The sequence below is a fragment of the Nomascus leucogenys genome, chromosome 15, assembly GCF_006542625.1.
Source record: "Nomascus leucogenys isolate Asia chromosome 15, Asia_NLE_v1, whole genome shotgun sequence".
In the NCBI taxonomy this organism is placed as follows: Eukaryota; Metazoa; Chordata; class Mammalia; order Primates; family Hylobatidae; genus Nomascus; species Nomascus leucogenys.
In genome coordinates this window covers 88,042,111-88,186,289 of record NC_044395.1, presented here as the reverse complement: position 1 = coordinate 88,186,289, position 144,179 = coordinate 88,042,111, and the positions used below count along the sequence as shown (strand labels likewise).

General features: G+C 40.5%; 1 protein-coding gene across 5 annotated transcripts; it reads left to right on the top strand.

The window, feature by feature from the left end:
* The first annotated feature begins 59,191 nt into the window (after positions 1–59,191).
* BDNF (brain derived neurotrophic factor) lies at positions 59,192–128,260 on the top strand. 5 transcript variants are annotated; one of them, XM_003254346.2, is made up of 2 exons: positions 59,192–59,508; positions 124,580–128,153. In XM_003254346.2, the coding sequence occupies exons 1-2, from the start codon at positions 59,506–59,508 to the stop codon at positions 125,342–125,344; spliced, it is 768 nt and encodes a 255-aa protein (XP_003254394.1). In that variant the 5' UTR covers positions 59,192–59,505; the 3' UTR covers positions 125,345–128,153. The 5 variants fall into 5 exon arrangements, with proteins under 5 accessions (XP_003254394.1, XP_030685373.1, XP_003254396.1 ...); XM_030829513.1 differs by lacking the exon at positions 59,192–59,508 and adding an exon at positions 60,145–60,578 and having other exon boundaries at positions 124,580–128,260; XM_003254348.2 differs by lacking the exon at positions 59,192–59,508 and adding an exon at positions 78,953–79,579 and having other exon boundaries at positions 124,580–128,260.
* The last annotated feature ends 15,919 nt before the right edge of the window (positions 128,261–144,179 follow it).

Here is a 144,179-nt window from a genome sequence, read left to right as displayed (position 1 = left end):
CTAAAGAGTTAGTGAGGGAAAGTGTGATGTGAGATGAAAGAGCACATGTGTTACGTTAACCAGAGGTCTTGAAGTTGTTTTAAAGACTGGAACAACTGGAAACCTCTGGAAGATTTGGAAGATAACAACCTGTTCAGCTGTGTGTTTTAGAACAGTCACTCTGAATATAGAGTGGAGAATCGATCAGAGGTAGGCAAGAGTGGATGACCAGTTAATAGACTCAGAATATTCCTCATGAGAGATAGCAGTGTCTTGAAAATGGTACTTTAGCATGGTGGAAAGAAATAGTTGGCTTTGAAACTCATTTGGGAGACAAAAATCAATGGAACTTTGTGACTGATTAGATATGAAAGTGAGGAGAGGTAATTGTCAAAAATGTTTCCTGGATTTTGTTGTGAGCCGCTGAATGGGGTGCTGATCAATGAAATGGCAAACACACTGGTTGAGCCAGTTTGGCAGAGCTAGTGAGTTACATGGTGGCCACATTTAACTTCACAGCAGCACTTCAGATGAGAAAAAATGAGATTCAGAGAAATTAAATGATTCCTTAATTTCACCATTAAGGATAATACTGATCAGGTGGGAAGTTCAGACTTCCTGATTACAAACTCCCAAGTTCTTTTTCTATACCAAATTTGTTGCAATATGTTTCCTGTCTTCCAGGAAGTTATAATCACTAATGATTTGGGGACAGAGGTACCAAAGACATGTCTACAAATGGCCAACAAGCTAGACCTCAGATAACAAGTTTGTGAGATGCCATCACTCAATACCATGAGACCTCACAAGGCAAGGGAACACAGCTGGCTAGAATGATCAGGGAGGGCTTCACCAAGAAGCAGGCTCAGGAGATGTGTGATGAAGGATGGGCAAAATTTTAGTAAGTGATAAGGCAATCTACATAGCTGGTGGTCTCATGTGGAAAAAAGGACACCAGTGCAAAGCAATGGCTTCAAGTATAGATGAAAGCTATTTGCCATCTTTGAGTCCCTAGAACTTGGTTGGTGCTCAATAAGTGTTTGTTGAACAGATACTGAGTTCAGAGCTATGTACAACTATCAGAAAACATCTTTTTAAAAAGTATATAGATTAGCCTCTTGAAATGACTTCAACAAAAATGCTTTCAAGAAACAATTCCAAGCTGGGTGTGGTGGCTCATGCCTGTATTCCGAGCACTTTGGGAGGCCAAGATGGGAGGATTGCTTGAGGCCAGGAGTTCAAGACCAGCCTGGGCAACATGGTGAGACACCATCTCTAAAAAGAAAAAGTTAAATTAAAAAGAAGGAAAAAACCCCACAAATACTCTCTAACTCACCCATTGTTTTTTTCAGATTCTTTGTTCTTTATCAAAGCATCACTACTGACCTGTCCACTCCCTGAACCCATTGATGTTCCAGCCACCTGCTCCCTGTTAGATTGTCTTCCTCTTCCTTTTGAATGCACTTCTGAAGTAACCCAGCTCTATTTTATAGTTTAAATATTTGTTCTTGCATCCGCTTTACAATCCTAGCTGTTCTTTCCCCCTAGTTTACGTTCAGTGACTCATTTAAAATTTTGCCTAATTGGATAAATGAACATTTATGCTTCTGAGAAAATGGTGTAGGATGATGAGTGCATTTGCCCATTAGAGAATTTTGATCTATACAGATCCATTTTTCTAAATCTAGTGGCAATAACTTCTGAAGCTGCCCTTTTTTTCAGCTCGTTGTACAATTTTGACCACTACCATTTTGTGTGTTGGAGGATACAAATTACCTAAAAGGATCAGAAAAACTAATGGGGTGTCTAGTTAATTTGATATCCTAGTTATCTTAGGATAAATTCCAAATACACTTTTGTTTTCTAAAAAATGTTTAAACTTTTTAAAAATAAAATCTTGAGTCTTGCTTTCTACAATAGCATACAGTTATCCCAATTGAGTCTTAGGAACTCAGATGATTGAGCAGTTCCCAGGAACTCGAGTTATCCTTTTGAATGTCAGTGCACCTTGCCCAAGGAGATGACCTAAGTATGTATTTGCCCTAGGACCTAGCTTGGAGATATCTTCCATCATCAGTTAGCAATGTTTCTCACAAAATCCCCAATGTCTGCCTAATTTTTTGCCACCTATGAGAGAAAAATCTTCCCACAACTTGAAATTTCTATAGTCTGCTTTTTAATTTTCGTATTCATAATTGCATTCCTGTTTTAAGGAGTTAATATTGAAGTTACTAAATATCAGTCCATGAACTCTGTCACTCTTATCCTAAATACCATAGTGGATATTCTTACCATCTACCTTCTTCCCAATCTAGAGATGGTGCCAGTCCAAATTGGCATCTGTTGTTCTTGTTACAAATACAGACATTCATGTATGTATGCTGCCTACAAGATTGTCTTGCAACAAAAAGGCAACTTGGAAGCATTTAATGTGAATTCTGGCAACGTCAGCATAGCTGGTAGCAAAAGCAATAGTTTCACCACTGTTCTTCAGCTAAGATAATGGAGCAGAAGAATCTAGACATCTATTGTCAAATCTAAGCCCTACCATGAACTAGGTGTGTGACCTTGGGCAAATCACCTTGATTCTCTTTGAGTCACTTCTCATGTCTATAAAATAAGGGGGTTGGATTAGATCACTTTTAAGGCCTTTGCTTGCTAGCAGATTCTAAATCTGAACTTCCTTATCCCTAATTTGGGGAACAATTTCTCATTGCCTCTTTCATTTCAGCACCACCGTCTAAGGCACCCTATATAAAGGCTGATGGTATTTTGTTGTTATTTTTTCCATGCTTTAGCGCTATTAAGTGGGGTGACTCACAGGGCTGCGTTCCAGCTAGGGGTTCAAAAGCTATTCATTTCTAAGTGGGGGAGCTCTGAGACTGTGAGGGAGGAAGAAAACCAAGGAGCATTAGTTTGCCACTCCCATCTGGTTGCCTCCTCTCCTGATTCCCATGAAACGCACAACAGGCAAAAATAAGACCATCTGAGCCAAAAGACCCCCATCTCCAAGGTTCCAGACCTTCCTGAGAAATAAGAACCTTTACCCCCAGGGAGTAAAGTGGCACAGTAAAAAAGGGTTCTTTGGAGAAATATTTAAGTGGTATTTGTCTTGTTGTTTGCTTTTGGATACATATTACAAATCCTCTTTTACTTGCACTCTACTAATGAATTTGTGCCATATTTACCCTGCAGGAGTCACTTTGCAATGACTGTCTCCTAATGTTTACTTATAATAGTTTTTCTGATTATAATAATAATACATATTTAATGTGGAAAAACAAGAAAAGTTTAAAACAAATTTTAAAAAATTATCCACAATGTCACCAGCAAGCATTTTGGTGTATTTTATTACAGTTTTTTTCATACACATAATTGTCACCTAGACGCTGGCTGTTTCTTCTTACTCTTTTTGAGCCTGAAATAGGCCACACAAAAGCTTTCTGTGTTTGTCAGAACTCTTCTAAGTAACGGAAAACTCACCTCAAACTGGTGTAGCAGAAAATGAAATTTATTGGATCATAGAAAATTTCAGTGTAATAACCTAAATATCCATCCACAGGAGAAGGAATAAATACACTGCAGTATATGCATACAAAGAAATATTATAAAGCAGAGAAAATGAGTGAATTAAAATTATACATTGGAATATAAACAATTATACAAATATAACATTGAATGAAATAAAGCAAATTGCAAAATAATGCATATACTCTAACACCATTGTACATATAATTGTTTAAGGATACATACAAATGTAGCTCCCGAATACATATATATCTTTAAAAAAAAAAAAGGGAAAAGGGAGATTGGAAGAAATAAACCTCAATTTGAAAAGGCAGGGACATGATTGTGATTAGTAAGAAGTGAAAAGAATGCTTTAACCATATTGGTGATATTTTATATCTTAGTTGGGTGGTGAGGCACACCTAGGCTTTGTTATTCTCATTCTATGCATTTTTAAACATCTGATTTTTTTATTATACTTTAAGTTTTAGGGTACATGTGCACAACGTGCATGTTTGTTACATAGGTATACATGTGCCGTGTTGGTGTGCTGCACCCATCAGCTCGTCATTTACATTAGGTATTTCTCCTAATGCTATCCCTCCCCCAGTCCCCCACCCCCGACAGGCCCCAGTGTGTGATGTTCCCTGCCCTCTGTCCATGTGTTCTCATTGTTCAGCTCCCACTTATGAGTGAGAACATGCAATGTTTGGTTTTCTGTCCTTGTGACAGTTTGCTGAGAATGATGGTTTCCAGCTTCATCCATGTCCCTGCAAAGTACAGGAACTTATCTTTTTTATGGCTGCATAGTATTCCATAGTGTATATGTGCCACATTTTCTTTATCCAGCCTATCACTGATGGACATTTGTGTTGGTTCCAAGTCTTTTCTATTGTGAATAGTGCCACAATAAATATACGTGTACATGTGTCTTTATAGTAGCATGATTTATAATCCTTTGGGTATATACCCAGTAATGGGATCACTAGATCAAATGGTATTTCTAGTTCTAGATTCTTGAGGAATCGCCACACTGTCTTGCAAAATGGTTGAACTAATTTCAACTCCCACCAACAGTGTAAAAGCACTCCTGTTTCTCCACATCCTCTCCAGCATCTGTTGTTTCCTGACTTTTTAATGATCACCATTCTAACTGGTATGAGATGGTATCTCATTGTGGTTTTGATTTGCATTTCTCTGATGACCAATGATGATGAGCATTTTTTCATGGTCTGTTGACTGCATAAATGTCTTCTTTTGAGAAGTGTCTGTTCATATCCTTTGCCCACTTTTTGATGGGGTTGTTTGTTTTTTTCTTCAAAATTTGTTTAAGTTCTTTGTAGATTCTTGATATTAGCCCTTTGTCAGATTATTTCATAGTATATTTTTAAAAACCATTGCCCTCTCCTGCACACACACATCACATTCCAAAAAAGGTCCAGTGATAATGCCAGCATATGGTATGGCTGTATCCCTGTCTCAGTTTATCTCTCAGCTCCATCTTCCTCCAGGTTAACTTCATTTATAGGCAAGCTCTCTTCTTTTGGTGGCAAGAGGGGTAACAAAAAGCTTTAGGTTGATATTCTCACAATTCTGGCTGATAAACTCATATTTTCCCCCAAAAATCCAAGAGAGCGAGAGAGAGAGAGCATACCAGTCTTTCAACAGTCTCAAAGAGAATGGCATGGTTCCATTTCATGGAATTCCATGCCCATCCTTGAATTGATCACCTTGAGGGAGAGACGTGTGATGTTCTCATTAGCCTGGTCTGAGTCATTGTACCCATCCCGGGATTTGGGGGTGAGGGGGTGGGTCAGTAACACCAAAACCATGTGGACTGGGAGGGAAAGATTGGAGGTTGCCCAGAAGAAAACCAAGGTGTTGTTAGCAGAAGATGAAATAGATTGTGGATGAGCATAAACAACAGATGTCTAATCTAATTAGTGAAAAACAGATAATTTACTGAAGATACCTTAAGGGACATGGAAGAGAGGATGTACAACAAAAAGCTTACAGCAAACAACCTGACAACACCACTTAAACATTTTGCCAAAGTTCCCTTCTCACTGTGCTCCCTCACCCAACCACCACCTTCCAGATGTCCTTTCTCTCTCTCCTCCCTCTCTCCTATGTGACATGGTAGATTTCCTAACTGCCCTCTCTCACTTATGCAAAACAATGGTGTGCTACCCACAGATGTGCATATTTTCTCTATCTTCTGCTCAGCAAATCCTACAATCCATAGAATGCACCTCTTTAGAAAGCAGAAGAGTTTAGGGATTATGGTTTATTACTTGAGTATAACCTTGGGGGTCTTACACCCATCCAAGCAACTTATCAAAGCACAGCTTCTAAATGTCTGCAGTACTTTAACCCAGAGAAATATTAATACCAGCTGGTAAGATTATATGTTTTTTTCCCTATTCTCACCTATATGCTTATTTACAGAATGGAGATCATTTTATGGTTCTGTACTCTGCTTTTGCATTTCTCATCATTAATTATTCCACTAAAATTTCATTTTTGTAACAGTTATCTAATATAACATGAATATATGACAATTTTTAAGGCAATCATCTATTGTTGGGTATTTAGGATGTTTCCATTTGTTCTCATAAGTAATGTTGACATTAACATATGTTCTTAATAGTTATGCTTTTCTCTGAGTGTTGCCTTAGGATCTATTCCATGAATTGAATTTCTTAGCCAATGAGATGTAAGCACGTTTATAGCTTTTGATATCGTTTGCCAAATAGCTCTTCAGAAATACTATAACCATGTACTTTACCTTAGCAATATATGAGAATGGAATAAGGTCATTCTCATTTCTAGCATTTCCTTCTGTGCTGTTTCATGCAATACCTCCTGGGCTCTGAAAAAAACATAAAGAGTCCTTGTAAAGCAAGAATGGTGACATGGCACTTCTCCCACTGTATTAAATGTTAAACCCATCCAGGGTAAAACATAGTATACGTAGTATGTAGGTAGTAATTATGCTCTTCTTTGCCTTTTTTTCTTTTCATCCACCTAGTTTCTCAATCCATACTTACAAATTAATCTTGATTCCCCTTTTTCCTTGCCACTCCCATGTTTAATTTTGAATCTACTCCAATCACTTCTACTTCCAGCATATATCCTGAATTTGCATGCTTCTCTTCATCTCCTTGTTTACCTTGTTAGGTCAAGCCACCATCAGCTCTAGACTAGAATATTAAGATAGCCTCCTAACTGATTTCTAGTCTATTCTGTTCAAAACATAAAGCAATGAAGGCATCCTGCTGCTGAACAGTCTTGGATAGTTCAGAATAACTGGAACCCTGTTATCTCCAGCTTCACCCACATCACCTTCCTTTTACTCCCCAGGCTTCAGCCATGCTGGATCCTTTCTGCTCTGAAAACTCTTTAAGTGTCTTCCACCTTAAGGCCTTTGACTCCCTAGATCTCTGCATGGCTAGTTTCTTCATACCATTCAGATCTCAGCCCAAATATCCCCTCCACAGTCAGTCTTCTCTGGTTTTCCAATCTTGTCTCCTCCAGGCACTTCCTTAGCACTTCACCCTGTTTTATTTTCTTCATTATACTTATCTCTGTCTTAATTAATCCTAATCTTCCAGCTGTTGTTTACTATTTATTACTTGTATCACCCATGGGAACTACATGAGGGCCAGGGATTTTTATCTGTCACGTTCACCACTATATCCCAGAGCCTTGAATAATGCCAGGCACATAATAGATACTTGTTAAATATATGGCTTCCTCCATCCCTTCCTTGTTTCCTTCCTTCCTTCCCTCTTTCCTTCCTTTTTCCCAGCTGCCACTGTTTTGATTCAGACCTTTATTTTCTGTTATCTAGAATTTTTGAAATTCTTCCACCTCGTGGAACCCTCTCTCACCTTTTCTGCACTGTACTGCCAGAAGTGCTATTCTAGAACACATCTCAGCATGACGCTTTATAACTTATGAAAGAAACAATAGCTATCTTAACACGATTTTCAAGGTCCTCTGTACTTCAAACCAACTTAACTTCTCTTTTTTTCCCAAGGACTAAAATTCCCATCCCCTATCCTAACACACAAACACTCACACCAGATTACTCGTCATACCTAAGTTCTTCTCCCTCCTGGCATCCCTAACTTTGCTTATGCTGTTCCCTTAGGATGACCATTCCCTACCCACTACCATACTGCTCATTTCTCAAGATCTTTCTCAAATACAGCCTCTTCCAAGAAAATCGTGTTGCATCTTTGAGGCGAAATGAATAGCTTCTCTGTAAGACAGGAATGGCGAAGAAATGAATAGCTTCTCTGTCAGACAGAATGATAAAGAGATTCCAGATTAACTGGTGCCTGCTTCCTGAGGAGGATTTGAGAATTCTGAGGCTGCACTCGGGTTATGGGAGAAGGAGTTCTGTGATCAATTAATCATGTCTGTTTTGAGCTTAGGAGTAGGAGTTGTGGTATACATATTTACTATTCTTGCTCAAAGAATTTGCATTGTAAAATATAATACTTCCCCTTGGGCATGTTTCTTTAATGCTTTATATAATATTTATTGATTCACATTCTTCCTTTGCCTTTGGATTGTCAGAAACTTAAGTTTAGTCTGCATGACACAGGATTGTCAGAAACTTAAGTTTAGTCTGCATGATACAGATTGAATATATTCTTATTGGATTTGGTCTTTTCCATAGTGATCTTCCAGTATGGACCAAAGGAGACAATGGAGCTGGAAAACAGGTAAAACAGGTAGAGTTGTAAGGAATTGGCTGAAAGGTAAGTCTGTCCCCTGACTCTTGGCTGAACATATGATGCTGACGTGAAAGTGTGGTTTTCTCAAAAAAAAAAAAAAAAAAAACACACACTTTGAAATCAGATGTTTCTTGGTTCAAATACCAGGTTTGCCACCTCTTAGCTGCCTGAACTTTGGCAAACTCCTTTATCTCCCTGAACCTTCGTTTCCTCAACCGAAATGGGAACTACCGCACCTATCCCATGGGATATTGTGAAGATTAAGGAGAGAAAGTGTGTAAATCAACAAGCCTAGTGTGTGGTGCCTCACTGGCTCTTAATAGGTCTTAGATCCCTTCTCTTCTCATTGGTCACACTAGTGTTTGATGGCTCTCTGACCTAATGTGGAGAAGCCTGCAGTACCTCAAATGAGACAGAAAGAAAACATGCTGGCTAGATCCCCAGACACAGAAGATGCCCAGCACAGACCCAAATGATGTTCCAGAGCTTAGACCTTCGGAGACAGGATTTGGCAATGAAGGATTATGTTTTTCTGAGTTCTGCTTCCATCCTACCAGGCACCCTTTGCTTGGCTCCTCCACCTCTCTTTTCATGAAATAACTAGGCTACAAAGTGACATCAGCACATTCGATACCTCAAGGAAATTCCCCACCTGCCCATAAGCAAGGCTCACTTGAGGCTCTGGACAGCCAGGGAGGAAGGGAGGCAGTAAAAATAGCACACATGCCAATCTATTTCCTGAGTGCTCTCCTCTGGAGCTTGCGTTACCTGTGAATTAGTCATAACTGTCACACTTAACTTTCTGATCATAAGAATAAAGCCATTTCCATTTCCCATCTCTCTGTTGGACTTCTAATTTAATACATGCACACACATCCCCCCACACAAAAAAAGTCTACTCTTGAATCAGATGTTCTTATGTCTCCCATGCTTCAAACACAGGCCCTCCCTTGCCCCCACCACTCATGCATTTGCTCAAGGGAGAGGCTAAGAAAATAGGCAGCTCTTAGCGCTGATCAACATGTATAGCTAACTCTAATTCTTCAAATACTATTCCCAATGGCTTGCTGCATCGCTAAAAACTGGGGCATAGAATGTAAGTTACAGAAGGACCTCAGGGAGCCTTCATTTTACAGATGGGAATACTAAGGCCTGAAATAAAAGGGATTTTCCCCACGTGAGACAGAAAGGCAACAACAGAGTAGATTTCTAATCCAGTGCTTTTTAATTATCCTATATGCAAAATCACATAGGCTTCAATATATTTCCCATTTTCATCTCACACTACTTGGGAAAGGAAAATGAGTTGTTAATTACATGTTACCAATGGCTAACATTTACTGAGCACTTGCTATAGCACCAATTGCTTTGTGTGTGTTATTTTATTTGGTCATCTCCAGAACCCCAGGTGGCTTAGTTATTATCCCTATTTTATAGCTGAGAGAGTGGAAGATTAGAATGGGTAGATAACTTGCCAAGGGTTCTGTAGCTGTAAGGATAAAGTAGGATTTAAAACCAAAAAGTTTAACCAAGTAGTTTAAACCGCTACTACCTGATCCTGCTTCCTTACTAAAAGAAATTTTCTAATGGCTTAACCTTCAGAATCTTCAGACATCTAGTAGAAACCAGATTGGTATAATGGAAAATGCACAGTGCTGGAGGTCAAGGCCAGTGAACAAGCTAGGTCAATGCAACTGGCACATTGACAAGGGATGTGGGGAGGTGAGAGGCTCGCCCAGGCTCAGTACTGCTAGCATTGGAAACAGTGGGAAGCATAAGCCTATACCATTGCCCGATCTACAAGAACAGACAGCTGACTACCAGAGCAGGGCTCAATCAGTTGCAGGGTTTCCTTGGTCATCAAGGATAGCTGCTATGGCTATGCCCAGGGCTATGAAAACTTCATTACCCAAGATGCTGAGGCAACTGTTTTCTTTGATCTGGTTATTCTCTCTAAGAAAAGAAACATTTTATAACTCCCACCCTTTCTGCACCCTGCCATTGGACCTCATCCTTGCTTTGAACTATTTCCCCTGCTTTCATTAGAAAAGAAAGAAGTTCTTCTGGGTAAATATAAGGAAACAGAGTCCTGCTTTGGCCTTGACAGTACAGACCAGTTTTGCTGGGTTAGCTGATTTAACCACTGATCAGGAAGCCTGCAATTTAATTTCATTCTGTCATTTATTTCTCTCTCCATTCTACCACTTCTTCTCTCTGGCCCTGTTACCCATCATCCTGAAGCAGCTGGATTGATAGAACAGTAGAATGGCCTATCAGTCCTAAGATTGCCACCTGGACACTTTGGACTCCTCCTCCTTTTAATTCAGCAGGCTAAGAAGGGAGTTACAGTGTTGGTTGGGGTGACTGACCAGGACTATTAAGATGAAATCAGTCTAATACTCCACAGTTGAGGTAAGGAAGAGTATGCATGGAATGCAGGAGATCCCTTAGGGCGTCTCTTAATATTACCATGCCCTGTTGATTAAGGTCAATGGGAAATTACAATGGCTCAATCCAAGGAGAACTACAAATGACCCAGACCCTTCAGGAATGAAAGTTTGGGTCACTTTACCAGGAAAAATCCATGACCTACTGAGGTGCTTACTGAAGGCAAAGGGAATACATGATGGGTAGTAGAAGAAGGTAGTCATGAATACCACCTAAGACCACATGACCAGCTGCAGAAATGAGGACTGTAATTATCATGAGTCCTCCTTCTTTTGTTAAAAACATGTTTGTGCATGTATACACTTGTATTAAGAAAAAATCTTCATTTTATTTCCTTTTTCCATTATCATGTGACATAAGATTTATTGACTTCATATCAGTATTTAAGTGTTGTTAACTTTATGTAATAGCATTTGGATTGGGGATTGGTGCATTTCCAGTTGTATAAAGGATAGTTGTATTATGTTAGGCATAATTATGACCTTATGATTATCTTTATTTGAATATTATGTATGATCTCAGCAGATGTGTATGGGTTCAAGTTGATAAGGGGTAGACTTATTATGGTTAATACTGAGTGTCAATTTGATTGGATTGAAGGATGCAAAGTATTGATCCTGGGTGTGTCTGTGAGGGTGTTGCCAAAGGAGAGTCAATGGGCTGGGAAAGGTAGACTCACCTCAATCTGGGTGGGCACAATTAATCAGCTGCCAGCACTGCCAGAATAAAAAGCAGGCAGTAGAATATGAAAAGACTAGACTGGCTTAGCCTCCCAGCCTACATCTTTCTCCCATGCTGGGTGCTTCCTGCCCTTAAACGTGATTCCAAGTTCTTCAGCTTTGCGACTCGGACTGGCTTCCTTGCTCCTGAGCTTGCAGACAGCCTATTGTGGGACCTTGTGATTGTGTGAGTTAATACTCCTTAATAACTCCCCTTTATATATATATATATATTAATATATAATATATCTACTATTAGTTCTGTCTCTCTAGAGAACCCTGACTAATACAGGCCCTCACCTTTCCTGTTTGTTAAAAGGTGTGGGCTCTAATGAAGCTGCCTTTACTGTAGACATGTCTGGCTGTCCTATTCTACCTTCCTCAAGCTCTGGGTTTTGATGGTAGAGTAGGAGCTGTCATGGAGGCAGTGACCCAGACACTGTGCTGGTGGCAAGGAGAGGACTAGTGGAGAAGGGTGAAGCAGTCAGGGAGCAGCCCTCTGGAAAGATGCCAAAGAGGAGGGGGGTCGCAGAGGACCATGGAGAACACAGAAGGGCAGATTTTGTCATAAAAATTTCTCTCTTTGCTAAATTTCAAGGAAGGTGCAAACAGGGCTTGGGTGCTTAGATTTTTAGCCCCACCCATTCCCTGACATCTTATATTCTCAGAATCACCAGGAACACTTCTTCATTGACAGCATTGAGAAGAATGAGGTGGGAATGTCAAATCCTGCTTTGCTAGAGACAGGTAGTTTTCAATTCTGAAAACCACACAGACACATACACACTTGTCTTTAATGGTGCTTCAACAGGAATTTTACCTAATAGTTCTGTAGTCTAAGATGGGCTCTAGAAAACTTCCTGGAGCAATGGAGATGCAATTCCTATCATGAGGTTAAGGAAGCAGGTTTATTCACCAAATTAGGATTCAAAACTACCTAGACAAGCTCAAACAGATGGCATGAAGGAAAGGTAGCAGAGATAAACATCAAGTCCAGCATTTGGATCCAAAAAATTAAATTTCTCACCATACAGAATCCTTGCAGCAGATCCTAGGAAACAGGCTCCAAGGTGGACAACAGCCAGCAGTTCCACACACCAGCTTGGGCTGAGCTAATGGAAGAATGTTTGTGTTTGTGAATCAGGCTGGCACAAAAGTGTTCAAGAGTGGAATCCTCTGCTTTACAGAAGACTAAAGTTAGATTCTCAGATATATACTCATACATATTATCTACAAAGGCAGCCCAGAGTGTAGTGGAAAGGAGTTGGACAGATCTAGATTCAAAGCCAAGTCCAACTTACTACCTTGGAGAACTCGGGCAAACTACTTCTGAGCCTCTGTTCTTGAGCTGTCCCCAAATAGGCTTCTCTTGCCTGGTTGTTGTAAGTAATAAAGATAATGTATGGCCACACTTCTCAGATTAGGTTGGCAAATTCCTAGGAGTATTTGGCAGTATGATTGGGAGTATGGGAGGCCATGGCATAAACACAAGGCATGTTCCCAGTGTTTCTATTTTACTCAATGGCAAATCATTTACAACCTATTTTTACATTAAGCCAAACAGGGAGCTATTACTGAGTAGAAAGAAAAATCCAATGCCATTTTTAAAGCTCAAAATGGTACAGAACTTTCAAGACAGCAAACAACTTCTGCATGGTCTATGCCCTTTATGTCTTAGGAATACACATTCACTTTTTATGTCTTCAGGGTATGTCAGCAGAAAATTTGAGAAGCTTTGGTGTGCATACAACACCTCACATGGGGTTTAGCACATAGTAAGTGGTCATTAATTAGTAAATGTCTCTATTTGGAATTTGTAAGATGTGATTATCCCACTGGCTCTTTGCTGATCAGACCACATGTATATGTAGTGTTACGTCCAGTGAGAAGCATCCCTTTTTAAAAAGAGACAGAAATAAACTAGAGTGCGTCTAGACTAAAGGGTGATGGTAAGTGGTCTGAAAACCCCAATATCTGAGGAACGATTCTAGTAATTGTTTCTGAGGTGTTCTTTAGCCTGGAGAAGAGAAGAAAAACAAGGGAGATTCTTCCAATATTTGAAGAGCTAACAGGAGGAAGACAGAAGAAACATTCTGAATAAGCAGACCACCAACCAAGGTGAAATAAATAAGGGGGAAGATTAAGCATCTGTAAAAAGAAACACTTTTTACCATTTGAACTCTCTGGCAGTGGGAAGCAGATTATAATGCTTAAGAACTCAGGCTCTGGAGTCAGACCACTGGGTTCAAATTGTGGCTTTGACCTGTAATAGCTCTATGATTTCAGGCAAGTTAAGTCTCTTTGGCTCAGTTTCCCCACCTGTAAAATAATGATAATAATAAGACATTCATCTTAGGATTGTGGCAAAGATGAATTAAAACATGTAATGTGTCCAGAATAGCACCTGATACATAGTAATTGCTTAATACCTTACTTCATGCAGAAATTGGCTGGAGTTACACATTTGGAAGTCATCAGGGTACAGGGGATAATTTAAGCCAGGGATGTTAGAATGCATTCAGCTGCAAGTAGCCAAAAATCCAACTAACAATAGTTTAATGTATTAATAAAGCCCTGTAATGATCTTGCATAGTTGGAATCATGGAGTTAGTTGGTTCTGAGGTTAGTCCAGAGTTCAACAATGTCATCAAGGACTCAGGCTCCTTCTGTTTTTTATTCTGCCATTTTCTGCATGTTGACTTTTTGCCCCCAGGCTTGTTGCCTCATGGTCTCAAGATGGCTGCCATAGCCTGAACTCCATGCCCTCACCCAGCCAGGTTCAAGGAAAGAATATTAAGCAGGGAAAAAATTTTTACTTTGTGAGATTGTGTCTGATCATATGAAAAAATAGTTCACTAGTGAAGGAAAATGGGATTAATCTTCTTAGACCTATCATGATGTTACCTCAGATCTGAGGTAGGAACCTGCCTTCTCTAAAATCAATAGATCTCTATTCCTAAGAGCTGAACAAAATTTAGCTGTCACTTGTCACATTTGGGCAACATATTTAAGGGGGCTAGGAAAAGGAAAATAGACAGTGCAAGATAACGAGAAAGCATATCATGGAAGCTGGAGGAAAAGAAGGAGGAAGTGTCAAGGAAATGATAAAAAGAAAAAAGTTTTAAGGAGGAGAGAAAGGTCACTACACTCAAATCCTTCAGTCTTCACTAGGATTGGAACTGAAAGGATCAACTGAATTGGTGATTGATAAACTGAGGAAGCGCAGTTTCAGTGAGGTGGTAGAAGAGTAGGAGCCAGAGAGAACAGTCATAAAAAGCTGAATGAAGTGAGGGAGTATGACAGGGAGCGGAGGTAACTCTCAGTTGCTTGACTGTAAAGGAAAGCTAGAGTGATGGGAGCTAGAAGGGAACACAGGGTCAAGAGAAAGGTAATTTTTAAGGCAAAAGAATCTTGCAGTGAATTAATAGTTTGTGGAGATAGAGGCAAAATACAGGAAGATATTAAAGAGTTAGAAAAGCGGGAAGAAAGGAGATGAAGATAGGACATGTAGGAAATGATAGGGTCAAGACCAAGGGCAATGGTCAGCCCTTGATAAGAATAACATCTTTACCTCTGAGATGTCACAGTGAGAAGGTGTCATAGAATTAGGAGAAGGAAGAAAGGACAGGTATGGAAACAGATACATATTGTATTTTAGGTTTCCAGAAGGTACTCAGAAGGACCTGCAGCCTGAAAGGCCTGGGGAAAGTGCATAGCTCAAAAGAGCTTTCCATAAACAGAAAATCCAGTTATTCCCTGCTCTGGACATGGAGGGAATAAGGAAAAGGCCAAACTTCCCTATCTTTCTTGGGAGAGCTTAATATCAGTCCCTTAGATTCTATATGAAAAATGGCCATCATAGCACCAGCCAGGCATACAGCAGGATTGATTCTCCAGAAAAGGCCTCTTTGCCCAGAAAGGCATTTCCTCCCTTCAGTATCAAGGGAAGAGCCCAACACTCCTCTGCTGCCCATTAAGCCCTTGGCATTTCATCTAGGGGGAGCTTCTGGAGCCCTCACCATTGACAAGTGTTGTAAGTGATCACTTCATTGTTTCTGGTAGGTCAGGCCTCATGAGCCTTCCAATTAAAAGAGATCATTTTTCTTCCCATTCCCAACATGTTTTAGGGAACATGCCCAAACCACTGGAGTCAGTACTGGCTCATCTTTCTCAGAAGAGATGCCTTCAGCCCAGTGTTCCTGTAAAATAGCCATAACTCAGAAAAAATACACTATCAGGGACCCCCAAAATGAACCATCAACAGAACTGGAATCAAAATGCAGTTGAAAAGCAATTTTGTTGAAAATTAATTTTTACATGTGGGCTTGAATGTCCTCTAGGATGGGAGGGTTTTCAGGCTGTAATTTTCATCCCTTTGAAATACAGTGAATTTAAAGTGAATAAAATGCATAGGGTTATCTGGGGGATAAAGTCACAGTGATAATAATAACTTTTATTTAAGATATGTTTTATAACATTTAGATTATTTTGCCATATATTTCATCCTCCCAGCAACCCTGGGAAATAAGTGATCACTGTCTTCCTTTCAAAGACAAGCAAATGAAGACTGAGAGAGGTAATAAGATTCTCCTAAAATCCCAGAGTGAAGTATCAGAATAAGGATCTGAACACAGGTGTTCTTACTTATTTCTAATAGCTCCAGTTTCCTCATCTTTGAAAACTGAAGTTATGGTGATAGATGCCTCACAAATAAAGACATACTATAATGAAGCATTTTAAAATGACCTTTTCAGTGGATTGTTGTTAGGGAAAATGTTGGAATAAGTTAAACAGAAAATTGTTGAGAAATTCTAGCAGGGAGCCAGTAGGGAGCCATGTGTGGAAAGGCACATGGGCCAAGATTCTTTGTTGCAAAGGATATAAACTGATTCTGGCTAAGTGAAGCAGTGAAGAAAATTTTTGGCCGGCCATTGAGTGGCTCCCAGACTTAGTGGGGAGGCTGGAGAGCCTGGTTCGAGCAAGGGGCAGGAGCTGAGGGAAGCTAAGTGGCCATGTCCACAGCCAAGGGTGCATCACAGAAATAGCCTGCTTAGGCACTGGACACAGCCTCTGCCCACTGCTGGACCTTGGATGCCTGACTTCAATCACCCAATTGAATTCCAAATATTAGTTGATTAGATGGTTGGGAGTATCTACTTGTCCACCACGTCTATACACCAGCTTCCAAAGGCAAAGAGTGCAAGTATCTATAAAGCCTCTTCCACTTCCATAGACTTACACAGAGCAAAATCACCAAATATGGAAAGGCACTTCAGATTCTGGGCAGTAAACAAAATGGTAAGTCCACACAGCAATTCTTCTCTCTCTTTCTGAAAATACCCCGTATTTGATTCACAGTTCTGCAACTCTCCAGATCCTACTTATTGAGAATGAAGATCCTGGAATGTTAATTTAACATTGTTGAATGTAGGTCTATCCCATCCAAGAACCTTCCTTAATGAATCTAGTCCTCACTAATATCCCAGTACTCCCTCCCTCAAAACACGGCAAGGCACATCCTCTAGTTCACAGAATTAATGACTCGGCCACCTATCTTGCTGGTTCATTGATCGATTGGTGGACATGGTAATACGGGAAGATGACCAAGGATCAAGTTCTGGTTTACCATCAAACTGATGTACTTCTGTAGGCAAAGTGCCATTATTTTAAGCTGCTGCTTTTTAAGAAACAGGATAGATAAGACCAATGTTTTCCAACTTAGGTTTGATTAGAATCACCTGAGGGCGGGGGACTCAAGAAATTTAAATTTCCAGCATCCAACATAAACCTTCTAAACAAGGATCTTTTTTGCTTTGTTTCATTTTTTACTTTTGCTTTAAGCTCACACCAAGTTATTCTGATAATAAGCCAGGTTTGGGACTCCTGAACTGAAAGATTTCTTGTCCCTCTTAGCTTTTGGTATTGGTGAAATAGTAGTGACCAGCTGTTAAGAATTCCATCTCTGGGGTTAGAAAGCATCTGATTCTGATTCTGGCTGTGTAACTCTCTGGCTCTGAAACTACTCACCATCTCTAAGCATTAGTTTCCTCATTTCAAAAATGGGAATGCACCTACCCACATGAGATATTTGTAATAATTAAATGAGATAAAGCACTGGATGCTCTGGGCTCAGTGTCTGGCCTGTGAACAACTCCCAGTAATTCTAAATGGATTATTATGAGGACAAAGGGAGGAGAACTAACTCATCCGGCTGGTGAGCGTGTGTTGGGGGAGGCTCAAGGAAAGCTGGTGGAAACATGACTTTCTTTTTTTTCTGTTTTTGTACTTGATTTAACTGTATAAAAATATAACCGATGAACTTAAAATGTTCAGGATGTTGGCGTTTTTCCCCCTTTTTTTGGCTGCAGCTTCTCAGAAGATGCGTTCCCAATGAGGAACCATCTCAGCGGCCCTAACCAGTAACTGACTCGCTGCCGTGTCTTGGCTCAGGCCTGAATGTGGTCCATAGTAAGCTGCTTTGCCTTAGTGACTCAGCATAGTAGGCCCTTTTTAATTTCTCTGTCATTCCTCAGCCAAGAAACTCTCCCACCTCTCTCTGCCGTATGCTACTGAGATTGCATTTTGTACCATCCACTGGGAGATAACACAGTTAAATTGATGCTAGGAACCTTATAAGGGTATAAACACTTCTTTGCAGGATGGACGTCATAATAGCAAATCAAGGGCGAGTGCCAATAATAGATTCTTTGGGTTTCTTTTTTCCTCTGCACATTCTTCAGGGCTCTTTGAGGGGGACTGAAATGACATGGCAGCCTCAAAATAGTCCAGGGAGTCAGACTGAGGAAGGAGTCTTGAACAGGCAGGCAAACCAAATACAGCCCACACCTTCTCAGCCCAAACTTGTCTCTTGGGCCTTTTTTGTAGCCCTTAGTTGGAGCAGCAGAAAGATGTCTTTGGTATTGGGCAACTCTGCCTGACCTGGGGCAAACTATCTACTTGAGCCTCCTGTTCCTTGTCTTTATGGTAAGTGAGAGTGTCATGATAAAATGAGACAATATTGTAAGACTACCTGACACACAGTAGTACCTGACACTCAGAATGTGTTCGCCCCTTTTGCATTCTTTCTGTCCTAAAGATGCCCCAAGGTGGCAGAATCAGTACATTTCAAATGTGCAGCTACCACAAATGAGAGATTCTAGATTGTTCCAAGAGGAACGAATTCACTCCCCACAGAGAGTCTTGAGATAGGCTGCATGGTGGAGTAAAAAACAGACTTGGCTCAGAGTCAGACTCTAACTCTAGTCCTGTTTTGTAACTTACCATAGTTTTGTCCTTGAACATATTATTCAGAGTTTCTACATTTGCTGAGGACTTTCTATATGCCAACACTGTACCGAATACTTAACATGGCTTATTTTACTTAATCTTGCAGTGATCCATATAGACTAGAAATTACTATCCTCCCTGTATAGAAAATGGAACTGAAGAGCAGAGGAATCTGTTAACTTGCAGAAGGTCACATCGGCAATAAAGGGTAAAGCTCTCATTTGAACCCAGTTCTGCCAGACCCTGGAGACTATGTTACTAATCACCATGGCACCTGGCTCCCACTTGCTATTTCTGAGCTCATTTTCCCCATCTGAAAAAAAAAAAATAACCCATGCCTACCTTCCAGGATTTCTAGAGAGAAGCATATGAAACCATGGATCGAAGGGGCTTTGTACATTAAAAGAAATGTAAAAAATTTTTACTTATGATCACTAAAGCTGTAATGGTCTCTTTGGTCCCTAGAAAACAATCCTTATCCCAAGAAAAATCGGAAATGTAAGGCTGACGGTTCTTGTCTGCACCCAGCAATGTGAGACTGAGAACAAGGTGGCTTTTGCAGATACACGATCTTATATTGAGTAGGGTAGAGTACACACTAAATCTGTATTTATACTTGGGAAACCACGCTGTGCTTAAATTAGCATTTGAAGAATAAAAGCTTCTGTAAGATAGGCTGCCCTTCTAAGCAACACAGACTAACATTTCTATCACTACAGACAACAGTATTTTGAAAGCAGTTGCTGGATGCCTTGAATTCATCCTAAAACCTTATCCACCCTTCTCCAATCACATCTCCCAACCCCACACCCTTGGTAGCCAGCATCCATCTTAAATGGAAGCTCTTTTCCAACATTTGTGGCCCAAGCTATACATAATAAGGACCATCACAAATTTTTTTCAAGATCCTCTAGTTTATTCAATGGTATGTTACACAGAAGTCCACAAGATTAGTCACAAAAGTGGCCTAGAGGGGTTTAATTAATCAGAGATGCCCAAGGCATCGTCGCACTGGCAAAGAAATCAATTTTCCAAATTCAGGAAAACTACAGAAATAGCATCCAACCTTGGCCCTGAACTGTGTCCTAATTTACTAAGGTCACTTCCCCTACTGCCTAGTGACCCCAAAATTCCACCTGGCCGCTTTTTTGGGCTTTGCACAGATCAGCATTTGCTCTGGGGAGTCATCCTTGCTTGGCCTTTTCTTCCCCGAGACACACACACATGCATACCCCCCCGACCCCCCCCACACACACCATGCACTCCACCAATTCCCATGGCAATGAAACAAGGGGGAAAAAATCAAAAAGCAGTCCAGAAACTGCAGAAGAGCCCTCTGACTCAGTTCCCCAATTCTTCCCAGATCTACAGCTCTGACATCTCTCCCAGCCCTTAGATTTCTGTAGTTCTGAGAACATTCCATACATTTAATTGACAGATGAAGGGTGATTTGAGTTGAGAATAATTAACCAAATAATTGAGCCTCACAGTGAATAACTAAAAGAGATGCTCATTTTAAAGCAACCACGTGGCCTCCGGAGTAAACAGAAGCCACTTCTGACTTTCAATCCAAAAATCACCTTTGCTCAATAAAATAGTATAGATGTGGGAAAAAAATTAGCTAGGCATGGTGGCGGGCATCTGTAGTCCAAGCTACTCAGGAGGCTGAGGCAGGAGAATGGCGTGAACCCAGGAGGTGGAGCTTGCAGTGAGCCGAGATCACGCCACTGCACTCCAGCCTGGGTGACAGAGTGAGACTCTGTCTCAAAAAAAAAAAAAAAAGTATAGATTGTGAGAAGCAAAAAAAGAAGAGAGAAAATGAGGGGAAATATAAATATTAAGTATTTTTCTCACTTCCTGAATAGCTGTTATTGGGGCTGAATAAATAAATTAAAGTACACCCATAAAATGGAAAATTGTGCAGCCTGTAAAGAATGAGAGAGAGCTCTAGGGAAGCTCTCTCACATTACACAGGGAAAAATGTGTAAGATACATAGTTATGAAAAAAGGATTTCAGAGCCACACTATTGTATTACTTCACTCAGGTAAAAATAATTATATGTAGAAAAAGCATGCTTTTACTTATATTAGCATACACATATAGAAAAAATTTTGAAAGAATATAAACTAAATGACTTCCAGTGGTTATATCTGTGGAATAAGATTATGGAGAAGTCATTTGTTTTTGTAAAGTTTCTTTTCTAAGAGTGAGAATCTACTACATTTATAATCATAAAAAAGATAAGGCAAGTAAAAGTATCTTCCTCTGATCTAGGGGAACTGATAGCATTGAGATTTGGAGGACCCCTGTAGTGACATCTACAATAGCATGCCCTGGGGCCTTCATCTCCCTGTATAAGCAGATATATCTGGAAACCCAAACATGCCACATTCTAGCCACATCTCTTTTCTTCTATTTTTGAAAAACCCAGAAAACCACAGTGACTTATGTTCATCATTTCTAGTCCAGCACTGGCCAAGTGGGTGGGTGGCAGAGTTCCAGGACCTGATGGACGACAAGACTTTGGATGGCCAAAATGTTAAAGACCTTATCCTTCGTCTTCTCCTTTTGTGGTATTTTTTTCCCCTTTTGTGCTGGCAAAACACATGTATAGAGTTGTAATAATGAGTCATGTGTCATCAGTCTGTAACATTGCCAAGGACCAGTCCTCCTGTCTAGTGTGGACTCTGGGCCCTTCTCAAAAGAGAATGGCATCTGAAACATATGAAATATTTTGACTGAGAAGACACGTGAGGGGGAACACTTGATCTGAGTTTTTTGTTAACCCAATTTCTTGGCAGAACTTCTGATTAAAGAAGGAAAGCCTCCCTCTTCTTTGGACAGCCAAGAAGTTATTTAAATGTTTAAAGACATTATTTAAATGGGTTTAAAAATATGACAACAAGGAGCCATATTGCATGTTAAAGTCTTTTGTTGTGAACACCTTTTGGTGGATCTACAAAAAACTCAAGGACCTCCTTTTTCTGAAGTCCACCATATCTACTTTGGGCAGCCGTGTTTGTTCCCTTTGGCCATCACACAGCCTCCTGGCCCAGTTTCACAGAGGATGGGCAGCTGACCCACCAGGGACAATCAGATTTTCCTGGGAATTTGTGATGGGAATTCAGATTCAGCAAGTTAGTTTTTGAGGCTAGAGTGAAAAAGCACAAAGCTCAGGAGCTGTGGCCATATCATGTACAACAACCAGCAAAGTAAGCCAATCTTCAGAAAGGATGAAAACAGAGCAGACGCCCAGAAAGAAGAGATATCACAATAAGATACCATAGGGCCCCAGACCCAAATACACACTGCCTGGCTGTATCTTATTCCAGGGTTCTTTAAGAGCTCCCTCCCCTGCCACGTATCCCTAAGATACATTCCCCATTTTGCTTACACCTGTTTGAGCAGGCTTCTCTTACTAGAAACCAAAAGAATCTCAGCTAAGGCAACATGTGACAAAACGGTGATAGCTGAATAAATTCTGTGCATCAAGGTAGATACCTTCAGGGACTAAACACTCAATATCACTGTTCATCAAGCCAGTTTGAAATTTCTCTCTGAGAATGGCTTTCAAAATCAGTATCTGGGCCTATCCCGTTATTAATTATTATTATTGTATGATTTAATTGCTACATTTATTGGATGTTTACTTTGTCATGCCCAGCCGTGAGAACTTTACCTGCACTATCCTATTAATTTCCACAGTCACTAGAGAGGTAGGTTCTATTATTATCCCCATCTTATAGGTGACAAAACTGAGACTCAGTGAGGTAGAGCAATTTGCCAAAGGCCATACAGTAAGTAATAGCAACAGCATTCGAAATCTAGGCCTGTGTGGCTTAGGCCATGAACTCTAAATCTCTATGCTGATCTGCCTTACATCTTGTTTACTGAAAGCTGTCATCATAGGCTTGATCGACTGTAATAGACATGAACCAACATGACACCCTGGAGGATGCATGTGATGTTAAAATCATACCTATGATCTGTTCTCACTCATAAGTGGGAGCTGAACAATGAGAACACATGGACACGGGGAGGGGAACATCACACACCGCGCCCTGTCGGGGGTTGGGGGCAAGGGGAGGGAGAGCATTAGGACAAATACCTAATGTATGTGGGGCTTAAAACCTGGATGACGGGTTGATGGGTGCAACAAACCACCACGGCACATGTATACCTATGTAACAAACCTGCATATTCTGCACGTTATCCCAGAGCTTAAAGCATAATAAAAAAATAATAAAAAATCATACCCATGCTCCAGGTTCTGAGATTTATTGCCACTGGTACAAGTAAAAGAATGTGCCAATGGTGTAGCCACTGTGGGAAACAGTATGGCAGCCCCTCAAAAATTAAACAGAATTGTCATATGATTTATCAGTTCTACTTTTGGTTAAATATACAAAAGAGTTGAAAACAGAGACTTGAACAGAGATTTGTACACTGGCGTTTAAGCAGCATTATTCACAATAATCAAAAGATGGAAGCAACCCAAATGTCCATCAATGGATGAATGAAAAAGCAAAATGTGGCACTTGCATACAATGCAATATGAGCCTTAAAAAGAAATAAAATTCTAACACATGCTACAACATGGATGAACCTTGAGGACCAACTGCCATGTAAAATAAACTAGATACTGAAGGACAAATATTATATTATTCCACTTATATGAGGTATGTGGAGTAGTCAAATTCATAGAGACAGAACGTAGTATGGTGGTTGCCAGAGGCTGTGGAGAGGGGTAAATGGAAAGTTATTACTTAATGGGTACAGGATTTCAGTTTGGGAAATTTTTTAAGTTCTGGAGATAGATGGTGGTAATGGTTGTACAACAATGGGAATGTATTTAATGCTATTGAACTATATATCTAAAAATGGCTAAAATGGTAAATTTTATGTTGTGTCTATTACAATAAAAAAAGGATGTACCACATGCTTTGGCCAATATTGGAGCTCCAGGATAATAGCTTTGAACAAAATTCATTCAATTCAATTCTAAGGCGATTTACTGAGTGTCTATTGTGTGTAAGGCCCACTAGAGGTTATTCAAAGAAATGAGGAATCAATGAGACCTGTGTAATCCTCAAGGAGCTCAAACTCTAGAGAAATCTCAGAAAGTACACAAACACAAGACAAAGCATGATTAAAGCCATAAATAAGAAACAAATACCCTGGAGGATTGAGAAATCAAGGAAAACATTATTGTAGATTTGACAATTGAGATGAGCTTTTGGGTATTGGTAGCATTGCAATAGGAAAAGAGCATGCTAAGCAGAGAGAATGTGGGTTAAGGCTATGAGCCAATTGAAGGAATAGCAAGTGCAAGATGGGGTGAAAATCAGAGCAGAAAAGATAACGTTTAACATTTATTTGAAATTTATGATCTGCCAGAAACCAGGCATGGTGTTTTACACATATCTCATTTAATCTTCACAGCAGTCTTAGGTAACATCGAAGGCACTTCTGGTTGCTTACCCAACAGCTTTTTTCCTCCTCCTCCCTTGCCACCAAGCCCTGATTTAATTTTGGCTATTCCCCCTGGACAGACCTGTCCTGGTAGAAGAGCACCTCCTCAGTTCCAGGAGATGTCTTTATTCATCTAAGTCTGTAATACTAATTCCAATCCTGCTGGCATAGATTGTTTGAGCTAAGGGCAAGTTGAGATTTGACCAAAAAAGAAATTATCACCCTCCCCACTTGGATGTCGGCCAGAGGACTTGTGGAAAGGCTTTATTCCCTGATTAGAAAAACAAAAACTTCACAAAGAGAATGACCCCTCTTTCTGCATCTGTTTAAGAACGTGAAGCCTGCAGCTGGCTGTGGTAGCCTTCTTGCCACCATAATCATATGAGTCTAAAGATGAAACTAACACACTAAAGATGAGAGAAAGGTGAAGGGAAGCCGCTGACTTTAAGCCTCGGAGTTAATCAACCCTGAAACCACTTTCCTCTCTATTTCTTCTTATTTAAGATGATATATATATATATATATAATATATATATATAATATAAATATATTATATATATTATATATATAATATATATATATTTACATTTAAACCACTTTAAGTTGGTCTTCTGTTAATTGCAGGCAAAATTTTACATATGAGTTTCCAAGTAGGTAGGGGATATATTGCCTATAAGTTGATGGTCAATGTGTCTGTCTCTGGATTAGAAGAATACTGAGCAGGGTGAGGGCGGGGGCAGGAGTTAAAACAGTAGTTTGGAACCTCAAACCACAGGGTGAAGTGGGTGGGGGCAAATTGGTGGGTGAAGGAGGACAATTCTCTGGCTATGTGAGCAGCTAAGGAATGCGAAGCATCAGTTGCATTATTTTAGAGTCACACCTCAGTTGTCTACACCCTGGGAGGGGGGGAAGTGACGGTATTTCTGTGGTGACTCAGCCCTTCCTCTCAAAAACCCAAGGAAACATCAAGTGTGTCCTTGTAGGCAATCTTCCCTCTGCCACGGCTGTGTTTATATAGGGCAGTGCTTGGAAGGCCTTGTTCTTCCTTTATGCTTGACTTGTTGCAATGCCTCCCACCTCCTCAACTCTCACGGTGTGGGGGACCAAATGTCATTCCAACCCTCTCCCTCTGCCTCCTACACGTTTCCAGGCCTTTGAAGCAGCCACCAAGGTGGAGTGACCTCCCTCACCAGTATTTTTACCACCTATTGAGAGGAGACTAAAATTGTCTTATATAAAAATACAGCTCCCCAGGCTGGGGGAGGATAGACAAAGGTTTTAACATGAGGCAGCCAAGGGAGTCAGAAAAACCTCTATTTGCATTCCAGCTCAGACACCATGAGCTGCATGACCTTGGGCAAGTCACTTGACTTTCCTGAAACTCAGTGTTATTGTCTGAGGAATGGGAGTAACATCACGTATTCTGCTTATGTCAAGGAGCTAATGTGAAGTTTTGTTTTGTTTTGTTTTGTTTTGTTTTGTTTTTTGTCTTTTTTTTTCTTCCTTTTTGTGGAGAATAGGGTCTCACAATCACTCTCAAATACAGCTGTTGTGCCATCCAGGGAACTGGACCTCGAGGGGCTAGGATTAAACAGAAATGTTCATGTGGATCAGTGGGAAAAAGGCCAGAAACAAGAATTTAGTACACCCAAATGGGGAGGATCCCTAAAAGGAACCTGGGAAAACAGAGGGGCACATACTCCCTGGGAAAGGAGAGGGTATATCTAATTGGCTGAATTTCTTCTGCAAGGACGGACCACAGGCCTGGGGTGAGCATTATTTCATTTGACTCTTCCATCAACATTGTGAGAAGAGCATTTTCATCTCCGTTTTATAAATAAGAAAAGTCACACCAAGAAAGCAAACGTACCAATTGAAGATTGATTCTGGCTTCCTCACAACTCAGGTTATGAGGTATTTTTTTCTGGAAGCTTAAAGGTTTCTTAAGCCCTTTTTGGCTCCTTAAGAGGAATGAAAGAGAACATGACCTTGGAAAGTGATCTTTTAGCATTATGGGAATTTTCGTGCCTACGGTGGCAGCCCTATTCTAAGCAGAGGGTTCTAGAGCATACATAGAAATAGTGCCAAAAGTGACTGAAATGTACATGTTCTATAAATAGTGATGAATGATGAATAAAAGGAACCCACATTACAGTTCAAGCAACTTTCTAACTGCATAGCCTCGGACAAGTTATTGAAAAGATACAAGCTTCATTTCAACTGGAAAATGAGAGCTGACTTATGTTTCCCTTAGGTCTGTCTAATGGGGTCTGTGTTATAGCCATAGGGTGAGAACAATCAATTTTGAGAGGTAAGTCAGGACCACAGCTGGAAAATGGAACAATCACTGGATGTGAGTATCAGGAGACCTTGAGTCCTCAGTCTTCTCATTTGTAAAATGGAAGATTTTACTAATCCATGGTTTTCATTTTTTGCTGTTGTTCTTAGGCAGCAGCTGAAAGGTGTTGCTACCTGCAATCTGACATAGAGCCCCAAATTATTAGGCAAGTAAGTATGCTGCACAGATGAAAATAGCACAGGAATACAGAGCTCTTCCAATGAGACCAAAGCCTTGTTGTCGTTCCATCTCTCTTACCAAGGCCACTTTGCAAGATATGGAAACTCACGATCTCTGTGCAGTCTCCCAGACTTGACTTTTTTTTTACTAAGGAAAGATAGATTTCCTGGGGACTTCCAATGAACCTTTCTGTGTGCTTTCCATACCATAACTCCTTATCCTCACAATAACCCTATGCAACAGGTATTATTATTAACCTTTTTTTACAGAAGAAACTGAGGCACAAAGAGCTTGATTAACAAACCCAAGAATGAAGACTTCTCACAATGAGTGCCTCCTTCCAGAATGACAAGAGATTTCAGATACTCAGCGATATCTAGTCTCCTAACCCAAAGGGAACTAAAATCAAGCAGAGAATAGTGTCTTGGTTTTGAAGGAAATGCCAGTCACAGGTGAAATGTTGTTTTTCGGAAAAGCTTTTCCATAATAGTCCTTTTTGAGAGCTAAGCCAACTTGGTTACGTGGCCTTGGTGTCTGGGTAGCAAAGAGAGACGTCTAGAAAAATCCATGACATCACAGGCTCGTGACATCAAATGTGTCAGAACTCTGCCATGGGGACTGACACAAAGGATCTATGTGCACGAACAGAGCCACTCTTTAAGCATTTGGGGTGAGAATGACTTTTCTGGTGGCTCTAATGAGTGTGGACGTGTCAGAAGCCTGGACCATACCCTTGTCTTAACGTGTGAACTTGGATAAATGAGTGTGTGTGCCTCCAAGAAGTGGTGAGAAAAGAAACAAAGCTGTTACTGCACAAATGAACAGCCCAAGTTTCTGTTAATGCTATGGAATACACAGAGACTTACTTAGAAAGATATGTTCCAAGCATAAGGATTCTGCTCTCCGAAAGTAGCCCAGTGTCTTTCCATTATACTCTGAGGACGGCATTTTTGTGGCAGAAAATATGACTGATTGTTCATTCTGGTGTTGTTTTTCGACTACCCGCCACGTGCCAAGCATTTGTTCAAACCTTCACTTAGTATTCACTGAGGATCTCAGTAGTACTTTCTTAATCAAGAAATGTTTGTTGAATGCTTATCGTATGGCAGATATAGTGAGAGTCTTTCCCTGGTTCCTTCTTTTATCCAATCAAAAACTATTTGTTGAGTTCCCATTGTATGTTCAACTTCTAAATATTCACTCCACAGAGATTTTTTAGGTCTCTACTATGTGCTAGGTACTGCACATTAGGGCTGGAGACACTCATGATTCAGACAGTGTCCTCTTTCTCTGACTACTCAAAGCCTATAGTCTTTGCTTTCTATAAGTCTAATTGTCCCATGGCCAATAGCCACCTAAAAGCAAAACTTCAACAGTAATATTAACACCTTGGATCTTTGAGAAATCCTCCATGCATAAATGCACATCTGTAAAGATATCAACTTTAAGCAGAAATTAATATAACTGTGATTTTGTCTACATTAGAGACTTAAAGCATATTTGTCTCATGAATGCTTGCCTCCCTATTATAAGGGAACTAAAAAATAAGAAATGAATTGATGTTGCCATAAAAACCAAAACAGAAAGGAATAAGGAGGAATTGAAAAGGCCAGTTGACGTAATTTCCCCATCAATATTCATGGTTAAATTGACCAGATTGCTATAGCATAATTTTAGGAGTTTGCTGTTTGGGGTTTTGTCTGTATGTGCTCAGGGTGTACAGTTCCAAGAACAGCTGTGACTCGACTTCAGAAGTATATGTATTTATATATTTCCATCATCGTCTTCTCCATCACCATCAAATGTCAGTTCTCTTCCATGAAGGCAGTGGGGCTCATGTGATTTGCTGAGCCCACAGTTATTCATCCTTCCTGATATCCAAGCCAGGCTTTTGACAGCCCACATCCAAAGTCCATGAAGCTACTGTTTCCAGGGTAGAAAAAGATGGGGCTCATCAAGGTCAGCTAGAGCCAGTATCTCTGAGTTGAAGCCACCAGAATGAAAGAACATCTACTTCCTCTTTTGAGGGTACCCTTGATGTCAAGACCCACCATTCATCATTTCCAAATGTGGAAACTTGGCATTTGTTTCAGAAAATGCCAAATGTGTTTTCCTTGCATATCTGCTGGCACATCAGTGATCTGTCCTTAGTTAGATCTCTTTGAAAAAAGGAAAGACGCAAGCAGATCTTTCTGTCTCCTTTTTGCTAGATGATCTTGGATAAATTACTTAAATGTCTGCACCTCAATAAATGTATATAAACAATAGAAGCAATGATACTGAACACAATTATTGTGAAGATTAAATACAGCATCTGGCATAGTAGGTAACAATACAATTACAAATACTATTATTAATACTATTTATTGGGTGCTTATAATGTGACATTTGGCAATAAATGTTAGTTCTTTCTTATCTGAACTATGTTACCTTTCTAAAATGTAACTTTCTTATCTGTACAACAAGCCTAATAATATTTTACATGTTTGTTTTAATGCAGTGGTTCTCAACCTTGAGCATGCATCAGAATTTCCTGGAGAGCTTCTTAAAACATCAATTGGTGGGTCCCACTCCTAATGTTTTTGATTAAGTATTAATAGGTCTAAGTTAGAAACTGAGAATTTGCATTTCTAACAATTTCACAGTTGTTTCTGATGCTAACGGTCCAGGGTCACACTTTGAGAACCCCTACTCTAAGGATTAAGTGTATTGAGCATATTAACACACATTTATTGAGTGCCTACTGTGTACTAGGAACTGTTTTCAGTGTGAAAGAAAAAGCAGTGAACAAGACAAAGCCCCTGCCTTCATGAAGCTTTCATTCTAGTGGTGGCGATAGACAATAAATAAATCCATAAATAAACAATAACATTTCAGATTATGCTAAGTTCTTTGAAGAAAATAAAGCAGGTTAGGGAATAGTGAGTGAGTCTCACTGAGAAATATTATTTCAGATTCGGCAGTAGTCGGGGAAGGCATCTCTGAGGAGGTCATATCTGATCAAAAATGATAAAAAGAGAAGAAGACATTTGATTTCGAGGAAGAGCACTCCAAGAGGAAAGAACAACTTGGACTTATACTATTCAAAGAACATTCCAGCTACAGGGCAGAACAGGAATGGAAGCAGGTGATAAGTTAGGTGACTGCTAAGATCTTGAAGGTGAGGGATGATGGAGGTGTGACCTGAGGTAGTGGCAGAGAAGGTGCTGAGAAGTGATCAGATTCACATTGTACTTTAAAAGTGGAGGTAAGGTGAGGGGAAGAGGAAAATCAAAAATGGGTCCTGAGATTTTTGGCCTGACTTAATAAACTAAGATAATCTCTAAGAAAGTATTTGGAACATAAGGTTCAATACTCATCTATGTATGTTGGAATCAGAAAGTTTTCGGTTTAGAAATTCTAATAATGCCCTAGATGGTCACACAACCCATGCCCTGCACAACTCTAGGGGGCGCTATTATGTAGACTGTGATATGAATGGAGTTGTGTAAAGAGGTTCTTTTGGGAAAGGTTTGACTTTCACAACTCTCTGACTCTGTATCAATATTATCCTTAGTTTTTTTTCATCTTTCTTCAGCCAAATATCACTCCAATAACCTGAGTTGAACATTCATCATAAAAGCCACTGTGCCAGAGGCTGAGCATGTGTCATTCATTTGGGAGAATTTTAGAACTCAAAGACTTACATTTGGAGTATGAGCTTATACCAAGAAAGAGAGTCATCATGTCATCAGTGATCAATATTAATGTTGAAGGTTTTTTTCTTGGCATTTCCCCAAGATTCCTTGCTCAAGAATATTGGGCCAGTTGCACCCCCTTGATTATGGGGGTAGCATTAGAATGATCGTGATATGTAACCTAGTCAAGTACCACCATCCTGGATGCCCACCCCCTCCTGAGTGGATCTGGCAAGCTTGACACTGCACCAGCAGAGATAAAGATGCATGCATTCTGTGGGAGCAATCACGTCTGGACCCTAAATCTCTCCAAATATCATCAAGAAAGAAATATGACTCATGGAAATTCAGTTGTATTTTTTAAGTTTATTCTTGTTGATTATAGCTTAGGAGATTCAGTTTGTGTTTTTCATGCATCAAAATTATAAAGAAAACAGAGTTTGTCACCACCAGCTTCCTTAGCCCACGTTGCTCTCTGTGCCACTTATTGAATTTACTCTGCATCAGTTCCCCATTCCTCTGCCCCCTGATCTTACCCAGTTGCCCATACTCCAGATCTGAATTTAGCAACCCCATCAGCAGTTATTCATTGAGAAAGTATTATAGATCATTATAACACATATAGTGTTTCACACAGCACACTTGCTGGGTACTGCTCTAGTCTATAATAGCAAATATTTATTGAGTCCTTATTATTTGTCAGGCACTGTGCCAACTGCTTTCAGTAAATTATCTCATTTAATCCTCATGGTAATTCTACAGTTTTAGTACTATTATTATCTCCATGTACAAATGAGAAACCTGGGAAGAGATGAAATAATGCCTAAGATTACCCAGGAGGCTTATAGCAGGATGAGATGCAAACCCAAACCTTTCTGACTCACAGTCCATGTTTGTTGTTGTTGTTTGTTTTTGTTTTTTGTTTGTTTGTTTGTTTTTTGAGATGGAGTCTTGCTCTGTCACCCAGGCTGGAGTGCAGTGGCACAATCTCAGCTCACTGCAACCTCCTGCCTCCTGGGTTCAAGCGATTCTTCTGCCTCAGCCTCCTGAGTAGCTGGGACTACAGGCACGCACCACCACACGTGGCTAATTTTTTGTATTTTTAGTAGAGGTGGGGTTTCACTGTATTGGCCAGGCTGGTCTCGAACTCGTGACTGTGTGATCCACCTGCCTCGGCCTCCCAAAGTGTTGAGATTACAGGCATGAGCCACCATGCCTGGACAATCCCATGGTCTTAAACACTACCATACTGCCTTGCAAGACAGGAGAGAGCTAACATTTATGAAGCACCTATCATATGCCATGTTCTTTACAAATACCATCTCACTTTATCCTCACAGTACCTCTTCAAGATGGATATCATTACCATATATATGGAAACAAGGATCTCAGAAAGGTTAAGAATCTTATGTGAGATGCACAATGACTTTGCCAGTGACTGAGCCAGGATACAAAACCAAGTTTCCTGGATGCCAATGACCATGGGCTTTTCACGGCACCAAACAGCCAAACTTCATAGCTTCATCAAGGAGCTATGGTTTCTGAGGGGTTCTCTGAAGGTTGGATAGGATTTCAACAGGTGCAGATAGAGGGATTTTCTCTGAATACAAATAAGAGCATGAGTAGGCCGGGTGCAGGGGCTCACGCCTGTAATGTCAGCACTCTGGGAGGCTGAGGCCAGCGCATCACCTGAGGTCAGGAGTTTGAGACCAACCTGGCCAACATGGTGAAACCACATCTCTACTACAAATAAGAAAATTAGCCGGGCATGGTGGCATGCTTCTGTAATCCCAGCTACTTGAGGGGCTGAGGCACAAGAATCGCTTGATCCCTGGAGGAGGAGGTTTTAGTGAGCCGAGATCATGCCGCTGCACTTCAGCCTGGGTGACAGAGGGAGACTCAGTCTCAAAAAAACAAACAAATAAACAAATAACAGCATGTGTAGACAAAGCAGGCAAAACATGAATCCCTTTGCTAGGATACACATAGGAACAATCAATGGTCTTGTTTCTCAGAAGTGCTAAACCAAGGAGAGGACATCCTCACTTTCTATACCTCTATATATCTTGTCTACGCTCACCATTTGAAATCCTTCAATGACTTTTTATAGTATAGTGCTTGCATGATATGTTTCCTGTCTGCTTCTCTTTCTTCATGGAATTTGTTTACTCGCTCTACTCCAGCCCCACTGACTTCCTTCTGATCTTCAAATTTATCTTTTGCCTCATAGGGCCTCTTGCATTTGTTCTTTGCTGTGCCAGTAACTTCCTTTTTCCTCATCTTCCCATGACAGAGTTTAGCTCAAACATCACATCTTCTGAGAGGCCTTCTCTGGCCATATGTCACTATGATATGTCATTATGACTTTCTGCTTAAGTGTTTCTTGAATAAAGAGGTCCATACATTCTCGTCCATGTTTGCAATTTAAGAGAAAAAAATACAGTTACATGCCTTTTTCCAAAGTTGGCTTATCTGCAGATAGATCAGTTCTGCCCAAGTACTGAAATCAGCATTCAGCTGAATCTTCAGACACTTTCAAAGCAGCTTCTTGACATATGAAGTGTGAAACTGAGAGCAATTTTGGTGAAAAATCAAAAATCAAGTAACAAATCCCATTAGAAGAAAGTGATTTTAAGTATTCAGGCTATAAAATCTTGTTTTGACAGTTTACAAGGACAAAAGAACTGCTGCTCTTTAACCTAAAACATTGGTCCTGCTGACCTGAAATCATACCCACATCCCAATGGTTTGGAACAGCCCCCAGTACTCCCATAAGGACAGAATTCATGAATCCCTTTGCTAGGATACAGAAGGGTCTCTTTTTTGTAGGTGGTTCACACTGCAACACATTCTAACATTCTCTGGACCTGAATTCTTTCACTTATTACAAGCCTCTTCCTTATTTTTGGATTACAGGGGATAGGGGGACATTTTCTTGTCCAAAAAGAAACAGAGAGAGAGAGATTACTATTGGCCAAAAGGCATCCCCAATTTCTCAAGGTTATATTATTTTTCTGTAAAATGCGATACAATATCAAGTCTCTTTCATTTGAAAGTGATTGAGACCCAACTAAAAATGACCTCACCCAAATATATGTATATATAAAATTTATTGACTTGTATAATTCAGAGGTGCACAAATATTTTGGCTCCAAAATCCCTTTACACTCTTAAAAATTACTGATGACCTCCCAAAGACCTTTTATCTATATGGGTTATATTGATCAATATTTACCAGATTAGAAATTCATACTGATAATCATTTCTAAATATTTACTTATTCACTCAAAAATAACAACTATACACCCATTATATGCTTATATAATAGCATATTTTATTTTAAAAGTAGCTATATATTCCAAAATAAAAATATATCATCAGAAGAATGCTATCATTTTACATTTTTGTAAATCTCTTTAATGTCTAGCTTAATAGAAGACAGCTACATTCTTCTATCTGCTTCTACATTCCATCAACTGCATTGTCACACACAACTTAGCCTGTAAAGCTCCACTGTATGCTCCTGAGGGGATGACAGTGAAAAATATAAATAACATCTTATTATTGTGAAAATAATGTTAACCCTTTAGACACCTAAGAGGCTCTCAGGGATCCCCAGGGTTTCTCGGACAACAATTTTTAGTTACATGCCAGTGTGTATTTTTCAGCGATAGATCTGGGTTCAGGTATAGCTGAATCCAAGGGCTTAGGAGGTATCATCAAGCATCTGTCTATATCTTTTGGCTCTGCTTTGCTCTGAGTTGGCTTTGTTCCCAGGCTGATCCTCTCCCATCAGCAGCAAACATGGCCATTCACAGCCCCAGGCTTATATCTGAGTAAATTAGTAAACTCGTGGTAAATACTGCCTCTTTTCTGGGAGTGCCAACAAAAGTCCTAAGTCTGACTCTCATTGGAACACTTGAGTCATGTCCTTATCCTCCAAGCACAATGTCACAATAGACAGGGAATAAGACATGCTAAGTAACTACATCTAGATTGCGTGCTCAACCTTGAGCTGAGAAAATGTGTTCAGTACCCTTTGAACCACATGCACAAAGAGAGATGGCTTTCCAAAAAAAAAAAAAGTTGTCATTATAAACAGGGAGATGAGCTGCGAGTGGTGGCTCATGCCTGTAATCACAGCACTTTGGGAGGCCAAGGTGGGAGGATTGCTTGAGCCCAGGAATTCAAGACCAGCCTGGGAAAGTGAGACCCTGTCTCTACAAATAAAAAATGGAAAAATTAGCCAGATGTAGTGGCATGCACTTGTAGTTCTAGCTACTGGGAGGCTGACATCTGGGGATTCCTTGAGCCCAGGAGTTCAAGAAGGCTGCAGTGAGGAGGTTGTGAATCTGTCACTGCACTGTAGCTTGGGCAACAGCCTAGACAACAGAGGGAGAGTCTCAGAAAAATAATTTTAAAAAGGAGATGAAAATAAGTGGTCAATTGCACCATTTGTTTCTAAGATGCTAAGCTACTATAATGAGAAGAAAGGTGTGTGTATTTTCCCTCTTCCCATTTCTCATTCATTCAGCCCATATTGAGTACTTGCTCTATACAAGTCCCTGTGCTGGGCACTAATGATAATCAAAAACTAATAACATAGCTGATGCTCATGGAGCATTTCCTATGTGCTAGGTACTTTTTTAGGAGCTCTGCAGGTACTAACTCACTTAATCCTCACAACAACCTCTGAGGAGATACTATTTTAATCCCTAGGGACACAGTAATGACTAAGGCAGTGCCTATCTCCAGAGGAGCTGACAGAATTTGGGGCAAGTTATTGATTTCCAAAACAGGGAGAGAAGTCTTACTAGAGTGATAAGAACAAAAAGGCTGAGGATACCTGGAGAAAGAAGGAACTAACTCTGAAAGAGTTGGGGAAGGCTTCATGGTAGAATAAAAAGAATATGCAATAATATTGGGGCTTGAAGATAAGTTCTGGAATTCAGTGTCACTGAAGGGAAATCAAACCAAACTCTTATTTATTTATTTATTTATTTATTTATTTATTTGATAGGGTCTAGCTCCATCGCCCAGGATAGAGTGCAGTGGTGTGATCACGGTTCACTGTAGCCCCTACCTCCTAAGCTTAAGCTACCTTCCTGCCTCAGCCTCCCCAGTAGCTAGGACTACAGGCACATGCCACCTTGCCTGGCTAATTTTTAAATGTTTTGTAGAGATGGAGTCTCACCTTCTTGCCCAGGCTGGTGTCAAACTCCTGGCCTCAAGCAATCATCCTACCTCTGCCTAACAAAGTGCTGGGATTACAGGCATGAGCCACCACGCCCAGCAGCTTTTTTGTCTTAACCAGGAACAATGCCGAACATTTGGCATACATTATCTCAGTTAATTTCCCCCATTTCATATTATTAGCCTATACAGCAGAAGAGTGAAAATTCAAAAAGCAGAGCTAATAAGAAAGTGAGCCAAAATTGAATCCAGGTCTGTCTGAAAAGTGGGGTATATATGAAGAGTATGGGCATCCAAGATGGGAGGAAAGATTATAAAGAGGCTGAGGAAACGTTGTTCCCTTTACATGACTCCTGGAGAAAGATGGAGCTTCTATATATACAGCCACAGGATTTGCCAAACCAGAGAGATACAGTTATTTATAGTTATATAGCTTGACAAAGGGTTTTTGAAAAGTTTGTGAATTTACTTATACCTTTACAAGTTCTAAAAATGAATTTCCATTTAGGGAAGCATTTAACACAATGCCAACGTAGAAAAATATAAAATTACATGAAATTCTAACTCTCATGGAAAATCTGGGATCGGCCTAGAGCAAACGCATTGATATGCTAGCTTCCTCTCAATTGAGCCTGGGAAATGTGATTGACTGGGACTCTATGCTTACAAAAAGATTCTTTCCCCCTTACTCAATTCAGTAAAGACATAGACATGGGTAGCACATGGGCGCAGTGATTAACAAGAGTGGTTGTCTCCAGAAATTAAACTCAGAAGTAGTAAAGAAAGAGAATATCTCCAAATTTTTGAACTAAATCCACCTTGAAAACATCACATCTCTCTACTCTTTTGTCTATAGTGATTTGCAAAGAACATATGCTTAATTTTAATCGCAATATGGATCCAACATAAAAAGCCAAGATATCTTTCCAATGTATTGACCCAATAATAAAGATACCTAATAGACGGCTAAGAAGTAACCACGAATGGCTAAAATAAAGCATCCTTGAGAAAGAATGGTCCAGAGGACAGAGGAATAAGACCCAAGAGGTGGACTGTTGATTAAATAGTAGGCTAAATTTGGACTTTATCCTAAAAGCAACGGCAAGTCACTGAGCAATTTTAAGAAACATGATATGAGTTTTGACCATAGAGATCAAGGGTACCATGAGAGTACATGGCTAACATTTCTAAATCAAGTGAGGAAATCAGGGAAGGCCTCATAGAGCAAGTGACATTGAGGTTGGGAACCAAAGGAAGAGAAGAGCTAATGGATGAAGAAGAGGATGATAGTGTCCTAGGCAGAGAAAATGTAAGAATTGCACATTCAAGGAACTGAACAAAGTTCAAAAATGGCTGAAGCATGACTGAGGAGATGAGGGAGAGGGATGCGATGAGAGAAGTAAGCAGTGCACAGATTGTACTTCCTGCTGCCTTGGAAGTAGTTTTCAGAGTTTAGACAAAACAAAAAACAAACAAAAAAAATCTATGTTTAAAAGAAAGATGATCTAGCTACAACGTGGGGAAGGGTTGAAAGCCTCTGGATGTGGTCCTTATGACAACAAGTACATATTTCCGTGGAATAGCTTATCTTTGCATAAACTTACTTAACTGGAAAAATATCTTTTGCCCACTGATTTTTCTTGGTTGACAAAGTGGAACGTGGGATTAAAATAACAGGGGTCTCTCAAAGCTTGCAAAGAAAGAAACAATATTGTCTGAAGATTTAATTGTATGATCCAGGCAAGCCAGATGAGAGCAGAGATGGAGAAAGTTACCTAAAATTGAAAGGAATCTGGCCAGAGTATGCATTTGTCTAGATGCAAAAACTTATCTAAAAAGAGAACTGATTGTCCCTGTGACAACAAACAAAGGGAAATAACCAAGGCAAATGTTGGTGCTGTGATTCTACATACTATCTAGGAGGGAGAGAATCTTGCCCAGTGGACTTTGAATAATATGGCACCATTGCAAAATCATTCCTATAGTGGAGACAAATGCTTCAGACCAATGATCTCAACCCTGATAACCAAGACAATCACATATGATTTTTAAGAGAAAACAAATACAAATGCTTTGCCCTAATCTTAGGTCTGAAATGGGTCCCAAGCTTCTGAAAATTTCATAGACTCCAATAGTCCCAGAGACATAGCCAGAGTGGAGAACCACCACTGTGTCAGGTAATCTTAGCCTGACATTGGAATAAATTTAATCTCTTTATACAGATTCTTTGATCATGCTACAATCTTCTGCTTACAGTTTGGTTTCACCTGTAGGTATTCATAGAGGGAAAGAATGTGCTGATTCCTGCTACATAATTATTCCAGGGCAAATGATAACTATATTTCTTTTTAAAAATTGATCAACTGATATTGGCAATTTATATAACAATCTTGATATGTCCAGTTAATATAAATCTGACTTTGAGAGAATAATACTTCTCTCTGTGTAATGACAAATCAGGTTTCAGAGGATGTAAGTCTCAAAGCTCAGATTCTGGATCACCTAACTTCACCGAGATAATGTCATCATTTGAAGCTTGTAGGGGTTAGCTACCAGGAGTTACTAACTGATTTTTACTAACCTTACACAAATGCTTTATTTCCCTCCAGAAATTATCAATCAACAATATTTTAAACTCAAGCACAAATAGTAGTGGTTTAGAAGTGAGATTCCAGGTACTGGGATATTGAACACATTCTTTAATGAGTCCTCTGGTTATACTTAAACTATTAGCCCCACTTACCTTAAAAATATTGTTTTCATCATCAAGGGAAAGTGTTCCCTGCAGTGTATTAAGCTGCTCTAGGGTGAGAGGGAAAATATTATAATTTAAAAGTGGAAATGAATATAAAAGATGCATCATAAACTTCACAGATGCAGCAGCAGGTACTAAAAGAGGTCTTTATTTTATTAAAATATTAAACGACTGTTCAATTGAGTAAGCTCAGCTTCAGTGGGTATTGTTCTGGCTTTGTAACAGCAGTCGCTACCCCTTTTCAAATGTAAATGGGGGGTATCTTTTGTCATCAAGAAAAGTTGCAAGAAACAATGGAGAACGGAAGAAATGTCATAAAAGCAAATGGAAGAAAGCACAGAGGTGGATAATTCAGCTGCAACATCCTTGAAAACATGCCAAAAATCTTTATCTACTGAGGGAGCGGCAGTGGGGAATGAGAAATCTCTTATCCCAGAAAGGAAGGCTTCTTGTTTTCCTGCAGAGCTGGCAATGGGCCAGAGTAGCCATCCAGAGGAAAATGGAAGAATAGAGTTTGCTAGAAGGAGGCCTAGGTGAAAGCAAAGAGACTTGTGAGTGAAAGGGAAGAAAACAATCGCTTGCTGTTTTCCACTGCCTTCTAAGGAAGGACAGTGCTAGATGCAGGCTGGGTACCTGCAGATCCTCAGGACTTCCATAGGATACACCCCCAGAATATAAAAGAAAAGCTGACACCTCTGTAATGGCTCAGATAGCAAAAAGAAGCTTGACCTCTTAACATTCCAGCTATACGTGTATCCTTACCACATAGTCCAGGTCTAAGCCGAAAAGAATGTTCACCCCACAGCACCAATTTGTATGAGACCTCCATTTAAACTGGTATTAGAAATATAGAAATAAAATAAGGGACAGGACGTGGCATTTTTTTTTTTCTCAAAATGCATCCCTCTGGGCTCGCAATACGGGTAGTGAATGAGTGGTCATGCAAACAGATCTGGGAATTAGAAAGCCCTGACTTTGAACACCAGGTCTCCTGCTTTCTGGTTGTATGATCTTGTACACATTACTTAACCTCTCTGTGTTTCCTTTGCCTCATCTATTAAATCAGAAAATAATATCTTTCCCACAGAGTCATTATAAAAGTTAAATAAGGTGCCTGATACAGGATTTGGCATAGAGCATCCTAACCAGGAATGAAATGGTAGTAGAGCAAGAGAATATTTTGAACTGTGATCCACTGTCTTCCCCACTCCACCTCCACCACTTCCACCTAAACTCCCCATTTCATTTCTTCACATAGACTCTGTGACCCTTTCCTCAGCCCTGGCGGCTGCAGTGAATTCCCCCTTTGCCTTAGAGAAGGTTGTGAGCGTGGAACTAAGGAAGAAAGTAACTGATTGGCTCTCGAGTTTCAAGAACTGTGATCTCAGTGTTACTCAACAAAATATTTATAAGAACAAATGATTAAGTTTTATTTTCTTTCTCCACACCAAGTAAAGATTCCAGGACTGAGAAGAGAGGATGACTATTGAGACAGACAGGATTCGAACAGAATATGGAGAGATGGCTGAAGGTGGCCAAAGTACCATTTGTTGTCAGCCCAAAGCAGTCACCAGCAGAGAACTGGCTCAGTGCCCACATATAGTTCCCTTTCCATTCCTGGACCCCTGTGCATCACCTGACTTGAGCAGCTATATTAGCTTTCTTCTTATCAGCTAGTGAGGTCCACCCAATGACAGCAGCCAACACGTCATCCAAGGATCACCCAATGATTGTCTGAAAGTGATCCCCATTTGTTCCCTCAAGACTTTGTTCAGAACTATCCGACCCACTCTGCAATTCCCCTCAGTGACCAGAACACTCATTGGTCCAGGCAACTTAGATGGGTGATAGTGGTTCAAATAGAAGTCTTTCATATCTAGCCAAGATATTATTTGGTGGAACCAGATGGAAAACTAGCACTGAACGAGGACAGTGTGGCACTCCTGCACTTCCTATATTATAACAACTATTGTCATTTCAATTTATACCCATAAAATCCCCAGACAAATTCTGACCATCCTCTATTATGAATTTAATCTCAAGAAGCAAAATAAATCTACTCAGCATTCTATGATTGCAGGAAAAACCCACTAGCTAATAAACAAACAAATAAATAAATAAATGGTCTATCTTCTGACTCCTTGAGCCATACAGCTGGAAATAAAAAGGCCCATTTCCACAGCAGCAAAATAATCAATTACTGTCCTAAGCCATGCCTAAAACGTCAATGAGTCTTTAAAGGATCCCGAAGCTTACCTTTTCCCCTCTACTTAGCAAGACTCCTACAATGGCTTCTTCACAGTTCAAAGTGGCTGGAGAACTGTCCATAGATTAAGAAGGGAAAATCCAGCTGGGCACGGTGGCTCACGACTGTAATCCCAACACTTTAGGAGGCCCAGGTAGGCAGATCACCTGAGGTCAGGAGTTCAAAACTAGCCTGGCCAACATGGTGAAACCCTGTCTCTACTAAAAATACAAAAATTAGCTGGGCATGGTGGCACGCACCTGTAGTCCCAGCTACTTGGGAGGCTGAGGCACGAGAATCACTTGAAGCCAGGAGGCAGGGGTTGCAGTGAGCCGAGATCGTGCCACTGCACTCCAGCCTGGATGACAGAGCAAGAACCTGTCTCAGAAAAAAAAAGGAAAATCTATTCTCACTAAACCAGCTTTAAAAAGTTATGCAGAGCCAAGTGCAGTGGCTCACACCTGTAATCTCAGCACTTTGGGAGGCTGAGGTGGGCAGATCACCTGAGGTCAGGAGTTTGAGACCAGCTTGGCCAACATGGCGAAACCCCATCTCTACTAACATCACAAAAATTAGCGGGGCTTGGTGGTGCACAGCTGTAATCCCAGGTACTTGGGAGGCTGAGGCGTGAGAATTACTTAAACCCAGGAGGCAGAGTTTGCAGTGAGCCGAGATTGTGCCACTTCACTCCAGCCTGGGCAACAGAGCCAGACCTTGTCAAAAAAAAAAAAAAAAAAAGGCAGAAGAAGAGGGTCAAGGATGGCTCAAGAATTTTCTATGGGGACATGGAAAATAATTTTCAAAATTTCCAACTTGCCCCTGAGAATTCAGGTAGCCTGTGATGCTCCTGGGTTTTGCTACACATGAAACACTGGACATATGAACAAGCCAGAAAGAACAAGTAGGTATTCAGTGAAACAAAGTAAGTAACAAGGGTGAGTTTTCCATGCAGAATGTGCTCTAAGAATAATGTTGAGTAAAGAAAGCATTTGTGAAGAATGTCTGTGAGATAAAAAATCATCAAGCAGTTTGGCTTGAGTTCTATCTTCCTTCCCTTGATGGGCATTATAAAGAGAGTCCACAGGGCAAATTTTGGAACAGGATGTATCTGAAGCCTTCCTAAATGAACTCCAGTATTTATGACACTAATATAGTACAGAAAGTGTTGAAACTCTGTAACACATTGTACATTAAAATCTTGACCCTCCTCTTTCCTTAACCAGTATCATACTGTACCACTGTATCTTTCCCTCACTTTTTCTTCATTCTGTATTCAACTGATTGTAAAAAGAATTTGAGCTACATTTTAGAGAAAATAAGAATGCCAATAACCAGTAGAGTGTGAGCATCATAAAGCCAGTAGCCAGGTCTCTCTTGTTCACTGCTCTAACCACAGCAGTGTCTAGTTCATAGTCAATCTCTATTCATTTATTCATTCATTCATTCATTCATTCATCAGTCACTCTGCAAGTATTTATGGGGTACCAACTAGACACAAGATACTGTTCCAAGAGATTAATACATAACAGGGAACAAAATAGATGAAGTCCCTGCCTTCACAGGGCTTGTAGTCTGATACAGTGATTCAAACAATAAGCAAAGATATAAAATGTCAATCATTGATAAATACTTTAGAAGAAAATAAAGCAGAATACCATTCCAGGAAATGCCAAGGGGTGCAGGGCAAGAGGAGAGGACAGACAGCGGGGATAAGGTGCATTTGAGGTGGTCAAAGAAGACTTCTCCGATAAAGTGACCTTTAACCAAAAATGTGAGAGAGTAAGAAAATGAGACATGTAGTTGTCAGAAGCAAGTCTCTAGCAGGCTAAGAAGGGAACTCACAGGTACTGAAGAGGGACATGATTAAAGAATTGTAAGACAGTCAGTGTGGTTGGAACAAAATGAACGATGGTGAGAGTGGAAGGAAATATAGTCAGAGAAGTAGTGGGAGCCTTGAGGAGGAGGAAAATAATGCAGAGCCTCACAGATCCCATAAGAACGAAGCTGTAAGTCCTATAAGAATGCCAGCTTTGTGCCAAATGAGGTTGGAAGCCCCTGGAGAGTTTGAACAGAGGAACCACTTGACCTGGCTTCTGTTCAGAAATGATCTGAGTGCTGTGCTTTGGGATACCGTAGACACACTACTGAAAATGGGCCAGTGTGGGAGCAGGTAGGCTGACAGAGAGCTGATAAAATAACTCAGTGAAAGCTAACGGCTGGCGCAGTGGCTCACGCTTGCAATCCTAGCACTGAAAGGCTCAGGTGGGCTGATCACTTGAGGCCAGGAGTTTGAGACCAGCCTGGGCAACATGGTGAAACCCCATCTCTGCTAAAAATAAAAAATTATCCAGGCGTGGTGACACATGCCAGTAGCCCCAGCTACCTGGGAGGCTGAGGCACGAGGATCCCTTGAACTCAGGAAGCAGAGGTTGCAGTGAGCTGAGATCATGCCACTGCACTCCAGCATGGGTGATAGAGTGAGACCCTGTCAAAAAAAAAAAAAAAAAGAGAGAGAGAGAAAGAAGGAAAGGTAATGACAGCATGGACCAAGTGAGTATGGGGGTAGAAAGTTGTTGGTTCAAAGATAGAGGGCTGGCAGGGTTTGTTGATGGATTGGAAATGGGGTGTGAGAGGAAGAGAGGAGCCAGGATGACACCAAGGCCCTTGGTGGTCAGCAACTGATTAAAAGAAAAAAAATTAAGCCCAGAATTCCCTCAAAGGAAAAAAATGAGCTAGAAAACAATGAGGCTCAAAGTTGTCTGCTTAGTAGTACATATGCCTATTTTATTTTTTAACAAACACCATACCTATGGCCCTTTTGCTGATGCAGTATTTCTGTTTGCATTGTGTGAATATCCATTGCCTTTTAAAATTTTTTTTTATTATTATACTTTAGGTTTTAGGGTACATGTGCACAATGTGCAGGTTTGTTACATATGTATCCATGTGCCATGTTGATTTCCTGCACCCATTAACTCGTCATTTAGCATTAGGTATATCTCCTAATGCTGTCCCTCCCCCCTCCCCCAACCCCACAACAGTCCCTGGAGTGTGATGTTCCCCTTCCTGTGTCCATGAGTTCTCATTGTTCAATTCCCACCTATGAGTGAGAACATGCAGTGTTTGGTTTTTTGTCCTTGCGATAGTTTACTGAGAATGATGTTTTCCAGTTTCATCCATGTCCCTACAAAGGACATGAACACATCATTTTTTATGGCTGCATAGTATTCCGTGGTGTATATGTGCCACATTTTCTTAATCCAGTCTATCATTGTTGGACATTTGGGTTGGTTCCAACTCTTTGCTATTGTGAATAGTGCCACAATGGGGTTCTAAGGAAAGTCCTTGCGAAATTGAAATGCCTCACTTTTAAAAATACTCTTCTATGATTTGTTTGACTATTAAGGATTAGATGTTCTTTAAAAAGCTGATCTAAAAGACAATCAGATTTCTTTCCATTAAGGTAGAAGTGGAAAATCAATATTATTTTTTCCCACGTCAAGTGGAGGGGAGAGTCATATAGTAATTTTAATTTCCATATTCTTTCCATTCATTCCCAGTGGGTGCTTTAATTTTATTTGTTTTTTTACTTTCAAATGTTTTTTCTTGAAAAACCGCTCCTTTCTCTTGTCCTGCTTCATCTCATACTCCAGTGAAGGCAATTGATATTGAACCCTATTTCCCTTCTTAGGTGTGTGGTACACAAAGAAAATTCAATACACAGTTGATCTCAGCAAACAGACCAATTGGAGAATGATAACTTGTTTTCAAAATAGTTCTTTGCTTTTCAAAAGGAGGTCCCAATAGGATTTCTTTAAATAGTTTTTTTTATCTTCTGGACATTGGTACTACAATAAATTGTTGAGAACTTGATTCAGCATATAGTAAATACTTAAGAAATATCTATTTTTGTAGATGATCATAATTTTCTTGATATCATAAGTATTTGTGTATTTATCTGTCCCTCTCCTAGAGTCAGGATACAAATGGATTTTATTGCTTGTTCCTATTCAGATTGATTGGAAACTGCTGCTCAGAGCATTGAGTTTAAAAAGATTTTGAGACTGAATCTAGGTTCAGACAAAAAGATCACCAGGATCGACTGGAAATGTCTGATGTGGGAACAAGAAGGGAGCATGCCTGCATGTGTGCTTTCCAACTGTACTAGCAGTAAATATCTTCAGGGAATGATATCTTTGAGTCACTCAGCGCATAGGACAATGTATGGCATGTGTGGATACAGTGTATATTCATTGAGTTCAATTAAATAAAAGGATAATGACTTTCAAGACTATATTCAATAAAGCAAATGGCTTCCTTATACATATCTGGTACTTTTGTCACCCAATCAACACACGTATTTAGCATCTACCAGTCAGAAGAAGTCCTTCTATAAATGCATTGTCAAATTCCCTCCCTCTCTCCTTAAAGGGATCAAAGTGTACACACACACACACACACACACACACACGCCTCATTCATAAACCCATGTTAACAGAGATTTCAGTTTTGCCTTGGTTTACCTGTAAGACCTAGGTGCCTCCAGGATTCTGCCTACAGTTCTCTACCATAAGTTCATGATCATCCATGAGTATTTCTGCTTGTCCCTCTTTGTTAGAGTCATAACAGTAGGCAAATAAAAGATCAGTGAACAGATCTGGCCTAGAAGTTATATAAATACCATGTGATAGCTCTGCCTTAAGTCTCCTAAGTTAAGGGATAAGTATTCACAGTTCTTTAACTAAACTACATCATAATCACTGGAGGAGTGTATAATCCAAAGGCTCCCTAACTATAAATAAAATGGTCACAAGATTAGGAGAATTTTCACTAACTATAATAATAATAATAACGTACTTAAGGTTGTAACAGGAAGCTCCCTGTCTTGAGTGACATTGCTGAGCAATGCATAAAACTCTGGCACAAGGTCAATAACTACATGGGAAATCTTTCAAGGGGCACATTGCATGCTTTGTGTGGCCACTTGAATGCTTCCTCAACTTCATCCAAATATACTGTTATGGAGCTGGGTTGCTTGGAGGGGCTTCTGTGAGTCTGTAAATATGCCAAAATTCTAAGCAAAATTTGGAAAATGCATGTGTTTTTTAGAAAAGTGATTCCAGAAGTCCAAAAATAGTTAAGAAGACCTCCTACAGGAACTTTACTTTCTAATTCATGACCATACCTTTCTTCCTTTCCTTTCCTTTCCTCCACGTCCCATTTTTATTTATTTTAACTCCAGATATAATTTATGAAATTGTTAGTTTTCTCCAAGATATACACTATCCATGTCAAGAAGGAGCGAAGTAAGAGGGTTATATTGGCATAGCAAGTTTTTTAACACCTGTACTTGGCCAAAGGAAGTACTCAGTAAACATTTGGTGATGGAAGGAATGAACCGTCTATTTAAAACAGCAGGGTCATTCAGCTGTTAAGCAAACCCCAGGTTTGGGTTTGATTTGCTGTCATTGTATTCACAACCTGGCTTTTTAAAGAGCTACAGATGAAGGAAGGAACTCATTTTAATTTTGAATTTAAATATTACAATATATAGCAATTAGCACAGACATCAAAGGAGTGGAAAAAATTTCATCATTATAAGGAAAAGGATGTTATTATTATAACCAAAGTAAAATTATTAGATGCAAACCTATTATAGCAGCTTCTAATTTAACTCAGTAAAATGGGTTAAATTACCTCCCTAATATTAAACAAATGATTTTACAGAGCTTTCTTGCTGTAAATGGATATGAGGGCAAGTCATGGCACATTAGTGCTTCTGTTACTGCATTCCATGACAAAGACAGAAAATAAACAAATAAATGTCATTGTGATCCCACGAGTATTTATGGAGCTGCCTCACTTTCTAATACCTTTCACACATGTTCTCATTTCTTTATTAGACTGAAAGTTATATCAAGTCAGGTTGGGGATGTTTGAGTTTCCAGTGTACAACCCACTGTAATCTGTATTTATTCTACTGACTAGATAACACTTGTGGCCCTTGAAAACTTTTAGAGCCAAGATGGTGTACCTATGAGAAAGAGTATTTGAATTTTTATCTCATTTCATTCTCCTCCTATAAACACTGAGATCACTCACTATGAAGGAGTTTTCATATCATTCAAAGTAACTGTCTTCAGCACTGGAGAACAAATTATAAGGCCCTAAAATAGTTTGGAGATAGTATGCAGGAACAGCCTTTCATCCAAAGGAATTACGTGAAATTATACAATGCCTTAAGTGTTAAAATGTATTGAACCTCAGCAAAAGTACATAACCCTTTAGAAGAAAGAATAAAACAGCTTACAAATGAGGTGACATCTCTGTTTAAAGGCCAAGGACAGCAGTGCAAAATAATTTGGGATGGGAAGCGAAGCTTACCTTATTCATTTGAAGAGTTCAGGGGAACTCAAAGTTGTCAGAATGCAATTATCCCTGCTGAAATTTGGTCAGGCCAACATCTGACACTTCCAAGGAATGCCGAAGGCTTTTTTAATGAACACGAGGCTTCCAGGTTGGATTTCACCTCAATTCAAGGCATAAAACCTGCACTCTGAGAATATAGAGTTCAGAGATGTTAATTAGTTCACTACTGTCAGGTTCACAATTGCCCTCCTAGAGATCAATAGATCTAATGCCTTCATTTCACAGAAGGAAACTGAGATCTGGAAAACATCATGCAATAAAGAAATGAGTTAGTAACTTTGCTTTTGTGCACCCTTTTATGTTCCTCAATCCACGGGTTCCTCAATTCAATTCAATTCAATTCAACAACTTCTTATTGGTTCCTGGTTTGCAACAGGCCCCTTGCTGGAGTCTTGGTACAGAGATGAAGGATGCCTGGTTTCTGCTTTCTGACAATTGCTACTCTGGGTGGAGGGATTGATATGGACATGAGTAATTTTTCAGAAGGCAGAATGTATAATAAGCTAAAGAACACTTACAGGGCGATGGGAATATGCCAGAGGGAAAGAGTCCCTCTCTGGAGGAATCTGGGAGAGATCCCTGGGGGAGGTCTGTCTTTATGTGTTTCCAGAACTCCACCATAGCTTCCTTCTGGGTTTGTCCTCTTGCTCAGGGTCTCTGCTCTGCCATTTCTGAGACCTAAATCTCAGTCAAAATTTAAGAGAAGTCTCAAATTCAGTCTTTCAAAATTTGCTGAATTTTGGCTTGGCAGTAGGGGTGGATCCAGGTTTTGTGAGAGCTGAAGTATATACAATTTGGGGTGAGCCTCTTTAAGAAAAGAATACACTGTTACAGATACAACTGTAGGTCAAAACACAAATCTTGCAAATATGTATTTAGAATAAGAAAAGAGGCCAAATGTGGTGGCTCACACCTGTAATCCCAACAATTTTTGAGGCCTAGGCGGGAGGATCACTTGAGCCTAGGAGCTCGAGATTAGCCTGGGCAACATGGTGAGAGCCCCATCTCTACAAAAAAAAAAAAAATTAACCAGGTGTTGTGTGTTCCAATAGACCCAGACACTTGGGAGGCTGAGGTGGGAGGATCACTTGAGCCTTGGGAGGTTGAAGCTGCAGTGAGCCATGATCTTGCCACTGCACTCCAACCTGGGTGACAGAGCTAGACCCAGTCTCAAAAAGAAAAAAAAAAAAAGACAAGAAAAGAAATCACAAAAAATTGTTGTAGACTTAGAGGTTACGTCTCTTTCTTCTTGAGTCTCTTTGTCAATCTGCAAGAAAGGCTTACATAGAAATACTTCCTGATTGCTCCCTGGCTTCCAACCCTCCACCCCACCCTCAATACTCTGCAGCTCCTGGAAACTCCTATCTCTTCAGGAGTCTGTGCAAGTGAGATGTTTCATTAGCTTCACGGTAAAGCTGCCTTTGCTTGGGCAGATGACTGGCTCAATGTCACATAGTCAGTAAAGTCGTCAAGCCAGGACTGAAACTAGGGTCATTTTAGGGAAACGAGTATGCACTTTGGATCACATAGACCTTGGTCCAGTCCTAGCCCAGGCACTAACTACCTGTGTGACTTTATGAAAATCATTTCTCAGTTTCACTTTCTTTCTCTCTTATACAGGGATGATAATAATAAGCTCATAGGCCAGGTGCAGTGGCTCACGCCTGTAATCCCAACATTTCGGGAGGCCAAGGCAGGTGGATCACCTGAGGTTAGGAGTTTGAGACCAGCCTGGCCAATATGGCAAAACCCCATGTCTACTAAAAGTACAAAAATTAGTCGGGCGTGGTGACTGGTGCCTGTAATCCCAGCTACTCAGGAGGCTGAGGGAGGAGAATCACTTGAACCTGGGAGGCGATGGCGGCAGTGAGCCGAGATCGTGCCTTTGCACTCCAGCCTGTGCAACAAGAGTGAAACTCCATCTAAAAATAAAAAAAAAAAAAAGGCTCACAGGGCTGCAAAGTACCTGAATTGCCTACTACCACTCCTGACTTGAAATAGTGCTCAAGAAATTATTAGCTGTCACAAAGATTACTTCTTTTCCCCAGTAAGCATTTTTTCTTCCTTGATAATAGAATTAATGTACTAGGCACATGCATGTCAAGTTCACATTTCCCACCCTGTGTAGGAGCTAGATTTGGCCTTATGACTAAGTTTTGGGCAACAATGTATAAGCAAGAGCAATTTGTCCAACTTCTAAGAAGTTTCCTTAAAGTAATAGGGTGCATCCTTCCCAACCAGTCTTCTTTCCTGATAGTGAAGAAGCAGCAGCCATGTTATACCGTGAGACAACATGCAGAATAAAACTACATACAGCAGAAGATAGACAGAAGACAGATAGAGCTTGGGTCCCTGACACTATAGAACATCATATGGCTCCAGATCTACTTGTAATTTACATGGAAGTCAAATTTCTAACACATTTAATCCACTGTTAGTTTAGATCTGGAAGGACTTGTAGCCAAAACTAGTTCTAAAATTTTTTAAATCATCTGCTTTTTTTCACTTTGCTATTCTGTTTCCAGTTTGTAATGTTTTTGCCTGTGTTAACCTTGCCAGGTGTAACTGGAAATTTAAAGGATATTGAGTCCTTAAACTGAAATGCCATAACTTGAAAAAGCCAATGGTGAGATTTTAGCCCTCTGGCAGACCAAGGAGAGCTGCTTGTTTGGAAGGGGCATTTCATCCAACTCCACTGGCAGTCATAGGCAAGATGACCTGGTTTCATCATGATTATCAGCAGCAGCAGTAGCATCACTATTGCGTTAAGAGTGGTTACCCTTTATAGGATGCTCTCTGCCTAGCAATAAAATATCTAATTAACACATTAAGTCCTAACAAAACTCCACACAGCAGATGTGATTATCCCTATTTTACAGATAAGGAAAGTGAGACTCAGAGATGTCAAATTACTTGTCTGAAGAAAACAAGTGACTTGTTAATGGCAGAGCTTACCTGAATCCAAATCTCAGTCCAAACCCCAATCCCTTCATAATGGCACCTTACTTTCTCCGTGGGCACAAAATAGACCTGGTAAGAATGAGCCTGTATAGAATTAATATGCTCATAAATGTCTAGTAAATCAGTTCAGAAACTTTTATTACATCATTGTAACACGTTAACAAGCACTGTAACAAAACTTAGTGGCTTACTCAACAACCATCTTGTGTCTGATGAATAAGAATTCTGGCAGGTCTTGGCTAGGCAATTCTTTCATTTCACATGGCACTGACTGGAGTCACTTAGTGACCTCCAGCTAGTGGCTGGTCTGGTCTGGAGTGTCCAAGTGAGTTGTACTCACATGCCCAACATCTCAGCAAGGCAAACTGGAAGGCTGGGCTCAGTTGGGCCTTTCACTCTCTCCATGTAATCTCATGACTACTTCACATGGCATCTCCAGCAGGGTAGTTGGACTTTTTACATGGTGGTCCAGGGCTCCAAGAGCAGGCGTTCCATGACACAGGAAGAGTAAGTGAAGAGTCTCCTAAGGCTTGGAACCAGGAAACTAGAAGTGTAACTTTTGCCTTATTCTATTGGTCAAAGCAGTCACTGAGCCCACCCGAAAGCAGGGGAGGAGCACATACAACCCGTTTCTTGATGAAAGAACTATCAAAGAATTTGCAGTCAACTTCAATCCATCCCAATACTAAGCCTGTTGAAGGAAGTTTCACAGAAATAGGAAGGCAGATAATTGGGCCATTTGCAATCTGTATTTGTTTGCTGTAGCTGCCAAAACAAAAAGGCACACACTGGATGTCAATAACAGAAACTCATTTTCTCACAGTTCTGGAGACTGGAAGTCCAAGATCAAGGTGCCAACCAGGTTGATTTTTTCTGAGGCCTCTCTTCTTGGCTTGCAGATGGATGTCCTCTTGCTGTGTCCTCACATGGTCTTTCCTCTGTGCGTGTGCATCCCTGGTGTCTCTCTCTTCTTCTACTTTTTTTTTTTTTTTTGAGACAGAGTTTCACTCTTGTCGCCCAGGCTGGAGTACAATGGCACAATCTTGGCTCACCACAACCTTGACCTCCTGGGTTCAAGCAATTCTCCTGCCTCAGCCTCCCAAGTAGCTGGGATTACAGGCATGCGCCATCACACCCAGCTAATTTTGTATTTTTAGTAGAGATGGGGTTTCTCCATGTTGGTCAGGCTGGTCTCGAACTCCTGACCTCAGGTGATCGGCCCACCTCGGCATCCCAAAGTGCTGGGATTACAGGCGTGAGTCACTGTGTCCAGCCAGTTTCTCTCTTCTTATAAAAAAAATTAGGCATATTGGATTGGAGCCCCACCCTAATGCCTCATTTTAAGTGAATCATCTCTTTAAAGACCCAGCTCCAAATACGGTTACTTTCTGAGGTACTGGAGGTTGAGACTTCAATATATTAATTCAGAGAGGGCACAATTCAACTTGCAACAAATGTCAAGTCTAAGGCCATTATATAGGTGGAAAAACTGAGGCCCAGAGAAAGAAAACGGTTTGCCAAGGTCAGACGATCCAACTTTTAACAGAGTCAGCATGAATGCTCTTTCCCTCCCAGCCCCCTTCCAACACATCAGATGATTCCAAGAGATGTCCTGTCTTACAGGAGGTAGGAAACAAAGTACTGAGACAGGGAACACCAAGAACGGCCCAGCATTAGGGCCAGAGATTCCTCTTTTTCTCTTGAAATTTCAGGCTTCCCCCCATTGTCTTTATTCCAAGTCACTGGGTTCATAGGCTTCTCAACAGGCCCAGATCTCCGGCCTGCCCATTCCTTTTCCCATTTCTTGGCTGACATTTCTGGCATTCAGGTCACTATTTAGATTCTGAATCACAGTAATATTGGAGAATATGATGTCCTTGTTTCTGCCTTAACATAGATCTGTCAAGACTTTGGGAACATCTCCACAGAGATTTGCATATTCAGACCCATTCTGGGACTCTGAGTCATCGCATTAGTGCCCCCTAATTTGCAGTGTATACCCCATCTTCAATTTGCAGCTCGTAGATTTCAAGAATAACCTGCATCTTAGAAGCGAATTGGCCTATGTTCTGTCGAGGCCTCTTCAAGGATGCATCTGCTACCTTCTAGGATGGAGGTGGGGGAAAAGGAGGCTCCAGAAGTGGTTTAAGCCTCCCCAGAACATAGGGCAATTGGTGATCACCATTGTTCTTCAGTCTCTCCTTGCATTGCAATCTATGCTGCTATGCTGGATAAAGTTAGAAAACAAGTCTTCCCAGAGATAAACAGAAGCAGTTTGATTCTAACTCATATAGGAAAATTATATTAAGTTTCTATTATATAGTAGTCAAGGTATTGGGAGAGGGGGAAGCAGTATAGTTAAGTGAGACTGGTTGTCCCAATACTGTAACACAAACAAACTGCAACAAAAGCAAAAGTGTATGTATTCAGAAAGGAAGAAGGCAAGAGGGGTAAATATGGTCCGGTGCTTAAAACCATAAACTTTAGGTCTGAAAATCCTGAATTTTAATTCCTCCTCTACTACTTACAAGCCGTGTGACTACGGAAAAGTTGCTTAACCCACCTAAAGTTAGTTAACCAACTTTCCTACATTTGGGGGAAGTTTGGGTCAACTACCTAAAGCAGTGAACCTAGAGCAACTCCCCTCAAAGGTTGTCCAAGTAAAAAGACACAGAGCTGAAAATCAATTTTGACAGAGGACCAGAGTACTGAGCTAACTCATGGAATAATTGACATTTTCCAGATAGCTCACTGGGGAATTTTCAGTTTCCAGAAAGCATATATGCTCTAGCACCATACACATAAAATCTGTATGATTATCAACTCTATGAGCTTCATATTCCCCTGCTGTAAAATTATGGGGTAGCCCAGGATGGTCTGCAAGTCCTTTTGTCTCTGAGATTCAGGGATCAAACTAAGATGTTGAGGTCTCATATAAGAAGTCATGGACATTGCTTTTCTACCAACTGAAAAGAGAATCAGCCCCGGCACAGTGGCTCATGCCTGTAATCCCAGCAGTTTGAGAGGCTGAAGCAGGCAGATCATTTGAGTCCCAGAGTTCAAGACCAGCCTGGGCAACATGGCAAAACCCTGTCTCTATAAAAAATATAAAAATGATCCAGGTGTAGTGGCATGCACCTGTGTTCCCAGCTACTTGGGAGGCTGAGGTGGGAGAATTGTTGGAGCTCAGGAGGCAGAGGTTGCAGTGAGCCAAGATCGAGCCACTGAACTTTAGCCTGGGTGACACAGCAAGACCCTGTCTCTAAAAATAAATAAATAAAATAAAAAGAGAATGTTTTCCAGGATTGATGAAGAGGAAAAAGTAATTTAGAGGGAAAATCCTGCATATCATAACTATTTACATTTCTTTGCTGAACTGATGGACAAAATGCCATCTTGGGATGAAGAGGAAGCAGAGATGTGATGTGTTACAGAAGCAGAACCCTTGAGCTTGGGGAATGTTGGTAAAGTTCACCACATGCCTTGAGTGCAGGGCTTCTATAGGATTAATAAATGCCTGTTTGAAAATGTTCTCAATGAACAAAGACATAAGATCCCCTCTGCCTCCTCATTTTCTCTCTCTCACTTATTTCCTGATCCCAATCTAGTGTTTACCCCTCCTTTTGCGAGTAGTGGAGTTCTGCCAATAGGAACACTGCTAACTGAGGGCCTTTAGAAAAGCTAGAGCCATTCTTCTGGCCTTCATTCCTTGCCAGAATCCTTCTACTCTTGTTTCCATAAGGCACTCTTGTCTCATCCTATTACTTCCACTACTTTTGGAATGATATCACCTCAGTGAGGTACCATCTTTTCTCTCCTTACAAAAGAAAACAGACCTAGTTTCCTTAACCTTTCAGCAGAAGCAAATTCCCCAAATCCCTCTGTCATTCTGGTTGCCTTCTGCTATGCTTTCTCTAGTTCCAAAATATCCTATTTATAGAAAAAAACCCAGAATGAGCTCAGGACTCAGAATATGACCTAACCAATCCTCTTTACATGACTAGAATAATGTTCCCTGACTTTTCCATTTTGCAATGTGCCCAATACATTCCAAATGGATTCTCTTTTCTTTTACTCCAATAGGTACAAAATGATAAATGTTCAAACTATAGCCAATGTTACTGATAATAAGAAGTTGCTGTCCACTGTGCTTAAGAACTTTCTAGAATTAATGGGTTCAGGAGCAAATTAGAGTTTGTGGTTTGTGTAACATTAGAGTTAAAGGAACAGGTCTTTTCCTTGAATTATTTTTTGTTATATAGCATTCACTTCAGTTACTAATGAAGTGCATTAATGAAGCCATAATGCAAATGAAACCATAGGCTGGGGCAGCAAGCTTTAGTATTTTGCTGTGCAAAATGTGGCACAACCTCATATCACCTGGGAATCTGTTGAAAATGCCAAATGTAGATCCTGACCCCAGACTTAGAATCTGCTTTCTAAAGAGTTGCCCAGGAGATTCATGTGCACATTAAATTATAAGAAGCACAGTTTAGCATCTGTAAAAGTTTCCTTCCAGATGTTCTAGGCAGATTAGATGTCAAGCATACCTTGGTAGGCCCTATCATGATTTAAACTTGGCTCCTTTTACTAGTTTTCACTTGCCTTTGCATGATCCTAAGTTTTGTGACTCCTTGGAGTTTTTATTTCTCATTTTATCCAATTCTGAATATGAACTCACATTTAGTTAAGTACATCTTGCAAGTCCTGACCTGACGTGCTCTTGACCCATCTTAATCTCCTGTCAACTTTTCATATTAACAATGTCACTTCTCCCTTACTTGCTACCCATACTTCCTCTTATTCATCTCTTTTTCGTAAGATGGTTTAGAAAGAGTCATTCAGTTCTTCTTCAGTATTCCATGTGGTCTTGCTTCAGCCTCATTATAGGGTTGTCTGGTTTTCTGAAATTGAGTTAAGTCATGTCCAGATCTTCTGTCTCATGCTTGCTTGTCAGGCTCAGAAATGCACAGAGGTTATTGCAAACTAAATCATGACTTTCCCAAGGCTTTCTCTTGCTTACTTCTTTTTGAAGTTTTGATTGTTTCCTTTATAACTAAACTAGGTTTGGTAGATTGAGGATTCTTTGAGTTCTTTTTAAATATGAGCTCAATACCAGTTTCTTGGCAATCATTGCCCATTCTTGCTTTCAGAAGGCTTTCCAAATTGTGTGTCGTGATTCTTTGCCTCTCCTTCTATTACCTGTGGAGAACCATTAGAGATCAGGAAGTGACTAAGAGAGCCAATCTTTCTTCCTACCTGGTCAGAAGCTCTTCTTATATCATAAACAGAAGGATTTTGCTAGCTGTTTTTTGTTTTTTAGGCTCCAAGATAGCAATTATATCACCATCAGGAGCTTCTCTGTGACTACTCTTCTGCAATGATTGTAACAAGTGATCCTGAGGTAATGAAGGGGAAGGCACTGTTGACCTCTCAGCTATTATCAACCAAGCACTCTTTAACTTCTGAGATACTTTAGGTAGAGAATTAACATGTGGATCACCAGTCCCATCAGAGTCCCTGGCACAGAATAAGTACTGAAAAGGAAGGAGAAGTAAGAGTAGGAAGGAAGGATGGAAATAATCTATCCAACACCAGGTGAGATGGAGAGCCTGGAAATTAACTACAACCAAATAGATTTGGAAAGACTAGTTGGGAGAAAAGAATGGAGGTACTATCTCATCTTTGTCTTCCTTGATATGTAGTAAGGAATACACAAACCATCCTATTAAAAGTGACTTACTGAATTTCCTTTTAGAAATAAAGACAGTGAACTTTGTCTTAAGAGGTACTCCAATTATTTCTTAGTTTTCTAAGAAAAAGGAGTTCTCTTTCATTTCTGACATTGTAGACTCCTGCTTTGTTACCCATCTCCCACCAATTCCAAGACTTTACACATCTACTTAGTGAAGTTTTTGTGCCTCCTAATATTGATGGGCCTCGTATTAATTTTTGAACCTATCTTCATAAAGATGTGGGCAAAGAGCAAGCTTTCTAACTGTGGCATAGGTAGAAAACTGTGAATATTGAACAGCTCATCTATAAGGAGTGAAATACCCATATTTTGAAAGCAAAAATCCTTCCTTCTAGGTTGTATTAACACATTTTGCTTTAAGTATGGTTATGTTGTTACGTAGTGATCCTTAAGGAACAAGATTTTTTCACTATTCAGTTTGAAATGTTCTTACCATTACTAAATATAAATGGGGTCAAATGAGCCTAGAGAAGTGGGATATTCATATCACAGCTGATTGGGGTTGTATGAAAAAATAAGATAACCTCAGGAATAAGTACAACTGAGATTAAAATTGTGGCAGATACAGTGCTTGGCATTTATCTTAACAAATGAAATTATTGCAACCTTTACTTACATTAGACACTGGATTTCTGCAGATGGAAAAAAATTATGTAAGTGAGTGGATGGAGATAAAAGGTTGGAGAGTTGGTAGTGCACCAAGAGAAGAGAATTGTCTATCAGATCACTGAGAAATCCAGAGTGGGAATAGGTAAATAGAGATATATGGCAAACACCATATCTTCACCACTCTCCCTGGCTCCCTATGTCAACCCTTATTATTTAGCAACTCTTGTCCATCATTTTGGTCCCTGAGTTGGAGGTTTTAGTAATGGTTCCAAGAAATAAGAGCACTGGTTAAATATATTTCTTAGGAAATATCTTCAGTACAATCATGTGTCTAAATGATTTCAAACTAATCAGTCATTCATGTTCTGAAACCTCAGGCACCTACACCAACAATTCAGGGTATCCCACTATAAGATATAATTTTCAGAATAAAGATCCATCAGAGGAGTAGCTGATACTTTCTATACAGACCACAAACTGTTGACAAAAGAGTCAGAAAAATATATCACATTGATGGCAATGGGGAATAATATGTTCATATACAGTGGTCATCTCCTTATGTCTTTTCAAGATTGCAGATCTGTGCCAGTCATTGAATTTGTCAGTAGGCAAGGAAAGTTATTAACAGCATTATGGATTCCATTCTCAAAAAAACAGTTTTGTCCACAAAGCCTGTACCCCAAAACCTCTGAGAATGGTATGTACCAGCTGTCCCAGTCCTAGGGCAGCATCTGCTGGCTAATTCATGGATGGACAAAAAGTGGCAGTTTGTGGGCAATTTGAGCAGGCCTTTCATTTGGCAAGAACTGTTGTGTTGATGACTGTAAGGGTGTCTGAAATCCTTTCATGAGGAACCATCTCAGGTCTCCAGGAGCCTGGCAAATCTAGAACTATTCCTAATGAGAACCAGGAAGACTTTGTATACAGATACTTTATCTGGAGCCTAAGATAAGCCTGTTTGACTTTGGAAACCTTTCTAGAGAAGCATGAACTCAACATTGGACTTACTGCTAATAATAATAACCCAGTGCCAATGGGGGCTGCAATGAACAAAGGTCCGTGCACATAATTGGGAAGTAAAACTTATTTTCCATAAGGAAGGCATTTCTGGGATGGGAGGGGGAGGACCTTGAAGCAGCCGCTGAATGCTTATGTTCTGTTGCTTCTAACCATCCTATCGTGTAAGTAAGATTTTTATACATAAGCAAGCAAGAATGATATTCAAACAAAGCACTTTTGATTGGAATAAAGAAACTGGAAATTGGAAAGGGCTGGGTGGTCTGAAACTTAAGAGCTATCCACCATCTTCTGCAGCATCGCTGTGCCTCATCCCTGCAGTCAATAGCGCCACGGCTAGGGCCTGTGACGCCGTTGGTGGGCTCCCCTTGGTGGGAACTCAGAGCGAGTAAAATTATGGTGTCAGTGCCAAAACGACAAAACCTGAAATGCGTCTGGGGACTTCCCAGGGCACTAGCGCTCCTCAGAGCGATGGGCATCTCCATAACAACTGGTCTACATTCATCCCTGGTTCCTCTGCTCGGCTGTGCTAGCGATGGCTGAGGGTAGGCAAAGGGCAGCTTCAGTGGAAAGATACCTTGCGTTAGCGCCTCCCTAGGATGGGGGAGGTTGCCAAAGCTCGAGTTATTGCCTATTTCCCGAGATTTCCGGAGTCGTCCCCACGTCTCCCGCGGTGAGCGTCGCCCCTCCCCCCCTCCCGCTTCCCCCTCTATTAGACACTCCAAGGGGGTGGTTTGTTTCATTGTGCTTTTTTTCCTCTTCTCAAAGTTCATCCTTTCGCCTCCAAGTTACTTTCCGCCAACACGTGACCTCTCCGCTTCCCAGCCTGCGCAGCCACTGGTGGGGAAGCGCGGGCGCTAACCGCGGGGCTTCCTGGGAGAGCCCCCTCCGAGGTTCGCCACCCCAGCCTAGGCTCCCGCCGCGCTCACCCCGGCACCCTGGCGGCGGGGCAGCCCCCGCAGGATGAGGAAGCGACTCCGGGGAAGCAGCACCGAGCAGCCGCGGAGCGCCCAACCTGCCGCCTCCCCTCCCCTCCCTGCCTTGGCCCGCGGCTCCGCTCTCCGCAGCTCGCCTTCCGACCTAGCTGCGCACCGGGGCTGTTAACTCACATTTGGGAAGCCATAACCCATTAGAGCAAACGCAGTCTTAACTTCATTCAACTCAGCCGCTCGAGAGCTCGGCTTACACAGGTTCCTGTGGGCAACTAGTGGCTCGCCTTGGTGCCTCTCGCCTAGTCATCAGTACCTAAGAGGAAAAGGGAAAGTTGTTGGGCTGATGCGCGCTTCGACGCATGCAGATGTTCCCAAGGACAAGTCACTTACTCGCTCCCCTCCCCCCAGTCCCCATTTGATCATCACTCACGACCTCATCGGCTGGAGACCCTTAGTCATGATGGGGAGGGGGAGGGGCACGAACTTTTCTAAGAAGTTTCCTTTTTTTACCCAGGGAGTCACAGTGAGTCGGTCACGTAAACAGGGAGGTTAGTCGTCGCCGTTGCCGCCCCCCACCCCCTCCCTGCTGCGCTTTTCTGGTATTATTATTAAAGCGGTAGTCTGCCGGCGCTGATAAGCAACAAGTTCCCCAGCGGTCTTCCCGCCCTAGCCTGACAAGGCGAAGGTTTTCTTACCTGGCGACAGGGAAATCTCCCGAGCCGAATTCAGCTTCGCCGGAGCCCCAGGTGTGACCTGCGTAGTGGGCAAGGGAGCGGTGTGCAGGCTGGGTTTTTTTTTTTTTTTTACAGGGGTACCCTGAAACTCCTCACTTGCTCTGGGAACTTTCAGTGCCAGGACCCAGTAACGGGCGGTTAGAAGGCAGCCCTAGGAAACACCTGCTACATAGCAGGGCGGTTGGGCAATCATTGGTAACCTCGCTCATTCATTAGAATCACGTAAGAACTCAAAAGGAAACGTATCTCTCGGAGTGAGGGCGTTTGCGTAAATCTATAGGTTTTTCGACATCGATGCCAGTTGCTTTGTCTTCTGTAGTCGCCAAGGTGGTTGAGAGTTTAAGCTTGCGGATATTGCAAAGGGTTATTAGATTCATAAGTCACACCAAGTGGTGGGCGATCCACTGAGCAAAGCCGAACTTCTCACATGATGACTTCAAACAAGACACATTACCTTCCAGCATCTGTTGGGGAGAGGAGATTTTAAGACACTTGAGTCTCCAGGACAGCAAAGGCACAATGGTGAGTAGCAATAAACCCTGCATTATAATTGAAAAATCTTGACATGTTGCTTAACAACGAGCATATCACGGCTCTTCCTAGCACTTCACACGCCAAAGAACAGAGCTACTCAGGCCAGGGGAATCGGGTTTTTACACAGTGCAACTTTAATTGGAATCATTTGAGATTTAACACAGCTATGTGGAACTGCGTGGAACAAACTTGGAGCTAGAGGGGGGTGTGTGTGTTATATTGGTTGTTCAAGGCTGATGCTTGTCTCTCAGCCGTCTTGCATTCCATTCTTTTTCTTTATGTGTATGGTGTATGATCATATTCTATGATTTATATGTGGGCATGTAATTGACATTTGCAAGGGGGTTAATTTCCATCTAAAAATAATAATGCTGTTAGAGGTTGGGGTTAGGGGGTGGAGTGGGGGTAAGGGTGGGGTAGAGACTGGAAGTTTAGGTGTAGATGGGGGGTGGGGTTTGGGGGAGAGAAATAAGTCAGAAGTGCATATCACCGGTAATGAAATGGGTAATCCTCTCGTAGAAGAAAAGGTTCTCATCAACATGTGATCAACTGTTAACAGGATGGCTTTGGCAAAGCCATCCGCACGTGACAAAACGTAAGGAAGTGGAAGAAACCGTCTAGAGCAATATCAAGTATCACTTAATTAGAGGTTTTTAAGCCTTTTCCTCCTGCTCTGCCGGGTGTGTAATCCGGGCGATCGGAGTCCATTCAGCACCTTGGACAGAGCCAACGGATTTGTCCGAGGTGGCGGTACCCCCAGGTAGTCTTCTTGGCCCCGCTGTAAAGCCAACCCTGTGTCGCCCTTAAAAAGCGTCTTTTCTGAGGTTCGGCTCACACTGAGATCGGGGCTGGAGAGAGAGTCAGATTTTGGAGCGGAGCGTTTGGAAAGCGAGCCCCAGTTTGGTCCCCTCATTGAGCTCGCTGAAGTTGGCTTCCTAGCGGTGTAGGCTGGAATAGACTCTTGGCAAGCTCCGGGTTGGTATACTGGGTTAACTTTGGGAAATGCAAGTGTTTATCTCCAGGATCTAGCCACCGGGGTGGTGTAAGCCGCAAAGAAGGTAAGCACCGGGGCGGGGACCCCCTGCATCCCCAATTCTTGAGCTATTTTGATACTCTGTCTTCCGGAGAGGACGCGTGGTGGAGGGGAGGAGGTAGAGGGGGAGCATGAGAGGGGGTTGTTTCTTGGTATTTGCCCAGTTTGAATTGCCCTAGGTGAGAACCCTGGGGCAAAGGGAGAAGGAAAAAAAGAAACTCAGTCTTCCTGCGGATATAATGAGTTTAGTTAACTTGGACCTGCAAATGTCTGATTCAAATGTAAGATTTATCTCTCTTTTTCTCCCCTTCACCTCCCTCTTTTCCGTTTTCTTTGCTGGTGTGTGTGTGCGTGTGTACAGTAGATTCATTACTAATTATGAAGCTTTCGCACAACATTCGATTTCCTAAAATTTGACTTTGTAGCATTTAGAATCAGGCGGTGGAGGTGGTGTGCGGTGGGGAAAGAGGAGGTGGAGGTTGGGAAGAGGGAAGGAGGTAAAGCTAAACCTCCAACACAAAAAATGAATCAAGGTAATTTCAGCTCTTCTAGTGAGAAGGATTCATTCTCTCTGTATACCTCCCTCCCTCTCTTTCCCCCTCCCTCCTTCCCGCCCCCCTTCTTCCACCCCGCCCCCTCCTCCAGCCTCCATCCCTCCCTCATTCTATCTCTTTCTCTCCGTCGCCCTCGCTCCTCGCTGGATGTTTCTTTCTGGGTTTTTTTTTTTTTTTTTTTTCCCTTCTGTCCTCCCTCCCCGCGAATTTCGGGCGCTGGCTTAGAGGGCTCTCGCTTTCTCAAGGGAAGGGGAGCTGCCGAGACCGCGCTCCGCTCCCCAGCCGGGCCGGATGCCTCACTGAGCCCAGGTCCGAGTCAGTCGGGGTAACTCAGGGAAAGGGGGGCCTCCGCCTGGGAGTAGAAGGTCCTTTCCGGACCGAAGAGCCAGAGAGCGGGCCGGGCGAGGGGGCCTGGGAGGCTGGAGGCGGTGGAGAAGAACACTCTTAGCTCCGTGCGGCGGCTGGACAGAGCCACCAATCAGCTGGGCGCGCAGACCGCCCTGCCAGGGCGAGGTTGCGTCCGGAGGCACCGGTGGAGGGCGGCCGGCTAGTCGCTGAGCCGCCGCCGCCACCCGGGTGGGCCGGGGGACTGGCGGGGGGTGGAGGTGGGGGGCTTGGCGGGTGAGATAGAAGCGGCGCGGAGCCGCCCAGCCCTGTGTTCTACCTCTCTCGCCCCCGCCTGCACCCCCGGGCGACCGCGAACTGCCGGAACGCGCGGCTGCGTTATCCTCTTGCCACTCTTCGGGGAGCTCAGGGACTTAGGCGCCCCTGGGCGGGGGCCACCAGCCTCTCCACACTCCTATAACCCTCACCCCCACCCCCTTCTCAGGCCTTTTGTTCCGGCCACAGAGCCGTGCCCAGGGCTTGGTCGTTCTGGACTCCTCCCCGGATCAGCTCTTCTTAATTAAAAGGCCAGAGCTTGGGGTAGGGGTGAGGGGAACATAGGAAAAACCTCTTTCCGAAACTCAAGACCACTGTTTTAACGAACGAAAAGAAAGAATCCCAACTCTGCGCAGGTGGATTCATAGGCGAAGCGAGGATATTGTGGAAATTTAGAAGGAAAAGATAAAAAACAGGCGCTAGGATCAGATGACGGTGATAGGCTGCTCGGCACACAAAGGGAGCGTAGGGCAGGGTTTACGGAGCAAGCCTGCAGCGAATGGGGCACAGATTGTTCCGAGATCCAGTCGTTTTCTCAGTCAGATCTACGCGAAGGGAGGGGAGGGGAGGGGCGGGCAGGGGAGCGTGGCAGGAGGGGCTGAGCTTGGGGGCGGGGGGATTTCTGATCAGTCTGATGCAATTCCAAGCGTGCTGCAAAGGAACTCCAAGGCGCCCGCATCACCATCGCCACCCACCCTTCCCAGATGGTGCTGTTTTAAATACGGATCTGCAGGGCTGAACGCAGAACTGGGAGATTTATTGCAAAATCCCGGGAGGGGCGGGTGGGGGGTGTGCGGAACGGGGAATGGAGGAGCAGAATTTAAAGGTGCAACGCTTGCTTTTTCCTATCAGGCGGCAACCGGCCGGAATTATTATTTTTTTCTTTCTGTCTGCTTGTCTCTGGATTCTAATTCACCAAGAAAGAGGTGTAAATATTGTGACATTTTGAGGTAGCTTGATGGATGGGAAAGAAATCATCTGTCACTCTAAATTGCAGTTTCCTCTCCCCGCGCCATCCCTTGCTAGCGAATACTCGCTGCTGCCTAATACAGTTGCTAGGGCTTCAAATGAATGCATCGTTAAGGGAATATTATCCTTTTAGTTGACTTGCCAATTTAGCTGACAGTTGAATCGAGAAAATTGTAGATATCGTGTCTCTGGGAGGAAAAATGCTTAACAGTCTAAGTCTTGTAACCTTGAGATCTTTAACAAATTAAATAAACCTCAAAAGTGTCACGTCATCCTCTACACACACACACACACACACACACTCGTAAGATGACATGGTTTCACCTAAACTGTTGTGGAAATGAATATCACTTTAAAAATGGTGCACCTGATATTCACTGTTTATGTGTATTTACAAAGAGCTCTTCAGCATGAAGGCAAGACATTTCAATTGTCCTGTTTGGAATCAGTCAGAAGACTAGAAGGTGACAGACAGAAGAAGGGAAGAAAGAGGAAAGAGAGAGAATTTTAATCTGGCTGCTATTAAATTAACAGTAACCTAGCCTACTTTTATACCCCTTGGTCTTGCATATTACTATTTCTGTATGTGAGATTTTAGCTTGGTCTAGCTCCCCCAATGGAGTATACCAGTATTGATTCACATGAGAATATGTGCATCCTGCCAGTAGCTTTTTCAGTGTCATTGATAGTAAGACCTACAACACAGCAATTTTTGGAGGATAGAAGAGAATATCTATAAGGGCTTTGCAAACTGGGAAGCAGGCACTCCATAAATGGGAGGCATCATTATGACATTCTCTTTCCATATATCGTTTTCATTTGACTGAACCAGAGTACTAGTTATTTTAAAACATATTCTAATGTATATGCTCAAGGTAGTAAGTGGGGATTTTAAAAGCAAGTGATTAGTTGGCTTATAAAATATTATTTTTCAATTGTCTATTAATGTACACTGGAAAGAAGGCTTTTAAAGGTCTAAAATCAACATAAATAAGCTTCCCCTTTCATTTGCCAGACTCTTTCCCCATCAAATCTCTGATCTAAATTCTTAATAAGGAGAGAAGCTGGTGAATTTAGTTTCTTTCCTTTTCCTGGCCTGTCCTCTAGGGGAAGCTTTAGTAAGAAACAAGATTCCAAAATCAAGCAGTGAGAGAGAGAGAAGGCAAGCGACTGGATGACCACAAAACAGATAATCAGCCAACAAACAGAAATGAGGGAAAACCAGCATTAAAGCATGACTTACAAAGGGTTTTTATTTTGTAATTCTGTGATTTTGGGACCAGGCTCAAACTTGCTCAAGTAACATTCACTCGATCATATTGCTTACAATCTGTCAGTTAAAATGATGTCTAACTGAGCATATTTTTTATTAAATATACTTCTATCAAAGGCCAGTAAAGCTACTCTTTGGTTTTAATTAGACAAACTAGTCTAACCACTTAAATAACTCTAATGAATATGAACTGATATCATCAGATTTAAAAGCTCTGCTGAAAACTAAATTTATTCTGAAAAGCACTGACTTGCCAGAAAAATATCTATTTTTGCAGCTTTCTTTTCACTCTATGGATAATTTAATGAGTTGCTTATTTTAATTTTACAACTGCTACCTCAGAAGTATCTCAAATTATCTTTCTTTGGCTGGTGTCTTTCTCTGCTGATCTGCTACTGCTGTGTGTGTGTGTGTGTCTGTGTGTGTGTGTATGGGCGTGTGTGTCTCTGTGTGTGTTTTCTAGTGGGAATTTAACAAGCAGTGAGTCTCTTAAATTTACATGCCATAATCTATGTCAAGAACATTGCGTACTACTTAGCAATAAAAATAAACATTAGCATCCAGTGAAAGCTTACCATCATTGAGTGCTATGGAAATAGAGGTCTTAAAGAAAGAAAGATTAAATTTTTCAACAACAAATAAATTTCTCCCCTTTTTGGCTTAAAGGTGATTATAATTTCAAAAATATGACATCTTTCCTCTTTTACTTTGGAATGTAGAGCTGCTGCTTTAACAAGTGTCTTTTGAGAAAGATACACGTGTTTCATAAAGATTAATACCCTTAAGACACTATGGTGCAGAGATGGAAGGATGAATTCTTTATCCCTGCCTCTAATCTCATTTGGCAATTTTTGGAGTGTTCATTCTGACTTTTTAAAAATTCAGGTGGATTTTTTTTCTTCTTTCTTTCCAACATTATAAAACAATCCTATAAGAAATTTTTCTGCTGTAGTGCAGACTTTATTTGTATTTCCTAGTAATAACACTTTAGATTCATATAGTACTTTGACAGCTCTCTACAGGTTTCATTTGATTTCCTTATCAGTCATGTAAGGTAGGAATCACCAGTCACCTTTTACAAATGAGGAAAGTAAGGTGCAGAATTATCTAACACTACACTGCCAGTAAGATGTAAAGACTAACTCAGAATCTTTCTTCAAATTTTAAGGAAATTTGTGTTTGTTCCTCTCTAGACCATGCTGCCTGAAACTCCACTAGGGCATCAGAGGGAGCTGTAGGCATTATTTTCTCCTATTTTGATTTATTTAATTAAATTAAAAACATATTCTACAAATTGTTTTCAAAATTGTCAGGCCTAATGGAAAGTTTTAACTAGTCTTCCTAAGACAGTCTTTCCCTCTCCCACAGTTAGAAACTCAAAGAAAGCAGGACTCTTCCTCTAGTTGACATACCATCTAAGTCATAGTTGCTAATTCCCCAAAAAACAAATACAGAGAATAAGAAGAGCCAAAGCCAAGATGTACATTACCTTTACTTGTGAATCATAGAATCTGGGGTCTGGGAAGGTTCTCAGAGGTCACTTAGCCCAGCCCATATCTGATACATGAATTCATGCTGGCTTGTTTTCTTTCGACCCTCTGGAATTTCATCCCAGTCTTGGACACTGGGTACTTGTTTATCTTGGTAGATGTTCTGATACTTATGTGGATCATGAGCTTGGCTGACCATTTCCTGTTTTGCCCAAAAGGTATACTTTCTATAGAGACTCTAGCATTCATAATTTTATTTTGTAAGTATTAATTGGCAACACATAGTTTGCCATTATGTGCCAGGAACTATATTACAATATGGAGATTCAAGAATAAACAAGACCAAATGGTCCCTATCTTGGTGGATCTTGTGGCCTAGAGACAAAGACTAGTCTCTTTATTTGCACCAATCCTTAGAAGGGGACAGACTTCTGGACTCATAAGATTCCTTTTTTCAAGAGAACACAGTGAATAAGATTAAAAGCCTGAGTTTAGGCTTTACTTCCAACCGCTGGTCAGTACCCAAAAAAGTCAATCAGTCACTCTTGATCTCTGCTTCCTCACACATAAAACAAAAGAGATGTTCTCAGAATAAACTCTAAATTTCACTTCTGTTCCAAGTTTGAGTGACATAAAAGATATAGTCTATAACTGTTTCTTGCGGTGTAGGGGAAATTAAGGCCTAAGTTACCCTAACCTTTGATGATTTACAATTTTGGGTACCACAAATTTTTAACTTGTTAAGAAGTATATCATGAAAAAAATCAAAGTAACATATTTGAACCCAGAATAGAAGGAATCTACGTGTTGAACCTGTTCGTTTATGGAATGAAGGCTAGGAAAGTTTTAATTTAGAGAATGATCTCAAATTTCTGCAGATTATTTTTAAAAGCAGGTGGTGCGATGGAAGACCTGCTGTCAAATTTACTGCTTATTTTCTTTGTGCAAGCAGAAGTTATAATTTTTCAGGTCATTTCCTTTTAAAATCAAAGATATTACATCCTGAAATTGCCTGGGTCTCATGAATAATGCATTATATACACATGATAATAGATAATTAGATGGACAAGCCAAAAGAAACATGAAAGGGAGCAGATAGCCCAAGGATTGCAGAAGGTGTGTGGGCATTTTGACATCCAGGAAATGCTATAGATCTGTCCTTAACTAACTCAGCCTGGTGGAGATAATTAAGAAAAAAAATGTGGGTGTAGAAAGACTGCAAGCCATTCCCTGGGATTGGCTAGATTGCTGCAGTAGTTCAAAAACAATTGGCACAGCCACCCACACTAGACATGATTGCCCTTTGATGAGGCAGCTATTGACTTTTATAAAGATGCCATATTTAAAATAACTTCTGATGCACTAGGCATAACAGACATCATTCTTGAATTCTATTTTAGACAAATGGCAAAATATATTACAAAGTATTAATTTAAAAATAAAAAATCTTCAAAGTCTAGTGTCTAAAAACCAGCAGTTTAGTAACATGTGACCTCTGGATTTAACAATTCAGCCTGAAGCTGGGAGAAAGCTGTAGCTTGTATAGGACATTTTGATCCACTCTGGGCATTTCCCAGACCACTACAGGAAGTAAAATGTACTTTGTCAAAGTTTTTAACCTCTGAGTGAATGTTAAATCCACTCCAAAATCTTCGCATCCTGGGAAAGGTGATCCAACAATTTTCCTAAACAGCAGCAGAAAATGCTCTGAGATCTTTGTTCCCAGAGTGAATGTTATAATGTTATGCTATCTAGAAATTTCCTTGTAGCACCATGCTCATCAGTAGCAAAAGAAGTTAGAATTGATTCCTCCCTCTTCAAGGAAATATATCAACCACCTCCTGTCTCTAAGTAACAAGGTTACTGTGGGGAAAAAATACACAAATTAGGTGATTGCAGAAAGGTGCCACAAACATCCAAAGCCTTTGGGATAGGGCATTGCTGTGTGAGTGAATAGAGAAAAGAAAGAGAATGTGGAAAAAAATCGAGAAATAAAAAGGGAAGTCACAGTGGAGTTCTAATTATACAGGGGCTCTTGAATTGACTGTTCTCTACCTTCAATGCTCATTGTTGTTCTGGCTACTTTAGTAGGAAACAATGATTTCTTCTGCTTTCACCTTCCTCCTCTGCTAAGGACTTCTTCCTTGCCAATAACTTCCATAATCAATGTTTAAGAATTGCTCTGATGCCCAGCGTGGTGGCTAACGCCTGTAATCCCAACACTTTGGGAGGCCGAGGTGAGTGGATCACTCGAGGTCAGGAGTTCCAGACCAGCCTGGCCAACATGGCAAAACCCTGTCTCTACTAAAAATACAAAAAATTAGTGGTTCATGCCTGTAATCTCAGCTACTCGGGAGGCTGAGGTAGGAGAATAACTTGAACCATGGAGGCAGAGGCTGTAGTGAGCCGAGATCATGCCATTGCACTCCAGCCTGGCAAAAAAAAAGAAAAAAGAAAGAAAGAATTGCCCATTGTAATGACTTTCATGCCATGGACTCAACTCTCTTGGCAGTCTGGTGAAGCCTGTGTAAACCCTTCTCATAAAAATGTCTAAATGGGGCCAGGCACGATGGCTCATGCCTGTAATCTCAGCACTTTGGGAGGCCAAGGTGGGTGGATCACTTGAGGTCAGGAGTTCCAGACCAGCCTGGCCAACATGGCAAAACTGTGTCTTTACAAAAAAAAAAAAAAAATTAGCTGGGCGTGGTGGCACGTACCTTTAATCCCAGCTACTTGGAAGGCTGAGGCACGAGAATCACTTGAATCTGGGAGGTGGAGGTTGCAGTGACCCGAGATCAGCCACTGCACTCCAGCCTGGATGACACAGTGAGACTTTGTCTCAAAAAAAAAAAAAAAAAATTCTAAGTGAATGAAATAAATGTATAAGATTACAAAGGAAGCCAGTGGCATTGATGTACAGTTATAAAAACATTTAAAATAACATATTGTGTGATAAAGTAATATATGTGCTTTTTAATACATTAAATAAGATCTAACAGCAAGGTAAATATTATAATTTTGAAGTAATGATAAGTATCAATGTATTTTGAAATATCTATAAAACTGACATGTAATATGAAGGTGTCTGTGATGTATATTGGTGAGAAAGCATGCAAATACTACTGTGTAACATTTCCCACACATATTTAACAAGAGAACACTTGAGAAGCACTTATTAACATAGCGTAGATTCAGAAATGTTAATTTTGTCAATGTCAACATTAGCCATTGTCGTTTCCTTCCTGGTAAAAGGAAACTGGCATTGGGAGAAAACTTTTAAAGTTCACATTTGCCATTAGACAAGCTGCCAAGTGGGGAAAGGACCAAATACTGAGAAGGCCAGGGTATGGTAAGCATGTTTCTATTGAATGAGCTTGCTACTACTCTAACATTTATCTTTAGTATCACCAGCACAACCCCATTACCCTAGCAATCCATCACTCCACTGAAAAAGATAAAAAGTTCAGATTCTGGTCATTAACTCAGCATTGCTTAAGATACCTGTTCTGACCTCACTAACCCAAGAGATTACTGAAACTCTTCCTGTTTGTCTTTACTACACCATGGGAAATTATAATGATGTGGGATGACATTTATTCTGCATTCATCCAGTACTGTTATTTGTTTTGTATTTGGCATATATTACTTAACTCTCAAAGTAACTCTCAGAGATAGATTAAGAAAACTAGAGCTCAGAGAATTTAAGTAACTTGCCCAAACTAACACAGAAAATCTGAAGTGGAGAAGCTAAACTACAAACCCAAAGTTTTCTGGTTCCAAAGTCCATTATGAAGTTGTGCCTCCCCATCTTATAGCTACCACCCAGATTTAATCTGGGTCTCCCATTATCAGATGGTTTACACACACATTTTCTTACAAGATCTTGACCACAACTCTTTGAGATGGCCATGAGTCTCACAATTCATTTCCAGGAGTGCTACTTTAGAATCATTTTGATCTTTGCTAACCAATGAGAGATTTTCAAATAGCTAATTGTCACCTACCCTTTTTGAAGCCCAGTTTTCATAATCATAAAATGGAAAAAGTATTAAAATGTTTTGTTAGGATCATATACATTAATAATAAAATCTAACTTTGTTGAGCTCGCTATGGTGAGCATTCTGCATTTCCATAGTTCATCGAATCCTCACAACAATCTTTCTAGGATAAGATGATTATTTTTCTTTTAAAGATAAGGAAACTGAGGCATCAGTAATTAATTAACTATCTTAAATTAGCAGAGCCAATAAGTGGCAAAGCTGGGTTCAAACCTAGGTCTGTCTAATGTCAAAGCCCTTTTTTTAATCACTAATCTGCAAATCACTATTCAATTTTAGCTTTTATTATTATAATTATCATCACACTTAAAACACTATCAAGATACAGAATGATCCAGACATAAGTATATAGTCACTGAAGAGATTAGAATCTGAAACTTTTCACCTGCATGTTCTTCCTTCCACTTTAGTTTATTGACCCAATGGATGATGTCTGACTCCTTTCTTAACTTGTTTAGGGCAGTTCCAAGTTAGTTGACTTCTGAGAGTTATTGAGTAAGAAACGTTATAAATTGTTTGGGTTAGGATTTAGTATGTTTAGAAGCTATTTCATAAGTTTGCCTTTGCGAACTGTTACTGGCTATAATACTGCAGATGCTGTGATGAGGAACACCCTCTCCAAAGACACACAGTGGATGACAAACCTCCAAAGCTAACATGTTGTTTACAGATATGGAGAAGAAGAGGATGGACAAGCACAGTCTAAAACGTAATTACAAGGCTTATAGTCCCTGTTGGGGACTAGAATGTTTATTGGCTTTCCTTGTGCAATTCAATGCTCTTCCTCCAAAGGATCCACTCCAAACTTGGAACTTTCCTGAAAACAGCATCTCATTTGGGAGCATGCCAGGAATTGGTGTCTGGGTCCTTTGTGTCTTTGCACCAACTCAGAACTCTGGATACTAGCTCTAGAAACTAAGCTGGGATATATTCTGGGTAAGGGAGTCGCATATCTACGTGGGCATCTTCCTGATATATTTATTTCATCCATCTTTCTCCTAGAAAGCAGCTCCTAGAAAGATGTGGTTTTAAATGAGGGATTGGATGCATACTGGTATGTCTTAGCACACAAGTCAGTGGTCTTTGCAGAGCTGCCAAAGGCATATAAGTAATCAAAGATGCGGAAGTACATGGAGAGACTTCATCCCACCTCCACTCTAATTTATTCAGGGAAGGACACCATGAACACATAATGGATTTGATATGTCCCAGAGCTCTGAAAGCAGCCTAGCAAAAAAGGATAATCTTGAAGGACATTTTGATATATGAAAAAGTCCACCTAAAGCTTTGTCAGAGATAACTAAGTAATATGATGGCTGGTAGACTATAAGTCCTTACCTTGGCTCAGGAACTGTATATCATTTGGTAAACTAAACTTGGAGTTCAAATTTCGATAGAAAAAGTACCTTACAAATGATCTAGTTCACTGATTCCCCTCATGCATTGAAATCACCTAAATCATCTCTTCTTTCTGAGATAAGGTCTGAAAGTGTTGCCAGGTTTAGCAAACTCAGTTTGTAGCCCACTGACCTCATTTGATTGATTGGGCAACTGAGGTGCACAGTGGTAGATCTATCAATTTATTCAATAAACAATTATATGGCCCTTACGGTATCTATCTGAACAACCCTGGGCTAGTGAAGTCGCTTGCCCAGGTTACATGGCCAGAAACTGACAGTTTTAAATTAGGACCCAAGTTCTTTTGACTACTATCTGGGCCTTAAAATAATATCATATGACAAAGATATTTCTTCTATTTCCTAATAGTCACATCAAAAGGAAACAATGGACAGTCTGTGCAAGATTTTAATTACTTTAATGTTCAAAATAAAATTAAAAACAGATTAATTACTAAAACATAAGCATAACAACACTTTAATAGCATTCTAATCAGATATTATTAATTTCAAAATGGTAGGACAAAACTAATTATACTTTATACTTCTTAAATATCCTATAGTTACTTTGTGACTATTGAGACACTAGCTAAAACTTGAAACTTCAAGTTTTCATTGATTCCTATATTATTACTTGTTTCAGAGTAACTTCATTTGGTTCTTTTAGCTGAGATTTGACAACAGCTTTATTTGATTTTCAGTGACAAAATTCTTTTCACTCCTGATCCTCCACCCAAAGAAAACAACAACGACCAATATATTTTCCCTAAAGTGATCAAGAAATAAAAGAGGTGCAGTGGCTCATGCCTGTAATCCCAGCTCTTTGGGAGGCTGAGGCGGGTGGATCACCTGAGGTCAGGAGTTTGAGACTAGCCTGGCCAACATGGTGAAACTCTGTCTCTACTAAAACTTAAAAAATGAGCCAAGCATGGTGGCCTATGCTTGTAGTCCAGCTACTTAGGAGGCTGAGGCAGGAGAATTGTTTGAACCCAGGAGGCAGAGGTTGCAGTGAGCCAAGATTGCGCCACTGCACTCCAGTCTGGGTGACAGAGTGAGACTCTATATCAAAAAAAAAAAAAAAAAAAAAGAGGAATTCTAAAATTAATTATATCTATTAATATCCCTACTCTTAAAATGTTAGAAAATGTTTGCTCATTTAAAATTTTTATTTTTAAAACCACCTTATGTTCCAACTAAATACTCTTTGGAGCAATTTCTTTGTTCCTCATATAATATCCATACATATAATTCTGCTTTTGTGATTAACTTTTATTACTAAATATTCTTCTAAAATTGTGCTTTTATAAACATCAATTAACTAAAGGGTAAATTTGATGTTTTATAAATTCTTTCTAGAAACAGCAAAATCATATAAATAACAATATGAATTTCCAAAAGTACAATAATAAAAAGAAACATTAGAAAAAATATTAATCTAGGAAATAGTCAAGAATATGTCAAACTTGTACATACTTTTGAGATAAATTGGCATCATGTAGATTAGCATGATTCTTCTTTATGGAATTCAACTTATTTTTACTCACTTTGCTCTAATTAGTTTTTGTGTGTGGACAAGACGGAAGGTAATGGAAATTTGGCTTGCAAAGTAGTTCTAACATGATCTACATCCACAATCTGGTTATAATGCTATAAGAATATGTTTATTATGTGAGAATAGTAGTTCAAATCAGTATTTAGTATCAACATAAAGGGACAAACAATGCAAAGCTAACTTCAGTTGTTTACACTTGGAACTTATTTAAATTAAAAAGGCCAGTGGATGGTCATATGTTTGGCTCATTCTTCTCAAGGCCTTCAGGAAAATATGCCTATGAAATAAAAGATCCTCAATATTAAACATTTTACTGCATTTGGGGGACACATGAAATCTGGTAATAAAGGAAGTGTTGGTCTTCATTTTTCTAATTCAGCATGGAAACCGTCTTGAGGAAAACTGACAATGGTCTTAGTTTGAGTCTCAGAAATATATTTAGTTTGAATCATGGCATCGACATCCGACTTCCAGAATTGGATATCTAGCCATATAATACCTCACCTCCCACACACACCACCCCCCATTCCCAGGTCATGACTACTGTCCAAGCAGCAAAAAAGAAGTAATTTCCCGGAGTACACACACGGCAGCGACTACCAACCAAACAAAAAACAATTATGGGGGCTGGAATTTAAATTAATGGCTGTGCTCTCACCAATTCATTCCCCATTCCACCCCATCTCTCTGTCTTCAACTTTTATGAAACATTATATTTGTCCTATTCTTCTGTATCAGCATCAGCCTTTCCCATATCCAACTAGACTTACAGCTTCTTGGTGCCTCTCACTGGCTGACTAAGGTTTCAGAAGTACCTACTTACAGCAAACACTTGCAGTAGTCTCTTTTTGGTTACAAAGTCCCCGGACAATTTCTCAAGGCGGTATTATGAAGAGGAAGTAAACGTTCTCCTCTGCTACCCCATTTCTTTTTAGAGTGTTAACTTTATTCTATATCTGGCTTAATGTCTTCTTGGGCCAATTGGATTGATTTTACAGACACCATAGAATATCTCCTGGGTAATGGGAACAATATTTCTGCTGATCCCATGATTTGGTCACATTGGGTTGTAAGGCCATAATGGAGACATACTTAATGAGTTTATGAAGACTTGATTCTAGGTATCATGTAGGTTAGCATAATTCTCTTTTACTGAATTCAACTTAGTTTTATTCACTTTATTCTAACTGGAATTTGTGTGCAGACCACATGAAAAGAAATGGTTCAATTTAGGTGAAAGGTAAAGCTTCGAAAGTAGTGTAGTATTTCATAGACCTTACCTTTGAGAGAAATTATTTCAGTATATAATAAGCACCTGAGAATATGAAAGCACAAATCCAATTTAAATGTGAAAGGTCTACAACTTGGGATTTTAAGTGGAGTACAGAAAAGCCACTGGTTCTTAAACAATTTTGTTGAGGGAGAAAACAGTGAAAGCTAAATGTTCTATTCAAGAGTTGTTTCTTTTGAAAATAATGCTTCATTTAAAAGCTAAGGACAGAAGACATAGCTTTGTTATGAAGGCTCATCTTTTTATTAAACAACCACCACTTTGTCTCCAAGTTGCAAGGGGAGGATTTGTCAATCTGATTGAATCTTCCCTTTAGTTTTTCCCAACAGCTGTGTTCAGATAATTCATGACTCCTGTGTTTCCTGAGCCCTGGATAATTTCACACACATGTCTGGTTTGGGGCTCCACATTTTCGAAAAATATAGAAATCTTGGAGGAGGTCCAGGGTAGACCAAGGGAAATGATTAATGGGTTGAAAGTTGGAGTTTATGAAGAAAGGTTGTGAGATCTGATCTTTTGCTATGAGAAAAGTCTGAGTGGTGACTTAATAACACAAGGAGGTTAGTAAGCAGCTGTTCTCCATCTTCACTAAGGTTGAATGAAATGAAATAAGATATAAATTGCAACAGGAACAAAAATGCATTACAAGTGAGGACTTCCAAGCACCAGCACTGCTGGATTCTAGATAGCTCCCCAGAAGAAGGATGTGTAGTCTACTTCCCTGGTCTGCAGTGATAGGCCTATAAATAGTGAGGAAGATGAGATAATCTCTTAAGATCCCTTCTGGACCTGTCTTTTATAGGTCTATCTATCATATTTAGAAAAATTATTTGCCTCAAACAAAAATTGTCTCATTTCCTCCCTCCCACCCTATCCACTCCTTCTCCTTTGTCTACCTTTTGTGAAACACTGCTAACCAAAATAACTGGGGACTGATTAACCATGGTGGGCCCTCCCCAGCCTCTAAGCGCCACTCCAGCTTTGGGAGCAAGTTTCTTGTCCATCACTACCACCCCCTGGCCACTAGGGGCATGTTTACCATCATCTTTATGCACACCAAACCTATGGCAAGGGAAAACAAAACAAAACGAAACAAAACTTCCTAGACTTTAACAAATTTGCAAGTGGCACCATGGATTAAAATACAACTCTTATGTTCTAGAATATGAGCATGTAAAGGGCTAAAATGTATTTTATGCATCTGCCTGTATCAGCCCATAGACAGATAGTAGATACTCAGCAATCTTTCATCAACTGAATGACTGTAACTATGAAGTAAAAGGCAACTAAAGTTGAGAAAGTCAGGAGTTTCGGATGTTTCCAAGTGATTCTGTATGCCAGACTAATCTAAAGCCTAACCCATTCTTCACAACCATGCACTATTAAGGATTTCATTCTCACCATACCTGTGCTATCTGGAGGTAGAAAGAGGGCCAGTTGCACATCCCGCCCAAGTCCTTGGTCAAAAAGACCACCAAAGAGTGCTGTGTGGATTCATGTATCAGAATCACATGAAAGTAGGCCAAATTCTTAGTGTGTGTTTTTAAAATAAGACTTTAGGAAGTTCAGTTATTTTTTTTCTAAATTCTCTTTGCATATTTTTCTTTTTCATTTTTTTCATGAAGAATATAAAATTTGGCTGTAGAAAATCTCTCACTCCAATCATCACACAGCCTAAATAGGTGAGTCTCAAAAATAAGCTAATGTTCATCTTTCATCTGATTCAATGTCCTGAAACCCTTTGGTTTAAATTTGTTAATTCTTCTCACGGCTTTTCTCCTAGCAAAACCAACTAATACCACAGCTATTTATTACTGTCAGCTCTAACTTATGCCCACAACCTAACATCCCTTTTGACCATGCTTATAGAAATATTACAACAAGTAAACCAAATTTATTCTTCATTATTAATTTTTAAATGTTCTCAGCACAAATCTGGTAACTTGGAGGGCTACAAGTTGATGATTCTCATATGTTTGGGGGTCTAGTCTCAACAGTTTCTTAATGGTTTCTATGCTGTTTTTCTTGATCCAACTAAATATTATTCCCAGATGGGATCAGTTTTTGACCCTCTTGTTCTACTCTCCTAGTCTTGGCCCTTCTAAAAGTTTCTTGCTGTGGTTCCTTTCTTTTGTCTGCCACTAATGGCTACGCCTGGTTACATAACTCCTGTAACAGGTGTTGACCAATTTGAACACATTTGGGTATGGTATAGAGCTATTCTTATGTTTCATAAAAAGCTTAGTGAGAACGTAACATCTCATGAATAGGGAAATTACTTCTCCCTTAAGGTTTTTCTCAGGACAGGCCTTATACAAGAATTTCAAGGATTGCGAGTGACATAGTTTAACATTGGACTGGGCCTTTCAAATTATCCAGGATGAATTTGAAAACACCTGTGCCACTCTGCTCAGCAGCAGGGTTTTCTGTTTACTTGGTATTTTCCCTATGCTGATTACGGAAAGTTTCAACAGTTTTTTTAGGCCAACTTATTTGATACTAGACTAGACAACTTATTTTGTTTTTTCTTGCAAGGAAGACTGAAGGTAGGAGTAACTAGGAAGCTTAAATAAACATAATTAAATATAAAATGCTTATAGTGATAGAATTGACCTCAGCCAATTAAAATTATTAATAGAAAAAACATGTCAATGTCAAGCCTACTACCTCTGTTCCCACTTGGGTAATGAGGATTAGTTTATATTTCCTGACAAGAATAGATGGGAATTCGAATTTCTTCCTGACCTTTGTCCCCCCTGGAACGTTGGGTTAGGATCGTATTAGAACATAACCAAAAAGAAATAAAGATTCAGACGAATTCACAAGTAATTTTTAAGCCCCACAAAAGTGAAATAAGTAGCATTATTTTTTCAAGCTGTGAAACTTTCCCTCATTTTAGTAATAGAGAAAATGTTCAGATTATAAACTTGGAAACTTAGCTCCTAACATATCCATCATGCCAGAGGCCAATTTTTAAGAAGAATAAGAAACACATGCTCTGTATTCTCAGCATCATCCTTGCCCACAATAGGGAAATAATTTTGTAAAAAGTTTGATTTTAGACCTCCAAAATTATCTCTATGCAACCTGAATTCAGCAAATTAAAAATAATATTTAGAATTCCATGCAAGGTACTGGTACAATTTTGTTTACCTTGGCTTCATTGTTTTTGAATGTAAGATGTACTTTTAAGGCAAATAAGTATGCGTTTTAAGTCTGGTCACTTACAGTTTTGGTAATGCTATAATCAGAAATCAGAAAGTTTGGAAATGCTTAGAAGTGTTAAGAGGTGTAATTCATCATGGTTATCTGAATTGGCATTTGATCTTCTTTTCTTTCTAAATATCCCTGACATTTCTGACTCCTCTGTCTTTTCCTCAGTAAAACTGCACCACACACTGGAAAGCGGAGATACACACATTTATTTATATAATGTCAAGGGAGAGTAGGAATAAGAAGATTGGCCATAGACCCACCCAATCAGAGTCTGGGAAATGAGAACACTTTTTCCTTCAGCAGAAATGCTGACGTGCCAATGTGAATTTAGCAGGAAAAAGATTTGCCATAACTTCTAAGTGAGCAGCATTCAGAATGCTAGCTTAGATTCCTGGCATTAACTTGCCAGGTATTTTTCAGGAAGGAAATAAATTACAATTGAGCTTAAAAACCTGAGGGTAGAACTCATTTTCAAGCAAATGTGAAGCATCAGTTTGAAGTTAACAAAGTTAAAGTTTGGAGTAGGGTTCCTCCAGTCCTTTATAATGTAGTACAAGTATTTTTTTTTAATGTATAACACTAGCCTTTTAAATTGTATTGTGCTACTAAAAGAAATTGTGTCTGTATTCAGCTTACAACCTGGGAACCAACTCAGAGGGTCTCTGGGGTAACGGTATCCAGCTTCATGCCCTCTGTCCTTTATTGCTTTTTGGTTAGCCTGCGTATTTCACATACATTAAATATTCCACAATAAACTCTGCCATCTGTGCTGTAGGGTGGTTTGTATTGGTCATGTGCTCTGTCAAGTTGACAGAGGTGCAAAGCTAAATGTGTGACACTCGAAGAATATGCATATATTTGAATAATTTGACTATTTAGTCCAACAATTTGCAAAGGCGCTCTGAATGATCACACATTCTGATAACACTTCCAAGGAACAGATAGCTTCACTTAGGGGGTTGGGGAGATGGAAGCAGGGTTATTTCTAGAAGGAATTCTTGAGTTCACTGAAGTCTTGTCCCCGGTACTTCACTGTGTGAACGTGGGTAAATTATTTCCTGGCAGAGGATCGGATTCTTCTTTATAAAACGGGTAAATAATTTCTGTCACTAGTCTTTAGAAGTTCTAAAATAGCTAATGTTAGTGAATTCATTTTGTTAACTGTAAACCCTTAGGTAAATTGAACTGAGTATGTAATAATATTATATATTCAGTTCAACAGCACATTCTTGGTAACCACAAGAGGGTCCAGGAAAGGAAACTGTTTATAAATCTTTCCCTTTAGCAAAATTAATGTTGGAGTCTTTAGGGAAATTCTTACAGCAATGAGTCTTTGCAATTATTAGGTCAAACCCCCTTGAGATTACAGAAAAATGCACATACACAGAAAGCTGCCTGCAGAATTTGGGTGTGGGCTTGGTGGGAGATTCCTCTGATACCCAGTGTTGTACCCCCAAGACAGTGTTTCTCGAAGTATGACTTCAGACTGTCTGCATTCGAATTGCTTGTGGTATTTATTAAAATTATAATTCCTGGAGCCTTCCCCACCCCTACTAAATCACAATTTCAGGAGGAGGGACCTTCATTTTAACACTCACCCAGGTGATTTTTATGCTCCGAGGAGGTCCAGGGACTCCAAGTTAAGTACGGTACTGCTGTCTTGTTCTTTATTCTAAATTTTAAGGTCTACACAAATTGGTTGATTGAACTAACGAGAAGAAAATTCAACCTTAAAGCAGAAACACAGGTAGACGGTTGACAGAGTTCATCAAATGGATAATTGAAAATGTCCTCTGGACCCTAGCCATATTAGTTTTCTTCAAGGGTCTTGGCTACAGGCAAATGAGAACCCGAAAGGCTATTTGCTCTTTTGCTGAGGGCAGGTGGGGGTGGAGGGCAGGGGAGGATTAACTGAGCCAGTTCTGCCCCCACCCTCGAATCACCTACCCCCACTCTGGTTAAAGCAGAATACTTTTTAGTTATCTTGGTTGCCCTGGGTCGTTATTAAAAGGGTTAGCTTATATGTGTGTTTGCTGGGGCTGGAAGTGAAAACATCTGCAAAAGCATGCAATGCCCTGGAACGGAACTCTTCTAATAAAAGATGTATCATTTTAAATGCGCTGAATTTTGATTCTGGTAATTCGTGCACTAGAGTGTCTATTTCGAGGCAGCGGAGGTATCATATGACAGCGCACGTCAAGGCACCGTGGAGCCCTCTCGTGGACTCCCACCCACTTTCCCATTCACCGCGGAGAGGGCTGCTCTCTCTGCCGCTCCCCCCGGCGAACTAGCATGAAATCTCCCTGCCTCTGCCGAGATCAAATGGAGCTTCTCGCTGATGGGGTGCGAGTATTACCTCCGCCATGCAATTTCCACTATCAATAATTTAACTTCTTTGCTGCAGAACAGAAGGAGTACATACCGGGCACCAAAGACTCGCGCCCCCTCCCCCCTTTAATTAAGCGAAGGGAACGTGAAAAAATAATAGAGTCTGGGAGTTTTGGGGCCGAAGTCTTTCCCGGAGCAGCTGCCTTGATGGTTACTTTGACAAGTAGTGACTGAAAAGGTGGGTTTGTTTTCTTTCTTTCTCTTTCCGTTTTTCTGTTTGGTCGGCTAGAAAGCGTGTGGCTTTAGCGAGGTCTGTCATTGCCTGGGCTTCCTGGCTGGAACAAGTAACTTGGTGTAACGTTATCTGGGGGCGTTCATCAATAAAAAATGCTGTTATTATCTTGATTGAATTCCTATTAGGCAAACTCTAGAGAGGTCAGTGCGCGAACTCTGTTTAAGCCGGCGTGTTTAAGGCAGCAGAGTAAACCAATAGCCCCCATGCTCTGTGCGATTTCATTGTGTGCTCGCGTTCGCAAGCTCCGTAGTGCAGGAAGGTGCGGGAAGGTGTGTCTGTGGCCCGGGAAACGCACGCCCTCTCCCAGAGAACTTGGGTGCTGGGATGGGGAGGAAGGGGAGAGTTGAAAGCTAGGGGAGCAAGACCTCGGGGCGTGCTATTCTCACTCGCTCCCTCCCGCCCCAGCGCCCACAGCCGGGGTTTCTGCAGAGGGTGCGGGACGCGGGGTTCCCCGGGGCTGGGGCTGGGGCTGGAACACCCCTCGAAGCCGCGGGCGTCCTGCCCAAGGCGCCCCGGGAGGGCGCAGGACTCTCAGGGCGATGTCGCGGGGCCCTGGGGGAGGAGGTGAGGACAGGCCCCGGGGGAGCGGGGAGTCCCGGGCGCCCCTCGGGTCCCCGGGCGAGGAAAAGACGCGGCGTTCCCTTTAAGCGGCCGCCCCGAACGGGTATCTGTAGCGCGGGCGAGCGGGCGGAGGGGGGCGGGGGGGCGGCGCCGTTTGACCAATCGAAGCTCAACCGAAGAGCTAAATAATGTCTGACCCGGGCGCAAGGCGCAGCCTGGAGCTCCGGGTCCCCGCCGCTGCCGCCGCCGCGCCCGGGCGCACCCGCCCGTTCGCTGTCCCGCGCACCCCGTAGCGCCTCGGGCTCCCGGTCCGGACAGAGGAGCCAGCCCAGTGCGCCCCCCCACCTCCTGCTCGGGGGGCTTTAATGAGACACTTGAATGCAGCTGCCACCGCTGCTGTGCGGCCGGCGGGGAGCAGCACCGCGACGGGGACCGGGGCTGGGCGCTGGAGCCAGAATCGGAACCACGATGTGACTCCGCCGCCGGGGACCCGTGAGCTTTGTGTGGACCCCGAGGTAGGCAAGCGCCGGGCGTGGGGCTTGGTGCAGGAGCTGCCCGTCCGCGGGAGAAAGTTGACTGGGGGACGCCCCCCCGCAAAGTTGTGGGACGAGGCCAGTCTCCTTTCTTCCCCTCCGGTAGAAGGGACGATTTGGAGTTACTCCTGGGGAGTTTTCTCCCCCATCCCACAACCCAGAAGGTCAGCGGGCACCACGAGGGAAAAAGGGACCCGGGGAAGTCACGAAGTAGAGGAGAGAAGGCCTGGAGGAGACCCAGAGCTGCGTAATGGGAGCAAAGACGGCGACCCGGGGATCCCTCGCAGCCCTCCCCCAGCCCAGGAGGAGTCGAGAGAGACTTAGGGGGCTAGAGCTGTCGGGGGCCCTGACTGAGAGGAGGGTGCTGGGGCTAGGCTAGGAATCTTTCCAGGGGTTGGGTGGTCCCCGCGCCGACTTGCGCGGGGAGTGGGAGGGAAGCTTGCGCCTTCAGCCCGCATCCCGTCCCCGGAGCTGCACACGGCTACCTGCTCCCAAGGAGTTGAGACTGAAGTGGACTTACAAGTCCGAAGCCAATGTAGCTTGGAAAACTTGGGAGGCGGAATTCCTACCGCTGGGAACTGAAAGGGTCTGCAAGACTCTCGGGCGGGCCGAACCCACATCTCTACCCATCCTGCGCCCCTCTTCTGAAGCGCCCTCCAGGGAAGTTAAGAGTTTTGACTTTCGGGGAGTGGGTGGGATGTACGTGGGGGATTCTTGATTCGGGTTAGTCTCTGGGGATGCAGAGCCGGGAAGAGGAATGGGTGAGTGAGTTGCGCCTGGAAGGAAATAGCTGAGGACTGGGGGCTCTGTGCCTGACGGGCAAGAAGAAGGGGAGATTACAGACTAGGGGCATCCCTAAGGAAGAAGCCTCGGGGCTGCGAGGGTGAACTGGAGGATGCAGTGTTTGTGTGTTGGGGGTGGAGCGGGGATGAGGGACCGGGGTGGAGGGGAGGCGAGGAGGAGGAGGGGACCCGGAGAACGAAGCTAGGGAAGGTAGAGGGTGCCCTCTGCCGGCCATGCTGCCAAGAGCAGCTACTGGGGGCGGGAGGCTGGGGGTGGGGAAGTGGTAAAGGAAGGTTTTGCGGGATCCCTTAAAGAGCTGGTAGGAGGGACTTGTTGAATGGTGCTGCTGACTCCAGCTCGGTGGGGCGTGCGACTCGTCGTCGGTGGATTTTGACTCCTCGTTCTTGTTTGGCTTCTATGCAAGTTTTCCTCGCGCTGGGAGAGCTTTGATAAGCCTCGATTGGTGGTGTGTTAGGGCTTCTTGGCTCTTATTTTAGGGTCCTCTAGTTACCCTGCACTTACTCCTCAATGTCAGTAGCAACCAAAGAACATTTTCTGACAAGCACGCAGGAATGTTCTTGGCCAGAAGCGAAGAAAGGCATATTTCTGAGTGTTTATTAATCCTCCTAGTAATCTTTTAAAGCAAAGTAATATGTAATTGGGAACGTTGATTTTCTAACTGCCTATAAAAGGCGACATGCTATTAAATGAGACCCCTCCCTACTGGCTCAATATCCTGCAAAATCTCTCTCTCCCCTTTATTATTATCAAAAAATCTATTTTTATATGAGTTTGTTGTAAGGTCAAAAGCCATTTTGGTCTTACAATTTGATATGTCTTTACATTTTAATTTATTGAGGCATAATTGCAGATTTAATTTCTCTGAACGTGTGTGCCTTCAATGCTTATCTCATGCAACATAATTTTTAGGTTGGAGATTTCTGATGTTATGACATGTAGCGCTTCAAGACATTACACATAATAGGTAACATAGCATGTTGAAATTACACTACAAAGTTTTGACCCTGGGAACAGCACCTTTTAAAAACAATCACTAAACTCCTGTTCCTGTTTTCTGATTTTGCAAATGCCTTGCTTAAGACTTTTTTTTTTTTTTTTTTTTTTTTTTTTTTTTTTTTGGTAAATTTACCTCTGGGTTAGCGGGAGAGGTAAGAGAAAGGAAAGAGACACTTGTTGAAATGTAACCATAACCTTTACTGGAATTTAAAACATGTTGGTCACCATTACTGGAATTCCAGGGCCATAAAGTCGTTGTCTTTTTTTTCTTCTACTTCATTTTGTAAAATGTGATAAATGTTGGTAAATATAGACCAGTAGTAAGTATTATGACACGAAAAGCATTATGTATGTGGAACTATTTTAAGTTATTACAGAACATTTTCTATTTATAAATGATATAAGCAGAAAGAAATGATTTCCAGATAAACAAGGCTTACGTACATGTTTTGAAGCATTAGAACATTGCAGACACTCTTAGACATCACATTTTTTAAAGCAAAATAACGGTAATTTTTCACATACCTTTGGAGCCTTTCATAGCCCATTCAGAGCTGAGTTAGTAGCTGGAAGTTTCGTTTATTTTAAGGTGATACTTTAAAACCATTTAAGATGTATAGTAGGTCAACATTGGCGTATCCAGAAAATGAAGCATTTAGGAAATCTGTTTCAGAGTGTCTTTTCAATGTGTGTAACTTTTACTTGCAAACCAAGGGAACCAAGAAAGTCATCATTTGCCTAAAATGCAGTCATCACCTCAAATGATTCATTTATACTATGTGAGTTAATTGCCTTAATCTCATTAATGGCCAAGGAGGGAAGGGAGGTCCTGGGGTATTTCTTGTTCATTTTGACTCACCAGGAGGGAAAATCCTGTAAAAAAAAAAAAAAAAAAAAAAAAAAAAATGCAAATTTCTAAAATCCTGGCAAAGTCCGTGGGTTTCCTGTTTAAAAGGGGCACCATGAGAATGTAAGCTATTCCCTTTTTCCTGGAATCTTTAAGAGTACCAGCTTTTCAATAGTCAAAATGTAGATGATTGATATCATGTCTTTCTATGAATAGCACTGGTTTGTAGTTCAGCACACACAGTGAGCTGGGCACGCCCACCCGATAGTATAGCAGAGAACTTGTTTACATTCTTTTTACATTCATCTTCTAAAACCTGGGGCGCTCGCGCTCTCTCTCTCTCTTTCTCTCTCTCTGTCTCTCTGTCTCTTTCTGTGTGTGTGTGTGTGTGTGTGTGTGTGTAGAGGGAGAGAGAGAGAGAGAGAGAGAGAGAGAGAGAGAACTGTGAAATATAACACAGCCAGCAGCTTTGGTCTCAATCGTAGACTTACTCTTAAGAAAATTGAAGATTTACAGAATGGAAAGGTCATGTTCAAGTAGTTTATTAACATTTTAAGATGTAGGAAATTAATCCCGGAGTAGAGAAGAACAATTTCAGACTTCCTGAATAAAAACAGACAGCATAGAGAGTGGATGATAGCTAAACTCTGAATATCTTTTGAGAAGAAAGGCACTCCCATTTCAGGTGCCCATAATATGGATTTGATTTTAGTGATTAAAACATTAATTTTCAACTTGCATCTCCCTGTGTGGAAGAGTTCAATTTGTGTGGGGGGTCTCACCTATCCAAAAAAAGTGAATATGTCCCTTTTATAGGGTAATTTCTAATTTGTCTCAACTTGTTTTCAAACAATTGTTATAGAGCACTCAGTTTCCACTAATTGCAAAATTGTTGCTTAATTGAAGGACTCTCAGCCATCTAGTGCAGCCTTTCAGCCACTGGCAGGCTCTGTGATCTCAAGCTGTGAATTGCATTTTAAAGAGGAATCGAGGAGAGAATTCTGCGGAATTCTAGGTTTTAAGTTCTGGCTGTTGTTCAGTGGAAGAGGAAATCATTTGAACAAGAATCACATCAAGTTGTGTTGTGATAAATTTTATTAGGATGAATAACATGCACAGATGAGCTTCAAAAGTGAACGAGCAAACTTACTGGTTACACTCTGCATCCATTTACTCTGTTTAGTATGGAGTAATGTTAAGCAATAAATGATGTTGGCAAATGAAATCCGTATGTTATTTGCATGTGGTATTTAAACCTAGGAAACATCGAGTGGCTTTGGCATTTGTGGGCTTAGTCATGTGTGTCCTAAAAGTCCTCTTAAACTTCTACTTAAGGCATAGAATTATGTAATCCTAAATAATTTTATACTTAACTGCCTTACTGGATTTCCAGAATATTTACACTGTAAAGACTTAGAAAGGTCATGGACCCAATTATTGACTATATGGAATCATTATTGATGGCAGATGCAAAATGGAGCTCACTAATGTACTGACATTGAAAACCTTTTGCAGGGGAGAGGAGGGGGAGTGGTAAATGTGTGTGTTCTTTAAGTGGAACAGGAAGGTATTCTCTTTTCTGTAGAAAAATTTGAGTATCTGGTCAGATAAGTGTGGAAGCTTTCATTTAAATTAAGTATTTAAGTTCAAGTAGAAGCTCTAGGGCACTTATCCTCTTGATGAGACAAATCTTATCAAGTATACTAGATGCTAAGAAGTGGCTCATTGCGCTGATGTCTCATTTATAGATTGATGTTTGAGGATGGGTTGCATTAGGTGAGTTAGGGGGCTGGGTGTGGGACAGGAGAACGATTGGAGGGAAGCAAAGTAAATTTACAAGCTTTAGTGACAGCCATAATAAAGTAAAAGTTTATTTCCAGAGAGCCTAGAGAGCAAGGAATGTTATATAGTTTTCCCCAAAGGTTCACTTGAAAGAACTTTTCATTGGTTGTCATGGTAGTAATGTCCTGATTTTGAAATCTCCCAGAACCTAGTAGCTCTTAAACATGCTTTCATGTTGGTTCTTTTGGTCTGACGGAAACTTTATGATGACCCTCGGTGTTTTTGACATGCCTCTGCATTTTTGGAGAGAGGAGGTCAGGCAAGGGAGGATTTCTTAAATCTAAGACAGTATAGTAAGGAAACATAAGATTATATGATAAAAAAAATCACTGAACTTCAAATTGACTTACTGAAATAAAACCTAGAAGGCAACCTGTCGTTTAATTACAACTAGCTTGTATAAAATTAAAGTTTATAAAATGGTAATTCAAAGAAAATAAACGGGCAGTTCCAAGTAATTTAAGCAACTCACTAAAAATTGAAGTAATAGTGCCACCTAGAGAACAAAATCACCAGCTTTACCAGCCAAATGGCTTATTTCCATATGAACCATTTTTCCAAGGCTACAGTTACTAGGATTTCCTTGTTACCATATTCAGATCTTGTGAGTGTGTATGGGGGTGGGGGGTGCATGTGGAATTACAGATGAAATTTTAAAACAAGCAGATCCACAATTTGATATATGCACTAAATCCTTTTAACGTTGTAATGTAGCCAAATGTAGAATAGCATGCCAGGAATCAACGGTTAGCCTCCTTTTTAACATTTATTATTTTCATGGATATGTACCGAGCTGAACCATTGAGTATAAAGGTTCTGATTTTATTTATTTGCTACAGGCAATTCATTATACTTTCTGAGATACAATAACACCAAATAATTTGAGTAGAGAGACCTTTAAGAATGTTTTTGATTTATGATCTACCTTTAATGATCTCAGAAGTTGTGAGAATAAAATAAAGTCAAATATAAGCAGGACTTTAAACACACACACTAAAAACAAAAAAAAAAAAAACAAGAAAAAGGAAGAAAATTATAAGGATTGCCTTAACCTTAAAATAGATGAAGGTATACATCTGAGCCAGCACCAAAAAAAAAAAAAAAAAAAAAAAAAGTTATGGAACCAGGAACCAATAATTACAAATTGACTTAAAATTCTTGGATGACAAAATATATTATTTAGTTCATTTTTGCATGTGCCCACAATAGCATCCAAAACAGTTCTGGTAACAGGGGAGGCGCTTTGATAAATGTTGCTGAATGCACTAATAGATTGATTAATGGCTGCTTCAGATTATCACTAGTGATGTAGACAGAAACGTCATGAAAATGGTTTGTCTTGCTGGAAGAAAGGCAGAAATTGGAGGAAAAGGTTTAATAATATTTTTCCCCAGTACCTATTATAAAAGTCATTTAGTTGGCTTAGTTCTACAATTTCTTATGTGTAATTTGATTCACTCATGAAATTGTGAATATATGAAATGTTAAAGTTGATTCAGACAGCAACTATAAACTTGTGGATTTTCTTTTAAATGTCTTCAAAATTTTTAAATGCCAGTGGAGATGCCAGCTACTGTGCTTCAGGGAGTAGAATATAGTATATCTTAAATTTGTGCCAATTTCTGGTAAGCAGAGAAAAAATTGCATGATAACCAAAGAAAGTCATATTGTTTGTGCTTTTTGTTATTCATGGAAGCAATCAGGTGCAGAAAACTTTCTTTTTCAGAAAAAAAAAATTACTAAAATAAAGGTGCGTGTGTGTGTATGCACATATACCTAAAGGGAGAGAGGGAGAAGGAAACTTACTAAATAAAATTTTTGCCACATGGGATTTAGTCTAATCAGTCTTGGTTTTGGAGTTGCTATCATCAGTAGTTCCACTTCTTGATTCTTTCGTTCTGCCTTCATGTGCCTTTGAAAACTGAAACTATGCCCAAATTAAAACAAGTTTTTCTGTCTTTTCACATGTTCACTTATTTCTTGAATGTGTTTTTAAACACAGACAAACTTCTTTTACATCATGTAGAATCTGAAGGTCGAGAAATTTGCAGTCATTTTGCTGGAGAGAGATGCTTGGCGGAGTCCCAGGCCACATTCCTAGGCCAAACTCTCGAAGGTATTCTCTCTTATGCAACATTGGGAAAATACATCCAGCACCGACATGTTGGCTGATAATGTGTCTGAAGGCACAGACGATATGCTTATCATATGAAACATAAAGCCAGCAGATATTGCAGACATTCTGTTGAATGATAGAATCTGGATCATTTACATTTACTTAAATATAAAATACTATGATTAAGTTCAAAAAATCAATTTAGGTGAGAATAGAGAGTTGGGGGCACGATTTTAGGGGATGACTTATCAGCAGATTGTAGAAAGGAAACTTGAATGTTTTAAATTAACTGCAAGTTCAGTATAAGCCAGTGGTGTGACAAGAGTCTGTTATCATAGCTACTGAAATTTTGGGCTGCACTGCTAGAAATACTGAAATGGAGAAGCTAATAATTCTTCACTTTTTAAATAGACTGTATCTAGAATATTATCATCAGTTGAAGGAAATGAAATAAGTTGCTTTAGGTACATCATTGATAAATTAGCGTACATTCAAATCACTGTGACCAGGATGCATAAGGAATTTGAAAGTATTGCATGTGAGCAATGGTTGAGGGGACGTGGAATGGATGACTTAGGGACAAGAAAACTTAGGCTGGAATGGCAAGTGGTTTTTGAATGTTGGGTTGAGAAGAATTCTAAAACTGTGAAGGATTAGTAAGAAATAATGTTCAGATTGCTAATGCCTACTGTGGCTGGGAGATTAGAGTGTCAATATGTGTGATGTATTTTTGACATCCTTATTTTGAGGATGGGCTTCAAAGATTTGACGAACTGTCATAAGTGTAATTTGTGTTGCTTCCGAGAGCAGTTCTAGAACCAATGATGTAAATTTAGATACTCTACATGGTAGTTAGAAAACTTTCCATTAATTTAATTTAGCAAATATTGAATGCCCACTGCATGCAGAGCACTTTATTAGAGGAATATATAATAAAGAAAAAAGAGGTCTGGTTTGGGGGCTCATGCCTGTAATCCCAGCACTCTGGGAGGCTGAGGGGGGAGGATCACTTGAGCCCAGGAGATCATTACCAGTCTGGGCAACATAGCAAGACCCCATCTCTACAAAAGACAAAATTATCCAAGCCTGGTGACAGGCACTTGTAGTCCCAGCTACTTGGGAGTCTGAGGCAGTAGGATCGTTTGAGCCCAGGAGGTTGGGGCTGCAGTGAGCCGTGATTGTCCCACTGCTCTTCAGCCCAGGTGACAGAGTGAGACCCCGTTGGAGGGAAGGAAGGGAAGGAAGGAAGAAAGGTAGGAAGGCTGAAATGAAACCCTTTTAGAAATGACACTAAAATGGGAGGTTGGAGTAAGGTATTTTCTGAAGTGCCTTTATACTTGTTTTTTTCTAATGCATTGGCCATAAGTCTGCTCCTTATTTATAGTTCATAAACAATCCTAATGAGAACAGTTATATATTTCTGCCTTTGAATCATCTACTTGATGTGTTTAGCATCATGAATCGAGTATCAGAAATCCCTCCCATTTCTTTGCAAAGAGCTGTATTTTACTTTTCCTTATTCGTATACAGATTCTCAAAATTGGCTGTTTTTCCTTTGGGTTAGACAGAACAGAATGTCTGGAAAAAAAAGAGTTCTTATCAAATTCAGGTGCCCAAATTGCTTAAGAAATTAACTTTTGAGATTATATTTTTTTAGAGTTCAGTAGCTAAACTAAGAAAACTTCTCACCGTTCACCTTCACCTTTTGGAAACCACAAAATCTTCAGATATTACAGTTTTCCAAAGAGTTTCTCTTTTTAAATATAAACAAAAAGGAATTGACTCCTCCCCCAACTCCCTCAGGCCTCAGCATGGATAGAGTTACTTTTTTTCTTTAATAATTTATAACTTATTTTGCTCTTCTGTAGAACGGTTGGAGATTAAGCAATAAGGACATGACATAAAATGCAAGTTAGATCATAAGATGAGCAGCCCACTCCAAGTATGAATGAGTACCTATTCTTTGCGATCTCTCATACTGCTTTTAGGTATTAATAGTGTCAGTCAGCAAAGCAAACAGTTTAATATTTACATCTCCTTTAGGATATCATATATTTTATAGTTTGTATGTGTTCTTGCGTGTATGTTTTCTTCTGTTTCAAATTCTTTTTTCCTAAAGTAACACTGTTATATGTAGCAAATGGTTCTTTCATGAATTCATGTGTTAATTCACCATGCATTAATTGAGTGCACAGTGAGTGCCAGGCACTGGGCTACTTGGATTTCTTTTCCTTGTATTGATCCATATATCTTCAGGTGCTCCTTGATATGGCTCTCTATTGACTCTCTCATATAAGGTTTTCATTACCTACTCACATACTCCCTCCCAAAGAGGACTGGTCCAAAAGTAAAATCTTGAGGAAATTCTCTGAGTTATTTCAGAACTTCTTGCCCCCAAACTGCATTTTTAATTATTGACTGGTAGCATTTTGGAATAACTTACCTCTCTGTTTTAAAGATTGAACTTCTTTATCCTCACTGATTTTCAGGTGTCAGTTTGTGTTTCAAATTGAGACAATAAAAACGCTTGTTAGACATTGTCTTACAGCATTTTGCTGTCTGAGAATCTTTCATGAAGAACTCCTTTTAACAATGACTCTATAGCAGAAGCCACAGTAGAGGGAGAACTTCTGAATCAAAGATGGTATTTGAGTCTATGATTTTATGATGGATTTTTTTTTTACATACAAGGATATGCATGAGTCTTTTAGTATTCAGGAATCTGTTCTTCACTTGACAGTATTTATAAATTGTGTGTTTCCCCCTAGAAAAACTTAAATTGTGAGAATGCTTCCATTTACTAGAAGTTGGTTAATGATTATGCCAAATAAGGAAAAGAAGACAGAAAAATCAGTTTAGTGAATGCTATTTTGCCTTTAAATTTAGTAATTTAGTAACGGTATCTCTTTGGGGTTTACTAGAAACCACTTATTAATCCAATACGTCTCCTTTCATTGTGAAGTCAGGAGGTGATTTTGCTTAAATGTGTAGTATAGGAATCTATATGTGGTGTTCGAGGATCATGTAAATATGCTGATATAATTGGAGCACAATTTGGCATCATTAACTCAGAAATATTTAAACTCTTGCTTTACAACATGGAAGCAAATTTGTGCATAGTTTGTGTGTGTGTGTGAATCTTAAAAAAAAAAAAAAATCATAGGATCAGGAAGTCGGAACAGGTCCCACTTTCCTTCTAATACCAAACCTACAGCCGTGTTCCTAGCCTTCTCTTTTACTCCCGAGCAGGACAGACAGGCAGATGACCATCCTGCTGCCCATTTCTGTGTATATTCACTTGCATTGAGAGTTGTATTCACCTGCTTGTTGAGAGTATTCACAAATGGTAACCTGATAGATACTTCTTTAAAAATGTGATTTTTTTTCATTGTATAATGTTTAGAAATAATCATGTATAAATGGTTGAGTATTAATACAGGATTGCCTTATCTTAAGTATTTTATTAATCATTAAAATGTGGTGTCATTAATACAATTTATTTTAAGTGTTTTTCCTAAAATACCAGATTATTTTTCTGATATTCACATCCCTGACAATGACTTTCTTAAACTTGGTAGCCAGGAACAGAAAACCTAACACTGCATGTTCTCACTCATAAGTGGGAGCTGAACAGAGAGAACACCTGGACTCAGGGAGGGGAACCACACACACTAGGGCCTGGGGCAGGGGGCAGGGGAAGGGAGAGAGTGCATCAGGACAAATAGCCAAATAGCTAATGCATGCGAGCCTTAATACCTAGGTGACGGGTTGGTAGGTGCAGCAAACCACCATGGCACATATTTACCTATGTAACAAACCTGCACATTCTACACATGTATCCCAGAACTTAAAGTAAAATAAAAAAATAATAATAAAATAAAATAAACTTAGTAGCATCTATTGTTCCAGAGCCTGTAATTGCTCTTCAGTCAGTCTCACATAAAAACCTAGGAGAACCCTCACTGTCACTGTTCCATGAGGTGTTAGGAAAACTTGCTCTAGTGCAGTGCCCCAGTAGGCATTGGTACTGAGACCAAAATTCAGTTGGTTTGTTGTTACCATGATTCCTACATGATTTCACTTGTCACATAGACAAGATTGCACACCTTAATAATAATCTTGTCCCAATGTGTGGTATTCCATACATTTTAGAAATGCATTCACATATCTCATTCCATTTGATCCTACAAATAACCCTACAAAAAAGATTGGCAGACATTATTTCTATATAACAGAGGAGGAAACTGGAGCTTAGAGAAGCTAAATAGCAATCCAAAATGCACAGCTATAGAACCAGAGAGCAAGGATGATAGACCAGTGACTTCACCTAACCTAGTCCTCTTAACCACCACTCCAGCTGTCTATAACCAAAACCTGCAGTATTCAAGCAAGAAACCATATCTTGCCCTTGATGCATTAATGTAAGACCTGGAGCAGGGACAGGCTGATATTGCCACCCTGGCCTAGTATCCACTTTTCTCTCCAGCAGAGACTGGTACCCTTCTGTGTGCCAAGGAATAAAGTGGTAATGGGAAGATTAAAAATGTTTATTCCAAGGAGTTTTTTAATTTAATTTTTTTTAAAAAGAAAAAACTCTTAGAAAGAGGGAAAAATGAATATATGACTTTTGATGTATTGTTCCTTAGTAACTTAGTTATAATTTTACTTAAACCTGAGAATCTTGCTAAGTGAATGATTAGAAATACTAGGTGGCTGGCAAGATGGCAAACAGGAACAGCTCCAGTCTGCAGCTCCCAGAGAGATCAATGCAGAAGGGGGGTGATTTCTGCATTTCCAACCGAGGTACCTGGCTTATCTCATTGGGACTGGTTAGACAGTGGGTGCAGCCCACGGAGGGCAAGCCAAAGCAGGGTGGGGCGTCACTTCACCCAGGAAGTGCAAGGGGTCGGGGGAACTCCCTCCCCTAGCCAAGGGAAGCCCTGAGGGACTGTGCCATGAGGGACGGTGCTATCCGGCCCAGATACTACACATTTCCCACAGTCTTCGCAACCCGCAGACTAGGAGATTCCCTTGGGTGCCTACACCACCAGGGCCCTGGGTTTCAAGTACAAAACTGGGCGGCCGTTTGGGCAGACACCGAGTTAGCTGCAGGAGTTTTTTCTCACACCCCAGTGGCACCTGAAATTCCAGTGAGGCAGAACCATTCACTACCCTGGAAAGGGGCTGAAGCCAGGGAGCCAAGTGATCTAGCTCAGTAGATCCCATCCCCATGGAGCACAGCAAGGTAAGATCCGCTGGTTTGAAATTCTCACTGGCAGCACTGCTGTCTGAAGTCAACCTGAGATGCTCCAGCTTGGTCAGGGGAGGGGCATCCGCCATTACTGAGGGTTGAGTAGGCGGTTTTCCTCTCACAATGTAAACAAAGCCGCTGGGAAGTTTGAACTGGGTGGAGCCCACCACAGCTCAGCAAAGCCCCTGTAGCCAGATTGCCTCTCTAGATTCTCCCTCTCTGGACAGGGCATCTGGGAAAGAAAGGCAGCAGCCCCAGTCAGGGGCTTATAGATAAAACTCCCATCTCATGGGACAGAGCACCTGGGAGAGGGGGTGGCTGTGGGCGCAGCTTCAGCAGACTTAAATGTTCTTGCCTGTTGGCTGTGAAGAGAGCAGTGGATCTCCCAGCACAGCACTTGAGCTCTGCTAAGGGACAGACTGCCTCCCTAAGCAGGTCACTGACCCCCGTGATTCCTGACTGGGAGACACCTCCCAGCAGGGGTCGACAGACACTTCATACAGGAGAGCTCCGGCTGGCATCTGGTGGGTGCCCCTCTGGGACAAAGCTTCCAGAGGAAGGAACAGGCAGCAGTCTTTGCTGTTCTGCAGCCTCTGCTGGTGATACCCAGGCAAACAGGGTCTGGAGTGGATCTCCAGCAAATTCCAGCAGACCTGCAGCAGAGGGGCCTGACTGTTAGAAGGAAAACTAACAAACAGGAATAGCATCAACATCAACAAAAAGGATGTCCACACAAAAACCCCATATGAAGGTCACCAACATCAAAGATCAAAAGTAGATAAATCCACAAGGATGAGGAAAATCCAGCACAAAAAGGCTGAAAATTCCAAAAACCAGAATGCCTCTTCTCCTCCAAGGGAGCACAACTCCTTTCCAGCAAGGGAACAAAACTGGATGGAGAATGAGTTTGATGAATTGACAGAAGTAGGCTTCAGAAGGTGGGTAATAACAAACTCCTCCAAGCTGAAGGAGCATGCTCTAACCCAATGCAAGGAAGCTAAGAACCTTCAAAAAAAGGTTGGAGGAATTACTAACTAGAATAACTAGTTTAGAGAAAGAACATAAATGACCTGATGGAGCTGAAAAACACAGCACGAGAACTTCGTGAAGCATACACAAGCTTCAATAACTGAATCAAAAAAGCAGAGGAAAGGATGTCAGATACTGAAGATCAACTTAATGAAATAAAGCATGAAGACAAGATTAGAGAAAAAAGAATGAAAAGGAAGGAACAAAGCCTCCAAGAAATATGGGACTATGTGAAAAGACCAAACCTACATTGATTGGTGTACCTGAAAGTGACGGGGACAATGGAACCAAGTTGGAAAATACTCCTCAGGATATTATCCAGGAGAACTTCCCCAACCTAGCAAGACAAGCCAACATTCAAATTCAGGAAATACAGAGAACACCACAAAGATACCCCTCGAGAAGAGCAACCCCAAGACACATAATTGTCAGATTCGCCAAGGTTGAAATGCAGGAAAAAATGTTAAGGGCAGCGAGAGAGAAAGGTCGGGTTACCCACAAAGGGAAGCCCATCAGACTAAGAGCGGATCTCTCAGCAGAAACCCTACAAGCCTACAAGCCAGAAGAGAGTGGGGGCCAATATTCAACATTCTTAAAGAAAAGAATTTTCAACTCATAATTTCATATCCAGCCAACTAAGCTTCAGAAGTGAAGGAGAAATAAAATCCTTTACAGACAAGCAAATGCTGAGAGATTTTGTCACCACGAGGCATGCCTTACAAGAGCTCCTGAAGGAAGCACTAAATAAGGAAAGGAAAAACTGGTACCAGCCACTGCAGAAATACACCAAATTGTAAAGACCATTGACACTGTGAGGAAACTGCATCAACTAATGGGCAAAATAACCACCTAACATCATAATGACGGGATCAAATTCACACCTAACAATATTAACCTTAAATATAAATGGGCTAAATGCCCCAGTTAAAAGACATGGACTGGCAAATTGGATAAAGAGTCAAGACCCATCAGTGTGCTGTATTCAGGAGACCCATCTCATATGCAAAGACACATAGGCTGAAAATAAAGGGATGGAGGAAAATATACCAAGCAAATGGAAAGCAAGAAAAAGCAGGGGTTGCAATCCTAGTCTCTGATAAAACAGACTTTAAACCAACAAAGATCAAAAAACACAAAGAAGGGCATTACATAATGGTAAAGGGATCAATGCAACAAGAAGAGCTAACTATCCTAAACATATATGCACCCAATACAGGAGCACCCAGATTCATAAAGCAAGTTTTAGAGACCCACAAAGAGACCGAGACTCCCACACAATAATAGTGGGAGACTTTAACACCCCAATGTCAATATTAGATCAAGGAGACAGGAAATTAACAAGGATATTCAGGACTTGAACTCAGCTCTGGACCAAGTGGACCTAATAGACATCTACAGAGCTCTCCACCCCATATCAACAGAATATACATTCTTCTTAGCACCACATCACACTTACTCTAAAATTGACCACATAATTGGAAGTAAAACACTCCTCAGCAAATGCAAAAGAATGGAAATAATAACAAACAGTCTCTCAGACCAAAGTGCAATCAAATTAGAACTCAGGATTAAGAAAATAACTCAAAGCCATACAACTACAGTGGAAACTGAACAACCTGCTCCTGAATGACTACTGGGTCAATAACGAAAAGAAGGCAGAAATAAATATGTTCTTTGAACCAATGAGAATAAAGATACAACATACCAGAATCTCTGGGACACAGCTAAAGCAATGTTTAGGGGAAATTCATAGCAATAAATGCCCACAGGAGAAAGCAGGAAAGAGCTAAAATCGACACCCTAACATCACAATTAAAAGAACTAGAGAAGCAAGAGCAAACACATTCAAAAGCTAGCAGAAGACAAGAAATAACTAAGATCAGAGCAGAACTGAAGGAGATTAGAGACATAAAAAACCCTTCAAAAAAATCAATGAATCCAGGAGCTGGTTTTTTGAAAAGATTAACAAAATACATGGACCGTTAGCCAGACTAATAAAGAAGAAAAGAGAGAAGAATCAAATAGATGCAATAAAAAATGATAAAGGGGATATCACCACCAATCCCACAGAAATACAAACTACCATCAGAGAATACTATAAACACCTCTACGCAAATAAACTAGAAAATCTAGAAGAAATGAATAAATTCCTGGACACATACACCCTCCCAAGACTAAACCAGGGAGAAGTCAAATTCCTGAATAGACCAATAACAAGTTCTGAAATTGAGGCAGTAATTAACAGCCTACCAACCAAAAAAAGCCCAGGACCAGACGGATTCACAGCTGAATTCTACCAGAAGTACAAAGAAGAACTGATACCATTCCTTCTGAAACTATTCAAATCAATAGAAAAAGAGGGATTCCTCCCTAACTCATTTTATGAGGCCAGCATCATCCTGATACCAAAATCTGGCAGAGACACAACAAAAAAAGAAAATTGCAGGCCAATATCCCTGATGAACACTGATGCCAAAATCTTCAATAAAAAACTGGTAAACCGAATCCAGCAGCACATCAAAAAGCTTATCCACCACGATAAGTCGGCTTCATCCCTGGGATGCAAGGCTGGTTCAACATATGCAAATCAATAAACATAATCCATCACATAAAGAGAACCAATGACAAAAACCACATGATTATTTCAATAGATGCAGAAAAGGCCTTTCATAAAATTCAACAGCCCTTCATGCTAAAAACTCTCAATAAACTAGGTATTGATGGGACATATCTCAAAATAATAAGAGCTATTTATGACAAACCCACAGCCAATATCATACTGAATGGGCAAAAGCTGGAAGCATTCCTTTGAAAACTGGCACAAGACAAGAATGCCCTCTGTCACCACTCCTATTCAACATAGTATTGGACATTCTGGCCAGGGCAATCAGGCAAGAGAAAGAAATAAAGCATATTCAAATAGGAAGAGAGGAAGTCAAATTGTCTCTGTTTGCAGATAACATGATTGTATATTTAGAAAACCCCACCATGTCAGCCCAAAATCTCCTTAAGCTGATAAGCAACTTCAGCAAAGTCTCAGGATACAAAATCAATGTGCAAAAATCACAAACATTCCTATACACCAATAATGACAAAGAGCCAAGTCATGAGCGAACTCCCATTCACAATTGCTACAAAGAGAATAAAATGCCTAGGAATACAACTTACAAGGGATGTGAAGGACCTCTTCAAGGAGAACTACAAACCACTGCTCCAGGAAATAAAAGAGGACACAAACAAATGGAAAAATATTCCATTCTCATGGATAGGGAGAATCAACATTGTGAAAATGGCCATACTGCCCAAAGTAATTTATAGATTCAATGCTATCCCCATCAAGCTACCATTGACTTTCTTCATAGAATTAGAAAAAACTACTTTAAATTTCATATGGAACCAAAAAAGAGCCCGTATAGCCAAGACAATCCTAAGCAAAAAGAACAAGCTGAAGGCATCACACTACCTGACTTCAAACTATGCTACAAGGCTACAGTAACCAAAACATCATGGTACATAAACAGATAGATAGACCAATGGAACAGAACAGAGGCCTCAGAAATAACGCCACACATCTACAACCATCTGACCTTTGACAAACATGACAGAAACAAGCAATGTGGAAAGGATTCCCTATTTAATAAATGGTGTTGGGAAAACTGGCTAGCCATGTGCAGAAAACTGAAACTGGACCCCTTCCTTACACCTTATGCAAAAATTAACTCAAGATAGATTAAAGACTTAAAACCTAAAACCATAAAAACCCTGGAAGAAAACCTAGGCAATACCATTCAGGACATAGGCATGGCAAAGACTTCATGACTAAAACACCAAAAGCAATGGCAACAAAAGCCAAAATTGACAAATGGGATCTAGTTAAACTAAAGAGCTTCTGCACAGCAAAAGAAACTAACATCAGAGTGAATAAGCAACCTACAGAATGGGTGAAATTTTTTGCAGTATATCCATCTGACAAAAGGCTAATATTCAGAATCTACAAAGAACTTAAACAAATTTACAAGAAAAAAAAACAACCCCATCAAAAAGTGGGTGAAGGATATCAACAGACACTTCTTAAAAGAAGACATTTATGCTGCCAACAAACATACGAAGAAAAGCTCATCATCACTGGTCATTAGAGAAATGCAAATGAAAACCACAATGAGATACCATCTCATGCCAGTTAGAATGGTGATCATTAAAAAGTCAGGAAACAATGGATGCGGGAGAGGATGTAGAGAAATAGGAACACTTTTACACTGTTGATGGGAGTGTAAATTAGTTCAACCATTGTGGAAGACACTGTGGTGATTCCTCAAGGATCTAGAACCAGAAATATCTTTTGACCCAGCCATCCCATTACTGGGTATATACTCAAAGGATTATAAATCATGCTACTATAAAGACACATGCACATGTATATTTATTGTGGCACTATTCACAATAGCAAAGACTTGGAACCAATCCAAATGCCCATCAATGATAGACTGGATAAAGAAAATGTGGCACATATACACCATGGAATACTATGCAGCCATAAAAAAGGATGAGTTCATGTCCTTTGCAGGGACATGGATGAAGCTGGAAACCATCATTCTTGGCAAACTAACACAGGAACAGAAAACCAAACACCACATGTTCTCACTCATAAGTGGGAGTTGAACAGTGAGAACACATGGACACAGGGAGGGGAATATCACACACTGGGGCCTGTTAGGGGGTAGGAGGCTAGGGGAGGGAAAGCATTAGGAGAAATACCTAATGTAGATGATGAGTTGATGAGTGCAGCAAACCACCATGGCACCTGTATACCTAGGTAACAAACCTGCACGTTCTGCACGTGTACCCCAGAACTTAAAAGTATTAATAATAAGAAGAAAATAAATAGTAATAAAATAGAACACAGCACACAGCAGTGATTCTCAAACACATTGAGCATCAGAATTACCCTTGAATGTTTAAAATATGTATACATATGAGATCTTAGTCTCTAAGATTTGTAAGTTTGGTATCGGGTCCCTGGGCCTATGTTGGGTTTAGAAACTTCTACAGATGGTTTGGACGTATACGACAGTTTAAGAATTGCTGAACTAAAATCAAATAAACTGAATATCCTGTGATTTAGAGAGACTTATCGTTTATTTCACTATCCAAGTACTTGCATTAGAGCGTGGCTAGAAGGGATTTGCAGCCTTGTAAATAATCAGAAATTCAGACACTTTGAGATGAGAGAACTGCTGAAGATTTTATTCTGACTTGAAAGAAATTTTCTAATTAGAAACTTCCAGGTGAGAGCAAAGGCCTGCAACAATATTCTTGAGCCAGAGGAGGATCGAGTTTGACTCCAGGCCTAACACTTACTAGGTCTATGACCTTGGGCCAGTAATTTAAATTCTCTGTATCTCAACCTCTCAACAGGGTATTGGTAGGGATTAAATGTGTTAGTGCCTGTGAAGTGCTTAGAGCAGTGCTTGGCATAGTAAATGCTTAATGAATTTCAGCCACTGTTTTTATTATTAGTACTTTCCAGCTCCCCAAAAAAGATACTTTTTTTAGACTTGTATTAAGACAATAAAAAGTTTAATCAGCATGCTTCATACCTAACTATGCTTCACTTTATAGCAAAATTTACAAGACTAAAACTGTTTTGTTGTAATTCTCTGAGTCTCATGTGTTTATTCATGACTTTTTCTGCTCATTATTCATCTCAATTCTACTCATTCTTCAAGACCCAGCTGGAATTCTGTTTCTAGAAACTCTTGCCCATAATAATAAACCTGCCCTATCTGAGTTCCTAGGTGGTCTGTACCTCACAATTTGGTAATTAATTGTATATGCACTTTTATAACAAATCATTATTGTGTGTCTTTGCTGCATCAGATTTTAGGCTGGAAGTTGTGGATATGATGTTTTTGTCTAGAAAAATGTTCTAGAATGTCCTACTCAGGACAGTCTGTTGACTTTAAAGACACATTTCCTAAATAGAAACTTCACGAGGCAGCCCCAGCCTGTACCTGTGTTCCTGGACCTGATGATCAAGTTTGATTTAAGCCTCACCACTTACTAGCTCTGTGATTTTGGGCAAGTTACTTGAATTCTCTGTGCGTAGATAGAACGATGTTGAGGGAAATCCCTTTCCCCCATCCTTGTGTTTCCACAAGGGAACTTGCTTCCTAATAAGTAACACTTTCAGGGGAATATTTTAGGCCCTTCTCTTATCCCTATTACTTGTTCTTTCTGTGAAAAGAGGAGAGGTTAATCTGATTGATGAAATCCTTAATCTTTCATCTTCTGGTCTGTAGAGCCTGTGAACCAAAGCAATGGACCACTTGCACTGAAATTGAGGCTGACCCTGTATTTTGATTCTGATTTGGCAACTTGTTTCTATTCTGTTCCCAATTCAAAATCCCAAGGGGAGAAGGAAGATAATTGATTACCAGAAGTAGGTAATGGCGGTAGGAAGTTGACTAAATGGTAACTTTAAAAGTTGCATGAGATATAGTCCTTATCCCAGAGAAGCTAAGTTTGCTTTTTTTTTTCTCTCATGTGTTTTAGTATTATCTCTACAATTAGATTGTAAACCCTTTAAAAGCAAGAATATTTCTACATTTTCTTACTCCTGATAGCACACAGTAGACTGCTGGGTACATACATAGTAGGTGGCTCTGTAGGTACTTGCTAAATGATTCAACATGTTTTTCCCTCATGGAAAAAGTAAGATTTCAGTATTGTTCTTATCAGCTAGGAAGGCACTCTGAATAGGAAATCAGTTCTAGGTAGGTATTCATAAATGGGTTACGATTTCCAACTTACTTGCCCCAGAGGCTCGCTAATATTGAACTCTGCATGGGTACTTTGTCTTGCTTCATGAGCTATGTGTGCTAAGGGGTTAGCAGATCATATAATCTTTTGATCTATAAAATATTATCTTTATTGAACAAAAACTTAGGCCAAAGGCTTTTCTCCTCTGCCACCTTCCTCCCTCTTTTCATTCTCTTTTTTGGGAATGCCCTTTGTGCATGTTAGTTACAGCATGTACCACATTGCACTGTGTTGTTGGTTTTTGGGTCTAACCCACCTTTAACACTGCAGTCCCCAGTGGCAGAAATTCAGTCTCATTTATTTTGATGTCCTCAGTGCCTGTGCTCAGAGAATGTCTATTATATGAACAAATAGTGCAAAAGTAAATTTTAGGAGAAGACTACATCACACTCATCTAAACTGCAAGTTTGACAAGTTGACATCCAAAAGAAAGGCTCTCCCAAACAACCTCGCCAGAGAAATTTGGGTGACCTTTGTAGCTCTGGAGGAAGCAGAAGCAAAAATGAAACCTAAAAATTATTTGTGGGTTTTTAAAAAATGTTTTCTCATGGAGTAAAGAAGGTCTACAGCTGAGTTCTTTTCATATGAGGGAATGACAGAAACACAGCTGGTTCTGACTTGCAGCTTCAACTGAGCGACCAGAGTTCTGCTGGTGAAACAGGAACTTGTATTTTGCCCCTGACATGCACCTTGAAGGTGTCAGCTCATTGTCCCTGTGTTCACATGAATAGTTTTTTAAGGATTGTTTTTGATCTTGTGAGCCTCTAACTAAATGATTAACCATGCAAAGTTGGCCATTTGGGGTAATACTGAAGCACTTCTCTTGAGGGCTATTGACAGGTGGGAATGTGCCCACCTCCTTGGGTCTCTGGTTTTCTTGTCATACTTGAAAATCAGTGACAATTTAAACTTGGAGCAATTACTTAGCAAATCCATTGAGTTACCAAGTTAATTATTCCCACTTTGCATGAAGCAACCTTGAAAAATGATTTTCCTAAAGCAAAGTACATCCAAACTCAGTAACTTCTTAATAACCTTTGCTGAATGAATAAATGAATAATTCATAAAAAAGTAACATATCTTTAACTCTTACTTACAGGCACTTTAAGCCTCTTGTGTAAGAGGAGGCCTCGGCCTGAGATAACATAGGATAGTAAGCCTCCTAGAGAAATTTCTATATGGAAACATGGTCTGCTCAATGAAGCTGGAAGTGAGAGGACATTATATTTGACCATTATATTTGGCTTCAGAGCTTCTCAACATGGGGCCCAAAGTCAAGGTCCCTCGTTTCATTAAGAGGAGGTCCAGGAGTGCATGACACCCATCAGACTACTGAGCCCCAGCTGGAACTAGGCACCTTGCACAGGGGCCTTGCCTAATCAAAATAGTTCTTATTTTTTCTGAGTTCCAAGTAACTAGTTTCCTAACCCAGTGTCTGGATAGTAGTGCCAAGTGGGAGTACCTTCAATGAACTTCCTCATGAGGTTATTTCTAGCCTATTGGAATGTTTCGTTTTAGGAGGGTGAGAAAAGGAAGTCTTGAATTTTTGTGCTTAGTTTAATGTTGTGATACAGCTTTGACCATCTGTTTAATGGGAGATCTGTTTTCCAGATGACTATAGATGTGGAAAGGAGAAGTTTTTTGAGTGTTTTTTTTTTTTAACCCCCTTTAAAGAATGGTTTTTCATTTAGTCTCTACATTTGGGGGTAAAAGGTCCTCTAGGGAGCCTTTTCAAAAGTATTTGAAGTTTGCTTCTGATTTCAGAGGTGAGTTGGAGGCCTGTCTGTGTATGACAGACACATGTCTCCAACAACTATATGTTCACAAGGACTAAGAGCCATCCTTTTGGGTCCATCATTTAACATTGATCTCACATTCGTGTTCGTATTAGTATCTTTACAGTGTGCTCCCAGTTACATCTCCCTAATTTCCCTTAGTAGGCTTTACAGAATTTGCAGTGTATTCAATGGCAGATGACCACATGTGGAGTTATTTAACCACATCTTCCACTGCAAGTCAGCCCGCTCTTGATGTCTGTTTATGTTTAGATTCCATCTTTTGGAAGATTTCATTCTTCTGCACTATCTCAGTATCTCAGATGCTTTTAGGACTGGGTCCTTTTCCCCTCCTATGTTTGGCCATGGCCACCCCCTCAGGGTTGTGTTGTGTTTCACAGCTGCTGTTTGTAGGGTTGACCTTTACAATGTACAAAGCTCTTTCCCATATGTTGAGAATCCCTGGTGTGATGCGGTGAGTTAGGCAGGGTGTGTATATGTGTCCTCATCATATTACAGTGGTGAGGCAACAGGGTTTTTGAATTTGTTCACCCATGAATTTGTTGGTAAAAAATGGTCATGTATCAGCCATTTCACAGGGTCAGCTTAATAGAAAGTGGGAGTTAGGCAGGACCAGAACTTCAGGATTTCAGCCCCCGATCCCAGGGACTATTCTCTATACCCAATTGTCCCACCTTGAATCAGTTTCTTCTAGGGAAATATCTCCAAAACTGAGATGGCACCCACAGGACTTCTTAATTGTAGTCACTACCAGGAAAAACAAGCAAAGGAACTGGTGTAAATCTCTGTTTTTGGTGATTAGTGGAGATTGAGAGATTGTCTTGTGTCAAAAGTAAAGCCACTAGATTAAATGTTTTGTTAAAAAATTGGTTATTTTTAATTTAATTATTTGACAGTTAATTTACATTATTCAAAAATCAAAATAAAATTTAAAAGAAGTTTACATTGAAAAGTTTTGCCCCACTTATACCCTGCTCACCCCAGTATCCCCCAATACATACCATCTATAAGGTGATCATTTGTATTAGTTTCTTGTGAATCCATGATAGTGTGTTTTATATAGATACAGGTAAATATGAATATGTACTATTATTTCCCCCCCACCCCACCTTTTTTTTTTTTTTTTTTGAGATGGAGTCTTGCTGTGTTGCCCAGGCTGGAGTGCAGTGGCACGATCTCGGCTCACCGCAAGCTCCGCCATTTTCCCCCATTTTTAAAACAAAACGTAGTAGCCATATATACACTATTTTGCACCTTGTTTTATCACTTACTAATATGTACCAGAGAGCTTTCCATCATTTTGTACATATGCACCTATATCTGTCAATTTATTCCCAGAAGTAGAATTGCTGGGTCAGCAGGAAAAATCATGTATAATTTTGATAGGTATTGCCTAATTGTCCTGCAAAAGGCTTTAATTGTTTGTACTCCCACCATTAGTGTATGAGAAGACGTGTTTCTCCATAGCCTCATCAAACAGAGTGTGTGAGATGAGATGAGAAATAGGAGGTGAGCAGTCTTTTACCCCATCCGTAGTTTGCAGTGGGAACACTGCACAGTTCCAGGAGCTGGTGCAGGTATCAGATTAGTTCCAGTGGAAACAGTGCCTCACCATGGCCATGGGCTTGTGCCAGCTCTAGTGACACACACGGAATGGACCCATGTTGCCACTTGCAGAATTTCCTGTAGCAGAAAGTTGAACATGCATTCATTATTCACCTAACTAGCCATGCTGGATCTAAAGAGCACAACAGTGTTTTTTAGAACCAAAAAGAACATTGTTTCACCACAACACACTGTGTATAAGGCTTTCAATGCTCTTTTCTCAGCTATTAACATTATTTTCAGGACTGAGTTCAAGAGATGTATCCCAAATCACAGGGATGTCTTGCTAAGCTTGGAACTTTCATACTCAAGGGATGCTTTTTTGAGGAATGATTTTACACTTAACATTTGTAATTAAATAATTAGTACTTTATAAGAGAAATTTAAACTGCCCAAGTACAATATAAACACTGAACTATGATGCAATATTGCTAGACTTTTTCCTTAAAGTTGCCAAGTGGTTTCCTGCATTAGGCAAATAGGGGATCATATAAAAACGCCATGATTTACGGCCGAGATAACATCTCCACCATTTGAGCAGCATATATTCCAGGTCATCCTCACATAACTCCTTACCATTCTCATTAGAAAGGTTGATTCTCAGTCTTATTTTTCTCTGAGGACAGCAAAAAAAAAAATCCCCTTCAGTTCCACTGCATAGAAAAGTGTGGTAAATGGAGCCGGGCACAGTGGTTATTTAATTTAAATGGACAATATTTTCTTATAGAATTTTGACAGGGCCACTTTATAGGGGAAAGTCACTCCTCTTCCCCTTTATAGAAGAGTTGCACCTGGACAGTTGCATTGATGACTGTGTCCAGTCAACACAAGAGGTCATTCCTGGGCATAAGAATGGACTGCCAAAATCTAGCTGACACACTATTGACAAATACACATTTTCTTTTGTTAATAATACCTGTGAAGGCTTTCATAACAGGCATTTCCAGTTTTGTTCTCAGGCTCCTTGCAGCTGCTCCTCTAAAAGTGTGCTGTCTTCCAAGAGCTGACAATGGCCAGAAGCAAGGTGTTCTGTCTTTTGTGCCATCATCATCTAACTTGCCACACACATTTGGGATGTCAGCCTAGGTATAGGTTTTGTATCCACTCACTATGGCTTGTGGGTCTGGTTGCCTTTGTTATTCATGCCGAGGGCCTCTGGGCATCAGTTTGGTGTGAGAGAACCCATTCCATGACCCTCCTTCCTTTGGCTGTTTTGACTCGATGGCTCTTGTTGGCACAGTCTGTGAGTGTCTGATGCTCTATCCATGCCGGACCATCTGTTCTGCTGTCTCTGCGGTCTGAGGTAGTTGTCTGAACTATTTCTTGATAATAAATTTGAGATGATCTTGTTCTACCTTTCTTTTCAAGTCACATCTCAGCCCCTTAGCCACATTCCCGAAGAACATGACAAATGGATGGGTCACAAGTCACGTAGCATAGGGTGTCAGACCACCAGGCTTTGAAGGGATTCTGTTGGGTGCTAAAATGAAAGATTTTATGTCACCACGATTTTTTTAAAGGCATGTTGACACTTAGGCCTTAATTGAAAGCATTCTTACTCAAGTAGAGTTGACAGAGGAGTATTTGGTAGTCACGGTTGCTGGTCTGAAAAGCATGTGGTTCTGTTTCAATGCCCAATGAGATCTTCTCAGGGGAAAATGTTCTGACATCTCAAACAAATGACCTTCATGCATAGTTTTGACATGATACCCTATTAAGTATGCATGTATGGTTGGTACCTTGTAGTAATAATTCAATACTGGGAACAGAGTAGCAACAAAGAAACATTAGGGTTATATTTAACCTCTGTGGAATTAGTGTGTAAACAAACTGCTTATCAGAAATGCTCACATGAGGCTTTGTTTAAATAAATAAGAAACTGGCATATAGGGTCTGCAGGATATCTCTGCCAAGTAGACCTCCCTCACATTATAAGACACCACATCTATGTCTGACCCCATATGGAAAGTGGCATAGCAAGCCAGCACTGGTTCATATTCCCTTTCTACCACATAATGGGTATGTGATCTTAGGGAATCCACTGAAACTCTCTGGGCCTCAGTTTCCTCAGCTATAAATGGTGGATAATCACATTATCTACCTCACCATTAATAAATGTTAGCTATTATTTTTTATCAAGCTTAATACAAAGAGAAACATTTTACTTATTTTTCCAGCTGCCCAGAGCATCTTCCAAAATCCTATCACCAACAAATACTGTATTGTATTTATTATAGCAACTATGTAAAAATGGAGTCCCTGTCCTATGCTTAGATGAAATATATTGGTGTTTGAGTTTGCATTTCTTCTACAGGAATCAGTGTTTAGTGAAAATGGGTGGAGACAAACAGATGTTTTCACAGTCCTGTTGTTCACAGTACCGCCAAATTGAATGTTTCCATATAGGTGCATTCTAATGGCTTAAATGATATGGATATTTTCTGGCCAGCCATATGGATCTTTTGTCATCTAAGATGTTAATATTTTCCTTATATTTTATACTAGTTCTGGAGTACAGCCAGTTTCTTGAATAGGGTCCACATGGCTCATTATGCACAGGGCCTGGAAACTGCCTTACTCGTGCTGTTGAAATGAACAGTGACACTTCAGAAGAGCTGGGACCTGGGGTAGAGCAGTGGCTAGGAGAACATATTCAATTATATTTCCTCCTGCATTAAGCTACAAGTAATGAGCACTTTCCTGTGCTTTACAGTAAGTAATTAAAAGAAATTATAGAGTGGGATGCAAAAGTAACCCGAAGGACAACTGGATGTGTGGAGCCACCAGTTTTCTCCGTGTGTGCACAAGGTTAATCCTTGTTACTACTCAGAATACTGAGTTTCTACAGAAGGGGTTGCAGGTCCACACATGTTTTGGCGTCTACCCACACGCTTCTGTATGGCATGACTGTGCATCCCAGAAGAAGGGCTGTGCTGTGTACCTCCACGTTTCAGTGGAATTTAACAAACTGATCCCTGAAAATGGTCTCATAAAGGTGAGTAACAGAAAGCTAATAGCCTTCTCTTGCTAATTTTATCTTTCCCCCAAGATTTCTTGATAATAGTTTGAAAAGGAGTGTTATTCTTTGGTCTCTAGAGGCAACTTACCTTTCCAGTTTCTTCCATCACCTGTTTTCACCTCTCTTGTTTTTTTAAATTTAATGCTGTATGTATTTCAGAGGATAGGATCTAATCTACTGCGTCCCTTCATCAGGTGAGAATTATTCATCTCACTTTCATTTTAGCCCTTCTGAATTAATGACATTGAAGCCCAGCAATTTGGTCCTAAGATGGGTTTAATTATGTATAGATACTCTTTCTATAATGGAAATTGCTCAGATAACTAATTAACCACAAGAATACACTGACTATGGAAAATTTCAGAAGCACCGTCTGTGGAAAAACTGGGAAGGGCATGCTGTCACCACAGCTCTGGGGTCTATTAAAAGTGTGGTTATGCAGCACTGGTGTCTAGTGGGGTGTTGGCTCTCAGCTGTCAGAATTCCCATAGCATTTCATGGCAGAAAGTCAAGGTGTCCAGCAATAACTCTGAAAGCGACCTGTTGATTAAAGTCGTCAATTCTGAAGAAAGAGACTGAAATAAGACAAATGGGTGTTAACTTTTTTTCTCTTTCTCTCTTTTGTAAAAATGTGTGATTGTTCTGGCATGTTCCCAATCCCCACATAATACCAACATCTTTTCTTAAAGGGAGATTCCCTTTATCCTTGGATCTGAGAGTTATTGCATGTTCTCCCTTTAGGGACAATGAATGCAGTTGCATCACCCTTGCTTTTTTTTTTTTTTTTTTTTTTGTACACAGCATGCTTATTCTTGGATGCAGGGACTTGAAAGACAAAGCCCCACCTGGCTTTCACAACATCTCCTGTTAGTAGGTGTGCCTTGTGTGTAATTTGAAGGAGGCGGTCCCTTAGCTGTGTTTACACTGTACTTTTCAATGTGGGGCTGAAGGTAGAATCAACCATACTTAAGATGCCACCTGGGGAAATAGGGTTCTGCGTCATCTCAGCCCCACCCATTTGCAAATGACTTAACAGCAGCACTATTAGGGTTCCTAGTGTGAGTCATTTGCATTTGGACTGGTGAACTTGGTGACTTCTTGGTGTTTGGAAACAACCTTTGCAGTCTTTCGTAAAAAGCCTAAACAGTGGACCAGTCTCCGGTTCTACTTGCAAAGCTGCCCCCATCAAATCCCTCATAATGTTCAACTTAAAAAATGTTATACTTTTCTCTGGAAATCTAACCTTTCTTCCTTTTTTAAAAGCCATTTTAAGTACTTCAGTCTTGAATCAAATGATCCCAAATATTGGACACCAACCTAGAAATTGGGTTACCTCCTGGGAACTTTATTGAAGAAGAGAGATTTTGGTTGGAGAGGGGGTTTCGATGTTCGATACTTATATTTACTATTTTAATATTTCATTGTTGTTGCTGCTGCTGCTGTTTTATTTTGCGAGTTTCGTTTGTTTAAATTTCATGGTATTTGGTAGGAGAGAGCTGGATCTGTTGGTTTCAGGACAAGTCTAGAAATAAGAAATCTGCCTTGAGTGAGTGAGTTGGTTCCCTCTGTTGCTATTTCACCGTTAAGGACCAAGCGAACTCACAAGGACCAGAGACATCTGGCTAAAAGCAATACTAGTGTGACTGGTCATCTACTACCTGCCATAGTTGGTCATATCATTTCCAGTATGATTCTGATTGAGTGAGTGATATTGGGCTATGTTCAGGGATCAGGGAGGCTAATTATGCTTATATTGCCTTGTAGCATTTTGGTAAGAATTAATGATTGTGTAGATGTCCAGATTTAGGTCAGCAATATTCTAAAAGTTCTCATTGAACTAATCATGTTTATAAGTAGCCTGTACTTTCTATCATAATAACAATAGTGGAAAAGCTAGTTGACATAAAAGGAGCCCAGATTTTACTTAAGTAAAAACACAAAACCAAAGATATTTTCCCACATAAATTACAAAAGCAAAGATATTTTCCCACATAAATGTCCCCATAAAACAAGTTGAACCAAAGAGGAAAGATGACAGGTAACTGTATGACACGCTAAGAAAGTATCATAATATTTAACTTCAACCTTTTATTTCCTTATCCTAAGGCTGCTTAGGATATCCTAGGCTGCAGCCTCTTTTCTCTTTATCATTTAGTCTAGTGCTTCTCAACTTTGACAAGTAAAAAAGTTATTGCACTAAATAAATCTTATTGAAATGCAGGATCTGATTGAGTGAGTGGGGTAGGTGGAATGAGGGTGGGGAACTTGAGATTCTGCATTTCTTAGAAGCTTCTACTTTATGTTAAAACGGCTAATCTATCTCAACATTGAGAAGTAAGGTTTCACTTAATTTCAGCCTGTGTAATTTTATCCCATATGTACATTTCCTAAAACTCTCATCTTAGGCTCCTTGAGTTTCTCCTTTAGTTAAAATATTTTTAGGAATAAATTTGAATTGCATTAATACACAATTTATAAATTTAACACTCAAAAAATTATTTGAAGTTTGAGACTTTAGGTTGCATGAAATCAATTTCATACTTGAAAATTTTCTATAAATTCAGAAGTCTGTGTATTTAAATACAATTTAAATACCTGTGTTACAGTGATATTTGTTTTTCTATCTCTCTCTGCACCATTTCCAGAGTCAACATCCCTGTACAGGAAAATTTTTCCCACATGATTTCACCATAGTTAAATTCATTAAATATGATGCTTACTTGATAATTTCTCCAGGTTCTTTTTTTTTTTTTTAATTATACTTTAAGTTCTAGGGTACATGTGCACAACCTGCAGGTTTGTTACATATGTATACATGTGCCATATTGGTGGGCTGCACCCATTAACTCGTCATTTACATTAGGTATATCTCCTAATGCTATACCTCCCCCCCACCCCCACCCCATGACAGGTCCCGGTGTGTGATGTTCCCCACCCTGCGTCCAAGTGTTCTCATTGTTCAATTCCCACCTATGAGTGAGAACGTGCGGTATTTGGTTTTCTGTCCTTGCAACAGTTTACTCAGAATGATGGTTTCCAGCTACATCCATGTCCCTACAAAGGACATGAACTCATCCTTTTTTATGGCTGCATAGTATTCTGTGGTGTATATGTGCCACATTTTCTTAATCCAGTCTATCACTGCTGGACATTTGGGTTGGTTCCAAGTATTTGCTATTGTGAATAGTGCTGCAATAAACATACGTGTGCATGTGTCTTTATAGTAGCATGATTTATAATCCTTTGGGTATATACCCAGTAATGGGATGGCTGGCTCAAGTGGTATTTCTACTTCTAGATGCTTGAGGAATCGCTACCTTGTCTTCCACAATGGTTGAACTAGTTTACAGTCCCACCAACAGTGTAAAAGTGTTCCTATTTCTCCACATCCTCTCCAGCACCTGTTGTTTCCGGACTTTAATGATCGCCATTCTAACTGGTGTGAGATGGTATCTCATTGTGGTTTTGATTTGCATTTCTCTGAGGGCCAGTGATGATGAGCATTTTTTCATGTGTCTTTTGGCTACATAAATGTCTTCTTTTGAGAAGTGTCTGTTCATATCCTTCACCCACTTTTTGATGGGGTCGTTTGATTTTTTCTTGTAAATTTGTTTAAGTTCTTCATAGATTCTGGATATTAGGCCTTTGTCAGATGGGTAGATTGTAAAAATTTTCTCCCATTCTGTAGATTTCCTGTTCACTCTGATGTTAGTTTCTTTCGCTGTGCAGAAGCTCTTTAGTTTAATTAGATCCCATTTGTCAATTTTGGCTTTTGTTGCCATTGCTTTTGGTGTTTTAGTCATGAAGTCCTTATCAATGCCTATGTCCTGAATGGTATTGCTAGGTTTTCTTCTAGGGTTTTTATGGTTTTAGGTCTAACATTTAAGTCTTTAATTCATCTTGAATTAATTTTTGTATAAGGTGTAAGGAAGGGATCCAGTTTCAGCTTTCTACATATGGCTAGCCAGTTTTCCCAGCACCATTTATTAAATAGGGAATCCTTTCCCCATTGCTTGTTTTTGTCAGGTTTGTCAAAGATCAGATGGTTGTAGATGTGTGGTATTATTTCTGAGGGCTCTGTTCTGTTCCATTGGTCTATATCTCTGTTTTGGTACCAGTAGCATGCTGTTTTGGTTACTGTAGACTTGTAGTATAGTTTGAAGTCAGGTAGCGTGATGCCTCCAGCTTTGTTCTTTTGGTTTAGGATTGTCTTGGCAATGCAGGCTCTTTTTTGGTTCCATATGAACTTTAGTATTTTTCCAATTCTGTGGAGAAAGTCATTGGTAGCTTGATGGGGATGGCATTGAATCTGTAAATTACCTTGAGCAGTATGGCCATTTTCATGATATTGATTCTTCCTGTCCATGAGAATGGAATGTTGTTCCATTTGTTTGCATCCTCTTTTATTTCATTGAGCAGTTGTTTGTAGTTCTCCTTGAAGAGGCCTTTCACATCCCTTGTAAGTTGGATTCCTAGGTATTTTATTCTCTTTGAAGCAATTATGAATGGGAGTTCACTCATGATTTGGCTGTTTGTCTGCTATTGGTGTACAAGAATGCTTGTGATTTTTGCACATTGATTTTGTATCCTGAGACTTTGCTGAAGTTGCTTATCAGCTTAAGGAGATTTTGGGCTGAGATGATGGAGTTTTCTAAATAAACAATCATGTCATCTGCAAACGGACAATTTGACTTTCTCTTTTCCTAATTGAATGCCCTTTATTTTTTTCTGCTGCCTGACTGCCCTGGCCAGAACTTTCAACACTATGTTAAATAGGAGTGGTGAGAGAGGGCATCCCTGTCTTGTGCCAGTTATCAAAGGGAATGCTTCCAGCTTTTGCCCATTCAATATGATATTGGCTGTGGGTTTGCCATAAATAGCTCTTATTATTTTGAGATATGTCCCATCAATACCTAGTTTATTGAGAGTTTTTAGCACAAAGAGCTATTGTATTTTGTCAAAGGCCTTTTCTGCATCTATTGAGATAATCATGGTTTTTGTCTTTGGTTCTGTTTATATGATGGATTACATTTATTGATTTGCATTTGTTGAATGAGCCTTGCATCCTAGGGATGAAGCCAACTTGATCATGGTAGATAAGCTTTTTGATGTGCTGCTGGATTCAGTTTGCCAGTATTTTACCAAGGATTTTCCCATTGATGTTCATCAGGGATATTGGCCTGAAATTCTCTTTTTTTGTTGTGTCTTTGCCAGGCTGTGGTATCAGGATGATGCTGGCCTCATAAAATGAGTTAGGGAGGATTCCCTTTATTTCTATTGATTGGAATAGTTTCAGAATGGTACCAGCTCCCCTTTGTACCTCTGGTAGAATTCAGCTGGTCTTGGTGGATTTTTTTGGTTGGTAGGTTATTAATTACTGCCTCAATTTCAGAGCCTGTTATTGGTCTATTAAGAGATTCAACTTCTTCCTGGTTTAGTCTTGGGAGGGTGTATGTGGCCAGGAATTTATCCATTTCTTTTAGATTTTCTAGTTTATTTGCATAGAGGTGTTTATAGTGTTCTCTGATGATAGTTTGTATTTCTGTGGGATTGGTGGTGATATCCCCTTTATCATCTTTTATTGCATCTATTTGATTCTTCTCCCTTTTCTTCTTTATTAGTCTTGCTAGTGGTCTATCAATTTTGTTTATCTTTTTAAAAAACCAGCTCCTGGTTTCATTGATTTTTTTTGAAGTGTTTTTTCTGTCTCTATCTCCTTCAGTTGTGCTCTGATCTTAGTTATTTCTTGTCTTCTGCTAGCTTTTGAATGTGTTTGCTCTTGCTTCTCTAGTTCTTTTAATTGTGATGTTAGGGTGTCAATTTTAGATCTTTCCTGCTTTCTCTTGTGGGCATTTAGTGCTATAAATTTCCCTCTACACACTGCTTTAAGTGTGTCCCAGAGATTCTGGTATGTTGTGTCTTTGTTCTCATTGGTTTCAAAGAACATCTTTATTTCTGCCTTCACTTCGTTATGTACCCAGTAGTCATTCAGGAGCAGGTTGCTCAGTTTCCATGTAGTTGAGTGGTTTTGAGTGAGTTTCTTAATCCTGAGTTCTAGTTTGATTGCACTGTGGTCTGAGAGACAGTTTGTTATAATTTCTGTTCTTTTACATTTGCTGAGGAGTGCTTTACCTCCAACTATGTAGTCAATTTTTGGAATAAGTGTGATGTGGTGCTGAGAAGAATGTATATTCTGTTGATTTGGAGTGGAGAGTTCTGTAGATGTCTATTAGGTCTGCTTGGTGCAGAGCTGAGTTCAATTCCTGGATATCTTTGTTAACTTTCTGTCTTGTTGATCTGTCTAATGTTGACAGTGGGGTGATAAAGTCTCCCATTATTATTGTGTGGGAGTCTAAGTCTCTTTGTAGGTCTCTAAGGACTTGCTTTGTGAATCTGGGTGCTTCTGTATTAGGTGCATATATATTTAGGACAGTTAGCTCTTCTTGTTGAATTGATCCCTTTACCATTATGTAATGGCCTTCTTTGTCTCTTTTGATCTTTGTTGGTTTAAAGTCTGTTTTATCAGAGACTAGGATTGCAACTCCTGCTTTTTTTTCCTTTTTGGCTTTTCATTTGTTTGGTAGATCTTCCTCCATCCCTTTATTTTGAGCCTATGTGTATCTCTGCACGTGAGATGGGTCTCCTGAATACAGCACACTGATGGGTCTTGACTCTTTATCCAATTTGCCAGTCCATGTCTTTTAACTGGAGTATTTAGCCCATTTACATTTAAGGTTAATATTGTTAGGTGTGAATTTGATCCTGTCATTATGATGTTAGCTGGTTATTTTGCTCATTAGTTGATGCAGTTTCTTCCTAGCCTCGATGGTCTTTACAATTTGGCATGTTTTTGCAGTGGCTGGTACCAGTTGTTCCTTTCCATGTTTAGTGCTTCCTTCAGGAGCTCTTGTAAGGCATGCCTGGTGGTGACAAAATCTCTCAGCATTTGCTTGTCTGTAAAGGATTTTATTTCTCCTTCATTTATGAAGCTTAGTTTGGCTGGATATGAAATTCTGGGTTGAAAATTCTTTAAGAATGTTGAATATTGGCCCCCACTCTCTTCTGGCTTGTAGAGTTTCTGCCAAGAGATGCTGTTAGTCTGATGGGCTTCCCTTTGTGGGTAACCTGCCCTTTCTCTCTCGCTGCCCTTGACATTTTTTCCTTCATTTCAACTTTGGTGAATCTGACAATTATGTGTCTTGGAGTTACTCTTCTTGAGGAGTATCTTTGTGGCATTCTCTGTATTTCCTGAATTTGAATGCTGTCCTGCCTCACTAGGTTGGGGAAGTTCTCTTGGATAATATCCTGCAGCGTGTTTTGCAACTTGTTTCTATTCTCCCCGTCACTTTCAGGTACACCAATCAGATGTAGATTTGGTCTTTTCACATAGTCCCATATTTCTTGGAGGCTTTGTTCATTTCTTTTTTCTCTAAACTTCTCTTCTTGCTTCATTTCATTCATTTGATCTTCAATCCCTTTCTTCCACTTGATTGAATCGGCTACTGAAGCTTGTGCATGTGTCACGTAGTTCTCGTGCAATGGTTTTCAGCTCCATCAGGTCATTTAAGGTCTTCTCTACGCTGTTTATTCTAGTTAGCCATTTGTCTAATACTTTTTCAAGGTTTTTAGCTTCTTTGCGATGGGTTCAAACATCCTCCTTTAGCTCGGAGGAGTTTGTTATTACCAATCATCTGAAGCCTTCTTCTCTCAACTTGTGAAAGTCATTCTCTGTCCAGCTTTGTTCCCTTGCTGGCGAGGAGCTGCGTTCCTTTGGAGGAGAAGAGGTGCTCTGATTTTTAGGATTTTCAGCTTTTCTGCTCTCGTTTCTCCTCATCCTTGTGGTTTTATCTACCTTTGGTCTTTGACGATGGTGACGTACAGATGGGGTTTTGGTATGGATGTTCTTTCTCTTTGTTAGTTTTCCTTCTGACAGTCAGGACCCTCAGCTGCAGGTCTGTTGGAGTTTGCTGGAGGTCCACTCCAGACCCTGTTTGCCTGGGTATCACCAGCAGAAGCTGCAGAACAGTAAATATAGCAGAATGGCAAATGTTGCTGCCTGATTGTTCCTCTGGAAGCTTCCTCTCAGAGGGGCACCTGACCCTATGAGGTGTCAGTCGGCCCCTACTGGGAGATGCCTCCCAGTTAGGCTACTCGGGGGTCAGGAACCCACTTGAAGAGGCAGACAGTCCATTCTCAGATATCAAACTCCATGCTGGGAGGACCCCTACTCTCTTCAAAGCTGTCAGACAGGGACGTTTAAGTCTGCAGAAGTTTCTGCTGTCTTTTGTTCAGCTGTGCCTTTCCCCCAGAGGTGGAGTGTACAGAGGCAGGCAGGCCTCCTTGGGCTGAGGTGGGCTCCACCCATTTTGAGCTTCCTGGCTGCTTTGTTTACCTACTCAAGCCTCAGCAATGGTGGACACCCCTCCCCCAGCCTCGCTGCTGCCTTGCAGTTCAATCTCAGACTGCTGTGCTAGCAGTGAGCCAGGCTCCATGGGCATGGGACCCTCCGAGCCAGGCCTGGGATATAATTTCCTGGTGTGCCATTTGCTAAGACCATTGGAAAAGCGCAGTATTAGGGTGGGAAGTGTCCTGATTTTCCAGGTACTGTCAGTCATGGCTTCCCTTGGCTAGGAAAGGGAATTCCCCAACCCTTTACACTTCCTGGGTGAGGCGATGCTCCACCCTGCTTTGGCTCATGCTCCGTGGATTGTACCCACTGTCTGACAAGCCCCAGTGAGATGAACCTGGTACCTCAGTTGGAAATGCAGAAATCACCCGTCTTCTGCGTCACTCACACTGGGAGCTGTAGACTGGAGCTGTTCCTATTTGGCCATCTTGGAACCTCCCTTTCCAGATTCTTTATTACAGAGTGGGTCACTGAAACTTCATGGAACAAATTGGAAATTATCTTCTTAATGTCACTGTCTACCATGTATGGGAATTTGGTAAATATTATATGGTTTCAATAACATAGTAGATAGAACATTGTTAAATCTAAACTTCAGTGAATTGTAACAGATCCTACCTGAAATTCTAAAGAAAACAGAATCCTAATTGAAGAGGTTAAACTTTTACAGGGAATGTCAACTGCCATTTGGGTCCTGTAAACGAAAAACTGTTTTTTAAAAAAGTAACCTTTAAAAGTATTTTCAGATGACCTCATTTGCTATGCAAGTGGTTTGAGTATGCTGGATGCTAAGACTTCTTTGTTATAGACTGGAGATGTGTGCTATTGGGGCAGTGTTGCTCTGTGACAAGGAGGCAGAGGATGAGGGCAAGGTTCGATGTCACTGTGAATTCTGGGTGGCTCTGGCTATCAGGAGCCTTCATTGATTAAAGCAAAACAGTTGCTTTCCTAGGGCAATAGTGTCTCTGTCACCTAGGCTGGAGTTCAGTGGCATGATCAATCGCTCACTGTAGCCTCAACTTCTTAGACTCAAGTGATCCTCCCACCTCAGCCTCCCAAGTAGCTGATACTACAGGTGTGCACCACCACACCTAATTTTTTTAATTTTTAAGTTTTTGTAGAGACATGGTCTCACTGTGTTGCCCAGGTTGATCTCGAATTCCTGGGCTCTAGTGATTCTCCTGCCTTGGCCTCCCAAAGTGTTGGGATTATAAATGTGAGCCACTGCACCTGGCCCTTTGCAACCTTCTTGACAATGCATTCCTTTATTCACTAACTGGAAATAATTTCTTTCTCTTGATGGAAGCACTAAGTGCCTGGGGTCAGGAAGCCAGATGGGATGTTCTTTGCTTAGTTCTGGCCCTTGTGCTGGGCATTTTTTATCATTTATTCCAAAATTCATGACATAATTTCAATTTACCTTAAGACTTACTGCTTTTAGTTTAATTGCACTTCCCTAAATACTATACAAATATTTCTAGCACAAAGAGAATTGAGTACTTAATTTGTGCATGGTACTGTACAAATTGTTCTAGGTGCTAATTCAAAGGAGAATACCCAATGTCAATCCTTATCCTTTGCTCCTTATCAAGCAAAAACAAATGTCTTTGTAACATAGGCATTTTAAATTTACTCTTGAAGAAAGGTAGAACATCTGCCAATAAAAAAAAATCCTTATATTTTCAGAGATGGGGAGTAGGGGTGTAGTGGGAAGTAACAGAGGGTCAGAGCTATGGTGCTTTCTAACAAAGATGCATGTAAATTTATCCATCAAATTAATGATTCTGGAAATTATACATTTTTTCTTATGGTAGTTACGTGTAGGTATCACTTCAGGTATGAATTAAGAATCAGCAATTTCTCTGACACTCTTAGTGAGTTTAAGTGATGTCTGCAAGTATCAGTCAACACCATGGACATACCAGGGGCTTAGAGCGTACTGTGGTATGAAGGACTGTGTTTTGTAGGACATGTATTTGGATGTTCTCAGACATAAGCTACGTTATGGCTAAAAACTATATTTTTAAAGGTACCTGCAAAGCTTTGGAATATCTGCATTTTCAGATGTCATTTACTAAAATATTTATTAATTTCACTTGAATGGCCATCCGGATAAGTAGGTGAGTATCTGTGATGACCATTACTTTTTTTTTTTTCATTTTATTTATAGATTTCAATGGCTAATTATTTTCTTTGAGGAATGTGTGGGTGGTTTTTGTTGTGCTGGTGTTTTCTTGTTTGTTTAGTCTTCTTGGCTGGGCAATATGTATATGATGGGAAAGTAATGTGGAAATAATATAGAGGAATGAAACAGTCCCTATAGTTTAAGGCCTAGTTTCCTTTGGAATCTGGGGTTCTGAACTTGTTCTATCAGGGGAACCACAGTGAGTAGATGAGTTGATTAAAAACTCTGGTCCTCTCTCCTCCTGTACCAAATGGGGATAATTATAGTTACCTACATCTCTAGGGTCTTCTGAGTCTTAATTAGTTAATATTTGCAAAGTGTTTGGAGATATTTGAATTAAAAGTACTGAGCAGTGTAATCAAAATTCACTGTAATTATAATTGGAATCAGTTTGTAGTCCCACCTTTCCTCCGTTTTTCTCTATCTTGTTCTTTCTGCCAACCCAGACGTTACTGATGGTTACTACTCAGCTCTGCACACTCTCTCATCCACTTTTCTTTTTGCAACTCATTTCAGCTTATAAATAAATAAATGGATTAATTAAAAAGATATAGCCAGGCCTTTAACCCCACATTTAAGTAACTACTTAATATTTATTTTTAAAGCTCCATAGTCACTAAGAGTAAAGTCAGGCAATTATTTTCTTCTAGTCTATCATTTTTTTCAGGTCCTCCTTCATATGATGATAAACTGGTCTTCTTGTAGCATTCCCATGCTCAGAAACTCTCATTGGCTCTTTGGTGCCCATATGGCAACATCCAAACTCTTTGGCATCCCCCCAGAGGCTTTCAAAATCTGGCAATCATTCAATCTTATTTTTCACTGTTCCCATTCCACACTCTTCTCCCCAAACATTTACTGTATGCCTTCCCACCTTCCTGCCATTCAGCAAGCTGCCATTCACCCACTGTAGGGAACATTTAAACTCTTTGCAATCTTCTTCTTATTTATTTATTTTTGAGACAGAGTCTCTCTGTCGCCCAAGCTGGAGTGCAGTGACTTGATCATGGCTCACTGCAGCCTCAACTTCTCGGACTCAAGTGATCCTCCCACCTCAGCCTCCCAAGTAGCTGGGACTACAGGTGTGCACTACCACATCTGATTAATTTTTAAGTTTTTGTAAAGACCTGGTCTCACTATGTTGCCAAGGCTGATCTTGAATTCCTGGGATCAAGCGATCCTCCCACCTTGGCCTCCCAAAGTGTTGGGATTACAAGCGTGAGCCACTGCACCTGGCCCTTTCCAAACTTCTTGACAATGCATTCCTTTATTCCCTAACTGGAAGTAACTTCTTTCTCTTTATAAAATTTTATCTGTACCTTTTCTGAGTCATTTCTACCTTTATATTCTCGTTACATACGTCCTACCTCCCTCCTAGACTATAAGACTGGAAAGTAGATTTCATGTGTGATGAATGAATGAACAAAAGGAAGTCTAACATATGGATATAGTCAACTGGATGCAAATTAAAAATTTTTAAATATTGATTTGCAAGATTTCATTAAGGTCAACTCAATAGTTTGTATCATATATGTTAGGAACCAAATATTAATAACTTCTTCAGCATTACTATTATCTTTATAGGACTGTCTAAAATGAGCAGCCATATCTTTAAACTGTGTTTTCTCTGTTTACACACTCACAGGTAAAACCCAAAGGGTCTGGGAACAAACAAGACTTTTTTTTTTTTTCTGTATGCCTGAATTATCTGTACCGTTCCTTGTTTTCCCAGCTTTGGCCATAGAAACTTAGTTCTAACATGCTGAAATTTTTGCAGTTCTTTCTCTTAGAAAAAGACCACATTGTCTGAAATTTCATCCATTGAAGTAATCAAGCCTTAAAGTTGAAGGATCTTGGTCATGATTAATCTAGCCCTACAAAGTAGTATCTTAATGGCACTCCCTTTAGAAAGTTAGGTTCCAGGACACACATAGCTGCAGAAAACTGTGTCCACATTTTGTAAGGTCCTTCATTGTCATAGCCACTCTCTTCTCTGTGGCTGATATTCTAAAACTGGCAACACATCCTGATGGTAAAAGCTTGGTTCAGGAGACAGGTGACCTACTAGCTTTACGGCATTTGACAGGTTACCTAACCTCTCTGATGGATAATTGCCTCATCTATGTAATGGGGATAATAATACCCATCCTGTCTCCTTGTAAAAATCAAATTAGATGATGCCTGTGAATGTTCTATAGTCTCTTAGACAAATGTAAGTTATGACTACAGCAAGAGTAAAAGAGCATGTTGTTACAGACATGCTTTCAGTGAAATGTCTAAGACTTGTGAGTCACACTAACTTGATATCTACTTCATTGATTTTCTTTTTAGTTCTATGTACTATATTGAATTTCCTGACAGTGGGGCTATGAAAGCCTTCCTAGCATTTTATAGATGTGGTTGAATTAATGGTTGTAAGCCTTAAAGCAGAATTAGATAGCATCAATGAATTTATTAAGTATAAATAAATATATAATCTACTTAGCAATATTACACAGCCTCTTTATCTGATGTGTGATAAAGAGTCATCCGAAGGCTGAAAATGAAGAATTGTCCTGGAAGCTCTTATTTAATCTTTTATTATTTCCTAATACAGTATATAAAATTACTCATTGAAAACTTAGCAGAATAAGAAACAAGAAGTTAAAAGGCTGAAAACTACAAATTTTGCTATTATTATTGTTATTAGTATTACTGATTATTTTACTGATTACTTCCCAAGTCTCTTATTGATCTGTTAGAAATAGAGCTACACAGGAAATTGTAGGACAGTTAGTATGTGGTAGTGTTATCTGCTTTTTAATTATTCAAGTAAAGTTTTATCCCATTAGAGGAACTCAAGAAGGTGGTCGTGGCTAATAATTGCTATCTGTCAAATTCCTTAGAGCAGGGATCCCCAACCCCCAGGCCATGGATTGTTACCAGTCCCTGGCCTGTTAGGAACCAGGCTGTACAGTAGGAAATGAGTGGCGGGTGAGCAAACATTGCCATCTGAGCTCTGTCTCCTTTCAGATCAGCAGCAGCATTAGATTCTCATAGAAGCGTGAGCCCTATTGTGAACTGCACATGCAAGGGATCTAGGTTGCGTGCTCCTTATGAGAATCCAATTCCTTAAGATAATTTAACTGATGATCTAAGGTGGAACCATTTCATCCCAAAACCATGCACCCTGCTACTCCCAGACCGTGGAAAAACTGTCTTCCACAAAACTGGTTCCTGCTGCCAAAAAGGTTGGGACCACTGCCTTCGAGTTTATAATTTGGGGTTAGCACAGCCTATATTTACCTAAGAATTTCAATGTGTTCACTGATCTTTCCAAATGAAAAGACTTCTTACGAAAATTATATCCAAACTGTCTTTTCTCTTATTGTAATAAACCTATCAGTAAGTTTCTACTGAGTACCTGCTATTACATTTTTCTCTGTGAAGCATTATGGGGGCTCAGACACGATCCATTCCCTCAAAGAACTTACCTTCCAGCTGAAGACTGACCAGAAGGAGCAAATACGGTTAACAATTAACAAGTGAGTGGGCCAGCCTGGCCAACAGGGTGAAACCCTGTCTCTACTAAAAATACAAAAATTAGCCGGGCATGGTTGTAGGCACCTGTAATGCCAGCTACTTCCTGCTGAGGCAGGAGAATTGCTTGAACCCAGGAGGTGGAGATTGCAGTGAGCCGAGATCGCACCATTGCACTCCAGCCTGGGCGAAAGAGCAAGACTTTGTCTTGGGAAAACAACACAACAAAACAAGTGAGAGGGGAATCGAGTACTACGTAAGATGTAATGTGGAATTTTAGGGAAGGAAGGCAGTGTATGCTGGAGTAATTAGAGAAAGGGGCATGCATGATTTGATGCTTTAACTGGATCATGAAGGATAAGCAAGATTTTGGCAGTGAGTGAGAGGGAGAGAGGAGTTTGTCAGAGGAATGGAACAAGTCAGGAGGCAGTAATGTGTATGGCGCTCCAAGGACTCTTTCCTGATCGGAGCAGAAGTGATGAAGCATTGAGTAGTTTGAGAAAATTAGCTAAGAAGGGTGGGGGCAGATGTTGGAGAGTGTCGAATATCAGAAAGAAGACATTAGATTTGAGCAGATAGAACAAAAACGCCATTGCCAGTTTTTGTGTAAGAGAATAATATGAGAGTGGTTACCCAGGAAGTGGTCATCAGAGTTGAATGGAGCAGAGTGTCTGATACAGCATGGGGACATTGTGGTCACAAAATGAGGTGGTGAGGGCTGAGCCAAGGTGGTGGCAGTGGGATGGATAAAAAGGGATGGCCAGGAGAAATATTTTAAAGGAAAAATTAACAGGACATCTTTACTGATTGGATTGGAAGGCTATACAGGAAATATATTGTCAAACTTGATTCCAGGATTTCTATCCTATGCCTGGGTTGCCCAAAATATCAGGAAACCATTGTTAGAAAAGGTAGGAGATACCACTGTTCCGACAAAAAGTATTGAGTTTGGTGTTGCACCCACTTGACTTCAAGGCCTTACAAGTGAGTAGACAGAATTGCAGAAGTGCCACTCAGAGAGCAGGGCTTGCAATGTGGGGTTGGACTTTGTCACCATTTTGTTAATTCCTAATTCTATGCAGATGCTCAGCTTGAGGAATGCCCATGTTTGGGCTTCAGAATGAAAGCCAAGTAATATTTACTCAGATGCCAATTTTCCCTCTGAAATATTTGCTCATGGAACTGAGAAAACAATATATAAAGCATTAATTATTTTTCTCATAAAAAAGTTATTAATAAAAAGATAAGATCAGTGAAAGGCAGAGTAAACTAGAAGCCAAGTATAGAAAATGGTATCATTCAAAGATTCATTACTGTAGTGGTGATAACAAAACAATTTTCCAACAGTTTAAGATGCCTCAGTACTTTGGACCATTTTTAAGTAGTTAATGTGTGGGCACTTAGTAAATATGTATTAAACTATAGTTCATTAATTCTTTTTTTTTTTTTTGAGATGGAGTTTCACTCTTGTCACCCAGGCTGCATTTTTGCTTTCTTAGTGATATATAAAATGTCGAGTTTCACAATGATGGTATCTTAGATTTGATTAAATATGGTATTAAAAAATAGCTCATCACAGAAAGTCTCTACCAGTGTGACGTAGATGGCTAAAGTATTCCACATTTGCAACCTTTTATTGACCTAAATAAGAGGTGCCCCTTGGGTTGTTTTTATTTGGACTGGGAATATTAGGAGGAAGCTTTTTCATTCAGTGTGTAAGTACAATCTACCAGAAATAGAAACCCCCATGGAGGATCTATTTCTTTGATGGTACAGGACTCAGAACATTCACAAAGATTTAGTTATTAGCAGAATAGACATCTGTATTTCATTCAAACCAATTTGCCCTTCCTAATCTGAGAACATTGTGCAATCTAAGCAGTTCTAAGCATGTTTGCTATCCATGCAAAGTGACAGTAAATCTAAAAGAAATTTTTTTGTGTGTTTAGGGATGGTAATAAAGTCTCTTAGTGGTTGAAAATGTTATTTCTTACAAAAGTGGAGAACATTTGCTTTTCAATACCAGAGTTTTCAGCCATTTCTGCATTCTGACCTATTGACTGGAGGTAGGTTGCCTTTGAATTCAGTAAAACTTCATGGGCAGAAACACAGTTCCTTTTCCTACTTATTTGGATAACATGATGGCCATTGCATGTATGTGTCTTTTTGTAAGTCCACGCCTCAGAACTGAGAAGTAGGAATAAAATTAGGGTCAGGTCTGGGGATGCTACTCTTTGCTGCTGAGAGACACAATGCTTCAGGTAAGTGATTCTGAAGTCCTTCACCACCTGACGGTAACCTTGGGTTGGTCCATAGGTATGTTTTCATTTTGCTTGTTCATCCATTTTAATTGGCTTCCTAGAGCATGCTTGTAGATGCAGAGCCAAATTTAGAGTAGAGCAACCCTCTGGCAAACAGGAAGAGATTAATTTTGTGGTATGCTTTTAAGGGACTTCCCAGGAAACTTCAAAAGCAGAAAAAGAAGCACTAGCTGCCTATTCCAAAATGTGTAAAACACCACTCAGCTTTTTAAAAGTAGGATAAACTCAGAGCACACACACACACACACACACACACACAGGACATCTCCAGTAAAAAGAAAAGTTGAGCTTTCTTAGCTAGATGTGTGTATTAGCCAGAAAAAGCCAAGGAGTGAAGGGTTTTAGAGAACTGGAGGAGATAAAGTGGAGTCTGCATATGGGAGGCATTTGAAATTGACTTAAATGCCTTTTTAATGCTGACTTTTTCAGTTTTCTCCTTACCAGACACATTGTTTTCATGATATTAGCCCCAGGCATAGACACATCATTAAAATGAACATGTCAAAAATGATTTCTGTTTAGAAATAAGCAAAACATTTTCAGCTGTGACCACCCAGGTGTAGAATAAAGAACAGTGGAATTGGGAGCCCTGAGTTCTAACATAAACTTTCTTCATGACATAAGGCAAGTCTTCTATGGCCTTTGGTTTCCTTATCTGTAAAACAGGATGGCTCAATGAAATTGTCTTTCTTCTTTGCTATAATAGAGTATCTCTGTGGGAAGAGAAAAAAAAAGTCAATTTAAAGGCTCCTTGTAGTTCCCCAACTGCTGTTTTATTGTGCTATTCATGCCTAGACATCACATAGCTAGAAAGGCCCATCAGACCCCTCAGGCCACTGCTGTTCCTGTCACACATTCCTGCAAAGGACCATGTTGGTAACTTGAAAAAAATTACTATTACACTTGCAGTTGTTGCTTAGTAACATTTCTGATTTTGTGTTTCTTGTGACAGCATGAGCAGAGATCATTAAAAATTAAACTTACAAAGCTGCTAAAGTGGGAGGAAGGAGAACTTGAAGCCACAATTTTTGCACTTGCTTAGAAGCCATCTAATTTCAGGTTTATATGCTAGATCTTGGGGGAAACACTGCACGTCTCTGGTTTATATTAAACCACATACAGCACACTACTGACATTGATTTGTGTCTGGTGCAGCTGGAGTTTATCACCAAGACATAAAAAAACCTTGACCCTGCAGAACGGCCTGGAATTACAATCAGATGGGCCACATGGCATCCCGGTGAAAGAAAGCCCTAACCAGTTTTCTGTCTTTTTTCTGCTTTCTCCCTACAGTTCCACCAGGTGAGAAGAGTGATGACCATCCTTTTCCTTACTATGGTTATTTCATACTTTGGTTGCATGAAGGCTGCCCCCATGAAAGAAGCAAACGTCCGAGGACAAGGTGGCTTGGCCTACCCAGGTGTGCGGACCCATGGGACTCTGGAGAGCGTGAATGGGCCCAAGGCGGGTTCAAGAGGCCTGACATCGTTGGCTGACACTTTCGAACATGTGATAGAAGAGCTGTTGGATGAGGACCAGAAAGTTCGGCCCAATGAAGAAAACAATAAGGACGCAGACTTGTACACGTCCAGGGTGATGCTCAGTAGTCAAGTGCCTTTGGAGCCTCCTCTTCTCTTTCTGCTGGAGGAATACAAAAATTACCTAGATGCTGCAAACATGTCCATGAGGGTCCGGCGCCACTCTGACCCTGCCCGCCGAGGGGAGCTGAGCGTGTGTGACAGTATTAGCGAGTGGGTAACGGCAGCAGACAAAAAGACTGCAGTGGACATGTCGGGCGGGACGGTCACAGTCCTTGAAAAGGTCCCTGTATCAAAAGGCCAACTGAAGCAATACTTCTACGAGACCAAGTGCAATCCCATGGGTTACACAAAAGAAGGCTGCAGAGGCATAGACAAAAGGCATTGGAACTCCCAGTGCCGAACTACCCAGTCGTACGTGCGGGCCCTTACCATGGATAGCAAAAAGAGAATTGGCTGGCGATTCATAAGGATAGACACTTCTTGTGTATGTACATTGACCATTAAAAGGGGAAGATAGTGGATTTATGTTGTATAGATTATATTGAGACAAAAATTATCTATTTGTATATATACATAACAGGGTAAATTATTCAGTTAAGAAAAAAATAATTTTATGAACTGCATGTATAAATGAAGTTTATACAGTACAGTGGTTCTACAATCTATTTATTGGACATGTCCATGACCAGAAGGGAAACAGTCATTTGCGCACAACTTTAAAAAGTCTGCATTACATTCCTTGATAATGTTGTGGTTTGTTGCCGTTGCCAAGAATTGAAAACATAAAAAGTTAAAAAAAATAATAAATTGCATGCTGCTTTAATTGTGAATTGATAATAAACTGTCCTCTTTCAGAAAACAGAGAAAAAACACACACACAACAAAAATTTGAACCAAAACATTCCGTTTACATTTTAGACAGTAAGTATCTTCGTTCTTGTTAGTACTCTGTTTTACTGCTTTTAACTTCTGATAGCGTTGGAATTAAAACAATGTCAAGGTGCTGTTGTCATTGCTTTACTGGCTTAGGGGATGGGGGATGGGAGGGGTATATTTTTGTTTGTTTTGTGTTTTTTTTCGTTTGTTTGTTTTGTTTTTTAGTTCCCACAGGGAGTAGAGATGGGGAAAGAATTCCTTCAATATATATTCTGGTTGATAAAAGATACATTTGTATGTTGTGAAGATGTTTGCAATATTGATCAGATGACTGGAAAGTGAATAAAACTTAAGGCAACTGAACAAAAAATGCTCACACTCCACATCCCATGATGCACCTCCCAGGACCCACTCATTCTTTGGGCGTTGGTCAGAGTAAGCTGCTTTTGATGGAAGGACCTATGTTTGCTCAGAACACATTCTTTCCCCCCCTCCCCCTCTGGTCTCTTCTTTGTTTTGTTTTAAGGAAGAAAAATCAGTTGCGCGTTCTGAAATATTTTACCACTGCTGTGAACAAGTGAACACACTGTGTCACATCATGACACTTGTATAAGCATGGAGAACAGTGATTTTTTTTTTAGAACAGAAAACAACAAAAAATAACCCCAAAATGAAGATTATTTTTTATGAGGAGTAAACATTTGGGTAAATCTGGTAAAGCTTAAAAAAAACTCATGGTAAGGCTTAACAATGTCTTGTAAGCAAAAGGTAGAGCCCTGTATCAACCCAGAAACACCTAGATCAGAACAGGAATCCACATTGCCAGTGACATGAGACTGAACAGCCAAATGGAGGCTATGTGGAGCTGGCATAGCATTTACCGGCAGTGCGGGAGGAATTTCTGAGTGGCCATCCCAAGGTCTAGGTGGAGGTGGGGCATGGTATTTGAGACATTCCAAAACAAAGGCCTCTGAAGGACCCTTCAGAGGTGGCTCTGGAATGACATGTGTCAAGCTGCTTGGACCTCGTGCTTTAAGTGCCTACATTATCTAACTGTGATCAAGAGGTTCTCGACTGGAGGACCACACTCAAGCCGACTTATGCCCACCATCCCACCTCTGGATAATTTTGCATAAAATTGGATTAGCCTGGAGCAGGTTGGGAGCCAAATGTGGCATTTGTGATCATGAGATTGATGCAATGAGATAGAAGATGTTTGCTACCTGAACACATTGCTTTGAAACTAGACTTGAGGAAACCAGGGTTTATCTTTTGAGAACTTTTGGTAAGGGAAAAGGGAACAGGAAAAGAAACCCCAAACTCAGGCTGAATGATCAAGGGGACCCATAGGAAATCTTGTCCGGAGACAAGACTTCGGGAAGGTGTCTGGACATTCAGAACACCAAGACTTGAAGGTGCCTTGCTCAATGGAAGAGGCCAGGACAGAGCTGACAAAATTGTGCTCCCCAGTGAAGGCCACAGCAACCTTCTGCCCATCCTGTCTGTTCATGGAGAGGGTCCCTGCCTCACCTCTGCCATTTTGGGTTAGGAGAAGTCAAGTTGGGAGCCTGAAATAGTGGTTCTTGGAAAAATGGATCCCCAGTGAAAACTAGAGCTCTAAGCCCATTCAGCCCATTTCACACCTGAAAATGTTAGTGATCACCACTTGGACCAGCATCCTTAAGTATCAGAAAGCCCCAAGCAATTGCTGCATCGTAGTAGGGTGAGGGATAAGCAAAAAGAGGATGTTCACCATAACCCAGGAATGAAGATACCATCAGCAAAGAATTTCAATTTGTTCAGTCTTTCATTTAGAGCTAGTCTGTCTTTCACAGTACCATCTGAATACCTCTTTGAAAGAAGGAAGACTACATAGTATAGGTTTGTTTTGTGTTGTTTGAAAATATTATCTTTGTAATTATTTTTAATATGTAAGGAATGCTTGGAATATCTGCTGTATGTTAACTTTATGCAGCTTCCTTTTGAGGGACAAATTTAAACAAACGACCCCCCATCACAATCTTAAAGGATTGCAAGGGCCAGATCTGTTAAGTGGTTTCATAGGAGACACATCCAGCAATTGTGTGGTCAGTGGCTCTTTTACCCAATAAAATATATCACAGTCACATGCTTGATGGTTTATGTTGACCTAAGATTTATTTTGTTAAAATCTCTCTCTGTTGTGTTCGTTCTTGTTCTGTTTTGTTTTGTTTTTTAAAGTCTTGCTGTGGTCTCTTTGTGGCAGAAGTGTTTCATGCATGGCAGCAGGCCTGTTGCTTTTTTATGGTGATTCCCATTGAAAATGTAAGTAAATGTCTGTGGCCTTGTTCTCTCTATGGTAAAGATATTATTCACCATGTAAAACAAAAAACAATATTTATTGTATTTTAGTATATTTATATAATTATGTTATTCAAAAAAATTGGCATTAAAACTTAACCGCATCAGAAGTCTATTGTAAATACAAGTTCTATTTAAGTGTACTAATTAACATATAATATATGTTTTAAATATAGAATTTTTAATGTTTTTAAATATATTTTCAAAGTACATAAAATCTGGGGGTTCTGGGTTTTTTTCTCTTTACTGTAAAACAAACATGAAAACGTGTTTTATTATAAATACGTGTGTTCCTTGCTTTAAGACTAATCTGACTAGTTTTAGTAATTAAACAGCCCTCCAGAGAGGATACTTATTTGAAAGCCTGGGAGGCCAATCCTGCAGTCTGTGAGCTTCTGAGAAGTTGTAGGATTGGATCTGTCTTCCATGGTGGAAGATGGGAGTGTCATTTTCTCGGACACTTGAAAGTTTTACCCCTTTGAAGTGATATACTTTCATTAGATACCAAACCATGTATCCTAGCAACATCAGGTTCCACGAATCACGGCTGGCTGGCTGGCTCTATTGATTATAAAATAACTGTTAAAAAAAATCGAAGTAGGTTTACTTAGGGATAATGAGAATAAATTGGCCCAAATTTAGAAAGTCAAGTACTGGGGAAAAAAAAAAAATTCAATATTTGGAGACAGGTCACATACCCTCAGTTTGGAAGTGGTGCCATTTGCAGTATGTATTTGTATCCATAGCACTGATTTAATTTTTGTACGTGGAGCACACAGATTTTATATCATAGTACCCAAAATCTAACAGATTGCTAGGATTTCTAAAAGGATTTGCCTCCGTGATGGCTGCCAAGCCGCTGGGTAATTTAGTTAAAGTGTGTAAAGTTATCACTAAATCTTAGGGAAATAAATGGAAGGATTTTAAATCAGAAAGGGCCATTAAGGAAAAAAAGCATCTGTTCTTACTCTTCAGCCTCCCCATTTGAACACTGACAACCCATCCCATAACGTGGTGAACTATATCTGTGCAATGTATCATTTCTATTTCTAAACATACACACATGGTTCCCTCTTGTATTGTCTTATAAATAAGGATCAGGAAAGTCATAACAAACATTGACTTGTGTTGTGTATATGGAAAAACAGATCGAATGAGATGAATTAGTCTATCCTAATCTGTCCAGTGAACTTGAAAAGTACTCTAAGAGAAGCCCTTGACTGCCAGTCTTGACAGGCCAGCCATGGAATTAGAACTTTGATAAACTTCAGGCTTGACCAATTTTCATAGTCAGAGGACTAAAATATTTTTTAAATGGTTGAGTAAAAAAAGTAAAAATTAAACATGACATCCAAATTACTTGAAGTTAAACAAGTTTGGTAAACATGACTGAAAGTTTTCATTAGAAGATGAGGTTGGAGAAAAAAACAAAATAGAGACATCTACTAAATTATCCAACTTGGAGTTAAGAGGAGTAACCAATGTGTACTGCATTCATTGAGTAAGCAGTTAAACTTGTTTAATTATTAAGATGCCTGGAAATAGATCATTGCTTTGATCTGTTGTTTTTCACCATACTGATAAGCCTCTGTGGTCATTAGCCGTGTCTATGAAATCTTTTTATGAGCTGTACTAATTCAATGAATAATAAGATAGTTCGAAATGAGAATCTGAACTAAGTCTTAGAATGGGTCAGGGTTAAATTGTTCCTCATTCATTTAAGTGGCTTCTAGATCTGGATAAAATGTCAAACACTTTTTGAACTGCAACAAATGGCTTCAGGCATTGCCTCAGTTCAGCCAGCACTCCCAGTAGTGTCAAGGTTTAAGCTTATTGTAAAACATACTTGTCTCCATCATGTTCTAACATCAAGCCTGGTCTATAAGTTAAAGTGGAAATGGCTGCATATTTTGATAAGCCATTGTTAAGTAAAGACTGTTAATTGGGATAAGAAACAATATACGTGTACACAAATTTAGGAAGATGAAGCGTTTAGCTTGCAAAAAGCCATTCACGGATTTGATCCAACCTCAGAATGTTGACCAGCAAAATTAGTGTTTTATGGAACATAGGCCATCCTTTTAGCTGTGGGTTTTTAAACTGTGGTTTTAAAGGTTGGTTGGCTGCTTGGTTTAGGGACAAGCCGGGGTAATGGTTGGGAATCTGACTTTTGTTGGTTACATTGAACTAACTGGTGGTTGGTGAACTCCCCACCTAATAGCTAAAGTTAGCAACTAGAGTAGGTGAAGCCACTCCAAACCAGCCCACGTTTATGGACATTCCTTCTAATAAACACCCTGCCTGCATGTCTATCCCCAGTCTTGTGAGTATGATCATCCATTCTCTCAATTCTGGCCACCATTTGAATTATTTGTAGGGAAAAAAAAGCAAACTCCTTGCTTTTTAATATGTGATTATTTGCAGTAAATTACTTGAAAACTATGTTTAAATATTAACAGAAAAAGCACTGTGATCTTACACATTATCATAATTGAGAAGACCAATTTCTGTGGCACTCTGTAGGATTTCTACAGGCCTTTACCTCACCCCCGCACCCTAATTATTTACAAGGCACAGACCACCAGATTAGGAGTTCCCCAGCCTGGCGTTTGCTTTTCTAACAACAATCCTATGTGCTTGGTAATGTCAGTAGCATGGAATTGTAAAAAGTGGGCCTTCCAATTAAACCTCACCACACAAACAACAAACAAGACCTTTGCATTTAAGTGTGAGCTGCTATTTTATCTCTGGCAAAACAAAAGTCCTTTGCTTTAGAAAAATAAGCTTATCTGTCCTGAAAAAAGCCTCACACACAATGTTGTAGTTAATGACAGGACTTGTCTCAAGCCTGTAAATAACCAAAAAGCGTTAGTTGAAATCCTGAGCTTGAGGTGTATGTTCTACATTTAGAAAGGACATAAAGATGCTTCTGCAGCTCTGCACTTTGGTACTGTATTCTATTTCAAATGGTTCCTTAGAAACCAGGGGCTGGTCTGCATAGAATGGCTGAACCCAGGGGAAATATTTTTGTCTGGCTTAAGTGCTCACAATTTGAAAAAATCCATATCAAGTACTGCAGTACACATTTAAATTTATTTAGTCAAGCTGCATTCTCCATTGAGCCCTAACATTTAAAAAATAGTTGCTAAACTGGGATTTGGTGCATATCAGGAAGGAAAGAGGAAAAAGACATAAAATAGAAACCTTACCCAGCAGAGACCTGCTCCAACAGATACCAAGCAGTGTTTACTTGGAGATAACAGTACCCATACTCTCCTCCAGTTAGACTCATGTAATGATCTCAAAGTGTGGTCTGCAACCAGCATCTGCATCTCTGGGAACTTGTTACAAATGCAGACTCTCAGTTCCCATCCCTAGACTTAGTAAATAAGAAGCTCTGGGGGTGGAGTATAACAGTCTGAGTTTTAACAACCCCTCTAGATGATTCTGTGCCCACTCAAATTTGAGGATCATTGGACTAAGGGGATTAAACAGCCTTTCACATGTTCTAGATAATAGGAAGATAGATAGCACAACCCAAGAATTTGAAACTGTGAGATCTGATCCCAGTCATGTCACTACCTGTTTCCTTGGCCCTGAAAACATCAAACCACCTATGTCTGCATTTCCTAAACAACACAAAAGTGACGGGTGCTCACAGGTGGAGCAAGGCTTAGTGTAAGAGAAGAGTGCACTGATGGTTTGAAAGTGAGCATGCAAACGTGAGCCAGGAAAGCTCAGTGCTGTTCATAGTCAACAATTTTTTTTTTCTTTCCTTTCAAAGCAACAGCAGTAGTGGATTCAGGACCCAGAGCATGTAGTCATTTGTAACACATTTGGAACGACTGTGAGAAATGAGAAGCAACATGCAGCAAATTAATAAGGAAAAGATTATTCCATCTGGGAAGCTGGTCTCTGCACATGCCAACACAGCCCATTCTCTGTGAAATAGCGTTTTATAGGTCACAAATTAAATCAGCATCCTGAATTAATCAGCTATTAACATCCAGCTGAGGAAATCTAGGTTCACACCTCTAGAATGACCAGACTATAAATACAAAGGGCGTCCCCAGACTTTGTGGCAAAGCTTTTCTATATTGTAGGAACTGGTTTCTGGAAATGAGGACCTGAACATAGCTATTCCCATCTCTGTGTGTATGTGTATGTGTGTGTGCACACTCCTGCACATTTTACATGGCAAATTGCATTAGAAGATTTTTCTATTTCTGGGATGGAGGGGACGGTGTCCAAATGTATTACCCATCCATTAGGCAATTCAGAAGCCTGAATTCTAACAAGCCTACCTTGGGAGCCAGGTATCTTGTTAGTTCGATCATTAGGTTGGCCAACCCTTTCCAGTATCTGAGCCTCCATGCCCTCAACTGTCAGAGGAAGAGGCTTAACTTGGGGGATCTCCCAAGAGGATGGTCTTGGAGGTAAATTTCAGTTTTAAGACTCTAATTTCATTCTTCCTACTTCATTATTTGCCATAAAAAGAGATTAAAGAGGTTTCTGAAGCACTTAAAGGCTGGGAAGCATTCTGAGATAATTCACTGTGCATCTCCTGCCTCCCTCCATAGTTGGTGTCCTTATTTCTTGGCACTTGCCACAAGATTAAAAGCATGAGGCACCTTGGGTTAGTGTGGCAGTTGGGGAGGATGTGACCAAAGGAAGGTTTCTACTTCATATGCAACTATAAAAATATTACCAACTGTCTGACAAGCAGGCAGAAAATACCTTGGGGAAGGTGCCCATATATTCCTCAAGATGCAAACTTTCTACCAGGCTCTAACCTTACTTTCAAAGCCAGGCAATGTATTTAGCTTTGTTTTATGTCACTCATTCTTACTGTATTACATGGTGCCTGGCAAGGAGAGATTCCTTGTGTTTTACCAAGTTGCAGGGTCAGGAAACTCTGCATGAAACTGCTGGATTAGCATCCTGTAGAGTCACTGTTTATAGAGCTCTTTGAATGAAATGGGTTTGCATCTCTGTTCTTTGGGGCTTTATAAATTCACCAAGGATGTACAGTTCCCAACCTGTTTCACCACCACCACCCGAGTACTCTGGATAGTTCCTCCTCTTGAGAGGATGGCCTTGAGAACAAGAGTAACTCATAACAAATCACAGCAACACCACATTCAGCAGCAGATTTCCTCAGAGCAACAGCAGATATTTCAGAATGGTAAAGAGGTCATTCTGAGTGGAGCTTTGGCTAGCTTAGGAGACAAACCTCACTGGCATGCCAGTGTTTGAAACTCCTCATTTCAGCAATCCAACTTTGGTTTATTCCTGGCCCTGAGTCCTTTGTGCCTGAATCTCTGAGAAATCTATGTTTTTGTTCAATCCACCTCTGCTCCCACTTCATGCCCTGCTTTCCTTCCTGATAACCTCAGAGCTCTGCTTCCTCTGCGATCCAACACCTCACCTCTCAGGGGGCACATAATATAGTAAAGAGTGGAGTCTGAATCCCAACTCTGCTACAAGAGCTGTGTGACTGTAGGCAAGTCACTTAATTTCTCCGTGCCTCAGTTCCTCACCTGCAAAGGACAGGTAAAAATATTCCCACTTGCCTCATGGGATTTTGTGACAGTTAAATGAGGTAATACATATAAAGCACTTAGGAAAGTTATAGACCCATGAGAAAGCCTCAGAAAGTGTTTACAAACTCTTAGAAGTCACTCTGCTGACTGGTAATAAGCTGGGCTCATCTAGTACACACTTCAGAGACTCTTTTCTCATATTCAGACTCCTGGAAGAGATCCCATCTCATCCATGCCATTAGCATCCAGGGTCACTTTGTCTTTTCTGGAAGACTCAGAGAGATAACTCTTGTTTACCCACTAGCAATAATACTGCTTGGCAGTTAAACTGTGGCCACTACATACACTCAGGCAAATGGAAGAGATATACTACAATAAAGGGTGTTTTTCTAGACTGTACATTCCAAACGAAGCCCATTATCCCTAAGTGTCTATCCCAGCTGAATGGCAATGACTGAAGCCAGGGAGAAATGGATGAACTCATGTAGTCTGAAAGAAACAAGGGGCCACAGTCACATTTCTAAAAATAGACATGGCACATTAGGAAAATCCTACCTCAACCTCTGCCCCATGTCCTTGACATACATTTAACCCATTGCACAATTATAGTGACTAGTATTTACTATAAGCAGGCAGTGTTCAAGGCATCTTATGCAGATTTTCTCACTGCACAACAATCCATAAACTAGGTGGTAGTTTTAGTACTCCCGTTTTAGAGATGAAAAAACTAAGGCACAGAGAATCCAATTAAGTTGGCAAAGGCTGCAACACTTGTGAGTAGCAGGGCAGCCTGGATCTGGAGCCACTCTTAAACCACTGAAAAATTTAAAAGTGCAAAGGGCATTGAGAACATACAGAAGGAAAAAAAAAAAAAGGCCAGGGTTGGGGGGCGGGGGGTGGAATAGCTAGTTACATGTCCAAAGGATTTGGCTTCCATCAAAAAGGGAGACCACTAGCAGTGCTTAGAATTTTTAGCTTTCAAAAGAGTACTGGATTGATCTTTTAAGGTTAACATGCAAACAGTCTCTCATTGCATGGAGGCCTTTCCAAAAGTGGATACAACCCTGCTCTGTGCGAAAAACCTGAATGTAGGGTTTCTAGAGCTTCATGTCAGCTATTTCCAATGCTTGGATATGGGGCTGTTGTCACCCCTTTAACCTCATGGCCAATCTGATGAGCTTCCTGTGAATTGCTGGGATTGGGCAGATAGGCAGAGTGTTGTGGAACCACTTGCAAGACTCAGGAATGCCCAATCCTCCCTAGGTCAATACTTTACAGTTATTTTGTGTTTGGGATTGGTGGAGAAGAGAAAGTACAATGACTCAGGCCTGCTGGGTCTGCAATAGCCCTGGCCACCAGCACCAGCCTTCTCTCCCCCATTCCTCCATGTATGGCTGACATCACTTGTAAGTCTTTGCTGCACCTCAGCCTCACAAGTCATCTCAAGGTCATGCTCCACTGCCAACTGAATTGAATTGAACCAAAAGATGAACTCAGTTTGCTACCTTGACTTTTCCAGTTTCTTAAGAACAGATCCCATTGGTGATGGGGTAGATCAGGTAGTAAAGTCAAGGTGCTGAGGACTGGATGTGTCCCTCGAGTTCAGCAGAAGTTAGATGCGAAAGGTTTAAGAATGTTCTATAATGAGTATAAAGAGTTCTATCGATGGGCTTCAGACAGATGATCCATATGCAAAGAATCATATGTAAATCAAGTAGAGGGTAAGATTACCCTAGGAATTGGTTGAACACAAGGACAAGTGTTTGGCAATAGGCAATACTGTTACATCCCTATTTTGTACCAGATGCCATGCTAAATGTTTTGCATGTTATCTAAAATAATCATGAGATAGATGTAATTTGAGAGACAAGAAAACTGACAACACAGTAGCCTAAATAACTTGCCCAAGGTCATACAGTTAATAAATGATATAATCAGATTTGAAGCCACATCTATATAATCCCAAGGCCTCAAATTTTAACCACCAGACTGGTGGCTCTCAATCCTGACCTGTACATTTGAATCACATAGGGAATTTTAAAAATATATCTATACCCAGATGAGGTAAATCAGAATCTCTGGGGGTGGGGCCCAGGCATCTGTATTTCTTAAAGATCTTTCCAGTGGTTTTGTTGACCAGCCAGGGTAGAACTGCTGCCCCAGATTCTTCTTCATCCAGGTAAACAGGAGTCAGAGGTATCAGAGATTTCTGCCCACAGGACTCAGAGCCCTAACCTGGTCCCAAACTTGGGTGTGGGATTCTAATGACTGGGAATTAACAGGACAGGACCCTAGCTCTGTAGGAAATTGAATACGAGTAGGACCCTAGCCATAGAAACAAGAATAATGATTTTAGATAGTAAAATCAACATTCAGAGTCAGAATGGCCCACCCAGAAAGCTCAATCTAACACTGAGCTCCTGAACGAGGCTCCTTAAATTTCTTTAGATTCCTTGTGATTAGAAACAGGAGAGGCACTAATGGCTGCAGGAAGGCTGAGTCTACAGATGAGGATCTCTCATCTAAAGATGAGGATCAACTGACCCAGTCGTGAGGAGAAGAGAGCTCTATGGGCTTCTCACAGGCAGGTTGTCACCTCTCCTACCTCCAAGCAACCTGCTCTGAGCCAACAATGTGTTTCCACACATTTCACACTGCTTGGCTCATTCTGCTGGACTCCAAAAGGCTTTATTAAGTTGAAGCAAAGAGAAAAAAAAAATAATCCATGTTGACTGTTTGGAGTGTTTTCTCTGTTTTGACTGTTAGATTAGTGTTTGGTTTTATCTTCTGCATCTTCTAATATTTTTATATCCTCCCCATCCCTACCTCAAACTGCCAAGCAGTGAGTCCTGCTTGACAGTAGGAAAAAACATCTCCGAGTCTCACAGCCCCTTCCTGGAGGGCTTGTTTTAGAAGCAATGCAGGACATGCCCAGCTTAGCCAGGCCACGGGGCTAATCGAATTTGGCAGATGCTCTGCGTCAGCAGGCACCAGGGTGCTAATGCCCTGGGTCAGCTGGTGAGAGGGTAAGTGGGCAAATGCCTGGCTTCTTCCCCGTGTTTTCAGGACAGGAATCTGAGTCCCAGTAATCACTAGCCTATGGGACCAGAAGCTATTTTGGGCCTTCTTTTATCCAATGGAAAGTTAGGGGTGGTGATATCTGAAACTGCCAAGGAGCATCCGGTTTCACCCTTATCCAGGACATGTCCCTAGAGGAAATGGAAGCAATGTCAAGGAGACCAAAACGCGGGTGTCAGAACTTCCCTTTGTTTTCATTTCTGTGCTGTTTGTTTTCATCCATTCCTTTCACTTTCAGCTCACCTTTCCACTACTCCGGTTCAGTTCTTCATTACATCTCGCCCGGGCTATCACAGCAGCCTTCCAACCCATCTCTCTACCACCAATCTCTCTACCCCCACCCACTTCTAATATCCTCCCATGAGAGCAGAATGATCTCTCTGAAGGTTCAATGAAAATAATGAATGTGAAAACACTTTGTAATACATTACACAAATAGCAACACCTACCTACACACAAATGTACCGATGTGGCAGGAGAGACAGAAATGCAGTATTTACTCACTGTTGACTATGCAGGTATAAAGGCCAGTGCATTGCAAGGGAATAAAATCGACAGACTAAGAGGAATGTTTCTGGGAAATAATGGTCTAAGTTGGCACACACAGTATTGGAACCCTCAAATGAGTCAAAAAGGCATTCAAGGTGGACTTGTCTGCTTGGTAATTGTATGTCACTGTGATAAACCTGATGAGAGACTAAGATATAGATCTAATTATGCCCATTTTTCAGGTAACTGAGGCTGAGGCAGTAATTTGCAGAAGATCACTCAGTGAGCATATAGCAGAACTAGAATATAAATTCAAAGGACATATGCTTTTCAAGTGTGCCATATTGATACAGATACATTAACGTGGATGGATGGACGAATGGATGGATAGATGAATGGATGAATAGAGCATATGATTTCCCTCCCTTTAACATATCAAAGGGCTCCCCATTGCTGACAGAGTACAAATTGGTGATATTGGCATTATGGCCTTATAGGATGTAGCTTTGGTTTCCTACTTTAATGTCCAGACAACTTCCAACACACTTGACAGTGCACTCGAACCCTACTTCTCCCTATTCCCTAAATGTACCTTACACTTTACCTCCTCTGCACCTTTGTCCATTTCGTGTCTCCCTCTCTGATTATAAAATCCCTACCCAACCATAACCCATAATAGGGCTGCCAGAAAAAACATCAAACCAAATGAATAATTGTTTAATATAAGTATGTGCAAATACTCTATGGAACATATTTATAGTAAAAAATGATTTGTATTCATTTAAATTCAAATTTCACTGGGTGTCCTGCAATTTTAATTGTAAAATCTAGCAAACCCACACATCAGGCAGTTGCCCCATGTATACCCTCTGGTTTTCTTCTGCCATCTCAAGGTGGGATTTAGCACTTCTTCGAATTTTTCATACACAATTCACTCTCACTAAATAATGAGCAATGTGTATTTTATGGAAGACTTCTTAATAAATGTGAAAATGAAGTTTACATTCCATAATTGACATTTTATTTTTAACAGTTCTTATTAAAAATGGCCTTATGGCTGGGCATGGAGGCTCAGGCCTGTAATCTCAACACGTTGGCAGGCTGAAGCAAAATGATTGCTTGAGACCTGAAGTTTGAGAACAGCCTGGGCAACATAGTGAGGCCCTGTCTCTACAAAAAAATTAAAAATATATATATAGCTGGGTGTGGTGGCATGTGCCTGTAGTCCCAGTTACTCAGGAGGCTGAAGCGAGAGGGTCACTTGAGCCCACGAGTTTGAGGCTGCAGTGAGCTAAGATCATGCCATTACACTCCAGCCTGGGTGACAGATTGAGACCCCCATCTCTAAAAGTTATTAAGTGTCCTTTTGACCATTTCCCTACACAGCATTTAGTGCTGATCACCTGCTCTCACTCTCTATTATGCAGAGAAGCTTTCACTTTTCAAACCCAGGCACTAGTCCACGGCTTGTTTGTATACCATGGTAGACTTATCAAAGCAAATTTTCGATCAGGCAGGTTTCTCTTAACAAATGCATTTTCTATGAATATAAAAAATGTTTCTATATGTTCAAGGTTCAATTGCATGAAGCCTTTAGCATTTTCTTGGGAAAAATAACTGCTCCCTTACTAAGCTGCAGTTATTTGTATAAACTCTTCTAGAGCAGTGGACATCTTCATTCACCTATTCACTGCAGTTCACCTAGCCATATACCAGAAAGCACTCAACAAGTGTCTATTAAATTGAATGAATGCAGTGTAAGACCACATTATAAATGTATTTAGCCCTAAGTGGCTACAACATTGTTCACAGCAGCCAAGGAAGGGATCCCAGCAGTCAGGGAAAGCTACTTGATAGTCTAATTGAGTAATTCTCCACCCTAGTTGCACATTAGGCATCTGGGGAGTTTTAAAAAAACCATGAATTGTAGACCCCATCCTGCATCAGGTAAATCAATCTCTGGGGGTGAAGCTCAAGCATCAATATTATTTTCAAAGCTCCCAGGTTATTTTACCAGGTAGGAAAGTTAAAAATGATGAACAGTTGCTGGAGATTTGGACTAATATTCTTCCCTGGGTCTAATCCATGACAGCGGAGAGAGACCAAGATAATCAGAGGGAGAAATACGGATTTCTTTTTGCTTTTCCCTGTTGCAGATGTTTTAGAGTTTACACTGTTCTTTCACATGCACGCACACCTTGCCACATCCCACCCCCACCACATAGTCTGGCCACTGAGCCTTGAGCTGTGTGTTCACTTTGTGAGTGTGGAGAAAAACATGGCTACAGCCATGCTATGTAAATACGCAATCTTAGTTTTGGCTTGGTTGAGTATTGCTTCCCCAGGTTCCCAACTCCACTTTTACTGTTTTAGGTTCTGGTTTCACCAAGAATTCAGTGGCTGTGGTACTTCCTGGGTATGAGAGAATAAAGAACTTGTAAAGCGAAATTGGCCAGCTTTCCACACCCCCACCTTCACCGCACACCAACCTGCGCTGACATCCAGAGGAGAACCAAGGGAATTGTTTCCTCCTGGTTTGGACACATTCCACTTGAAGCTCCTCCAGGCATTGTGAAGCAGAATTCCTTTCAGTATATGTGACTGCAAAGAGATGAATTTTTGAACTGGAGATTTTGAAAATAAGGATGAGCATGTACAGAGTGAAAGCATGGGCCTCGAGTCAGCAGATTGGAATCCCTGACCTTGCTCTGTGCGTCTCTAGCCACATAAGCTAAGCAGGTCCCCCCTCACTTCTTTCAGCTTTGGTCTTCTCCTCTGCAAAAGGAGTTTCTCCACCCATTTGTATTGTTTTAACAGAATTGCGGAGACTGGGTAATTTATAAAGAATGGAAATTTATTTCTGACTGTTCTGGAGGCTGGGAGGTCCAAGATCATGGCACCAGCAGGTTCAGCTGTCTGGTGAAGGCTGCTCTCTGTTTACAAGATGGTACCTTGATGCTGCATTTTTCAGATGGGAGGACACTGTGTTCTCACACAAAAGAAGGGATGGGAGAGTGAAAACGGGCCAAACTCTCATCAAGCCCTTTTATAGTGGCATTAGTCTGTTGATCTAAACATCTCCCAAGAAGGCCCCACCTCCCAACACTGTTGCATGAGGGATTCTTTTCAACACATGAATTTTGGAGGGACCATTTAGACCATAGCCAGGAGGATGCTGAATTTGAGGATCTTAAGGTTCCCTCCAGCTCTAAATACTTCATAGATTCTAAGTCCTGCAGCAGTACATGAGAAGTCTGTTGAGATTCCCTAAACCATTCTCAAGAAGGTAAAGGTCCAGAGCCCTGCCTACACATGTGCGCAGATGATGCACTGAAATAAGCACTAGAAAGGAGCCAGAAAACAAATCCAAGTCCCATTTCTGCCTTGAATTCACTCTGTGTTTTTGAAAAAGTCATGTTCTTTCTCTGAGCCTTCATTGTCTCAGCTATAAGATGAATGTTAGAACAGATCATCTCTACTGTTCATTTCAACTTTGCCATTCTAGGGATGTTGGATGTCCTAGTGGCCAAGGGTTCCTATTATAATACATATGAAATTGAAACATAAAACAGCACTCAAAACATGAAGGAGAAATTGGGATTAAGACAAATGCAAGCGGATGGAAGGAAGGGAGGGGGGAGGGAGGGAGGGGAACAATTCACAAATAAAATTTAAATTCTAGATCTATTTTATCCAATCGAGGAAAAATACCTATAATTGCATTTTAACTTAAATATAAAAATTATATCACATTTCAGAAAAAATGCTTCAACTCTTCAAATGAAGAGTTGTTTGCAAAATCAACTTCTTTTTTTTCTGTAAAACCTATGTGGCTTTTTCAGAAGAGAACTAACTAGGTTAATAAGCCCATATTCCACCAGTTCTTACTGACAAATAATCACCATGTCTCAAAGTCTTAGGTCTTATTTTTTCCTTTTTCCCATTTGGTCTTTTTTTTTTTTTCCCATTTAGTCTTTTAAAAAGCTATTTAAGGACCTTCAATTTTAGATGCACACTCTTTAGCTTGGTACTTGAAGCCCCTTGTGATCTGACTTCACCTAGGGAGGGTTGCAGGCCTCACCCTTCCCTGCTCTCCTGCACATATCCCAGGGTCCACTTTTACTGAACCATCTACTGCCTGTTTCCAAACTATACCTCACCCCTCTCATCCTTGGTTTTTTGTTTGTCCTTTCTCACTCCTGCTTCTGCACAAATAAATCATTCAAGACTCAAATTCCATTTCTTCCTTAAAACTTCCTCTGATTTTCTAAGCTGGAAACAATGTCCCACAGGCCCGGTTGTGAAATCCCCATCCACATTATTTCTCTCTCTCTAGTGGCACTTAGTGTTTTCACCCTGCAATAAGGCTTCTAGAATATGACTTTCTGGAGAGCAAGGTTTGTGTCTGAGGACAGCACACAGAACAGTGTTTATGAGGCTAGGCCTGGCTGTCGGACAGACCTGGGCTTGACTTTTGGCTCTGTTGCTGGTTGCAGGGTGACCTAAGTGGGCTACTTGACCTCTTAACTTCAGTTTACTCCTCTATAAAAGGTGGATGGTACCTACTTCATAGGCTTAGGGTGAGACCCAGGGAGATAATAAATGTAAAATAACTGTTAACTATAGCACTTATTATATGTCGGACCCTGAAAGCAACTGATACTTGTTTCTTTTTTCCACTGTTAAAATAACTTTATCTTGCATTTTATAGAAGTCTATGAATGATTTTTAAAAAGCACCTCCTTACCCCACATCATGTTTCTCTGACAGTTGTTGAAGTAGGCAATGAGTAGGTCAACAGCTTGAGCATCAGCATCTTGCAAAGATTTCAGACTAACCAACCACTCACCAAAGAACTTGGCAGCTTTTTTTTAAATCTTGTTTTTAATATAATGGTATATCGTCTCTGATGCCAAACCTGTCCAGCCACATCTCCACAACACGCTTTGCAAAATCAGTGATTAGCAAATTAGTTAGCTTTGGCAAGGAGCTTGATATTTGTTAAATTCACAACTTCACAGAAACTATTAAGTAAGCCACACTTTATACACGAAGAACCTGACTCCCAAAGAGCTTAAGGGTCTTGCTCAAAATTAATCATTCTGCTAGTAAGTAGCTAGTCTGGCTCCATAATCCATGGTCTTGTCCACTGGGCTATATTGATTCTAGTCTCTGATTGTTATTTACTTATTCATTTATTGAGATGGAGTCTCACTCTGTTGCCCAGGCTGGAGTGCAATGGTGCGATCTTGGCTCATTGCAACCTCTGCCTCCTGGATTCAAGCATTTCTCATGCCTCAGCCTCCTGAGTAGCTGGGATTGCAAGTGTGTGCCACCATGCCCACTTAATTTTTGCATTTTCAGTGGTGATGGGGTTTCACCATGTTGGCCAAGCTGGTCTCGAACTCCTGACCTCCAGTGATACACCCTGCTCGGCCTCTCAAAGTGCTGTGATTACAGGCACGAGCCACTGTACGCAACCTGATTGTTACTTATTTTTATCTGTGAGTAATTCACATTTATTTTCTTATAGAATCTAGCACACCATTGGCATGAAGTAGATGCTCAAGAAATAATTATTTGAAGTGACTCGAAGAAACTCACCTGGTTAGATGCATTTGTGCTGTTGTAAGATTAGCCACTTGAATGACATGTTTGTAGGGAGCCAACAAACAACTGGTGAGCCTGGGGGGCTCTTCTGGTTTCCCTCCTTGGGCTCATCTCTACAGCTTCCTTAAGTGAGCCTAAGATACACTGCTCTAGCCCTGGAAAGAAAAGATTTCATTTTAAAAATTGTTCTTTTTCCAAGGAAATGTCAACAATACTAAACACACCCACATATTTCAGAGAACGAATAATGACAGAAAAAAGATTACTATTTTGCTGTGTGACCTTAGGCCAGTCATTTTGTGTCCCTTAGACATAGTCTCCTCGTCTGTACAATGGCAGGGCTGAACATAATGATCTTTAAGCTCCAACCTTTTGTGATTCCATGATGTTATATGTTTTTTTCTTCTTTTCATATCTCAACATATGTCTTAAGGCACACAGGATGCAGAAATGTAGAAATTTGATTTATATAGGCTATGTTTGCACAATGCAAAGAACAAAACAGAAATAAAAGCATTTTTGCTCATAGAGTTATTATTTCCACAACTGCTCATAAATTTGCACAGTATTAGTAGTAATAGCACCTCCTGTAAATTTAAAATACTTTTGCATTTATACAGGCTTTTAGAGATTTTTCAAGGCCTTTCACTCCATTGTTAAGAGGTCTCCAGACTGCTGAAAAACATCCCAAAAAAACATGAAAGACAGATGCATAGAAAGCTTGAATGTTATCTGTACATCTAGCGTTTATTAAACATCCATTATTTCTAAGTTCTGTAAAGAAACTTGAAAGACACACCCTAGATTCAAAACTCCTGCCACTTAAAAAGTAAGACATGCAAACATATGCAGCTACATATTAAGAGTATGAAAATACTATGCAAACAATGGCCTTCCCGAAACTGCTTTTGCAAAATTATAACTAAGGAAATTATGACAGTGAAAGATATCAGACATAACCAACTCCATCTTGCTTCTAATCTCTAAACTGTCCTCGTCCATTCCTGGGTGTAGGCTGAACTAACCTTGGGAAGGAATTTAGTTTATAGTTTAAATAATAGGCCTTCCCCAAAACTAAAGTATTCTTGTAAAATAAAGGAAAGGCCACCAGCCACCAAGTTAGAATGAGAGACGCTGGAATTCTAGATATTAGCAGCCATTATTCCAGAGGTCATAAGATTTGCAACTTCCCCAGTTACTCTTAAAGGTAACATCACTATTGTGAACCTAAGATGGGCCTTTTGAGATGTCTTTTCAGGTTTTTGTATTTCTACCAACTGGATGGCCCCACCTGGACCTGCCAACCAGTTCTGTGGTCTCTACCCAGGAACTGACTCAGCATAAGAGCTTTGACTCCCTGTTATTTCATCCCTGAGCCAACCAATCAGCACTCCTGATTCACTGGCCCCCTGCCCA

Excerpts from the sequence above, each read along its gene's own strand:
- BDNF (XM_003254347.2), top strand. The coding sequence starts at position 80,563 with ATGAGACACTTGAATGCAGCTGCCACCGCTGCTGTGCGGCCGGCGGGG. Across the intron at positions 80,713-124,579 it reads AGCTTTGTGTGGACCCCGAG|TTCCACCAGGTGAGAAGAGT; the intron begins GTAGGCAAGCGC and ends TTCTCCCTACAG.